This window comes from Ammodytes marinus (genome assembly GCF_949987685.1).
Source record: "Ammodytes marinus genome assembly, chromosome: 5".
NCBI lineage: Eukaryota > Metazoa > Chordata > Actinopteri > Uranoscopiformes > Ammodytidae > Ammodytes > Ammodytes marinus.
The window spans coordinates 25,946,757-26,090,935 of NC_137234.1; the positions used below are offsets into that span (position 1 = coordinate 25,946,757).

A 144,179-nucleotide genomic window follows, 5' to 3' on the forward strand; every position below is an offset into this window, starting at 1 on the left:
CTGAGTAAGTTGATACATCAGCTGACAAACCCACCTGTTATGGCCTACCCAGACTTGGAAAAACCCTTTATCTTGCATACAGATGCTTCAGAAGAGGGCCTGGGTGCTGTTGTATACCAGCGACAAGATGGAGCACTCAGAGTGATCGCATATGGATCCAGGACACTGACGGCCGCCGAAAAGAACTACAAGTTACACTCTGGCAAATTGGAATTCCTGGCGCTGAAATGGGCAGTAACGGAGCGCTTTCGTGACTATTTGTTTCATGCACCTCATTTTACTGTGTACAGTGACAATAATCCACTGACGTATGTCACCAAGTCAGCAAAACTCAATGCCACAGGACACCGCTGGGTGGCAGAGCTAGCGGATTACCGGTTCACCCTCAAGTACAGGCCTGGATCATCAAATGGAGATGCAGATTTCCTCTCCCGGCGACCAAAGCCCATGGAAGAAATTATACAGGAATGCACAGAGGAGTTTCAAGAGGAAGCTATGGAGGCCATCGGAAAAGCTCTGAAGGGGGAGAGAACAGGAGAAATGAATTGGATCTCTTCTGTCACCTGTAATATAGATGCATTACCAGAAGAGACCATTGTTCCAGAGTCCATTCAGCCTGTTGCAGTAGAAGACATCAGAGCTGCCCAAAACACAGACCCAACCATCAGCAGAATCCTTGCACTGAAAAAAACACATGCATTCCTAAAACATAAACACAAGCTAGCAGAGAATGAAAATGTCAGACAACTCATCAGAGAGTGGCCCCGTTTGAAGATCGACGACGAGGGGATCCTCAGGAGGGAGACGGCATCCAGGACACAGCTGGTGGTTCCTGAGTCCTTAAAGCCCCTCATCTACAAACACCTCCACGAGGAAATGGGACACTTAGGTGGAGATCGGATGGTTGCTCTCGCTAGGGAACGCTTTTTCTGGCCTAAGATGAGACAGGAAGCAGAGCACTATATTTCTCATGTGTGCCAATGTGTAAAAAGGAAAAAACCAAACAGGATAACTAGGACGCCACTCCAAAACATTGAGACCTCTGCACCTTTTGAAATGATTTCAATCGACTATGTACACTTGGAGAAGAGCAGTGGAGGTGAAGAATATATACTCGTTGTTGTGGACCATTTCACGAAATATGCACAGGCATATGCAACCAAGGACAAGTCTGGGAAGACAGCAGCCAGAAAACTCTATGATGATTATATCATGCGCTTCGGCTTCCCATCTCGGGTCCACCACGACCAAGGGAAAGAGTTTGAGAATAACCTCTTTCACAAACTCCAAGGTTACTGTGGCATTCGTCATTCCCGCACAAGCCCATACCATCCACAGGGCAACCCTGCAGAACGCTTTAACAGGACTCTGCTGGGAATGTTGCGCACATTAGAGGAGACCCAGAAATCCAAGTGGAAAGAGCATTTGAATAAAGTAGTCCACGCCTACAACTCGACAGTGCATGAAGCGACAGGGTTCTCTCCGTTTTTCCTCCTATTTGGGCGTGAGCCATGTCTGCCAATCGATATATTGTTCCCAAGGAAGACAGAAGAGGGAAACAGGTCACACGCTGACTACGCAGATAAATGGAGAGAAGCTATGCATGAAGCATATGTTATTGCAATGCAAAACATGAAAAAGTGTGCAAAAAGAGGACAGAGAAACTACAATCAGCGTGCATGGAGCTCCACTCTCAAGACAGGTGATCATGTTCTGGTGAGAAACTTAACGCCGAGAGGGGGGCCAGGAAAGCTGCGTAGTTACTGGGAGGATACAGTCCATGTGGTCAGTGGGAGGAAAGGCCCTGACAGCCCTGTATATTCAGTTGAGCCACTACAAGGAACAGGGAGAAAACGAGTGTTGCATCGTAACCTGCTCCTGCCGTGTCCCTACCTGGTTGAAGAGCGAAAGGTCAGTGACCCCAACCCAAGAGAGAAGGAGAACAAAGAAAAACACAGGGTAAAGAAAAATCAGAAAGTCAAATATGATCGTAACCTGACAGATACAGACAGCTCTGATGAAGAGGAATATCATGTTTGGACTGAAGCAAGACAAGAAGAATTTCCCTTTAATGCAGAGGCACAGGAATTCTGCCCTCAAAGAGAGACACAGCAAGAGAGAGCCGAGGAGCTGCTCATACCTGAGGTGAACCTTGAAGAGGAGCAAGTACAGGATGAAAACCCGATGGAAGAACAGGCAGAAGCATCTTCTACTGGATCTGAGGACGAACAGGTGGATGTGGAAACAGGGACTGAAAGACCGATGAGAGCCAGACAGCCCAGGCGTATCTACACGTACGACCAGCTAGGTCAACCGACCTTTCAACTGCTGAAAACCTGCACTGTTGGCGCCACAACATCTCCCAGAACCAACCATGCCATCTCTTCTAGATCATCCATGTGTCCTTGTAATGAGTAGATAAAAATGAGGCAGAGACACTAAGTTTATTTGGCAAGTTATAATTGTGGCCTACTATAACCATTGTTACAGTTCATGGTGAAGTAATGTGACTACCTGTATTACAAGTAATAGAGAAACAGGCAATCTGTACATTTTCTTTGAGTTAGAATAAGTACAGTGAAGGGTAACTATCTGAGTATATGGGTTTATATCGAGTTAAAGCAACATGTGGCTCACACGATAATAAGAAAAGGAATTGTGTGTACACTTGTTTGGATAGACTAGCTGAATGCGTGGCATTGAAATATGTTAAAACATAATATTGTGTGTATATGGTAATTTCCTTGTCCCTAAGTGAAGATTGGGCACCCACCAATACTTCTATGGACTATTCACACTTCAATACTGTTGGACTTTGGACACTGAGTCGAGTATTTTTGCCATGGCTGTTGAAGAGATGAGAACTGAGACACTAAAGAGAGATAGTACTACCTTAACCCTGTTATAATGTGTGTTACAATTTACCCGTCACCAAGAGTTTGATTGTTGATACATGTTTAGTATCATTGTTTGAAAAGGAAATGTAAGGCAACATTTTTTTCAGTGGGGGAGGGTGTTGCGACCTAGAATTGTGATATATCTAAATTGCACTGAGCTAAAAATGTACATGGGAATAAGATTTAACAAGTTAAACAGATGTTATTTTATAGCTTTATTTTCTTGTTAAAAAGCGGAAGTAGTAGTATGACCTTGTACGTCATCAGGATGCGTTCCTGATTGTGGTGTGTTGAAAAGTTGACCGTGAATAAGACATGCTGTGAAAAAGTCCGGCTGCTTCGTGAAAACCTTTCTAAAAAAATATATGCAGTCCGGGGAGAATAAAGTTGCCAAAACGAAAGAAGACGGAGTCGTTCTTTAAGGGTGCAACAATAGCAAAAAACGAAAAAAAGTGTGTTTCAGTGGGCCAATGTAAGGAATGTAGTGAATGCTGAATTTTAATAAATATTTCCATAGTGTCCACATACTTTAAAGACCTACTTCACTGGAGGTGTATTGAACTCTGAGATCCTATGTACTATAAATGTGCAACATTTTTGAAATCGGTTCATCCTAGCCTGAGAAAAGGCAGAAAGAGTGTTTTATGGTCTCACTTTAACCCTACATTTTACTAGAAAAAATGTAGGGTTAGGATTAACAGGACAGCTGGGCCAAGGGAAGAAAATCCTCATTCATTACATTATAATAGCGATTTTATAATGATAGAACGCCGGTTCCGTATGGGTGAAGTATTCCTTTAAGGGATCCAACGGGAGAGATCCAGTTCCAAAGTTTAGGAGCCCTCAGAGAGTGGCTGGTGACATAGGGCTGCAGACTGCTGTACATCTCTAATGTGTATCTTAAGGTCAATTGTGAATTTGATGGGAAGCCATTGAAGAGACATGAGACCTTTAGGAGGAGCTGGTGCAGCGTCATGCTTCCATCAAGCATCAGCCACTATGGGCCAGTGTTTCTCAGGAACAAATGAAACACTGGAAATGTTCCACAGGCTGCTCAACAGTGACACCTACATTTCTTACATAGGATTTAGTGTTTTTCTGGACTGCTATAGACACACCTAATGACATTGGGATCCACCTGCAAACACAGGAAAGTTCTTCATGTGATGATTGAGGCAGATGCTGAAACCATACTTCTAGTAAATGCACTTACTAAGTGTGCCAAACTCAAACTACTCTGCTTTACACAGTTTGCAATTTAATAACAAACATCTAAATAAACATTGGGCACATTGTTCTCTGCAGTGTTAACGTTTTTCTTCTTCTTTGGAAAGCAAAATGTTTGGTTGTTTTGAGAATAAAGTCTTGTTACACTACTTTTATAGATGTTATGCCCAAATTCACACCAATATTCAAACCTGTGTGTGTGTGTGTGTTTAAATGTGTTTACTACATGTATAACGTGGTAGGATGGCCTAGAAGGGGACCGACTAGTAACCATGAGGTCGCTGGTTCGATCGCCAGCACCGGACAGGAGGTTGTTAGCTGCTATTACATCTACGGTGCCCACCATCTCCACCATTGCGTCCTTGAGCAAGGCACTCAACCCCCAAAAAATTTTCCAGGGGCGCGGCCCCACTAAAGACCCTGCGCGATAACCCCTTTCTGTACAACTGTATGTGTGTCAGTGTGTGTGTATAGGAGGGGATTAGCTAGCGAAAACGACATTTGGATTACCATGTGTGATTTACCTTGCATGTGTGTTCATTGATTTATAAAGACATTTGACACATTATTTCAAACTGCCATGAATGCAAAAAACAGTTTGAAAGCAAATCAACTTTGTTTTCATAGACTGCAAGGAAGTGTAATGTGTCTGGTTTGGTGTGAGGGTTTGAGGTTGGTAAAAACAGTCAGAGATTCACAGATGAACGAACAAAAATCCAAAAAAGTGTAGCCTTTAGTCTTCAAGCAGTGAGTTATCTAGCATCATCTCAGATCCATAAGCATGATAAAACATGATAAAAACCATCAAAACAGACATTGGGAAGGATTTTTACCTGCTCCGCCATAGTAGGCGCATACACATTCACCCATCTGTCGCTCTGCACGTGCACCGGCAATGAGAAGGGTGCCGGTTTGTAGCGTTCTCTCTTCTGATTGGTTATCAGTAGTGGGATCCCCGAAAAGTTTATTTGTCGATTACATGCAGAGCAAGTGACTGAGAGATCGGCTTTATGAAATGTGCACACTATATAAGTGATCACTGTATGAATAAAGAGCGATTTAACACTTATATTAACATAAATAAATCGCTTACTTCACCTTTAACTTGTAGCAGAGCGTTTTTACAGTGAGGTTTAGTGAGTTCTAGCAAAGTATGTGAATACTGAACATTTGTTCCTCAAATGATGAATTCCATGTACACATACACTAAAGGCCTATTCAGTGTTAGGCCATATGTTTTGCCAAGATACTGGAATGGAAGAAAAAAAAAGGCAAAAATGCCCAGCTAAAGAGGTGATGAGACAGAGGAGAGATGAGAGGGTTAAACATTAAGTCTGTGTTGTGTCTGGCTAGTAGAAACTGTCTGGATTACCAGCATGGCCTGTCCATGACCCACTGAAAGACAAGTAGGAGGGCGACTGTGGCTCAGTAGTTACCAGTTTCCTGGTAATGGATTTGAGCAAGAACTATTTCATTTCAGTGTCAAATACAGTGGCTTGAAAAAGTATTCATACCGCTTGAACTTTTCCACATTTTGTCACGTCACAACCACACACGTGCATTTATTTTATTGGGATTTCATGTGATAGACCAACACAAAGTGGCGCATAATTGTGAAGTGGAATGAAAATGAAATATGATTTACAATTCTTTTTATAAATAAAAACCTGAAAAGTGTGGCGTGCAAAAGTATTCAGTCCCCCTGAGTTAATACGTTGTGGAACCACTTATCGCTGCAATTACAGCTCCAAGTCTCAATGTCTCTACCAGCTTTGTACATCTACAGACTGACATTTTTGCCCGTTCATCTTTGCAAAATAGCTCGAGCTTTAGATTCAGCGTCAGATCGGATGCAGAGTGTCTGTGAACAGCAATTTTCAAGTCTTTCCAGAGATTCTCAATTGGATTTAGGTCTGGACTTTGACTGGGCCATTCTAACACATGACTATGCTTTGATCTAAACCATTCCATTGTAGATATGGCTGTATGTTTAGGGTAGTTGTCCTCATTGAAGGTGAACCTCCACCCCAGTCTCAAGTATTTTGCAGACAGGTTTTTCTGCCCTGTATTTGGCTCCATCCATCTTCCCATTAACTCTGACCAGCTTCCCCGTCCCTACTGAAGAACAGGACCCCCACCGCATGATGCTGCCACCACCATGTTTCACGGTAGGGATGGTGTTTTCAGGGTGATGTGAAGTGTGAGTTTTCCGCCACACATTCCATTTTGCATTTAGGCCAAAAACTTCAAGTTTGATCTTATCTGCATATGCTGCGTCCACCCAATGGTTTGTGGCAAGGGTTGGATAGAAGGTGCTCAGGTCAGATGAGACCAAAATTGAAGTTTTTGGCCATAATGCAATGTGTGGTGGAAAACTCACACAGCACATCACCCTATACACACCATCCCCACTGTGAAACATGGTGGTGGCAGCATCATGCTGTGGGGGTCCTGTTCTTCAGCAGGGACAGGGAAGCTGGTTAGAGTTGATGGGAAGATGGATGGAGCCAAATACAAGGCAGAAAACATGTTAGAGTCTGCAACTGACTTGAGAGTGGGGTGAAAGTTCACCTTACAGCAGGACAACTACCTTAAACATACAGCCATATCTACAATGGAATGGTTTAGATAAAAGCAGAGTCATGTGTTGGAATGGCTCTGTCAAAGTCCAGACCTAAATACAATTGAGAATATCTGGAAAGACTTTAAAATTGCTGTTCACAGATGCTTTCCATCCAATCTGATGCTGAATCTGAAGCTCGAGCTATTTTGCAAAGAAGAATGGGCAAAAATGTTAGTCTGTAGATGTACAAAGCTGGTAGAGACAGACCCAAATAGAGGTGGTTCTACAACGTATTGACTCAGGGGGGCTGAATACTTTTGCACGCCACATTTTTCAGTTTTTTATTTATAAAAAAATTTGAAAACCATGATTCATTTTCATTCCACTTCACAATTATGCGCCCCTTTGTGTTATTCTATCACATGAAATCGCAATAAAATAAATGTACGTGTGTGGTTGTTACGTGACAAAATGTGGAAAAGTTCAAGGGGTATGAGTTGAAATGGGGCAGAGAGGGGAAGACATGCAGAGAACTGACCACGGGTCAGATTTAAACCATGGTCTGCAGCAATGAGGACTGATCCTCTAGGGACACAGTCTAACCACTGCACTACTGGCGTCCCCCTAATAAATGTGTTTTAATGCAAATTCTAACCCTGCGTTCCAAATCACATACTTTTTCTTTTTACTACACTACATACTAAAGCACAGAAGAGTTTTAGCGGTACAGGAGAGAAAAAAAAATCAGATAAGGAAGATTTTTTTTCATTATGTTGAGAAATGTCAAGAATAAAGAGGAATACTCCAAAATGCTATTAGAGTTAGTGGGGCATTTATGTATTTTCAGCATACTACAACTGACGTTCATGTAATGGGACATCCTAAATCTTTTTCTGGCATACTAAATAGTAGGGAAGAATGGGAATTGGAACGCAGGGTCAATTTTTAGTTGCAGCCCTGTATGACTTGTCAGTTACTCATTTCAATCATTTACTAAATCAAAGGAAAAATCTGCAGTCAAACCAGCACATAGACAGAGCCCATTGTTGTATCCAGCTAACATGTATTTATTGGTCAAAGGTTTGATAGATGTACACATTGTACACTATGACAGGTCAAAGAGAGGTGGAGTGGTGGAGGGAGAGAGAGGGCAGACATCTTCTTCTCCTCTTCCTCCTCCTCTATGCTTTCTTCTTGTAGTCCTCCAGGTGAGCCAGGATCCAGCCGGACGGGCCCAGGATGGCCACAAACATGGCTGCCATAGCTATTGTCAGCTCCTGAGGGACACAAACACAAACGCGCATACACACACACACACACACACACACACACACACACAAACACACACACAGAGGGGGTTTAATTCATATCACTACTTTGTGACAATACTTTTACTCCCTATAATGCTCCAAAATAATGAATTTTTCGATTCTATTTTTTACAAATACTATTTTTGGTGCGTTTTTTTTCTTTATTATACATTCCAGAAAGACAGGGATGAAAAGGGGTAGAGAGGAGGATGACATACAGAGAACGAACCGGGCTGGATTCTTAACACGCATTGACTAACCATTAATAACTAAGCATTAACAGTTAGTTAATACTTAATGAGCATTAACTAACCGTTAATAGCATTAAATTAGCATTAACTAACAATGAACTAATGTACCCTCATTGTAAAGTCTTATTGGGTGATTCTGTAGAGGAGAGTTGTTTAGTGTCTTGTGTCCTTTTTAGGCCACAGCCAGTAGAATCTTGCTGTTATTTATGGCAGTAAATATACAACCAAAAAAAGACTTCTCTTAAGAGTCCAACAACAACACTCAACTCCACAAATATCAATTCAGGTCCCACACAGTGATTTTCTATCCGCCAATGACTTGTGTTGTTTCAGTTGAAAATGTTTTCCCGAGGAATGCATTTACATTTTTTTAATCCCGATAAAGGGTTTTTACTGGGAGTTTTCTAAGGGTCTAAGGGCAGGGTGTCATACTGTATGGAATGTAAAGCCCACTGAGGCAAATGTCTATTTGTGATATTGGGCTATAAAAATAAATTAGATTAGATTTATGATTTGACTTCTTCATTTTCTTTCTGCATTACGTCTTGGTGGAGTGGCACTTCTGTTAACACATATGAATACTATATGTGTATCGTATGCTTAATAAATAGGTTGTCTCAGATAAGATGTTGTATTGTGATTTTTTTTTTTATATGAAATAAATAAATATTTTATGTATTTTAAATATTGACAGGAAAAGCCAGTGCTTTCTGAGTGCTACTAAATCAAAGTTTACTTTGCGTCGCCATGGTCATACACTGCCCAGTCAAAAAAAAATCACACACTCAAATATGTTGTTGGACCATCTTTAGCTTTGATTATGGCACATATCCGCCGTAACACATTTTGATAAGCTTTATTTTGCACATAAGGTTGCTTAGAATCTAGACCTGACCAACTGAAGCAACCCCAGATCCTACTGTACACTGCCACACAGGCTTGTACAGTAGGCACTAGGCATGATGGGAGCATCACTTCATACACCTCTCTTCTTACCCTGATGCACCCACAACTCTGGAACAGGGTCAATCTGGTCTCATCAGACCACACAACCTTTTTCCATTGCTCCAGAGTCCAATCTGTGTGTGATCCCTGGCCATTTGAAGCATTTATTCTTGATTATTAAAATCATTTTTAATAAATGATTTCCTTGAATTATAATTTGAACATGTTGTGGTCCGCAGTCAAATGGTTCAACAATAAATTGGCGTTAGACCAAAAGCTATTCCTGACCCCTGCTCTAGATCCAGCATGGCCCTCCCTGTCTCTTCTCAGTCCGATTGGAATGACCTCGCTACAGAGCATGTGGTCTTGGCTTGTCTGGGCTTATTTTTGCTGTCTTTTTCCTTGCTGCCTGCTACTGAAAAACACTATTAACTTTAATGTGCCTCTTCTGACACTGTTACATCATACTATTCTCTTACAACAGGGTTAGGAACAGTAAACATGTAGCCAGCCAGAGGTCAGTAAGATTAGATGTAAGCAGACATGGAACATATGCATGTTACTGTCTGGAAGTATAGGCTGGATTGGGTTTTCCATTAAAAAAAATAAAAAATAAAATAGAAGCACTAATATCCAATAGGAAAACAAGTGTCTTATTTGCCTACTGTTTATAATAATATGTGGTATTCATTTGGAGCCACTTTGGTCATTAGATAGAAGTTATTGATAACAACGGCAATGATTTTATTTTACAACATTCATGTCAAAATAAATAAATAAATGACACATTAGCAAAGTGCTACATGAAATCAACTTAGTCTACTCTACTTAATTTCATCATTCAAATATATGTGTAAGTCAACATGTAGGTATTGAAAAATAACATTTCATTTTGTGTCATTTTAAACAGTCGTGTGTTATTCGCCCACCTGTCACTGGAAGAGTTAAACGGTATGGGTCTAAAATGTAACTTCACTGGCACTTAATACAGTGTCACGGTGAGCGACAAAAAAATAAATACAATTCAAAAATCTATGACAATCTTTCATTTGAAATCGCTGGGGCCTACTCGTGACCGGGACCTACATCAAGGTCGCTGACTTGGCATCTGCCCAACATCAGCAGACGTGAATTTACACAGCGACTACAAAATATTAACAACTAACCACTGTCACAATAGTTTTAAACTTCTTCAGTGCTGTCTAAAACACTGTATATACAAAAAGACAAACCTCTGCTTATTTATGTTAGAAATGCAATCATTTCGGAGTTGATCAATGCTGGCTTTAGGTCAGAGCTGGCAGACATTGTGTACGTGTTGGAATTAGGCGGAATAATGGCGAGACAACTGACGCACTTATTGAAAGTGTTAAAGAAAAATTCGTCTGATAAGTTATCAAGCGCACGGAACAATGGGATATTCATACACATACCTATTAGTTAATAAAGTTAAGAATCGTTTTTTGAGTGTGAGAGAAGTAAACTAATATTACATTTTGACGCAGTTGAGGGAAAGTCCCCGTGCAGGCAGCATTATGCTTTGTCATATCAGGCCGACACACGGAACAACAACAGCTATGGTGACTTAATAACACCTTATAACGCTGGAAGGCACACAGCGCTCCACAGCCTGTTGCGGCGAACGGTCATATAAGGACAGTAGAGAGAGTGGGACCCGGACTCACCCCAGCAGACACTACATGTTTGGCGGGTTTGGATGACAAATTAGCCGCCGGGACCAGCTGCGTCCTCAGCGCGCTCCTGAAGAGCCGGGAGACAGCGGGCAGAGACATGGCGAAGGTTCAGTGAGGAAAAAGCTTGGAGGAAGGACACACACAAACAAGCAGGGCGGCCAATGTGTGATACTGCTCTCTTACTTTCAGTTTTGAGCAATGTGCGCGTGCCTTTATAGCCTATATATGAGAGAGAAAGAGAGAGAGAGAGAGAGAGAGAGAGAGAGAGAGAGAGAGAGAGAGTGAGAGAGAGAGAGAGAGAGAGAGAGAGAGAGAGAGAGAGAGAGAGAGAGAGAGAGAGAGAGAGAGAGAGAGAGAGAGAGAGAGAGATGTAATTGGGCGTATCCGAGTATCTGACACCGAGGGCGATGAGCGCGTGCCTGCCATGTCCTCGTGTCACCCCTCTCTGATCTGTGTGATAGCGGACCACATATTGAGCAGCGTTAGATTAGGAACATTATATAGCCTACATTAAGTAGGCCTACATCTTGTACATCGACCACACGTTTCAATATTGTTCTGCTTATTCATTCATCGAGCTGTGCAGCTGAATATGATAGGCTACAGGATAGCCACTGTTTGTTTGTGCTCGGTATCAGAAGTATTGGCGGGAACCCAACTCGTAAAGACTGAATGAGGAAACGACTGCAGTCAAAATCTATGGAAAGCCCAAAGTGACATATTTCGACTTTAATTCAACACGATTTTTCAAACACATTCAGAGAACCATTTGTCTTTTCATTTTTCATTCCTTCTGTACTGTGTTTCCAAAGTTACACATAGTTTCTTTCTACTCAGATGTTCAGTATCTGGGTCAGGTGCAGTGGCTTCATGGTGTCACTCTAGGGATTGGTAAAGGATTTCATTTACTGATACTGATACTGCTTAGAGTCATTCTAAAAAATAAAATGGCACCATCTCTTTCCTAAGTTTCCAGACTAAATTACTAAAGTGGTCACACTTGTTTCTTTGACTGTGAGGTTCAGTCAGTCAGCATGGGAGCCAATAGGCTGCACTGAGTGAGGACACAGATGCAGTAGGCTATAGCCTATTTGTTATAGCAGTCAAACACACTGCACATAGCCTACCCTGCATTCCATTTCCCATATTCCCTACTAACTAGTATGGCAGAAAAAGATTTAGGATGTCCCAATACATGCACATCAATTGTAGTATGCTGAAAATACATAAATGCCCCCCTAACTTCAATAGCATTTTGGAGTATTCGTCTTTATTCTTTACATTTCTATACATTTTTTTCTCTCTCACGTGGCCCTACTCTTCTGTAGCCTACTTTAGTATGTAGTGTAGTTAAAAGACAAAGTATGTCATTTGGAACGCAGGGTGATATACGTCATATGTCATGAGATTGCTGCTGTTAATTGCTATACACACTGTTGCATTCAGCTGCCCTTTTCCTTTACATTTTCTAAATTGAGGGCAAAGAGGTTTTTTTGCTCCATCAGACAAAAACCAGAGAGCGTAGAACAAAATTTCAAAGTTATGCTAACGTCAATCGCCTGACGACCGGCAGTTTCTTTTAAGTTCCCACTATGTTGGATGTGAATTAAAGTTGCAGAAATGCTTGATGGCAAAATCATTTGTCGGGAAAGCTTATCAAAATGTCTGGACAATTGAGTCAAGAACCGATTCTAATTTATCAGTGCTCATAGGCTTATAGCCTGGAAATCCAGACCCACATCTAGAATGATGTAGGGTCTGGCCTTGATCAATAGACCTTCCCAACACCAAGGGGCGTCACATACGTGTGCATTTGAAATACCACTGCACGCATTGGATAGCACTACAACAAATCAGAGCAATGAACAAGGTGACGTATTAAGCCTTGTTCGTTTAGCGAACAGCGGGGTTAACTGGTAAATTAAACTTTTGCCGTCATCGGTTGGCAAAACAGAACATTCCTCTTTCTTGCTAATTTGAGTGATATCTTCCAAATCGTAAAGGGTCGAGGCCTAAGCCGTCTCAAACTCAAACAACATATCCGCAGCCATCTCTGTTGTTTACTGCACGGCTTCGATGGCGCATGCACAGGACTGTCATCATCCTGTTACGTCCGCCGCAGAGCACCATACATAGGGCTGTGGCCCGCCCATATCAGATAGAACCAATTGAAACGTATAGCTCAGAATTTTCTGACATATTTAATGAGCTTCAATGGAAAGTGTCCAGACCAAGAGGCGCAGCAAATTTAACTTGCCAGCGACAGGTCTGGATTTCCAAGCTAGATATACTTGGTAACTCATGAGAATTTTTGTAAAACAGTGAATATCTCCTCTTGTAATTAAACCCCAAAACTATTTTTTCAGCTAACAACCAATCTAGGCTCGCCTATATGGTGTTGTTGATTGTCCCAGGTCAAATTCTCCACATTTTAGTACAAAGTATGTTTAGTCAACATTATAATTCTGCATAGAGACTGCCTGTTCTGGTGGAAACCTGGGTAGGCCTACTGCATTTGAATTTCTGTATTGGCTGATCAGTTGGTTGTGACGTGTGTAGTTTACTGAAACGTTACCTTGTTTACATACCAGTTTAAAGAGCCTAGGCTCTGTATTAACAGCAGACTCATAGTACAGACAGGTAGTGGATCACGAAGAGATATTTACTGATTTTGACGAAATGGGATTTCTTTATGGGATCACAATATGATATTTAGGTACAGGCCCGGTTCTATGGGGGTGCATATACAGTGGAGGAAATAAGTATTTGATCCCTCACTGATTTTGTAAGTTTGCCCACTTACAATGAAATGAGCGGTCAATAATTCTAATGCTAGGTTTATTTCAACAGTGATACACAGAATATCAAAAAGAAAATCCAGAAAATCACATAAAAAAAAATATATAAATTATTTTGCATTTCATTGAGTGAAATAAGTATTTGCTTAGTACTTGGTGGAGAAACCCTCATTGTCAAGTAGAGAGGTCAGACGTGTCTTGTAGTTGATGACCAGGTTTGCACACATCTCAGGAGGACATTTTGACCACTCCTCTTTGCAGATCCTCTCATAATCTTTAAGGTTTCGAGGCTGTCGCTTGAGCTTCAGCTCCCTCCACAGATCTATTGGATTAAGGTCCGGAGACTGGCCACTCCATGACCTTAATGCTTCTTTTTGAGCCACTCCTTTGTTGCCTTTGCTGTATTTTTAGGGTCATTGACGTGCTGGAAGACCCATCCACGACCCATTTTTACGGACCTGGCTGAGAGAAAAAAGTTGTCATCCAGTATTTCATGGTACATGGCCCCATCCATAGTTACCTTGATGCAGTGAAGTCCACCTGTCCCCTTAGAAGAGAAACACCATCAAAGCATAATGCTTCAACCTCCACACTTGACTGTGGGGATGGTGTTCTTGGGGTCATAATCAGAATTCCTCTTCCTCCAAGCATGGCGAGTCACTATGATACCAAATAACTTGATTTCGTTTTAATCTGACCACATCACCTTCTCCCAAGCAATATCTGCGTCATTCAGATGTTCATTGGCAAACTTCAGGTGGTTCTGTACGTGTCCCTTCTTGAGCAGGGGGACCTTACGGGCACTTCAGGATTTCAATCCATTACAGCATAGTGTGTTAATGGTTTTCTTGGTGACTGTGGTCCCAGCTGCCTTGGGATCTTAAACAAGCTCCTCCTGTGTAGGTCTGGGCTGATCCCTCACCTTTCTCATGATTCTTGATACCCCACAAGAACAGATCTTGCATGGAGCCCGAGACCGAGGGAGATTGATGGTCATTTTGTGTTTCTTTCATTTTCGAATAATCGCACCAACAGTTGTTTCCTTCTCACCCAGCTTCTCGCAAATGGTCTTGTAGTCTATTGTCCTTGTGCAGGTCTACAATCTTGTCCCTGATGCGCTTAGACAGCTCTTTGGTCTTGCCCATGATGGAGATGTTGGAGTTTAATTTATTGACTCTGTGGACAGGTGTCTTTTATACAGGTAACAAGTTGAGACAGGTGTGTTTTATACAGGAAACTAGTTGAGATTAGGAATACTTTTGGAAAGCACGAGGACTAATCTGTGGGAGCCAGAATTATTTATGGTTGGGGATCAAATACTTATTTCACTCAATGAAATGCAAAATATATATATATTTTTTTTTATGTGATTTTCTGGATTTTCTTTTTGATATTCTGTCGATCACTGTTCAAATAAACCTAGCTTTAAAATTATAGACCGCTCTTTGTAAGTGGGCAAATTTACAAAATCGGTGAGGGATCAAATACTTATTTCCTCCACTGTAAGCATGCATAGCACCCCCAATTGAAATGTTTGCACCCTCTATTGGAGAAAGAGGAGGGACTGAAACATATAAATATACTTTAAAAAGATTTATATGATTGCTGTATGAAAACCTACCTGTTCATGCTGTAGTTATTGCTAAGGTGACTCTCTTGCTTTCTCTTTTCTCTCGCTCACCGGCTCTGTGTCACCGAGCGGGTGAGCGAGTTAACGAGCAATCAACAGCAGAGTCTTACCCTTTGGCAAGACCGGTGAAAACTGGTCAAGGTGCAATCATATGGACTGTCTATTCCCCTGATGTAGGCCTACGTGTGAATGACAGACATGTAAGATTGACATTCATCACCAATCGCCAGCAACACTGCATCTACTGCCCACAACAGCAACAGGAAAATAAATAAATAATAATAATAATTTGTATGTAGTTTCAATTATCTACATTTTGTGTTACATATTAGTAGGCAAATGGCAGAATTTTATAAATTATTTATTTTTTTAAGTTATTTGGTCAGTAGCTCCAATAACATCAGCAAAAGCCATAGATAGTAAGCTAGTGATCATCTGTCCCTCAACCCAGTTAAAAGCATCTGGCTGCTAACAAGTTATGTTGTTTTGTTAATTTTACTATTACTATTCATCTTAACTATAATAAATGTTGACTTTTTCTTTTATTCTTTTCCCTAGAATGCACCAGAATGCTTCAATTACATGTTAAAAACACACAAAAAATCTTCTGGGGGGGATGCCCAGACCCCCCACAGGGGTTTAGTTTTCTGACATGTCACCTTTTTCAGGGCTTGTGAAAATCGCAAAATAAAAATCCAGTATTAGACAAAGTGTCTAATATAGTGTCTAATACTGGATCTCAGATGTACGGTGGCGCTGAGCATTCACCAAATAAAAAAAAGTTTCACTGCAGGATCTCGTAATTACGAGATAAGGATCTCGTAATTACGAGATAAAGATCTCGTAATTACGAGATAAGGATCTCGTAATTACGAGATAAGGATCTCGTAATTACGAGATAAGGATCGCCCTCTCATTCATCAATAACGATGTCTGTGTGTGTGTATTTGTGTGCAGACGAGGTGAACCTAGCCATAGGAAAACGTAGGCAATAGCCTTGGTTTCCGGACTACAATGGGCCCCATAATCAATAAACTTATTTTAAATATTTGTTTAGGCTACTGTTCATTCATTAATCAGCGATCGCATCGGGTAGGCTACTGAGGGACACACTTTCGGCTTTACGCCCGTGATCAGCTGCTGAGGTCCGACTGGGCTTTTCTCCTGAATAGTCCCAGTGACTGCATATCTGCACAAAGTTGACATGGCTATCATTGTCATGCCCTCCTTGTAGAAAGTTCTTATGTGTTTGTATGAGTCATGGATTACACCGAGTTTAACGACTGCATTTAATCAAAGCATTCAATAAAACTGCGTTCCGATACAGTAACAAACAGGAGGTAAAAGTGAACTAGCCCACCGGGCATTCTGATTGGATGAGGCAACACAGTACGGTGGCTCCGGTGGCTCATAATGAACAAACTGCATATACAAAGTGAAAGTGTGTCCCTCATTTCCCAATGCGATCGCTGATTAATGAATGAACAGTAAACAAATATTTAAAATAATTGTATTGATTATGGGGCCCATTGTAGTCCGGAAACCAAGGCTATTGCCTACGTTTTCCTATGGCTAGGTTCACCTCGTCTGCACACAAACACACACACACGCACACACACACACACACATCGTTATTGATGAATGAGAGGGTGATCCTGATCTCGTAATTACGAGATCCTTATCTCGTAATTACGAGATCTTTATCTCGTAATTACGAGATCTTTATCTCGTAATTACGAGATACTTATCTCGTAATTACGAGATAATTATCTCGTAATTACGAGATCCTTATCTCGTAATTACGAGATATTATCTCGTAATTACGAGATCCTGCTCTGAAACTTTTTTTTATTTGGTGAATGCTCAGCGCCACCGTAGCATTCAATAAAACTGCGTTCCGATACAGTAACAAACAGGAGGTAAAAGTGAACTAGCCCACCGGGCATTCTGATTGGATGAGGCAACACAGTACGGTGGCTCCGGTGGCTCATAATGAACAAACTGCATATACAAAGTGAAAGTGTGTCCCTCATTTCCCAATGCGATCGCTGATTAATGAATGAACAGTAAACAAATATTTAAAATAATTGTATTGATTATGGGGCCCATTGTAGTCCGGAAACCAAGGCTATTGCCTACGTTTTCCTATGGCTAGGTTCACCTCGTCTGCACACAAACACACACACACGCACACACACACACACACATCGTTATTGATGAATGAGAGGGTGATCCTGATCTCGTAATTACGAGATAAGTATCTCGTAATTACGAGATAAAGATCTCGTAATTACGAGATAAAGATCTCGTAATTACGAGATAAAGATCTCGTAATTACGAGATAAGGATCTCGTAATTACGAGATAATTATCTCGTAATTACGAGATCCTTATCTCGTAATTACGAGATATTATCTCGTAATTACGAGATCCTGCTCTGAAACTTTTTTTTATTTGGTGAATGCTCAGCGCCACCGTACAGCGCCACCGTACAGATGCACCCGTCCCCGAGTCATTATGTTCTGCAACCGGGCCTGCACACACACACACGCACACACACACACGCACGCACGCACGCACGCACGCACGCACGCACGCACGCACGCACGCACACACACACACACACACACACACACACACACACACACACACACACACACACACACACACACACACACACACACACACACACACACACACAGCAGAATGAATTCGGGTAAAGCTAGACGTGAACTTGTGGGTCAAGTCAGGTGTGAACTGCAGAGGGCAGCAATACGCCGCTGATGAGTAGATGCTGCCACTACTAAAGCTGACGAAGAAGAAGAATATCCTCTGCAAAAAACTGCCAGAAAAAGTAGCCTACTTAAATTAATTTTGCTTTTATTTAATAAGATATGGGAAGTAGGGATGATGCCAAAAAGTTGGAAAAGTGCATTAATACTGCCATTCAATAAACCTGGAAAGGATGCAAGCAGTGCTGGTAATTATAGACCTATTGCTCTAACACCTCTGTAAATGGTTGGAGAAGATTCTAGTTAGGAGACTCAATTATTTTATCGAACATAGAGGACTTTTTGCTCCGTATCTAAATGGATTTAGGAAGGGGCGATCAACTATGGATGCTGTAGTTAAAGTTAGTAATGAGATGGAGAAAACGTTTAAAATGAAGGAGTTAATGACCATAGTATTCTTTGATATTGAAAAAGCTTACGATTCTATGTGGAGGGAGGGACTATTAATAAAACTGAACAAAATGGGGATTAGAGGAAGATGTTATAACTGGGTCCTAGATTGTCTATCTGAGCGAAGATTTAAAGTTTTAGTGGGATCGGAAGTATCTGATGAATTGAAAATGGAATTCCACAAGGGAGCGCTATTAGTCCAGTTTTATTTAACATCATGATCAATGATATATTTATGAATTTGGGCAGAAGAATTGGGTTGGCTTTGTACGCAGATGATGGGGCAATTTGGACAAGGGGAAGAGACACTACAACAGTGATGAATACAATTAAGCAAGCAGTTAGAAATTTAGAAGATTGGTCATACAACTGGGGTTTTAAGCTTTCTTTAAGCAAATCATGTTTTATGATAATAACCAATACAAAAGGATAGACGCACATAGGCCTAATATAAAATTATATGGGGAAAGCATGGAAAAAGTCGAAAAATTCAAATATCTTGGGATTTGGCTAGACCAAAAGGGCACATTTTCCACGCAGGTGGAAAATATAGAACTAAAGTGAAAGAAAATTATTAATTTAATGAGGGCAATAGCTGGGAAAGAATGGGGAGCGGACAAACAGTCATTAATAGGGCTTTAATGAGATCAACAATAGATTATGGATGCATGGTGTATGGAGCAGCAGCAAAAATGCACTTCGATAAAATAGATAGAGTGATAAATAAAGCATTGAGGATTTGTGCTGGGGTAATGCGGTCATCACCCATTAAAGCTATACATGTAGAACTAGGAGAAATCCCGATAGAACTCAGAAGGGATAAAATGTTGCTTGAATACTGGAGCCGACTACAGGGTTGTGGAAGTGAAAACCCTGTCAAAACTGTAATCCAGGAATGTTGGGAATATGGAAAATGTCAAAGTAATGGGTTTGGATGGATAGCAAAAGATAAAGCAGAAGAATATAGAGTAAGTAATATAAGAGTGACTACTAATCCTATAAGTAATGTACCAATTTGTTTTTTTCCTGTAACAGAGATAGATTTAAATTTAGTAGAAATTAAACAAGAATGGGAAGAGGGTGAGAAAGCGTATAAGGAAAGTAATTATATAAGAAGCAACCACTACAGTTACTTAGATATTTATACAGATGGCTCCAAAGATGAATATGACAAAGTAGGTATAGCTGTATATATTCCATTAATGCACATCAATATTGGTAAAAGATTGCCAGATCAAATTTCAGTTTATTCAGCAGAAATGATGGCAATCATTATTGGCTTACAGTGGGTGGAGGAAGTTCGACCAGATAGAGTAGTACTATGCGTAGATTCATTGGCAGCCCTTCAAAGTATTCAGAGTTGGAACTCTAGCAAATAAATTCAACAAAGCTTATATAGATTACACAGAACAGGAATATATGTTAAATTTTGCTGGGTTCCTGCCCATATAGGAATCAAAGAGAATGAGGGAGCAGATAAAAATGCCAAAACAGCAACAAAACTGGATAACATAATAGATACCTTTTAGGAAAGCAGAAGTTAAAGCAATATTTAAAAAATAAGTAATTAAAAAGTGGCAAGACATGTGGGATAGTGAAATCACTGGAAGACGTTATTATAATATACAAAAAAATGTGAATGCAAATGGTGTTAAAAGGAAAAATAGAAGGGAGGAAACAATACTCACGAGAATGAGAATAGGGCATACAGGACTAAACAAAACTCTATCTTTAATTGGGAAAAGTGGTACGGATCGATGTGAATGTGGTGAAATAGAAAATGTGAAGCATGTGTTGATGGAGTGTGAGAGGTACTTGGGGGAGAGAATGAGGTTGGCTGGTAGGGTGCAGAAAGCAGGAAGAGTGTGGAGTCTGGGTGGCATACTGGGAACAGCAGGGGAGGGTGTAACACCTGCACAGAAAGCAGTGATCGAATATTTAAAGGACACAGGATTATTTAAAAGAATTTAGTATTTATATACCCCCCCCCCCTTTTATTTTATTTTTATTTTATTTTATTTTAATTTTTTCCTCCTATACACTTATCTATTTATCTGATTATTTATTTATTTATCTTTTTTCCCCTTGGTAAACCAGAAGACATAAATGCGGTTGTTACACTCCGGTACAGTTGGTGGCGGTGTGCACCCAAAAAGTTATGGTTGCAACCCGCCAATAACCGAAAAGAAGAAGAAGAAGAAGTATATCATCTGTTCACAGGAAGTACTGTATGTGGAGGTTCATGGTGGATACTTCACTTGCCGACTTGCTTGTGCGTGTGTTCAACACTGCAACCACAACATAACGCTGGTAAGTCTCCGAAATGACAAAATTACAGTTTGTTAAAGGTTACATTAGGTGATCTAGGTAAGCCACCCGTCAAGATAAGAAAGAGCTCGTTAGCCTTAGCTAGGCTAGAGTTGTATTGTTAACAATCTTATCTTGAAAGGTGGAGTTATCTTCTCATTATTTCATTTCAACTGGGTTTACATTCAGCCTGTGTACTGGCACTTTAAACTAGCTGAAGCATTTGTAACATTTCTCACCTACCTTTTAAACTTAGTAGTTTGAGTTTGAACTATTTAACGCTGCATATGATACCGTGTTAGCATTAGTCGAGCATGGGGCTAAACTTTGGTATATTACCCATTCAATCTTCGCCACGGCTTTCATTATTGGTTACAAGCTTTCACTCGGTCAACTGTCAGTATATCCGCTTTCTCTCATAATGTCATGTTGGTTTGTCTAATTGACACGCGGGTTCATAATGACAGCTGAGTTAGTGTAATGTCAACAAAGCACAGAGCAAACAACACAGCAGCAGCTAGGTAGAATCATTGGTAAAGTTAGTGCTTACTCTTGGCAGGCAGTACTGTGTGTGTTGTCTCTCTCCACGTATCGACATGTGACTCGACCTTTGAGTGCGCTGTGTTTACAGTCTGGGCTGGGCGTTAATTGTGCTGAATGAAACCAGCGCCATGTTTAGGACAGACATCAGTGACTTTAATGGCAAATAGCTCTTATTACTAACTTCACTGCTAAATGGTAACACGAGCAAAAAGCTGGCACAGCCCAAATCTAAACACATAGGGATAGGAGGCTACCTCTGCAGCTGAAAGGCATTAGAAGCTAGTGACTTGTGAAACAGTATTGTGACTGGCAGTTTACTTTAACATAGAGCAGACATGATGATGTTAAGGCTGATAAGTGTGTCTGTGTTCCTGGGGCCTGTTGCATAAAACTGGGATAAGGGATTAACCTAGGATATTTCGGTTATCCTGGCTTGCGTTAGCCATGATCTGGTTGCTTAAGTTACCATGGAGATTTATCTTTTACGTTTAGCCTGTCTCTTAAGCATTTTTCCTTCATTTTCAACCAGCAGCAGCTACTCTGACCTACAATTGTACTCATTTTAACAATCTACAATTAATCAGTTAATAGGACTGTCACATGCTAGGCCAGTATTAACTTTGGTGGGACATGATGTACTGTAGAATAGAAAAAAGAGTATGCGATTTGGAACGCAGGCTCTGTTCTGCTGGAAAATAACTACAAACATGTGTCACCCTGCTGATCACACTCTCATGGCTTATTAAAATAGATGCTGGATTGAAAAGCCTGGAACGTCTGGTTAAAATAAGTGTGGGCACTGTTCTGCAAAGAACAGAGCTCTTAACCCTTATGCCCCGTTGGTGGAAATTTGTGTATCTGGGGTCGCATTTTTTAGATAATTTTGGCTGTGATTGTCCCCTAGCCATAAAATTTGGTAAGGAGGTGTGTTTTTCAATGAAGTTTGGATATTCTGAGTTTCATTCATATCTACTTAATTTTGACTGTGTGAGATGTTTTTGTTAACACTGGGACCGTTAACTACACGATTTGTACCATTGACTTCCATTATAACAATTTTTTGACCCCCCCCCCCCCCCCCCCTTAAAATTATAGTGAAAAATTATTTTGACCGTAATTTCCCATTTCTCTGTAGTAAACTTGATAAACTTGGTTTTGATGTGTAGTTAGTGAACATATCTTTTGGTCAGAATGGTTGAAGTGAAAAAATATTTTCCAGGAGTCAGTCTGTGTGAACTCAAATCACAGACACTGAAATCCTTATGTAAAAAGATGACATTTCGTAAACTCATAAAAAGCCATAAAACCAGTAGTTTTGATTCCTTGGCAATGGCAAGATAAAATCTGAATTTATATAATTTTTTCCATTCATTTTGAAGGTAAGGCATCACATTTTAGGTTTTAAATCATTTCTAGTTGATTTATTCATTTCATATGATCTCAAACCGAGGAACAAACATGCCAAATGACACAAACGAGAATTTTTTTTAAATTTTCATATTTTCTGTCAAACTTCAGGATTACTGGCCAGTGGCCACTGTGACAAAAAAATCTAAAGAAAAATGTCAAAGGTGTTCTGATATGGATAGTATGGACTGCTGTCTGCATGTCCATGACAAAATAAGATTGTATGTGTGTGTGTGTGTGTGTGTGTGGGGGTGTGTGTGTTTGCATGTGTCATACGATATTAGGGCTGCAAATCTGTACCCCTTGTAATTTCTCTCCTCTCATACACACACACACAAGCACACTTTCACACACACACATGCACTTACACATGCTCACACACACACACACACACACACACACACACACACACAGACAGAGCCGGCCCAAGCCTTCAGGGGGCCCTAAGCGAAATATGATTGGGGGCCCCTCTCCAATGTTAGTGCTGTTGAAACTATAGATCTTTGTTAAATATCATTCACACACCCAGTGTTTTCCGCTAGTGCCTCCACTGTGCGGCTGTGCGAAAATATTTGACAGGCGAGATTCAGACCCTCCTAGGGGGGTCCGGGGGTATGCCCCCCCGGGAGATTTTTTTAACCTTTTTAAAGTGAAATGCATGAATCTGGTGCACTTTGAGAGGAAAATTAAGAGGCTAAATCTGAGAAATTGTGTGAACAAATAATTTGGAGACACTGGGTCAGATGAATTAGAAGCTATTGAAGAAGGACACATGGATTTTCCATAAAAATATTAATATAGTAAGGCGTCCCCCTCCCGGGCCGGGCCCAGCAGCAGACCCGGGTTCGATTCCCACCCGCGGTCGTTCTCTGCATGTCACTCCCCTCTCTGCCCCATTTCACCTCTGTCTCTCTGCACTATCAATAAAGCATAAAAATGCACAAAAAAAATCTTTAAAAAAAATATATATATATTAATATAAAATAAAATATTATGGAGGGTCCTCTGGGTTGGGCTTGGAGCTCTTTTTCTTTTACGGGACATATTTCTCTGTAATATAGTGTATGCATTTAAATGCAGTGTGAGGAACTAAGCAGAAGAACTCTGTTGTCCAGCTACTGTATCTTTTTTTCCACAGACAAGGCTGAAATAGGCTATAGACTACAGTATACACAGTGCATGGGCAACTGAGGGCAGCCCCATTTCCAGTTGTTTTAAATAAACTCAATACACACTGTGCATGGATGTGAACGTGACATGATCAGATAATTTCGGATTTCCTCCCAGATGAACTGATTACATTTTTAGGCTATTAATTATCTAGACCAAAACATTTTATTCCTTTTTTTGTATGATAACTCACATTTGCACAATATGATGTTAATATCAAACACACAAACTAAAAAAAACAAAAAAAAAAAACATTTTTTTTCTTTTTTTTGGAGGGGGCCCCCCAGGCAGTCGGGGGCCCTAAGCGGCCGCTTAGTTCGCTTATGCCTCGGGCCGGCTCTGCACACAGACACACTCACACACACACTCACACACAAAAAAGCTGTAATTTTGTAGTTTTAGTGAGTGGTTTTCATCATAAAAATTCATATTTTGATGATAAAAGAGGTGATAAAATGGGTAAATTTTACTATTCTCTTTCATTTTACCCAACTGCATTGTGTTTTCTGCAGTAAAATGGGAAATCAGAGGCAAAAAAATGTTTTCACTTTAATTTAAAGGTGGGTTGCCAAAAAGTGTTGTTATAATGTAAGTCAATGGTAGAAATCTAACTTTTTTTTATTCAATTTGACATTATTAAAAAAGTAATAATGCACCAAATTCAGTTTTCTCACCTATTGTTCAGATGGGTGAGCCGGTGATACTACTAATAATAAAAGTAAAAAAAAAGATTTGAATATTGAACTTTTGTGTATTTTTCAATAAAGTTGGTGGTATATGATCAAAACTGGCATATAAAGGGTTAATTTTTAATTGTGATTAATTAAATCATGACATAGATTGAACAACAACCCCTTCATGAAAAATATGAAAAAAAAAATTGTGAAAAAATATTGATCTTTCATAAATCTAATGCAATTTAAAGGTCAAAATACACAAAATGTACTTAACGGTTCCAGTGTAACTTTTTTATTCAATCTGACATTAAACAAAAAGTAATAATGCACCAAATATAATTTTCTCACCTATTATTCAGATGGGTGAGCCGGTGATACTAATAATAATCAAAGTTGAATAAAAAAGTTGAATATTGAATTTATGTGTATTTTTCAAAAAAGTGGTTAGTGGTATATGATCAACAATGGCATCTAAAGGGTTAATTTTTATTTGTGATTTATTAAATCACAACATAAATTGAATAACAACCCCTTCATGAAAAAAATGGAAAAAAAATTGTGGAAAAAAATTTATCTTTCGTAATTTTAATGCAGTTTAAAGGTCAAAATACACAAAATGTACTTAACGGTCCCAGTGTAACTTTTTTTTAATAGGGCATAAGGGTTAATGCAGAAGTCTTGGTTGCTAATGCTAACGCTAAATAAACACCTCCTATTGTTGCTCCTTCATGTTCACAGTAATGCATTGACAACAGCCGATTGGCATTTATTGGGAAGTAGAAACAGGAAATACAAATCAATAAGTCACCAGAATGAGCATCACTTTATACTGTTTGCAAATGACAGAAAGACACTGGGAGGCTGTTTTAATGGGTAAACTAGAGAACTAATTAGAACACCTACTGCTCTTTGTGCATGTGTACCAACCATGTAAAAAAGGCATTTAGTTTATGGATTTAGATTTATTTTTCTGAAGCAATAATTCTGCTCCAGTTACAGGTTTTGGCATTTAAAACCTGACATCCCAAAGATGAACTAAACAGTAAGTTTCAATCAGTAAAGCACAACTACATGAAGATACTGAGGATCAGACAAGCTTAACTGTCCCACCTTATACCCATTGTCCCACTTAATCAATATTCAATATAAGTTTTTTATTTATTTAATTGAGGCCAAGTGGAGCAAAGTCGGAGGTCCGGTCAGGTCCATTCAGGTCCAATCACCCTCCTGATACTATTGAGACATACTTTTACTTATTTATTTCATCATAACATTGCGCCTTCATCTTGCCTCATGCTTTTATATCCGTCGCATCCTCGTTTGTTTTCATATGGAAGCTCCGTTGATGTAACGTCACTTCAGGTTTGCACTGGATTGTGGGTCAGAATCGCCCAAATAGGATGCTGTTTTCAACACTAACAATCTTGGCATGATGTAATAGACATCCGGGTCTTTCTATCCATCCTAAATCTGGCCACAAGAACCGGGACATTCTAAATCTTTTTTCTACCGTACTGAATATTAGAAAGTATGCGATTCGGAACGCAGAGTGGGTATGTTGAGCCTTATTTTTCGCGGGCACTTCAACCCAATGTGATGTGTCACAATTTCTAACCGAATGTTGGGTCAAACCTACCCAACCTATGACCAAGCAGCTTCAACCCAGCAGTTGGTTTAGTAAAATAACCCAGCATTTTTTAAGTGTGTAGTTAATATGGTAAATAAAATTACTGTATCAAAAATGGTTATTTTATTTGAATGCTTTCTAAAGAATAATTACAGTACAATCTTTACTGAAATAGATTGAGACTTGCCCTGTTTGACACTAGATGGTAGTCATTCCTAACATTCTGCCAGGACTTGCTGCTTGCTGTCTCCTCTGCTATAAGGCTGAATGCAGTTTGCTATCATGTGGGGCCGTAGCTCTTGTTATGAGGTTTGAATGAATGTTTCCATCTTAACAATTTAAGATGTCAAATAGAACTTCAGAGTGTATTAATGGAAATGATTTCTGTGGCGGGTATTACAAGCAGTGTAGGTGTGAGTTTTGAGTTTGTACGTCTAGTGGTGCTCTGATTTTTTTCCAAACCTTGATTGATGAACCGATAATGTTTGAGTATGGTTATATAATCTTTTAACCTGCTCACTAACCAGGTATTCCTGCCCTTTTGATAAAACTGAGAGGTTTGAGAGTGTTCTGTAATTTTACATTTTTTGTATTGCCTCCTTTTTCAATTGGAGATTGAAAAGATGTGTCAATTGTTATGCTATTACTCAGTAATTCCTGAGTTTTTAGAAACGGGTAAGGATTTTATTGCTTTCTGGAATTTTTCCTCGGATCAAGGCTCAAGGTTCAAGGTATCTTTATTATCCCAGAGGGGCAATTTTGGTGCACAGCTAGCAGTGAAAGAGAAACAGCAAACACATCACAAATAATTAAACCAATAACAAAAAACAGATTACAATTACATGTGGTCATTGACAAGACTGATAGCAGCAGGCATACATTTTTTTATTTTTTTTTACGGTTTACAGGTTTTCCGTCTGGAAGAAATACAATCCATCCACTATCTCTGAATGCTCCTGTTGACACACATGCTTGTGTCTGTGTCTTGTGCAGGTCAAGAACGTGGATGCTGCCTTCCACTTCCTCTTTGTCTAAATCCTCCAATTTCACCTACACCTCAACCGTTGTGTGTGTGTGTGTGTGTGTGTGGATTGACTATAGGCCTATGTAAGTGTGTTCCTTTGTGGTGTATGTAAGTGTTGGTGTCTTCCCCCCCCTCCCTCCCTCCCCCTGCCCACCATGTCCCTATATCCCTCAACGGTTCGGCTGAGTCCATTGCTGGCTCTGTACCTGCTCTGTTTGCCGCTGCTCTTCACGGGCTGCTCCTCCGTGGGTTTAGACCACCCCCTCATCCAACCCTACACTACACAAGCTAACTGCACCGCTAACTGTGAGTATGAGCCAGGATTTATTCATGAAATGATATGTGGCTACATGATGACACAGCTTACAAAAGTCAGAATTGCATTTATAGATGTAATTAAAGTATTACGAGTTGCTATGAAATCTAGATTAGTTTTTGTTCAAGATGTAGCTATAGTCATCAATCTAGCCTCCAGTCAGACCGGACCGTCCCAACTTTCCGTCCGTTAGTGGAAGGCAGCCCCTGATTGGTCCTTGTAGTCGTAAACGTCAACATGGACTGATGATTAAGCTTGGAGATATGGCTGGTCTCACGAGGCTAGATTGACAACTATACGAACCAATTGGAAGCTGCCTTCCACTATAACGGATGAATGTTAGGTCAGAATACGGATCCTAATTGGCCTGGGAAATTCTGACCAGACTCCTCCCCATGGATATTGTAGAAAGTCCAGAATGATCTGTGGGAGAGAGACGAATGTGAAGCTCAGAGATCAGGCTGCTCTCACCAGGCTACTATTGCCTCGTTTCCATTGCCAAAAGTTGGGTAGGGTTCCAAAATAAGTGAGCCGAGCCACTCCTATTTTCAGTACTCCTCCGTTTGGGTACCAAGCCGTCTCAAAGGGTGCTGAAAAGGTGGAGCTACACACTGCCGTCCATTGGTCGAAATAATCAATTCCGCGTTAAACCACAGTGTGTAGTCACCTTAGCAGGGGTGAAGAGAGTCTTGCGTTTAGCGAAAAATGTCTGCAGCTCTGTTTATTGTGTGGTGTTTTTCTTCTTCATTGAATTAATCAGTATAGCTACACTGTGCCCGCCATGATGTCACCATAGTTACGTACAGTTACATAATTACAAATGCCTAATGTGAGTGCGCCCCTAAAACACTGTTAACTTCAATCACCAGAAATAGTCACTGAGCCTTCACCCCCTTCTAACTTCTATCCCCTTAGGCTCGTCCACAACCGCAGAACCTGTTAGGAATGTAAAGCCAACCCCTTCAGCAGGGATTGCTGTAACCACAACCCTATCTGCAACAACGCCAACCACACAACAATCCACAACAGCTCAAGCCACAAGCCCATCTGCAACAACACAACAACCCACAACAACCAGAACCACAACCACATTGTCTGCATCAACCGTGACCACAACAGTTCCTCCTCCAAACACTACAACCAGTGCAACATCAACCACTAGAACAAGATCTACAGCTACCACCACTACAGCTTCTCCTACAACAACCCAAACAACCACACTAGCAGCAGCAGCCGCCCCCGGCCCTGCAACAACCATCCAGGCATCCACCGCCACACCTACAAGAACGCCTTCCATCACTACACCCACATCCTCATCCGTCGCCACCCAGCAGCCAAAGGCTCCGACTGCTAGGACGCCGCCGCCCATTCAGACCAGCTCTTTAACCACAGGGCCTTCTACCATCACTCTGGGGGGTGACGTTACTCCCGGCCATCGCAATGAGCCGGTCACCTCTGGAACAAAGGTGGCCATGGTAGAAGTAGCGGGGGCTCCTCTGACCAGCCAGCTAGTGGATACGGCGTCTTTACTGGCCGTGCTGCTCTTCGGCCTGCTCTTCTTCTTGGTCACGGTGGCTGTCTTCGTCGGCCAGGCCTACGAGAGCTACCGGAGAAAGGATTACACCCAGGTCGACTACCTAATCAACGGCATGTACACAGACTCTGGGGTGTGACGGGGCTAAAAAGGCTAAGAACAAGTTGTGGACATTTTGCTTCGAGTCCCCAAGACTATCATTTCAAATTGGTTTTTGATGGTATCACTGTGGTGCAGTGAGGTCTTAAGGGTGATTCAGTTGCAGCTGGTGAATTGAGATCAATTCTTACTTCTCCCACCGAACTGTCATAGAGCCCACCGAACCGACTCTTTGCACTCATTGACCTTTCTATCAATACTCTGCAACTTACAACTTGTTTTTTGTCCTGCTTATTTTTTGGGGTGGTTTTGAGTGTGAGGAGTTTAGCTTAGCCAGTTCTATGGATACATTGCGTAACCCTCTAACAGGCTTGCTATTGGCTCAAGACAGAATCTTCTCGACATTGCTGGTGGGTCCAGCTGTAGATGGTTCCAGACTGGTTGGCCAAATGGGAATGCTGTCAATGGGATAGAGAGTTCAACGAGCAAGACATCCCAGATGAATGTATTCACACAGCAGTGGACCAAGACAAAGTCAAACACCTTATTCCTTTTCAGTTCATTTGTATGCAACCGGTATAGATGGTATGATGTCCCTTTTTGCCCAGTGTCCGAACACATTTAAAAATTAAAGGAGACAGACCTGTTTACAAGCAAAGCATTTCCGTGAACATTATGTCCGAGATGTGTCTTAAATTATTTGGTAAGGAACGTATTACTTAAAAAGACAAATGAATGATTCGCTAAAAGAAAATCATTAAGCAAAAATGAACTGAAATGAAGACTAGAACCTAATGGCCAATTAGTTTACTGTTAACTAACAAAGTGCAGGTCTTCTACTAGCATGTCTTAAACAAATTCACATTCTAAATGAACCATGCTGTGCACATGGAACTACCACTAGCGGGGAAATCTCAAATCAATAGGACTGGCCAATAAACCCGCATCATCAACCTTCAGTTTATCATCGTGTTGGGTTGTCAAGGTTTTTCCAAATTAATAGTTTTGAGAATTGAATTTAATAAAAGGACCAACAAAATGGGGTTACTTTGTTTGGCACATTTGGGTTATTTTGATTTTGATGTGATCTAACTCATAACAGTTCAATAGCAGTGGTGTGCCATACGAAATATTTTGACTTGAACCACTGTCTCTGACATACTGTTAATCAAATGTGGATAATTATTTGGGGGGGAAAAATGTCAAATGATGCCACTGAAGTAAGAGTTTTCTGAGAAACACATGCTTTTTTGCACAGTAACTTCTGCCAGCTAAATAGAGTGGAAGTGTATTTCATTGGTCCTACATGAAGTTTTCCCCTAGATGTGGTGTGGTGTGGTGTGTAAACACAATGTGGTGTCTGGTTTAGTAAGAGAGTCAGAGAGAGAGAGAGAGAGAGAGACCACCAAGGCCTTCATAGTCGAGTCATCAAGTTAATGATTTGTACATGGTCTGTCAGTGTGTCTCTGATGTCAACTTGTTATGGGCTTCGGCTGCTTTTCCATGGAGATGTTAGAAGAAAGTCATACAGATGCATTCAAACAAACTGCCTCATTTAATCCACACTCCCTGCGTTCCAAATCACATACTTTTTCTTTTTACTACACTACATACTAAAGTACAGAAGAGATTTAGGGCTAGCCTGGCTCCACCCGCCTACCTACTTCCGCTCAATTTTCATTTCACTTTAGCAGTCACTTCTGTACAAATGAAATGAAGTACGATGGTCTGGTTGGACTAGGCTAATTTAGGGCTACAGGAGAGAGGGGAAAAAAATCAGATAAGGCAGATTTATTTTCATTATGTCTAGAAAGGTCAAGAAAAAAGGCGAATACTCCAAAATGCAATTGGAGTTAGTGGGGCAAATAGTATGGAAGTATTGGAACGCAGGGACTGATTTATAAGACATCCCACTTCCATGACCCGCTCTCCTTTTTCAGGAGCCAATCGATGATTTCACATCAGGTAGAAGAGCAATAAGTTCACTCACCCTCATTCTGTGGTGGCTCACAAAAACATTGCATCTTGAGTTTGGGACTTGTGGGAATAATCACACATTATGTTTACAGTGAAGCATTCTTGAGAATATAATTGTTGTAATATATTCCAAATGCCACGTAAAGGACCCTTTTAAATTAACCTTTGAAATATGACTATGGATTCATGTGCATACTTTTCATGTGGGGGTTTACATTTCAATTTGTTTTTAAACACGTCCCTTCATTTCATTACTCTTAAAGACCCAGTCAGACATTTAGGTTAATAGCTTTGCTTGTTTACTGGACACAAGATAATACTATTAAACCCATCATTTACATGGTGGTTTAACTTGTCTTTGTACAACTCTTGGAAAAGCAATATCTTTTTCTTCATTATTAGCAAGCTTCTCAACAGATCATTTGTTGTAAAGTGTTGTACAATGTTAGTACAGTAGTTATTACGGTATGGAATAAATTCAAATAATTCCCTAAAAAATAAAACCAGGTTTCAACAAACCGGTTTTAGCTAACGGTTCACACTGGTTCACACACACACACAATAGGTGACCACGTAAGTTTGTTCCAGACCACAACATTTGAAAAACATCTCAATCGGCGGGATCACAGCAAAGCAAAATGATCAACAGCCTTTTTCTGTTTTACATTCCCACATGGGTTAAAAGACAACACATGACAGAGGGCTATAGCCTGGCTTTAGCATTAAGACTGGAAGCAGGGGATAGCCTTCAGATGTAATGGAACTGTTTCCCAAATGCCATAAAGTGTTGTGTGACATGTCACTACATAGCTTTTCATTGATGCCAATGTTTTTCGTTGTTAAACGTTTTTTTTTTTTGCATTCATGTCCTGCAATGAATCATGGGAACAGGGCCATACTAGATTGTATATTTCAATATATTTTATATTTTTTGCCCACAGTGAATGTATTTTTCTGAATGCTTAACTCCATTGACTATATTGTATTGATCTGTCTTATGTACTAATCCTCAGTCTATGTTCATGACCAGCTTGTGGGTATATTTAGTTCATATGAACTTAACGCATTATTTAGTCTGTGTAATCAACTTCATTTTACTGAACATGAATCTTAAGCCATTCATCAACCATTTTGTTTATTACATTTTGGAGAAACCTCATGATTACTCACTATAAGGAGTTTAAAGGAGATGTCCCTGTAGCAGAAGTCAGCCTTGTAATTCTCACAGAGTGGGCCAGAAGAGAAAATTTGGCTGTGTTCCAATACCCATACTTCCATACTATTTAGTATGCCAGAAAAAGATTTAGGATGTCCCAATACATGGAAGTCAATTGTAGTAGGCTGAAATAATAATGCCCCACTAACTCCAATAGCATCTTGGAGTATTCATCTTAATTCTTGACATTTCTTGACATAATGAAAAAAAAATCTTCCTTATCTTATTTTTTTTTCACTCCTGTGGCCCTTAAACTCTTTTGTACTTTAGTATGTAGTGTAGTAAAAAAGAAAAAGTATGTGATATGGAACACAGGTTTTTTTCTCTCTCCACATATGTAAATGCTAACCTAAAACTGAAATATCCGTTCAATTGTACACTAGCTTTCGATTGCAGACAGACAGTATTTTAGTTTACTCGTTTACTGATCGCCATCTCCATAAGGTAACACACTAAGTAACCCATACAACCTCCACTACACATTGCATTCATTTTGTGTTTTCTCAGAATGATGACTTCCATATAATTGTTTGTGACTTGTTTTCCTCCTTAATTGTATCATAATTATTGGTTTTCTCATAATGAGATAAGTGAGTGAGTGAATGACACACTGTAGCTCTTGAGAGGGATTTCAGTTTCAAGATTTTTTTTATTAAAGCTTTATTTTTTTCAATTATGAGTTAAAAGTCAGATCTACGGAAGGTAACATTTGATTGTATTATGAATACACAAATAACTTTGTCTACAAGTCTGAATTACATTTCAGCAAGTGATTTGCGCACACACACACAAACACACACAAACACACACACAAATAGCCTGTCTCCATGCTACTAATTGCAGTAGACTTGCCTTTTATTCTCTATGCGTTTTTGTCTCCTGTGGGGTTCATGGTTGATTCTCACTCAAGCACACTTTTTGTCTGATAAGCCAAGGGGAACATTAAGCCATTATGAATACGTCCGCGACTGGTTAAGAGGACAATTAATGTGAGGATCTGAAAGCTCACTCATTTTAAATTGAGAAATAATGTTTTTTTCTATTATGAATAATTATCTGCAGTATATAAAATGCTTTAGGTTTTTGACCAGTAGGTTTAACCCCTAAACTTTATATAAACTTGTATCATTTTTTCTACATCTTTAAAGTCGATGCCATAACTGATTTGTTAACCTCCAGAAACCCTTTTTGTTCTTGTTAAAGAAGATAATTGTAATGTGTTGATAGTGGAACAAGAGGCCGCAGGTACAGAGAATCATTTTAGTTTTATCCCATTGTGTCAGGGGGAAGGTCTTGATCCCAATATGTTGAGAAAAAGCTTTTTTTTTTTACACCAACCATTGGATCTTTATCCTATCACCTGTAGAACACCAGCCCTGCGTTCCAATACCCATACTTCCCTACTATTTAGTATGCCAGTAAAAGATTTAGGATGTCATGTTACTTTAAGTAAAGGGCATTGTCCTGAAATCAAAAAAAAATTCTGTTACCTTGAAAAAAAAAATCTTTGGAAAACTTTTCATTGACCAATTGTTTTTCTCGTCATCTCCAAGAAATTCATTTTATAATGTCAGCATTTTTCAAATAGTTCGATAAAAAAAAATCTAGGTAATTGCTGCCTTATGTCTGGTATTAAGAGATGATTGCCATAATGTTTGTGTCCCTAAGGATCACCAGAAAAAGCATTTGGGATTCTCTATACCTATTATATTGACATTTACATTAATGACAGAAGTTGCTCTTTTGAAAATAACCATCCCTGCGTTCCAATTCCCATACTTCCCTACTATTTAGTATGTCACAAAAAGATTTAGGAGGTCCCAATACATGCACGTCAATTGTAGTATGCTAAAAATACATAAATGCCCTACTAACTCCAATAGCATTTTGGAGTATTCATCTTTATTTAACAAAAAAAAAATCTTCCTTATCTGATTTTGTTTTTCTCTCCCGTGGCCCTTAAACTCTTCTGTACTCAGAAAAAGTGTGATTTGGAACGCAGGGCGTGTCTTATTTTGTCCTGGATAAGGTCCCTCTGTTCATTTTGCCTTTTTTTCAAAGTCTTATCATTTCTGTACTGAAGAGTTTCTGATGTCAATGGTTTTAAAGTGAGCTGCTCTAGGTCCAACAAATCACTGGTGAACTGTGTTCAGGATGGATCTGTGTTAGCAGTGACTGATGTGTAAGAGTGCCAAAACAAATAACACATTGATGACGTTGTATGAATGCACTTTGAAAATATATTTTTACTTGCAGAGAAGAAATAATTAAAGAACCAAATCGATTTTGTTGGTGTTAGAGTCAATTAATGATTATAAAAAATGTTATTGTATTAATGATGTCATATGCTGTAAGTGCACTTAGATGCACTATGATGGCTTCATATATGGCCATCTGGAGCTTAGACACTGTCAATAAATGCAGTGGAGTAAAAAGTACAATATCTGTATGGAGTAGTAGGACTGGCAGGAAATATAACTTTTCACCTGCTGCAAGAATCATGTTTCTGTTATTAAAGGTTCAGTAAGCGGAATGGTCAGTTTAGCTAACTTCCTGTCACTGACTGCAGTTAGCAGTCCCCTCCCTCGTCCCTACGTCACCACATTAATGCACTGCGGTCTTCAAACAAAGAGTTATCTAGCATCATCTCAGATCCGTGAGTGTGATAAAACATGATAAAAACCATCAAAACAGACAAGGGAAGGATTTTTACCAACTCCGCCATTGTAGGCGCATCCGCATTAACCCATCTGTCGCTCTGCACGTGCACCGGCAGTGAGACGGGTGCCGGTTTGTAGCGTTCTCTCTTCTGATTGGTTATCAGTAGTGGGATCCCCGAAAAGTTTATTTAAAGATATTTTTTTGCCATTTTTATGCTTTATTGATAGTGTAGAGACAGAGTTGAAATGGGGCAGAGAGGGGAGTGACATGCAGAGAACGACCGCGGGCTGGAATCGAACCCCTGTCCGCTGCTGACCGAGGCCCATGGGGGGACGCCCTACCAACTGAGCTAAGGCCCCCCCCCTCCCAGAAAAGTTTATTTGCCGATTACATGCAGAGCGGGTAACTGAGAGATCGGCTTTGCGAAACGCGCATACTATATCACTGTATGAATAAAGAGCGATTTAACACTTATATTAACATAAATACATCGCTTACTTCACCTTTAAAGTATAATCTCTGGATTCTATGCCATCCTGCAGCCTGTTCTATTATGAATCAAAGATTAGAGCAATGCACAGACAGACAAATGTCAGGTGGAGCAAGTTAATGAAACACAAAGCCCAATTCAGTGTGTAGAGAGCTTTTAACAGGGGATAACATGTCATGTGAAATGGTTTACTTTATACAACTACACTAATTAAATGTATCGACCATCACACAACAACAATCAAATAGAAGACTTGCTCATTTGAGGGGCTTAGACCCTGGTGTCTTCAGCAATATAATCCCATCCATAATGTCTTGGAGTCTACACATTAATTAAGAGAAGCCTGCTTTATTGACTTTGACAGTATAGGCTTTTTTTCAGAATGTATCCATGCCGTTTTGGAAGGTTCCACGTTAACCACACCAGGAATTCAAACACATCAGCTGAAATGTGTTCACATTATAACTGAACCGCACTGCAGAACCAAACCCTTTTAAACCACTACATTACAAAATGAGGACCTCAATAATTCACTCTCAATGTGTATGCTGCACGCTATACACTTGCCACACTTCACCTCTGCGCTGATGTGTTTTTTCCATAGTTCTTTTCATCTCTTTAGCCATCCTGCACAACTCACTGCCAACACAGTCAGAGAGGGCATGGGAGTCCAAACACAGCACGCCACACACAGACTAAACAACACACACACACACACAGTCAACATGTGCACAGCCTGTTTACTCTGCACCCATCACACAGTATACAGTATGTTAGTTTTAAATCTTCTTTATTTCAAACAATGGAAATGGGTTACATGTTGAGTATGTACATGTCATGGGTAACAGTTTCGTTTCTGTTTAACATTTGCCTTTAGTTTAAACAATGTAATTGGAAGTCCTTTAAAACCTGTTAAGTAGAGTACGCCATAGTTGTTTATTTAATTTTGTCTTTTCTTTTTGTGTTCCTCTTTTCAGCTTGAGTGTGTGTATCTTCTCAAAAAAATAATCCATAAATAAAGTATTTAATCAATATAATATATATAATAAATCTTCCAGAGAAGTCCCAGTAGAAAATTGGATAGGTAAAGGACAGTGTAACACTTACAGACATAGGCTATGAGACAGGATTAGCAGGACATTACAACAACGCAGAATTTTAGCAATAGAGTATTGTGTTTTTGTTTTCAGGATGAGAGAAACTGGACAGCATTTGATACAATGCTGTCCAATGTTGTTTGGTGACAAAGGGTTAGCGTCCCTTCTCTCAGGCATTTTACTATGGCCCCATATACGTACGGTGGTGAGGTGTTTTGAATTGGGCGTTGCCTGACACCATGTGGTTGTGTGAGAACAGAGCTCCAGAGGTTTCTGTAAAGCCCTTAGGTGTGACTGTGAGCAGGAGAACGTACAGACTTTGAAACATTTGGATTGGTCAGGTGAGGTCTCTGCTTTCAGCATCTGAGATGGTCTTCACCACTCCCTCCCTGTGTGTGTGTGTGTGTGTGTGTGTGTGTGTGTGTGTGTGTGTGTGTGTGTGTGTGTGTGTGTGTCATGATTAGCTCTGCATTAAAGATCAACTCCTGACACACTACCACGGCGCCAAATCAGCGGTGTCTTGTAACTGCAATTTTACTCAATTACTGTACTCACTCACGTACAAGTTTGTGGTACTTGTTTGTTTACTTGAGTATTTTTCTTTTCATGCTTTATCATTCACTACAATTCAACGGGAAATATTATTTTGAATCTACTATAGCCTACATCTATCTGGTCATTTCACTCACTACACTAGTCACTTTATTTTTTAAGATTTTTTCACATGACATATATGAAGAGTTTCTAAGTTTATAAGATAGGCTATATACCCAACACTGACCAAACTTAATTGGCTATTGACTATTTTGATGATAGTTATTTTTTAATGCAAATATGCCAAAAATGCCTTAGCTTTTAATACTTTTAAGTCCATTTTTCTGATTAAACTTACATACTTAGGTAATGTAAATGCAGGACCTTTTGTGTAAGAGTATTGTTATAATGAAAAGGATGTTAATACTTCCTCCACAATTGCTTGAGCTCCACCTAGTGCAACTTTGAGCATTATACATTCCACACAAACTAAAAAACTCTTAACTCTTAAATACTTTTAAAATCAGATACATTTGTACTTTTACTCAAAGTGGTATTGTAATAGGTGACTTGTAACTTCTAATGTAGTTCATTTTTCTTCTAAGGTTTCTCTACTCAAGAGTGGTTTCCATCTACTCTGTACGCCACTGCGCCAGATCAGTCATGTGCCAGTCGTAGATTATTGTCATTGTTCCGTCAGTATTTTGGCCTTGAATTATACCATAGATAGTATATAAAATGGATGTAGCATCCAGGCTGACCTCAGTTATTCAGACTGCATCCCATTCTCCTGGCTTATGCGCATCGCCATCTTGTGAGATTTTTACTCCGCCTCATTTCCTCTTGCCGAAAAAGGGCATCGATGTGACGTCGGGGGGAAGGGAGATACGCCCATCTAGCTGACGTATTCCTCCGAGGCGAAGTGAGGGACAACGGGCGGATAGCTGTCACTCAAGAGATCGCGCCCCTAATTATTCATACATTTTGAAAAAAGTGCTAGAAAAAAATTCATCCCCCACAGTGTTGTCATGGAGATATGACCTAAACATACAGACTAGAATGTTTTTTTTTTTGGACCAGGCCGTAAATAGGTTTAATAAGACTGTGAAAGCGGCCTGTTTAACAAGTGATTCAAAGGAAAAATTGCTCACTTTTGGTACCACCTTGTAGTGGCCACCGGAAGCTACTGCAATGTTTGTCACTTCCGCATTGGATGCTGGTAGAAATCGCTGTGGTTGGGGCTTGACTTATACCTGTTTCCCTGTGCTTGCATGTCTCCTTCAACCTGAACCCAGCATCTGTCGGTATCCCCAAAGTGACTTAATAATGTATGAATGGTGTCAGAACTCCAGAGATATACAGAAAAAACACCTAAAAAGAAGAAAAAAAAATACTTGCAACAATACAAATATCCAATTCCTTTAAAAAAAAAAGACAAATTTTCCAAATAGGGCATAGTGTCATTCATGTTTATCAGCTGTCATTGTGTGTACAGAATGCCTTAAACTATGATCATTACTTGTACACTCACAAAACAGACATTTTGGAATTTGGCAACATGTTCAGAAGGACATTCAAGCACTACATCTGTACAGAGAGCAGCAGATACACACACTGTCCCAGGGACCATCCTAAAAACTAGAACAACCACAGTCTGCATCCAAGTTCTCATTAGTAGGTTGACTGTGAAGAGGAGGATAGCCCAGATGGTTCAGGCTGATTATGCTTGTTTGTTTCCGTTCTCCCAATGTTCCTATCATAGACATGTAATGCAACCAAGCTGTTGACAACAACACAAGCTGAGAACAACAACCGGTTTGAAGAGCCACTTTGGTGTTACTGCTAGGCTAAGAGGCACAGATGGAAGTGTTGACAGAATGAACAACCATCTACAGGGGGCTGATATATTCTTAGAGCCTGCAAATATAAAATAATGGCACAGGAAAACAGACTAACTGAGCTAAACCCCTCTATGCTATACAAAGTAAAGAGTATTTAAAAACCTAAGCCAATAAAACCTTCACACATGTTTCATTTGTTAATTCAGTAAGCGGAATGGTTAGTTTAGCTAACTTCCTGTCAGTGACTGCAGTTAGCAGTCCCCTCCCTCGTCCCCACGGCACCACATTAATGCACTGCGGTCTTCAAGCAGCAAGTTATCGAGCATCATCTCAGATCCGTAAGTGTGGTAAAACATGATAAAAACCACCAAAACAGACATTGGGAAGGATTTTTACCTGCTCCGCCATTGTAGGCGCATACACGTTCACCCATCTGTCGCTCTGCACGTGCACCGGCAGTGAGACGGGTGCCGGTTTGTAGCGTTCTCTCTTCTGATTGGTTATCAGTAGTGGGATCCCCGAAAAGTTTATTTGCCGATAACATGCAGAGCGAGTGACTGAGAGATCGGCTTTTAACAGCGATTTAACACTTATATTAACATAAATACATCGCTTACTTCACCTTAAAGGATAATGGTGAATGTGATGTTTTCATCTTGTTCCACTGCAGTCAATTGGCCCAGAAACGAATGAATCCAGCGTCAAGGTCGCAATAACAAGCATTCATGAAAAGTAAGATTTTAAGGGGTTTTTGTCGAACTGTTTTGTCCACTTTGTCCTTTATTGTTTTAAATTATAAAAAAATCTGATTAAATTATAAAAAACTGGAAATTTTGCTTAATGTAAAAACCTTTAATCCAGCCATGTCACAGATGATACGGCTCAAATGTTTTTTTTACAGTATGGGAAACAGACATTCACACATACAAAAACACAGTAGGACCAGAACAATGATAAACAGCTAGAGTTCTGCCTACAGAGAGAGACATTTATACTACATAGGATCTCATGGTTCTATAGCCTACACCTTCATATTTCCACTGGTGAAGTAGGTCCTTAAGGAGGTGGGAATGGGATTGAATTCTACGTAGCGAAATACCATATTCAGTATCATATTCTGTCTTAATGCATTATGTTTGTGCAAGCAGTGTGATTGAGCCGAGTATATAAGTCAAATTAAAACCATACCACATGTTTTTGGTAAAGCGCTCTAAAGTGCTCACTTGGGTGCCTCACCTGTTCCTTGTTACCCGTGGAAAAAGAGAAAGGTATTTGTTACACTCAGCTATATTATTCCTAAGCCTCACTCTTTTATAGAGCAGCGCAGGACGCAGACCAATGCGGTGATGGTAAGAGAGAGAGCGGTGTGTGGATCAAAGAGAAGCCGGCGGCTGCGGGGTTTGCAGGTGACTGGGGGAAAAAATATGTTTCATTACTGCATTCCAAGGCCAGGCTAGGGAGCATAGAAACAAAATGAATAGATATACAGTACGCTATGGCCTGTTCAAGTTAACACAAGATTCAAATGAGATCACTCAAACATCAAGCAACTTTAATGATGAAGTCAAAACTCAGAATGGTTGTATCAACTGGTGGATACATGGATGGCTGTGTGCTGCGGGTGCCCATTGTCTTGTGTGTAACGTCAGTGTTTTCGTGCTGTAGTAAAGTCAAGTCAGGTCAACCGTATTGTCAATTTCTGCAATGAAGTGCCAGACAAACAGAGGAATCGAAAAAATGGCGTTTCTCTCCGACCCACGGTGCAACAAGTACAAAAGGATGAAATAAGTAATATATCAGTGATTCTTGAGAAGCGGGACAAAAGGCTGTCTTCCAATATTAACTGCTGATGTGTTTAAAAGTAAACATGTTTAAAATTGTAGATGTTATTAGGGATTAAGAATAGAATGTCTGGAGCACAATTATCCCCTTAAATGTAATTTTATTATTATTATGTCAAATATATGACACTTGTTATCTTCTCACGACGTCCAAAGCAGTGTGTCCACAGAGAAGGGATCAATCATTCATATGCAATAAAACCTATTAAAAATGTTTTTACAAGGCATGGCTGGTTTGTAATAATTATTGTTACAAATCTCCAATTACTACTTTTAATGTGGTGCTGCACAGATGCAGACACTGTTCTTTCCAAAAGAAAAAGAGAAAAGGACTGTTACCACCACACCCTTACATCCATAATACAAATCCCAAATATAATACATTATATATACTGAATAGATAAATAATAAAAAAGTAAATAGTGTCAAAAAAGAACACACTCCCAATGATATTGGGAGTGATGGCTGACTGGAGGGAAGGATTACAACAGACACAACCTGTTTCAGTACACATACAGTATGACAGACTTTTATACTTTTAAGAGCCATACATTCTACTGAGAATACTTCTGCTCCAGTAAATAAACTTTAGTAATACTACTTACTTTTAAATCATTCGTGCCACTAACAGCCCTATAGCAATACTGCTATCACTGCATATACAAATCAAATACCTGGTCTGTACTGCATAGTCTATGGTGTGTGGAATAGCTTGCCTGCCTCTCTCACATTGTACATTGAAGAGGCCGAGGAGGAGGAAAAACATGTGCTTTGAGTTTGCGGAGCCTTTAGAGTGGAGGCCAGTTGGAGCAGAACAACAAGGAGAGGAGAGTAATGCCAGGGCTGGCTTAGCTTTAGGTGTGTGTGAAGACTGAGATCTGGACCTTTCATCTCTCTTTCCATCGGTGTGTGTGCAGGCAGTGGTGTGTGTGTGTGTGTGTGTGTTTGTGTGTGTGTGTGTGCGTGTGTGTGTGTGTTCATTTTGTGTTGTTTTGAGGACATAACGTCCAACCCAAACGTATTGTGTCAAAGGATTGACCAATAAGTCTCATGGTTTTAAGGTGTTTTGCCGTTTTGTACTGTATGTATTCTTGGAAGATGTTACTGAAGATCTATTGTTATAATACTGCTAGTGAAGAAGATTGCAGTCCAGATGTGCAGTCAAGCTATCTACATGTTCTTTGAGCCAATGTGAAAAGATGACACATGGCCTATGCTAAAAAGACTACATTTAAAACTGCTTTCTTCACAAACAGGGACATAAAACACACAGTTTGTGTATATACATGACATAGCCAAAAGTACATGGATATTATTACTACTACCATTCAGACACATGAGTGTTGGGTGTAAGGCCAGTGTCAGAGCTGTTGGATGGGGTTTAAGTCAGTACTCTGTAAGGGGCCGGTCAACTTCTTCAACCCACAACTATGAAAAGCATTCCTTTGGCTGGCTCTGTACGCGGGGACAATGAACAGTATTTGACAGTTACAAAGTCCATTTACTTGATCACAGAAGTTGATCAAGTGAATACCGACATACTGTATGTCACCCAGCGCATGCTTTCATTCAGACTGAATTGTGGCAATGGCAATGATGATGATCTGACCATAAAAATAACCTTGTTAGAATGCAGTAGGCGTTCATTTTGGGACATACTTTTACTTATTTATTTCATCATAACATTACACCTTGATCTTGCCTCTTGCTTTTATATCCATTGCATATGGAGGCTCCGTCGATGTGACGTAACTTCCGGTGCGCACTGTGGGTCAGAATCGCCCAAATAGAATGTTGTTTTCAACACTAAAAAATCTCGCCAGGATGTAGTAGACACCCAGGTATTTCTAAGCATGCTAAATCTGGCCACAAGAATCGGGACATTCTTACCTTTTTTTCTACCATACTAAATAGTAGATAGTAAACTTTTCAAATGTTGTCTTGTTAGTTGGTTTATATGATGCACGATGATCAAGATGTCATTTTATAACATTATAATTTGAGAAAAAATATGTGTCATTTCACTTCTCCATTTCATCCTCCAATCCGTTGCCTTTATCTAGCAAAAAAAATGCACTTGTACTTTTGAACACTAAAGTATTTTTGAAGGCAAATCCTCTGATATTTTAAATTGAGTAAAACATTTGGACTGGGCGACATTTTATATTGTAGTTGAGTAATATTTGATCAAGAGCATTTGTAGACTTTGACTTAAGTTCTGGGGTTGAGGACTTTGTCAACCACTGACAATGATGATGCAAACAGAAAGGAACAAACTATTGACACATAGTCGAAAGAACACTATGTGTAAAATAAATAAGAATTCACGGAAATATTTCTTAGCTTTTTTTTAATGGGCTTATTCGCTTGCAGTAGTCATATGAGAACGTTAATGTCAATCTCATTTCTGTGTGAAATACTGTTCTTGATACATAAAACAATATTTGGCTTTTGGCATTTTGGGCCTTTATTTATTTATTTGGACACCAAAGATGATATTCAACTAGGGGAGAGAGGAAATGGCGTTCTTCTTCAAAGGTTTTGTTCATCTCTCAGGGGACTTTAAAACATGAAACTGATAAGGATCTATTCATCAAACTCTCATGGAAAAAGTGATAGAATCATTTCGCAAATCGTTAGCCTCATAGCATAATTGCCTAATTCATATTTACTCTACTCTACTTTTACTCTACATCTACTCTATTCTACATCTACTCTACTCTACATCTACTTTTCGATGGCCTAATAGCATAATTGCCAAAGCCATATTTTAAGGGTTATAGAGTAGGATAAAGTAGATGTAGAGTAGAGTAGATGTAGAATAGAGAAGATGTAGGGTAAAAGTAGAGTAGAGTAAATATGATTTAGGCAATTATGCTATGAGGCTAACGAAATGCTGCAAAATGAAACTATTAAAAAAAGCCCTATACAACCATATCTTAAAGAAAAAGGCATTCATATAGGCCTACCACTGATTTCCACAATAAAGGAACGAACACAAGTGTTTTTTTTAAATCAACATAATGAGGTAAAGAAACACATATTTTTTTGCAACAACAACTTAGTAGCAATGGTCATTTTATTTTTTATTTTTTAACAATGTGTTTATTGAGTTTTCAATTTTTTGGACAAATGAAGAAAAAAACTAAAATAAAAGACAAAGCCCAGACATCCACATATAAACAAAGATAGTAGTGCAGAGGTAATATAAGATAGTTAATGGGGAGGAAAACCAGGGTGTACAGATGGGTTTTGAGCCTTGATTTAAAGGCAGACATGGAGGGGGAATCACATATGCCAGGTGGCAGTTGATTCTACAAGGGCGGAGCAGCTAGTGCAAAGTACATTTCTGAGAGTTGTGCCATTGGAATGGCTGTATACGCTGGTCACCAAAAGAAAGTGATTGTCTACAGTCTCTCTTCTGAGCAAGAGAGTGACATCTCCATTCCACTTAACGACACCACTGATAAGAGTTCAGATGGCCAGAAAGATGATGATGGTGACTTTGTCATTGTGAGCTTTGCAGGTAAAACCATTAGATCTGCTAGACCTTGTTTAAGAAAATTGTCCTCCAATCTTTGTGAAATATTTACTTTAAATAAACCATAAATAAGTGATTGTCTAATGGATTTGTCTTGCATTACAGTTTATGAGATATGTATCAATGGCACAATTCACCCCATGGTATTCTCTCTTGTGGCACAACTTACACCACATCTGGGGCAAGTTGTGCCACAAGACAATTTTTTTCCGAAAGCTATATCTCTTAAACAGTATATTTCAGATCCAAAGTTATTGTTGCCGGGGATGCACAACACCCTGAAATATATATACATATCTGAGTTGGAGACTTTACTGTCAAGGCCTCACTTTAAAGTCACTTTCAATAAAAAGTGGCACATCTCACCCCACTCTCCCCTATATATATACACACACACAAGAAACGCACATAATCATATGCACTCATACATCTACACAAAGTAGTGATAATTATATCTGCAAAATTAAGTAAAATTAAAGCAAAACATATTTTAAAAATTACAAAATAATATTTATATAAAAATACATACACCCATATATATAAATAAATGCTTAGATAAATAATAAGTAAAAAATAAATAAATAAAAACAGGACATTCAATTTTAAATTAAAACAAAGAAAAATTTACATTCCAATTCATTTCTTATTTCTGATCCTCAGCATGTGCTACATGACCTCTAAAGCAGAGGTTGCAATGGTCATTTCTAGAAGACAGTGTTTCAACATGACGACAGCGCTCCAGATATGCAAGGCACACCACAAACAAGGCCTTAGAGTTTTTATCTTAAAATATTAACAAATAACAAGGCTGGTTCAGGATTTTCAACAACCTTACATTAAAAAGAAAGGTGCCCACATAACCGTCGCTGTGGGATGCCAGTTAATACCAAACATGTACAAAACAAGACAACCTTCCGATAATTTACAGGTGGTTCAAATAAAGACAAGCTGGATAAATTCTTGATCTGTTTTTTTTGGCACTATATAGCAGATTGACATTACACTGTTTGGCAGTGTGTGTTAGCTAACATCTGAACTCTCTAAAATAAATGTCGAAAAATGTGCGTGGTATGAAGGGGAGGGTGGCTTTTTTCCATTGGGTTTTGGCAGCAGCTATGCCAGCTGAAGCTGCAATACGATGGTAGGCAAAATCAAAGAAAAGGATCTTTGTCATTTAAAAAAGGCTTTCTCTCCCTCTATTATGGATAAATAGTGTGATGCATTCTAGTTTCAGTGAAGATTGTTTATTCAGAATTTCATTGGATACGTTGAGAACAAAGTCAAAATAATATTTCTGAGATCAGTAACTGAACCTTTCCCTGCGTTCCGAATCGCATATTTTCTACTATTTAGTATGGTAGAAAAAAGATTTAGTATGTCCCGATTCTTGTGGCCAGATTTAGGATGGTTAGAAAGACCCGGATGTCAACTACATCTGGCCAAGATTTTTTAGTGTTCAAAACAGCATGCTATTTTGGCGATTCTGATCCATAATCCAGTGCTAACCTGAAGTGACGTCACATCAACGGAGCCTCCATATGAAAACAAACAGGGATGCGACGGATATAATATGTAGGAAGGATGAATGCACATTTGAGAGTTCAGCCAGGCAGCCATAAGGACTGGGCTATGGAGATGTGACAAAAGTGATATGGTCAGATAAGTTATCATTCACCATATTCTCCACAGGGGCACAACAAGTGTTGTACGTAGATGGCCTGGATGCTTGAATCATACCAGTAAGGTGGCTCTGTTATGCTGTGGGTGCCTTTCTGTTAGTATAGTTTGGGTCCACTGAGAAAAGGGTGACAATGCCTCCATCCATAGGGCATTAGCGCTTACTGACTGGTTTGCATCATCTTTCAAATTCACCATGTCCATCCATCTTCACTGATCTATGCGACTGCCATCGGTGTATGAGTGTGTGTATGAATGGGTGAATGTGGTAAGAAATGTGAAGCGCTTTGGGGTTGAGAAAATCGTCTAAAATGCGCTATTTAAGTCAAGTCCATTTAGCATTTGGGTCAATATCCCTGTAGGGTGCCTTTTGGTGTCCCATGCACAAACTAGTGAATTACTGTCTTAATTTAACTTAAAAATAATATGAAAGAGGTTTTTTGTACTGGACAATGGTTTTCTATCCTTGACAAAACATTATTTGGCTCTTCAGATACATATTTTAGATTTTATTCAGTTTTGTAAAAGAGGATATGTGCTATTTTCCCTTGTCCCTCGCAGTGAACATTAATTTACAATTCAAGTAAAATGTGGTCTAATCATACAATTATATAGTAATAATATTCAACTAAAGTGTATTTATAATTTGAACACACATTTCTCATTTTAATTTATTTAAAAAAAAGAAGATTTGTTTGTGTCCCTTAAAAATTGTCCACCCTGTCATGTTGGAGAATCCGTCCAATTAAGAAAAGGTCATCCACTCAAGGAACACCACAACACCAGTGATTAATGCATTTCATTGATGGGGAATGTAAAAGGCTGAGTTTAGTGTTTAGGTTACTTTCCTACATACACATTTTCTTTGTAAAAGTTTGCTTACAGGTTTGTCCGAAGTTTAACATGTCCACCCTGTCGGCATGAAATACACCATAACTGTTGATAATTCAATAGTTTAAAAATGTGTATGTTTAACTATAGACATTTCTCTTCAACAACCATACCAGCCAGTTATACAATCTTAGTTAGTTGTTAGCTTACATGCAAATTTAAGATCAAAATGTCCACCCTGTCATCATCCTCAATTGTCCACTCTGTCATGTCTTGCATAGGGTAAAGTGGCGACAGGGTGGACATTCCCATGACAGGGTGGACATTTCAGTAATTTTAAATGGGAATTGTAAATGATGATACATGCAAGACAATTGTGTGGACACAAACACAGATACAAGCTAGGTCATTATTCTATATTATTGCTTATTCCTGGTTGGATCTCACTGTATCATTGCCTTTATCATTTGGTCACATTGAATTATTGCAATTTGCACAAATTGCTCGCAGTCATGTGATTGTCCACCCTGTCATCTTGACATTTTTAGATTAAAAATCCGTCATACTGTAAAATATAATAATATTTAATCTAGTGTATAACAGCTAAGTGAGGGATGGGATAATGTGCACAAAAAAAACTTAACAAAATATCACATTTACTTTCCAAATCAAAGAAATCCATGTGCGACATGTGTGTGTTTCTTTGAAAACGAAGGGATCACATACATTAAAAAAATAATAATATAATATGAAATCAAACAAAGTCCTTGTTTAGGAAAGGGACATCATACCTTTTATAAAATGTAGTTTTCATCTTAAAATTCAAATAAAAAACATGTTTAGCAGTAATGTACATTTCCACGACATGCAGGGTGGACATATCTTACACTCATTCCTCTGAAAACAGGTCATAATTAACTAGAAATAGGTGTGGGAGCTCCGTAAATATATATTTACACAAATTCAGAGTCCACTATTTATGATAAAGCATAAAGGATATGGAAATTTAGGACTAAAATGTTCAAGTATTGTGAGGGTGGAAAGGCACCCTACAGCGATATTGACCCATTTAGCTTGTCTACATCCTAGTTCCACAACAAAACTTTGTTAAGGTTTCTCCCTTCTTATTCATTCATGTATACCCGCACACTTCTATTGATATACTGTACTTGTTTATTGTTGTGTATGTTCTCATTGCCAATTTTAGTTTAGTATTTCATTGTATCTTACGTCATTGAAATCGTTTTTTTTTTTTTACGTATTTTGTGTTTTAAGTGGCTTTTGTAGCTTGTCGCTTTATCAGGCCACCATTGTAAATAAGAACTTGTTCTGAGTGACTTGCCTGTAAGTATCATGAAATAAAAAATAAAATATATATAAAGCACTGCTTTATAATTCCAATGTACCAATGCATTCACTGTGCAAATGGCAAATTTTGAAATCTTGAAAAATACTTAAATTCCTATGATAGTTCATACATGGCTGAGTGTCTCTTTGCTAGCCTATATCTTTGAAATAAATATATTTGATTATATAACATAAATATCTTGTTTTTGATCAGCACAAATAATTATTTTCAATATTTATTTTAGTTTTTGAACAAAAATAATTGTGTTTTGTATTGCTACATCAATTTTAGGCTATAAGGCCTGTACAAGCGGGTCAAACATCCATCAATTATATAGGCCATATATAATTCCACATCACCACACACACACAATACCACACACACACAATAGTTATTTTGTGCATTAATATATAAAGTCAACATTCATTCCACACAAAAAGTCTAATTATTTTATTTTATTTAGCCTACATTATTGTTGTAGATCCAATTGTAAATTTCATCATAATGGAATGTTAACTACACACTAAATTAAAATGTTCAATAATCTTTATTTGTCAATTGTTTATTTTCCAGAAGGCCTATTTATTCATGTGGTTGAGGAACCCCTGACCATGTGTCCTCTCATTTCTGAAACCACACCTTTGCGCTGAACAATCAATAACGACGGTACGTTAATTGGTGATTGCTTTAGTTTCGCGCTTAATTGTGTAGTTCATTTAATTGGAAGGTAGGCTATAGGCCTATGGTCTATCTTAAAATCTTTTAGAATTAGCCCACATTTGCAAGGACCTTAACGTTAGTTTCTAAATAAACACTGCGACGTTGGCTGTAATATGTAGGCTACATTGTTGACGATAAATGGATAAAACATTAACAACAACGTAAAACCGGTGAAATAAAGAGATATTGCTGCCTCGTGTCGGATGACGTCACAATCCGTCTGACTGCCCTTTCTCTCTGTGCGCGAGCTCGACAGTCCAAAGTATAAGAAGCGCGAGCGCCTTAACTGGGGAAAAGAAGTGCACAGAGAAGGACCAACGGAGAAGCGTGTTGGCACATCTAGCACTACAACGGAATACTGGCTCCACTGTGTAGCCTACGTCTCACACGGAAAAGTGGACATCTTTATAACCCAACCGAGGAGTACATTTCCGAAAATGGAGTGGAAGTTATGGATTTAAAGCATAGAGGACTTGAAATGGGCGGTCTACAAGTGGTGTTTCTTCTGTGGAGTTGCCTGCTGTCGGCGGTTGACGGTACGTCTACTTTTTTGTTCACAACATGGATTCTTAAAGGAGCAAGGATTGTGGAGCCTACCGGGACGAAACATGATAAGAACGCAGTAGTCAACATTCTGTGCTCCAGTTGTGTGTGTGTGTGTGTGTGTGTGTGTGTGTGTGTGTGTGTGTGTGTGTGTGTGTGTGTGTGTGTGTTCACTCTCCTATAATGCCCCCCCCCCCCACATTGAGAAGAAGTGGGACGCTATAGCTGTGATTCCTGGTCTGAAAGTTGAGGTTTTTATGTCCCAAGGGTACGACAACACAATAGTTGCAATCGTAAGTGTGGAAACCTTTCATTGGTGTGTGCGAGACACTGGCCAATAAACCGAGTGAAACTAATCTCTCCTACATGCTTTGCGCAACCGGTGTAGTTTATGAGTTGAATGTGTATTGAGCAGAAATGAAGTTTGAAGGCAGCCTGAGCTATTCTGTCGGGCCTCGGCAGCTCCAGCCATTCCTGCTCGGTGTCGGGTGTCAGGCAGACTTTCTGCTTTGATTGTGAAAAAGAATCCGGTATGTCTGATCGGGGGAATGAAACGGCTAGGCTAATACTGAACACGTTCACCATGTTCTATCCTCTGCATCTACGTGTTAATAGCTATCTTTTACTTTCTCCACTGCTTGCTCTGCGGTTTTACTATTTAATTGTGAAACTGCCTAGCCAGAGGCGCAGCTTAGCGCTGCAATGCATATTAAAGCTAATCGTGTTTGTCTGCCAGCATCTAAAACACCAAAGCTTTTGTATTTTATTTTCCGATATTCCATAACCCCACTGTCTGCATCTGCCATGGTAGCTCCTTAAAGCCTGTAAGGGGCCATTACAAAAGATGGCATTAATGAGGGTCTTTACAATTTTACCAAGAAACTTTAGCTTCAAGTCCTTTAACAGTTATTTATTATGTAACTGTCAGAATCAGCAGGAAACTGTAGTTATAATGGTGCAGTTAAGTATCATAGGGAAAAGCATTGGTTACACTGAGTTTACTGAACAATCCTGGCCTGCCATGCCCACTCATATATTTTTAGGGGTCTTTTGCCGATTATGTCTTCGCTAACCAGTTTCTAATGGCTGTCAAGAGTCCCATGTTGGTGGAAACTCAAAGGATAGAACTTTTTTTTCCAGAATGATTAAATGCCAATGGTGGAATTAATACAAACATATTTATATATTTGTATTTAAATGATGATGAGGGTAACAGAACAGAGGAAATGTATGGATTGGATGTGTAAAGGCCCCTACCTTTGTATTGGTCCTGTTTCATACTCACACATGCAGATGGAATCTATACACACATTATTTCATTTCATGTGTGCTCACATCTGTATTCCACAATGACTGGTATTATACTGCTTTATAACACTAAAGGTTGCTCCGGTTCCTTTGCACTTTCCTCCACTTAAAGCTTAGGGACTGGTTTGAGTAGCAAGGGATTGATGTACATAGCACTTTCCAGCATTCCTCGATCAAATATCTTACAATATAATGAATATTATACAGTTTTTTATTTGGATCATTGTTTTTTTTTATAGTGCTGTTGTGAAAAAAGTGCCACACAGTACTTTTATCTGCTTCTTATAGTACTGTAAGCTTTACATATGGATGTATTGTACATTGCCATTATGTGAATGGTCAAGGGTAACTTATGATGGATTTGATATAAGTTGAGTGTATAGGCTTGCCTGGAAAACGTCCAGAAAATCCATTCATTTTATTCTGAAGACATAGGCTAGAAAAGATGTCCTTAGTTTGGCACTGAAGTGACCACATATATGCACACTTCACATCCACTGGTCAAAAACTCCAAAGTAGTGTCAGTACATTGCTAGGCAAACATCACAGCTGTGTGTGTGTGTGTGTGTGTGTGTGTGTGTGTGTGTGTGTGTGTGCGTTTGTGTGTGCGTTTGTGCGTGTGTGTGTGTGTGATCGGACTGTCACTGTAGCATTTTTTCCTTAATGTTACTCAGACTAAATGCGTTAATGTTTAACATGCTGTGGTTGTGTGCAATGATACACAAAATGAGCGTGGCCAGCTTGTTATAGTAGAGGCCTCTGTTCACAGTTAAACACTTCAACAAAAGAAAAAAAGCCCACAATCTTCTTTTACATCTCAGTTAGCTAAAGATAAAACCGTATCACAGACAACTTCTAGAAAGGAACAAAACATACAAGTATACTTTATGTCATTGTCTGATCATATACACAGATTAAAGGTCCAGTCAGCAATACCGGAGAATGCTTGTTGTCAAAATGACTTCAAAATCAGTGAATATCTCGATTCTCTACCTGCACTGGGTGTGTGTGCACTAAAAAGATATTCTGTTTCAATACACCGCCTGTGGACTCTGTAAACGGGCTGTTGCTAGGGTTAGGATGGTGGTCCCCCTTTGTTTACATACCTGTAGTATTTGGGACCCACCTCTTTTGTCGAGTCATGATGTTAAGCTCACTAGGTCTACAGCTTTTGTGAAATGGGCCCTGCGTTCCAATCCCCATACTATTTAGTATGCCAAAAACAGATTTAGGATGTCCCAATACATGCACGTCAATTGTAGTATGCTTAAAATACCTAGATGCCCCACTAACTCCAATAGCATTTTGGAGTATTCGTCTTTTTTCTTGACATTTCTCAACATAATGAAAATAAATCTTCCTTATCTGATTTTTTTTTTCTCTCCCGTGGCCCTAAAACTCTTTTGTTCTTTAGTAGGTAGTGTAGTAAAAAGAAAAGGTATGTTCTTTGGAACGCAGCCGGGGGGTTTGTTAAAGGCCATTCAAAATGGAAATCTTGTATTTAAATAACATTGGATGGATGAACATGGATGGATGATTTAAAAAAAAGAAACGTCTGTCCTTATCTAGATAATAGAAAAAATGGCCACGCAACAAAAGGTAAAGAAGAGCACTGTTCCATGGAGGAATTAGTTACTAGCGTTGTTACAAATGTCACCTCCATTTTATATGATGTCTTCTCTTACTTCTGGTTCAGAACATGGAAGGTTACCACAGCTCTTTGTTTTGTTGTGTGGTGTTTTCTCCTTCATTTGAATGAAACCAGGCATATGGTAAAAGAGGACGGCCTCAACTGCATTTAGGAACACCATTTTTATATGAGAATTGATTTACCAGGGGTTTTTCATTAGTCAAAGATGTGAATACAACCTAACTTTGCTGAGATAGACACCATCCCAGGTTATATATTGACGCTAGTTTACTTGTGGTTTGTTGAACTGTAAGGCAAAGGCCTTTGACGTGAAGTTAAGTTACTTTATTAGTCAATGGTTGGTCACATTGAAATTTGTCTTTTCGCATATCCCCTCTCAAGTCAGCCGTAATACAGCGCCCCTGGAGCAGTTTTAGGGTTAAGTGTCTTACTCAAGGACACAATGGTAGAGATGGTGGGCACCATAGACGTAATACCAGCCACTGCAAGTTCTACAACTAACACCCTCCTGTCCGGTGCCGGGGATCGAACCAGAGATCTCATGGTTACTGGTCGGCCACCTTTCCTATAGGCCATCCTACCATGCTCTGATTTGTTCTTAGACTAGTCATATTCAAACTGGCATTAAAGTGTACGGGTTTTCTAAGTAGAGATAGATATCCATCATTTATTTACAGATAGTAAATCATATTTGAAAAAACCAAAACTATCTTTGGCATTTGGGATTAGTCAGAATGACAGATGTTGTTACAATGTAATTAGGGCTGCAACTAACGATTATTTTGATAATCGATTAATCTGTCGATTATTTTCTCGATTAATCGATTATTAATCGATTAGTGTTTTGGTCCGTGAAATGACAGAAAATGGTGAAAAATTTTGATAAATCTTCCAAAGCCCATGTTGACGTCCTCAAATGTATTGTTATGTCCAAAACACACAGATATTTCAGTTTACTGTCATAATAGAATTAAAGAAACCAGAAAATATTCAAATTTGAGAAGCTGAAATCAGAGAATTTAGACATTTTTTATAAAAAAATTACTCAAAACGATTATCAAAATAGTTGGCGATTATTTTAATAATCGATTAATAATCGATTAATCGTTGCAGCTCTAAATGTAATTACAACTCGTTAAATGTAAAGTTAATATGGACAAGCTTAGCTACTGAATGTTATAACAGCTTACCAAAGCAACTTATTTAGCTTATACAGGTCGATAGGTGTAAGTACCATCCTGACTTGAGTGTACAGAGAAATATGCAATCGTCTGTTTGAGCTAAGCGTTAATATTTTAGGGAAAAAAAGATGGACAAAAATTGTATTTTACTTATTTTTTTGGCTGCCAGGCCAGTGAGAATGAAAAGTGAGCAAGTAGAGAAAATATGTCAGGTGGAACCCTTATGTTGATGTGAGGCAAAGTTTTTAAAGACCTAATTCACTGGTGGAAATATGAATGTGTATTGAACTCTGAGATCCTATGTAGTATAAATATGCATTTTTTTTTAATTGGTTCATCCTAGCCTGAGAAAAGGCAGAAAGAGTATGGTTGTATGTTGTATGGTTTCACTGTCTAACCCTACATTTTACTAGTGTGACATCACACTAGTAAAAATGCAGGGTTAGGATTAACAGGCCAGCTGGGCCAAGGAAAGACTGAGGGAAGAAAAACCTCGATAATCGCCGTCGTAGAGTTTTGAGGGGACGGAGACACGAATCTGTTTGGTGTGTGCCGTGAAATCGGTCGTAGTTGATGTCGTCGGGCTTCTTTTGGGCGGCGGACAGTCTTTCAGTTTGAGCAATTTGATTTGTGGAGGGCTAGTGAATCAGTGAAGCCCGGAAGTGAGGCGGGTAGCACAAACAGCTAACAACAGTTAGCCATCGTTTTAATGTGTTTGTTTGTTTCGTTCAGCGAGTACTCACATGCATCAACCCTTGTTGACTGCTCGACACCATGCTCGACACTCTTTGCTAAAAATGGTGCTCTTTATGGTCCATAAATATAAATACGTATTTCTATCTATGTTTATGGTCTAGAGAGCCGTCCCATCATTTCCGGCTTCCGTATTTTTTCGGGCCACAATACAGATTAGCGCCGCCTGCTGTTATGGAGACATTACGTCCCGCGCAAGCGCAGAGCGTACGGAAAGGCAACAGTCGGTTTGGTGTGTTCTTTGCACTTTTTCGGCCGCGACAGGAAGACTGGAGCTCCCTGAATCGGCAGTCGGACTGGTGTGTCCTGGCCTTTAGACACAGTCATCAGGGGCTGCTTAGAATGTGTCTCTGTTCAGGGTTTAGTGCTGCTTTCACATACTCTTCATGAAATATTCATTTATCCCTCGACATGTGTTCATTCTCTTCCAGATTTGAATGAGGATTACTTTGAATGCTACTCTGGAAAATATATAAAACAATTTCCGTGGAGTGTTTTTGCCAATTGTTTAAGGTGCACTATTCTTTCTGTACGTGTAATAGTTTGAATAATTCTATCATCAAAAATTAAATACAAATCATTTTCGAGGCACCTGGAACCAATAAAAGGACAAGAATATGTTTCTAAACAAAAGTTAAGGCCCTGCTGCTGTAAACAAGAACAACAGTGAAACAGTACAGTGTTTCCCACAGAATTTTTCTTCCGGGGGTATGCTCCCCCGGAAGAAAATGTTGTACCTTTTAAATGTTAAATGCATCAATCTGGTGTACTTTGAGGAACACTATTCCTATATAAATGGTGATTAAGATGGAGTTTAACACACTTATCAATGGTTAATGAATAAATAATTTTCTATGATACACATTTGAGCCATCAAAAAAATGAAGCAAAGGTGGTGGTTACCTGTGGTTCAAAAGAGTGAACACAAGCGCCCTTTTGTTTTATTAGATTGTTGAATTACTAGTACTCAAATAACTGTGACTACAATCACGAAGGATAGCTCACAATATTCTTTCCAGCAGAGGGTGCTCAGAGAGCGCAGAATGAATTGTGATGGAAAAATTGCAGAAAATAGCTACTTATGAATACAGTCACAGCGCGTGTTGACACCGCAGGGGGAGGGGCTGATTGACTCGGGGAGATTGAAGCCTCGATCCCTCAAGCGGCGCTTTGATAATACGTCCATGATTGAAGGAAATATTGTTTCTTGAGATCACAGCGCGAATCACACGTTAAAGATTTTTATGCGGAAATGCTATTGTTTCCAAGTGAAACTTGCGCATTGCAAATGAAATGTATACATGTATATTTTTAAATAGTAAAATATACATATATCAAAAAAAATATAAAAAAAATAAAAAAATGAAAGTGAAAGTGAAAGTGTGGCGGGGCAAAATGAAAGTGTGGCGGCCCGCCACGGAATGATACATTAGTGGGAAACACTGCAGTAACATTTCCGGTTAGGTTTCTAACTTTCAAACCGTGTACCATTTTGCTTGTGAGGAAAGTTTGTTCATTCAGTTATGAGAATACTATCGGAAATGTTCAGTTCTCTCACATGCCCAAGGTAGGGCCCTATGATTTTCGCGATAAGGAAAACGCGGACGGAATCACGGAATCGGGCAATAAAAACGGAATCTGCTGTTAACACTGAATGTCACGGAATTTGCAATTATTTTGGTGAAATTCAATTTCCAAGGCAAAGGGAAACAACACGGTTGAAATTAAAGCAGAGCTAGGGAGGAATTTTGGTTTGGCGACATCTAAAGATCAAAATACTGCCGTGAAAAGTAGAGCCTGGCTGCAGTACCGGTAATGTAACACAAGGCGCCAAACCCCTTTCACAAATCTGTCTATTCAATGTTTACTTCTTAATTTATCCATATACGTAACTCTGGCATGTACATAACTTAATTTATTGTTAATAATATGGTCTGTTTATAAATTCGGCATATGATTAAAGCATCTAAAAGCACGTAATCATGTTAAATGTTTACTGTTTTGAAGTTATTAATGCCACTTGCTCCCGCAGATACACAGCACAGGGAGGTCTTATATTCAGCCATTGCTAAAAGGAGTGTTGTATTATGGAACGGCCGCTTTCTAAGTTTCTAAGTTTTGCTCAGCACTTTTTCCGGTTCAACTCCCTGTTACTGAGTCCTAAATATCTCCAGTGTATGCCATGGACCTATAAAGGAAGGTTATTTGTCGTCAGTTTCCCTGTTTGACATGTGCGCTCCGAATGCACACGCGCATCGCGCCGCGGCGTGCAGAAAAAATAAATAAAAATAATTAATTAATATAGGGGAGAGTGGCCTAAGTTGTGCATTTTGGAAGTTGTGCCACCCCTTGTTTCTAGAAAACCGTGGAAGAAATTGGAAATGTGACCACATAAGAAGAGCCATCCATTTGACTCATCCTGTAAAGAAGGGAGACACAAGGAATAAGATATAAGCACATTTAAGCTCAAAAAACTGTGTTTTGCCTTTCAAAGTAAAATTTCCATGATCAAGGTTTTTTGATTATTGTGTCTGAACAATTATAGACACGTTTGAAAACATTTGACATGACACATGTTTTAGTGCTTTGGTATGCTACACTTTGTGTCTATATAGTTAGCACGATGTCAGCCCTAAACTGCTGCATCATGCCTATTATCCAAAATTCTGGAATTGGGGTGATTTGTGCCAAAGGGCCTAGGTGAGTTATAAGTAATTAAGTAAGTAAAATGTATTTATAAAAGCACATTTATGACAGTTTGCACTGTCCAAAGTGCTGTACATAGTGCATTCAGTAGGTAAACAATGAAGGTAAAATAACAATAACCAAAATAAAAGACGTAAAGCCCATACATCCACATAAACACAGATAGTAGTGCAGAGGTCAGATAGTTAATGGGGAGGAAACACCAGGGTGTACATATGGGTTTTGAGCCTTGATTTAAAGGCAGAAATGTAGGGGAATCACATTTGTCAGGTGGCAGTTGGTTCCACAAGCACGGAGCAACTAGTGCAAAGTACATTTCTGAGAGTTGTGCCAGTGGCATGGCTGTATACGCTGGTCACCAAAAGAAAGTGATTGTCTACAGTAGCTCAGAAGAGAGTGACATCTCAATTCCACTTAACGACACCGCTGATGAGAGTTCAGATGGCCAGAAAGATGATGATGGTGACTTTGTCATTGTGAGCTTTGCAGGTAAAACCATTAGATCTGCTAGGCCTTGTTTAAGAAAATTGTCCTTCAATCTTTGTCAACTATTTACTTTATTTACTTTAAATACACCTTAAATAAGTGATTGTCTAATGGATTTGTCTTGCATTACAGTTTATGAGATATATATCAATGGCACAATTCACCCCATGGTATTCTCTCCAACCGCACAACTTACACCACACCGGGGGCAAGTTGTGCATCAAGACAACTTTTTTTCCGAAAACTATATTTCTTCAACAGTTTATTCCAGATCCAAAGTTTTTATTGCTAGGGAATGGATGCACAACACCCTGAAATATATGTACATATTTGAGTTGGAGACTTTACTGTCAAGGCCTTACTTTAAAGTCACTTTGAGTGAAAAGTTGCACAACTTAGGCCACTCTCCCCTATATATTTTTTTTACTTATTTTTTTCACTTTTTTTTCGGGCAGTTGTTGGCGGGCCCGCCAGGCCTGTATAATGGTAGGGGAAACACTGGGTGAAGCGCTGTCCCACAGGTAAAAGCCATGGACCTATAAAGCCTGTCCAATATTCACTCTAGTACAGCTTCTTGAAAAGTTTATAAAGACTTTATTATTTATGTAAAAAAAATGATTTAATGTTTCACTTGAAGCACAAAATGGTTTATTTTCTGTTATAGCTTACCCAACAAATCAGTTTGTTTCGTTTTTTTTAAGCACTAAAAACAGTGCAATGTTGTGATGTATTTAAAATTTTGTCTTATATCTGATTAAATTATTAGAATATTATTTGTTCGCATTAATTAGACACTCGTTCTGATGACGAAATGAGTGTTAATTGTAAAAAAACGGAAGTCATGAGATTAAAACGGCAAAAACGGAATTTGTGAAAAAATTAAACGGAATTTGGAAAAAAATTAAACGGATTTCATAGGGCCCTACCAAGGTTAGACAGTGCAGAGAAGAGGTGCAGAGAAAGGGTGTCAGGGTGATAAAAGGGGCTGAGATTCACAGTCAACTACACTCGGTGTGTATATCTACATCAAACACTTATTGTTTAAAGGTGAAGTAAGCGATTTATTTATGTTAATATAAGTGTTAAATCGCTCTTTATTCATACAGTGATCACTTATATAGTGTGCACGTTTCATAAAGCCGATCTTTCAGTCACTCTCTCTGCATGTGATCGGCAAATAAACTTTACGGGGATCCCACTACTAATAACCAATCAGAAGAGAGAACGCTACAAACCGGGACCCGTCTCACTGCCCGTGCACGTGCAGAGCGACAGATGGGTGAATGTGTATGCGCCTACAATGGCAGAGCAGGTAAAAGTCCTTCCCAATGTCTGTTTTGATTGTTTTTATCATGTTTTATCACACTTATGGATCTGAGATGATGCTAGATAAATCGCTGCTTGAAGACCGCAGTGCATTAATGTGAGGACGTAGGGACGAGGGAGGGGACTGCTAACTGTCTTTGGCCGCTATAGTATGTTTTCATTCATGTTACTCTGTGTATGAGTTGACGTGGTGAATCATTCAAGCCACACTATATGACAATTGAGAGTTGTGTTTGTTTTTATCATCTCTCTTCCATGACATAAGCTACACTGACGATCAGATCTTGAAGCGCTCACTAAAGTGAAAATGACAGTAATGTGGACTCACACTGTGTGCACCACGCTATACTGTCCGTCAGATACAGTCCAGAAGCAACCAGCTGCCTATACATCACAAGGGGGCCGAGGGTTTTGAATTGCTGCAGTATAGACCACTTGATAAGATTTTTATTTCATTTATTAGGAAACAGGGCTCCAGACTAACCTTTTTTACTGGGAGCACTGGCGCTCCTTACTCAGAATTTTTAGGGGCGCAAGCAGAACATTTAGGGGCACACCTTAATTAGACCTGCAACGCATTTATTAAAATGTTTCCCAATTTTAACTATATTAGGCCTACTGATATTGCATTGCCAGCATGTTTTGGAGCACACTGAAAACAGATGATACAAATCATTGTGTTTTTGATTTTGCAACACCATGTGAAATCCTTCAGACATTCCTTTAGGAAAAGGGATTTTGACCCATTTTCACCACAACCCCTTCTACACCTGAGCCCTCAGATTTTTCCTCCTATCTCTGCTGATTCCTCTATAAGGAAAATAGTTAGGCCTATTGGCCCAAAATTAACTAGTAGTAGCTAGATGACATAATCAACTAATTTGCATAATATACAATTCTGAAAGAGGCAAAATTAATAGAAAATACTGACCAGGTGGTATACAAATTACCTAGGCCTCTTAACATATTTACAAACTAACTTTACAAACTTTGTTAGTTGCCATAACTACAAGGTAAGGTTATTATTATAATTTTTTTATAGATATGCAGTCGCCTATTGAATGTGGACATGTAAAACTATTTACGTGTTTACAAACATCACCTGGCAGCTCTTGCTCAGAGAGACACAGTGTTGTCTGTCTGATGGCTGCAGCAGGTAGCAGGGGGCTGCTACCAGACACACAACACAAACCGTGTGAGTGAGGGCTGTCAGCGGTTAGGAGTAGTAGACAGCAGCCGTCGCTACTCGGCTCTGGTGAGCGCGGTATTAAAAAAAAGTTGCAATATGTGTCTCTGGTCTTAAACTAGCCTTAGCGCTATGGCGGAAAGTCGGCAAATATAGCGGAAAAAGTCGCCAGTTGGCAACATGTTAACGAGGTGACGGCAGCCGGACACTGAGATGAGAGTAGGTCACGTGATCCGTGCAGTAGATTGTGTCACTGATCACTCGCGGACTGCTCTCTCTCGCTCTCTAGCTCTCTCTCTCTCTCAAACACATGATACACTGATAATGGCTGTAATAATAATAATGAAAAAATATGTCGGCGAATTTCCCGATCGCGCGCGTGCCCCTAGTTGAAAAAAGTACTCGCACTGTCTCTAAAAATGGTCGCAAAATGCGAGCATTTGGTCGCAGTCTGGAGCCCTGGGAAATGTTATCTATGAAATGAAACGACCACGACAGTGTTAAAAAATCGATACATCTAATTTTTTTTCTTAATTCTGCCCACAAATGTAAAGCTTTTCAACCACTTAATGTAAGTGAGTTAGACCAGAGAGTGAATAAGGCGGCAGTGGCGAAGTGGGTAAGGAGATCACCTCTGGAGTGCAGGGTCGGAGGTTCGAAACCCTGCCTATCCGCCACCTGTCGTAGTGTCTCTGGGCAAGACACTGAACAGCTACTGCCATCGGTGTATGAATGGATGAATTTGGTAAGAATTGTAAAGCGCTTTGGGGCTGAGAAAATCGGCTAAAAAGTGCTATATAAGTCAGGTCAATCCATTTCACAAGAACGTGAGCTCCTGGCAGCAGGGGAAGGAAAAGAGATGGAGAGAGGGGCTGAAGGTCAGGAGAAGAGATTTGGTGACAGGGCTATGGAGGAATGTTTGTGTTGTCCTGGTGTGAAACTCAAGGCTCTTCTCTGCTGTTTGGAATTCATCTTAACCTGATGGAGGGAGGAAAAAGAGAGAGAGAGATAGATAGAAGAACATTGCTGTGAGGAAACGGAGAAACTATAGGAGAGAAGAGGGGAGTAGACAGGAGAGACAAAGGGAGGAGAAAATCAGAGAGAGAGAAATAGGACAGAAGGAGCAGAGGTGGGGAGAGAGAGGAAGTCTGTTGTGGCAGTCTACCTTGTTTTGGCACACACACACATACAGACACACACAGGCTGTGTTACTACGCTCCCCTTGCTAGTCGCACACATTTTTCTTGTCCCAACTGGGGAGGTGTGAATTAAATCTCTTCCTTCCTTCCAGACCGGCACACACACACACACACACACACACACACACACACACACACACACACACACACACACACACACACACACACACACACACACACACACACACACACACACACACACACACACACACACACACACACACACACACACACACACACACACAGGGTTTGTAAAGATTGGCTCTGATAAGATGTAAAGTGAGGGAGCCTGTTAGCTTTCTCCAAGCAGAACAAAACAGGAGAACTGAGAAGTGGTTTGTGTGTGTGTGTGTGTGCACAGAAAGGGGTGCAGCAGTGCATTGCCTACCCTTTAGAAACTTCTTTTGGGACCCTTCTTTCTTTTCAAGCTGCCACCTCAGTATGACCTCCTCCTTCTCAACACACACACACACACACACACACACACACACACACACACACACACACACACACACACACACACACACACACACACACACACACACACACACACACAGTTTTTTGGGTCTGTTCTTTTGTGTTTGGTTTCCCCCAATGTATGCACTAGGGGTGTGCGATGTTGACAAAAAATAGCACGGGAATGTAAACAGCCGAGCAACGGCATACGTCACAGACCTTTAGGCGCGTTTACACACGGTATAAAAGTAGAAACGGGACGCGCTAAAATGACACTTTCTATAATGTAAAAAAATGTGAACGGCAATATCCAGGGCAGAACAACTATTGCATTCATTTATATTTAGCGCCCGATAAGTCCATATAGTGATTATCGAGACAGGCAGCTCGCTGTTTTATCGAAAGTTTAAAGTATTTCTCTTAAAACTTCCTTTCTCCACTGTATGATAAGATAGCATCTCTTCATGAATTAAGAGAGAGGAAACTACCAACTTTTTCTATATCCCCTTTTGTAAAGTCAGTAGTGGCCCAGAGAAGGCAATGTTTTTTTCACTCTCTTTGAGATTGTAAAAAAGGAGTTTTAAAATGTTCTTTTAAAACTGCACCTGAAGTTGTGTCGTTGCTTCCAGTGTGTGCTACCACATGTACCTGGCCTTTCCAAGCAGCCCATGTGTTGAGGTCCAATACAGGAACAAATATCTGTGGAGTGCACCTAGTTATTTTCACCTATGCGTGTAGGGACATTTGCATTTGACCAACCTATATTAGGAGTTTATGTACACACTCGCTTCATGTGAGCACATGCACAATGTGTGGGCCGGCAGAGAAGCTCACCATCTCTTTTTTTCTTGTTAGAGCAGTGAGGGAAGCTGCCGTTCGCTCAATTCAAATCAATGATCATCGTCATGAATAAGAAACCGATTCAATTTGAAGCCGAGTCCGACATACGCTAACGACAGTACCCGACATATGTTAACGACAGTACCCGAGTGCACTGTTTATCAGAGTGATCGCAAATTAAAAAACTTATTTCCATATCGCAGATTCCAAGTAGGCTACATTCCATATGACTGATGGAGAAATGACATGTCCGCACAATAGTGTCAGATCATCTACTGCTGCCTCTTGCCTTCCCAACATTTTAATTGTCCACACGGAGGTGTAGCATGCCACTGAACGACGTAGGCTATGTGAACAGAGTTCCTCAACATGCAAAAAATAAGACGATAATATGATGTTATGAATGTTGGTCATCTGAGGGATATGGGCTGATGCTCAATATGAACCAAGGAACAGCACCCCTTTTTGAAGTTACATTTGCAATGTTTTATTTTATGAGGTTTTCAAACACTTAAAACCAGCACAGTAGTTTTATCACAATGTTTTGTTGAGTCCCCTGTGATTTAAAAAAATTACCTACTGTATATCTATGTGAATATCTATGTGAACTGACAAAATGGGTAACACTTAGATATAATATTGGGTGCACCCAAAATATAAGCTGGTGCACCTACTGTAGATGAAAAAAGTTAGGCAAATCTGTGCAACCAATGAAAAAGTTAGTCTGGAGCCCTGCCTGTCCTGGCTTAGTATCGAGAGATGTAAGGGGCCTGGAGGAATTCCCTCTTTCTACCCGCTGGCCTCTGTCAGCCACCCGTCTCCACTGCTTCTCCCTGGGGCATGGTGTGGAGCATAAGTCCTCTGGGTGGTGGTCAGTGGTGGAAAGTGCTCCAATGCCTGCAGAGCCGATACAAACCATAGAGTCAAAAGTTTCCTGGATTTTCGATGTCTCTTTGTGCGCAGTTTAATTCCATCGCTTGACTTCATTTCAAGTGCAGTTCATTGATTTTGTGACATTTGGTGCAGATAAAATTGTCCGTTGTCCAGATCTACAATTTTTAAAAACATGTCACATTTTTGGGCTTTCTTCCACCCAAGAGTTGGCAGAAACCTCTGTGGCGTGACGTTACCCATTTGTTTGTTTGTTTCGGAGTCTGTGCGGGATTATTGTGTTATCCGATTGCCAGAATCTCTTAACCGATACAAAGATTGATAAAACAACCAATATCTAAAAATATTAAAAAGTAACACAAGTTAAAAACAGTCAAAAGTCGGTTTTAAAATCAGTTGCAGCGTTGGTAGTGCCACGTCAGCCAGGTGTACTGACGCGTGAAGTGTGAGACCTTTCAGTAAACAAACCTTGGATTTCCCTACTTCTTTTTACCATCCAAACTCTAGTTGGAAACCCTGGCCCATCCCTGTTAGGTAAATGGCCAAAAAGTTCCTCCAGAGAAACACAATGCATGACATGACTGTTTTCATAGGTTGAGTCAAGTAGTTATCCAATGAACTGATGAAGAATGCCCCTCTACACTGGTTACTTCCATATTAATTATTGCTGATAAGTGCTTAACCATGACCATACAAAATTCCATGTACATTCTTCATTACAGTGAGTGGATATTGTATTGCTGCTGGAGCCATATTTTATGTTAGTTTAAAATCTATTTTATTTCAATGACACTGTTAATACATTCTTATTTTATTTAAGTGATTTAAATGTTTTATTCTAGGGATGCACTGAAATGCACCGAAGCCGAATACTGGATGTGGCTTTTATAATTTTTACATAAAGATTGATATCGAAATTGATATTTTACCAGGGATGTGAACACACTATACTGTAATACGTCGTGTTGTGTATATCTGCACAGTCCTCCTCTCTCTGGCTGTATTTTACATAGTAACATTTGTTGCTATGTAAAACTGCTAGAGACTGGAGCGCTGCTGGGCTGTGAAGGGCTGTGTCAGTACCTCCACAGTCCCTTTCTGCTTCAAAATAAAAGCCAACTCACGTTTGTCCAGTGAAATGCTTTTAATGTAGAAAGCCCAGGTGGGGGGCGCCTTTAGCTCAGTTGGTAAGGCGTCCCCCTCCCGGGCCGGGCCCAGCAGCAGACCCGGGTTCGATTCCCACCCGCGGTCGTTCTCTGCATGTCACTCCCCTCTCTGCCCCATTTCACCTCTGTCTCTCTGCACTATCAATAAAGCATAAAAATGCCCAAAAAATATCTTAAAAAAAGAAAAAAAAAAGAAAAGAAAGCCCAGGTGACTTACTAGGGTTGTGCGATCGATTCTATTTTCAGATCGTCTTATCATGTTCAATAGAGATCTCCGATAGATAAATCCCATCACTTGGAGGGGGTGGTTATGTCACTGCACTGCACTGCACGCAGTCTTGAGGAGCTTTTAAATAGCGGTACCTTTAAACTTCCTCCTACAGTTAGGCCTAGTTACGTGAAAAAAAAAACATTTATAAAAGTTTGTGAACATCAGAAATTTGTTTGTTAAGGTGGTGGTCGGTTGGGGGGGGGGGGGAGGGTTGTGCCATTATTGTGGACAATACTGCAATGCTTGTTATAAGTCTGCTTGATTATTTTTAAATACAGAGGTTATTGATAGTTTCAGAATATGTATTTCTCAATACAAAACATAAAAATAAAGCAGCATCGAAAATTCAAAAAAATAAATCTTGTAGGCCTACACTATCTTTTCAAATTAACTTCACAGTTTAAATAATAAATAGAACGTTTTTTTTTCCCATGGTGGCGGTGTTAATGCGGCCGCCTAAGCCATGAAGCGCGGCGGGAAAAACACTGAACATATTAATATATACTGTATAGCAGTTTTCCCCCTCTACTGTCTTTTAAAAATGTTTTGAATCTAATATCACAAATATTTGGTGTTCTCTTCCAGGCTCACCTCTCCTGCTCTTTGCCAACCGGCGTGATGTGCGACTGGTGGATGCAGAGGGCGTGCGGGGTGAGTCGGCCATCGTCGTGAGCGAGCTGGAGGATGCAGCAGCAGTGGACTTCCTGTATTCTGAGGGACTCATATTCTGGACGGACGTCAGTGAAGAGGCCATCAAACAGACACACTGGAATCAGTCATCTAACTGTAAGACCGCACACTGTTCACTGTGTAGTGAAGGTTTTTAATAAAGCTTAACAGTAACTTCATAAGCTGCTAATGTTAAGCGGTATGTTAATGAATGTATTTTTCTTCTTTTTCTTTGTATGTTTGTGTGACTGCAGCCCTTAAAGAGGCGTTGGGAAGCGGCCAGACGGTGGTGGTATCTGGGCTGGACAGTCCTGACGGGCTGGCCTGTGACTGGTTAGGTAGAAAGCTCTACTGGACAGACTCTGACACCAGTAGGATTGAGGTGGCCAACCTGGACGGCAGCTTCAGGAAAGTCCTGTTCTGGATGGACCTGGGCCAACCAAGGGCGATCGCTCTCAACCCTTCCCAACGGTAACCAACGCACACTTTATAGCACTGTTAGACCAGACCTTGACATGACAGTGAAATGAATAGAAGAGAAGGTCTGCCTGGGAGAGACCTTTCTCTTTGGTTTAACCTCACACTGACCTTCCTCTCTCTCCAAACACAACTTGTTGGATCAGTAAAGCTCCTCAATGATTGATTGATTTAGGCAATTATGCTATGAGGCTAACAAAATGCAACTTTACACAATTCTTTTCTGTACTGCACAAGCAATCGGTCTAGTGTGCCGGAAACATTTGTTGAACAGCCTGAATACCATGTTAGCTACAATAAAAGTCAGATTGCATAATATGTACACAGCTAACATTAATATAGATAATGATAATCACATGGTGGGTCTGTGTTTTGACTGGTAGGTATATCTGTTGGTCATGCTGTAACTGAAACTTGTTTGGTGAAGGACAGGCAGGGGGGGTGACAGCCACATAGCTGGTGTGGGGGGGACAGATTGAATATGTTTTAATGCACTCAATACAACCATACTACTAATACTGGGAAACAGCAGTCTTAGGCAGGAAATAGGACAATGGGTTTACAATGTATGCTGGTATGTGTTAGGTTTCTTCTTGACCTACTTCCACATATTTGAGTTAAACAGGAAATACTTTTAGTTTACTTGTTACTGTTCATAGACACAGTACAGCTAGAGAAGATGTGTTTCCCTTTACTGTGCAAATTTGTCGAAATGAAATATATACATTTATTTTATTGATATTTTTCTTCTCTGTTTTTATCCAGCTACATGTACTGGACAGACTGGGGAGAGGAGCCCAGGATAGAGCGTGCTGGTATGGACGGAAGCAACAGGTACTGTATCTATATAACTCTTACGCGATCCTAAATGATGCATTTGCAGTAATATTTTAATATTGACATTATCCCCAACGCATTTACATAAACAGCAAAATTTGATGTGCCTCTGTCTCTTAACAGAAAAGTCATAGTAGACGTGGACATATACTGGCCCAACGGCCTGACCATAGACCTGGTGGAACAGAAGTTGTACTGGGCCGACGCCAAACTCAGCTTCATTCACAAAGCTAACCTGGATGGCTCAGCACGGTATGGACTAAAACACCTCAGGATTGTAATTAAATAAAATCATAAAAGGCATTTGTTCTCACAGCTTATCCTCCGAATGTCTCCATTCTTTGGTGATGTTGAGGTTCGGTACGGTTATTTTGGCGTTCCATTTGCCAAAGGTTGGGTAGGGTACGGATATAAGCGAGCCTAAATAAATACATAAACCGCTATATAAATAATATGTATTCTTACAACACTTGTGTGATTGGTTAGTTGCAATATACATTATTCACTTTGTTGACTCACTGGGGAGCACATTAAAAAACAGACCAAATACAGACGGTAAAGGATAGAGCAAAGGGGAATAAATAATAGTGGAACCCACCATGAATCTAAATTGAATTAAATCAGTGTACAACTAAAAAGTCAACAGTATGTCGAATGTCAATAGAAATGCTGTATGGAAAATGTATTTAAACAAAGGGAATGTAGTCAAAGTGTGTTGTTAACATTCCCTGTGTTTTTGTACCAGTTTACAGAGCATAGGCTGTTTCTAAACATTTGATTTATTTCAGTGCACACACAGTGAAATGTAAAGATCAGCATAACATTCTTTGAGTTTTTTCCCCCCTGTTCAATTTCTTTCCTACAGGGAGCGGGAGGAGGGGAAGAGAAAACTTTCTTAACAGACAGAATGAAAGAAAAATAGAAAAATGAGCTTGAGTATGAGAGAGTTGTCCTAAACAAACAGCTGTGGTATGGAGGCCCCAGTCAAAACACATAGCCTTACACACACACTCCCAGTCATTCTCACAGCTCAATCTTTCCTACTCTCCTTTACTCTTTCTTATCATTCTCTCTCTCTCTTCATCCACCCTACCTTTTCTCTTAGTGCTTCACTTACACTGAATGTTTCAAGACAGAAAGCTACTTTAGATAAATATTGAGAAGATTGTATAACCTCAGGGAAAGCACATTTGAATGTTGCAACCCATCTGCAAAAACTCTAAATTATTCAATTTTAAAGTGTATTATTTAAATTGAAAATTATCCAAACTGTAATAGGATCCTCTAAGAACGCTGGGAAACAAGAATTTGGAAGGAGAGAAAATATACATATTTTTTACCCTGAGACGATAATTGTGCAAATAATCCATTACAAATATTCACCCACATTTTCAGACAGTCTCCCTTTAAAGTCATAAATGGGTTTTGCACTTATTAATAAGTGGCAGAAGCAGAGAGCCTACGAGATAGCTCAAACCCATTCCAACTTTTACATCCCTTTACACCTTACCAACGACTGCGTGAAGTAAGTGAGGGATGCAGCTTCCCCCCACTTCCAGCATATATAAAAGGTGTGGGGGGATGGGGGTTTCAGACTCAGCTTTATAATGTGACAGGCAATACTAATGCATAAGTGGTAGGAATGAATGCTTGTTGGTACTGTGTCACAGACAAAACAAAGAAAATACAGGGACCCAGAAAGGTACCTTGGGGAACACCACAAGCAGAGATGGGCCATAAGAAAAACTACAATGAGGAAGTTCTGTTACATGTAACACTGCAGGCTTCATCTCTATGTAAAGCAGGTATATTTAACCATCCACTCCGTTGGCATGAATTAATATAAATTAAATTATTATTGTAATTATATATATATCAGGGCAAAATATTGAGAAAATTATTTCCCAACACACACTTGTGCCACATCAGCCTGTATGATACTCTAGTGTTATTCAGTTCAGACTTTAAAAAAAAGTTATACAGAAATATAGCAGAAGTAAGATTTTAAGACAAAAACACACACGCACACAGTATGAACTATACATAATATATGGTCTCAATAGCGACTTATGCATGCACATGCGTGTGTACAACTCAGTTAGAAGTGGAGGCTTTAATCTGAATGTACATGTCAGTTTGAGTAATGAAGTAATTAGCCTGTTTGCGTATTAATTTGCGCATGCATGGACCCACACAAAAGCTGAAGAGAGCTTTGAAAATCTGGAGTTGGTTAAATTTGATCTTTCTTTTTTCCCCTTAACCACTGCTGGCAGGGACTTTTGCTTTTACTGCACACTCACTCACACGCACGCACACACACACACACACACACACACACACACACACACACACACACACGCACACACACACAGGCGCACACTCACACACCGATTTAAAAAGCTGCTTGATGAAAGCCAGTTTCTAGCGTGTTGATTTTCTAAACGATCTTGTGCCAAAGTGCATTTGTTGGGGTGCATTTTTCTGTAAATTAAGTAAAGTATGTTTTAAAACAGAACCACAGGTTACATGCTTGTTGTAAAGGGTTTGCTCCTATTAACAGAGAAAAGGCCTACCTTCACCAAGGCTGCACAAGCTTTTGAACGTGTTGTTTTTATAAGGAAGGGTTGAATTTTTTTTAATCTGTGTTGTAGAGGTGAAACCACATCTTCACATTGCCTCGGAATGTGGTTTAGGTATTCATGGTCCCTGGAGTAGTCCCTAATGCTTTTCTGACCTTTCCTCTAGTGCCCTCACCAGGCCTACTACATTTCACGCAAGAAATTTAGTACTCCAATAGGCCGATTGTGATGAACCTTTAAAGACAGGACAACCGTCTTTCGTGTGGCTTAAGGTCAAGTCAGCAATTCTAGAGAATGCTTGTTGTCAAAATTACTTTTTGTCAAAATCAGTGAATATCTCCTCATGATCAAATACCTGTCCGTACTATGGGATTTTGACAATTTTGACAATGAATTGGCATTATATTGCTGCACTCTCTTAAAAAAAACTCAGGTGCACAAGGCCTTGAGCTAGCTCCTGCCTTTGGTCTTCAAATTAACACAAACATGTTGCTCATATCCATTTCATTGTGTTTGTTTGAAGAATATGGGGCAGTAGTCTGGTGTAATCACAATTTTTGTTCAGTTTTAAAACGTGAATTTCACATGGTGTTGGTTTTTCAAGTATACATGTTTAATAATGTTTTGACACATGAAATTGCACAATTCACTGGTGTGTGCATGACAGGTTTGCATGTTAAACTGCTTATATAGGTACATTTTATGTCGACAAAATATATTTATTTTACTTCACATCCATGGCAGAAAAAAATAGCTTCTTTATTTTTTTAATGGATTCTCAACACAAAAACACAATTTTTTCCTTCCTTTGTCTTTCAGTGAGACTGTGGTGGAGGGCACCCTGACCCATCCTTTTGCACTTACCCTGTCTGAAGAGACCTTATACTGGACTGACTGGCAGACCCGCTCCATCCACGCCTGTAACAAGCACAGTGGAGACAAAACCAGGGAGATCCTCAGTGGCATTTACTCTCCTATGGACATCCAGGTGCTGGAGGCCCATCGGCAGCCTTACAGTAAGTCACACGTCTTTATAACCAGCAAAACCATATTGAGCTGCGAGAAGTTCTTTCTGGTCAGGACATTTCATACTTCACGAGAACTCAAGTGCTGCCGAACTCCTCACGGCGGCACACGTCACGCGCTGTTACCATAGTAGCGCCAGCTGATTTTCCTCATTGACTTCAGACTGACCAATCACACAATAGTTCTCGGACAAGCTGCGAGAAGAAAGTTCGGCCCGGACGATGTGTCGAGAACAAGCTGCAAGAACAGCTGAACAAGAGCTGCGAGAAGAAAGATGACATAATTTTCCTCTCGGAGCTCTGTCATCGAGAACTTTGTTTTTTCTTCTCGCGGAGTATGTAACAGCCTTTACTCTTCGTTGATCACACGCAGAACGCCAGCACACCAGAAGGTGCAATTTTTAGAATGCTCACGCAGTTTAGCACTCCTTATTTGGGATCTTAGTAGATCAACACCATAGTCTTAAAATGTTTTACCTTTTGAGTTGTGAGAAGCTAACTTTGACTACTTCTTGACTTGTCTCTGGTTCTCTCTCTCTTTGTCCCTGTAGTCCAGACTCCCTGCAGTCATACTAATGGAGGCTGTAGTCACCTGTGCCTGCTCTCTCCGGTCCAGCCTTTCTACAGCTGTGCCTGCCCTACTGGAGTCCAGTTAAATCCAGATGGAAAGACGTGCAAACCAGGTATTGAAGTCAGCAGAGGCACAGCGAAGCTACGGTGTGCAAGTCATGGTCCATAGCAAATGTACACATACAGCTCAGCTAACATTAGCATTTTGCTAAGCATTGCTTTTCCTGCCAAGATCTTGGTATGTTCTAATGTTGTGTTATAGAGTTCCTCCATCTCTCCCTTCCATTCTGCTTGGTGTGGCTTTCTGGTCTCCTTGGTAGCGTCACATAGCCTGCAGCTGTGCTTTGAATGGTCGGCTGCGGACTAGGTCAAAGTTCAAATCATTAGAACTTTAAGTGCAGCGGTCCAAGCGGTAAAGGGAAGCAGTGGTCGCTTACTCAGGCGCTGTCGCCCTCTCCATAGGAAAACAATGGGACAGCCAGCGCAAAGCACTTTTTACTGCTGATTATGTGTAGGAGCCTGTGCCCAAGTTTAACCCTTTCATGTGCTGTGCAATTAATCACAAATGGACTATTAATTCTGGACCTGACTAGTTTTATGGGTTCAAGTTAAAATGGAATGTTAAATGTATGATGGATAGATGGCGGTGGCCGATTCATTTATAATTCTGTAAGTTACACATTTTTCAGGTTGAATCACATTGAAGCTAAACCTGCTGATTGCGTCGTTTGATTATCAGTCACGTCAAGTTGGAATCTCATAGTTAAACATTCATGATATCATATAAAATGTAACCCTTGGCAATTAAATAGGCCTAATGCGGTGCCCTTATATGTTGCATTAAGTATCTCATGGAAAATAATGTGTTGAAAAGCCAGGAAACCTAAGCATTTTTGAAACTCTTCATTGTATCAGATACTTTTAACCAGTATTTTTTTAAGTGTCTTTTTATTACACTGTTGGCTGTAAAATGGAACTAGGCTGCCACTGTTAACATTTAAGTGTATTCTTGATCTTGGAAGCTGTGATAAGAACATGAAGTATGTTAGTGAGAAAACCCAACCCTAGCAGTGGATACTGGTACTTTTAGTATATTTTCTGTTGCTGACGGTCATTGCCATTGTCTTTGTTGTGTAATGTAGTGATGGAAGATAGAGCGTATCAGATAGGACAGTTGGAATAAATGAAAAATGACCTCTGCTAGCTTGATTCCCACGATGCTAAAACAATAGAGCCTTATTCCCCCCCAAAACTCACCGCTGTGTTAGAGTGTGTCTGTGTCGGTTAGGCTGGGTTATGTGAATGTATTACATTTAAATGAAGCATGCCAACCAATCACTTAGCCACTGTTGATAATAAAATCCACAATGCTCTATTGTGTCAGCCTGGCCCTGCATTTTGTGAGTGTGTGTGTGTGTGTGTCTTTGTGTCCGTGCTACTAATTTGTTTTGCTTGGCTGGTTAAATTGAAGGCGTTTGTTATTGCGCTGGCAGCAGAGTGCGTGTGTTTATGTGTGTGTGTGCGTGTGTGTTTGTGTGTGGGAGAGTGTGTCAGTGAGAGACAGTTTGTCAGGGGCCTTTAAGTGGTGTCTCAGAATGAAGTCAAGCATAAAGAGTTGCAAGCACAGAAGCTTTCTTTTCATCCTTTCCCCTTCATTTATCCCCCTGGCCTTAGTCATTAGGTAACGATGGAACAACTTGAAATCAAATTTGATTGGTGAGAGAGGCCAGATATTGATTGGTTGTGAAACTGCAGCTAGTACCAGCAAAGGGGAAAAAAGATTTACAGGATTTGCAGAGCAATGTTTTGTTATGTTTTGATATATCTGAGCAATTGGACATTGTTATTTGAGACCGGATTACACAATTTATTAGTCTTAAAATTTAAGAGAATTGATTTGAAATGTGATAAAAATGAGAACAAAATATTAGAGATTGGATTGGGGGAGACACTCTACTTTAAATGTGAGCTCACTGTCAATAGAAGAAGAGTAAATTATCTCCCATGAGGTGATTTTGGCCCAACAGTGTAGAATGCCTCCTTTACAGCACAACCCTTTGGTTTACACACTGGATGGAGCAAGAATAGTGGTGATAGTAATGCTTGGCTCAGGCTTGGAATCTTTTCTGCACAGATGGATGGATTGACCTTTACTTTTTAAAAACTTTATTCCTTTGTAGGACATTATTTAGCTATTTTTACACAAGTAGGTTACAGTTCATAGTTAATTTCTTTTGAGATAAAGGTTTAAAACATGAGATGGACTGGTCTTTCCCATGAGTCATCTAACAACCCCTTGGATTTATCTGGTGACCCTTTAAAGGGAACCCGACCCCCTAAGCTCGAAAACCACTCCACAAAACTATGAACCGTACTGTGTTCTATAAGTAAATAGTCAATCAGTCAAATAATAAGGGGTGTACTACTCGACTAAGAATTTTCCCTTGTCGATTCTGATTGGTCAAGTCTTGCCTAATAGTCGAACGATCATCGAATCACGTTTTTGTTCTGCTCATTGATCCATATCCTCATTGGCTAGAGACTACCACGGTGATTTACTCACACACACACACACACACACACACACACACACACACTAAAGGCCTCTACAAATGATCAGTGTATGAGAGCCCCAAAGACTACAGCTATTTTCAAACCAAACCTTAAAACGCATCTCTTTAATCTTAATTTTAATTGTTTTTAATGTTTTTATTCTTGTTGTTTTTTTTACTGCTCTGTAGCACATTGAGATTCTAGTAATATAAAGTGCATTACAAATAAAATGTATTATTATTATTATTATTATTATTATTATTATTATTATTATTATTATTATTATTATTATTATTATTATTATTATTATTATTATTATTATTATTATTATTATATTATATTGGATATTCTGGGGATATAAATGACATTACAGTGAATCAAACTTGTGTTGCTTTCTTCAGGAGCAGAGCAGGTTTTGCTGTTGGCTCGACGGACTGACCTGAGGAGGATCTCCCTGGACCTGCCAGACTTCACGGACATAGTACTACAGGTAAACACGCACGCACACACACACACACACTCACTCACTCACACACACACACACACACACACACACACACACACACACACACACACACACACACACACACACACACACACACACACACACACACACACACACACACACACACACACACACACACACACAAACATATCCGTCCTTGAGTCTTGGTGCACTCTCATGCTTATCCTCAGGTGGAAGACATTCGCCATGCCATAGCCATAGACTATGACCCGGTGGAGGGTTACGTGTACTGGACAGATGACGAGGTGCGGGCCATACGACGGTCCCACATCGACGGCAGCAATGCAGTGGTGCTGGTGACCACGGAGATCAATCACCCAGATGGCATCGCTGTGGACTGGGTGGCCAGGAACCTGTACTGGACTGACACTGGCACTGACCGCATAGAGGTAAGAGCCCACAGACCTTTGTATTCATTCAATTCAGTTTATTTAAGAAGGGGACAGTGCAAATGAATAAAACACATGATCATACATGGGTTAAAAATGCCAGAATTAGCCAAAAGGCAATTTTTTTCATCTGTAATCCCCCTGACATCGATGTTAAAAGAAAATACAATTAAACAAGATAAAAAAACTACATAAACATGACGGAACCCCAGAGCACAAAACAGGACATCACAGAACAAACTGAACTGACTAACTAAGGTAAAACAACAGAACACAAAACACAAAGCACCAGTGAAAAAAAATAATAATAAAAAAAATACATAGTGTGTTGACCACATTCACAACAAATGATCTTAGTGCTGACATGTATATGTATTGATCAAACATTGTTTTAACGGCTTAGTAAACGATTGCTATGTGTTTAGTTCCCTGACATTCCCTTGCACTTTTGACGGACCAGGCTGACTGACTAAAATAGCTTTTGCTTTTTTTTTTTGAGGGTTCTGTTTGTCAGTTTTTAAGTGTTCCTTACTTTGTTACATCACCTCATATACAGTATGGAACTTAAAAACACTGCTTGAGCAAAAATGCAGGTGTACAATACTCACTCGTGTCTTAATTAATTGAAGCACCCTTGTACATGATGCAATTCTATATTGTTTGATAAATGTGAACAAAGACCTATTCAAGCCTCACTGGTTTATCCTTCTGCAGCTTTAAAGGTGGAGCCCGCCTTTTTTGAAGATAGCTGGATTTTATTTTGGCACACACACACACACACACACACACACACACACACACACACACACACACACACACACACACACACACACACACACACACACACAGTATGTAAAGGTAGTGGACTGTGAGGAGGTATTCATTGATTTTGACAGAATCGCCAACTCCACCTTTAGACAGAAAACAACCGACATGGGCTGTTGATTCTTAAAAAAAGAGAAAAAGACAAGCAGGTTGGATGGATATATTAACATTGTTTATTTACATACAAGTGTTGTATTTTTAATATTGAATTGTGTCATGTGTTATTCCTAGGTTACTAGGCTGAATGGAACCTCTCGGAAAATCCTGATTTCTGAGAACCTAGATGAACCCAGAGCCATCGTCCTGGACCCTGTCAATGGGTAGGTTATGGAGTGAGCCCTCACCTCATGTTCTCTGTCAGCCTGGAAATCCAGACCTGCCGCTAGGCGCTGGCAAATAAAATTTGCTGCGTCTGTTGGTCTGGAAACTCTCCATTGAAGCTCATTTAATATGTCAAGAAATTATCAGCTACAGGTTTGTGGAAATACACATTTCTGAGAATCTTAAAAAAAAAAAAAAAAAAAAAAAGATTGAAACCACCTCAGCTACAATTGAGCAGGAGCTGTTTGTAAAAATGTGTGTTGTGGTTAATCTGTGTGTCTCTCTACAGCTACATGTACTGGACTGACTGGGGCGAGCATCCCAAGATCGAGCGGGCCAACCTGGACGGTATGGAGCGAGTTGTCCTGCTTAACAGCTCTCTGGGCTGGCCCAACGGACTGGCTATAGACCACGCAGCGGGCAAGCTATACTGGGGAGACGCTAAAACCGACAAGATAGAGGTACGTCTATGAGCTTGTGTCTGTGTGTGTGTGTGTGTGTGTGTGTGCTGTTACTAGCTACAGCCTGGTCCCATATTAATCATCCAAAGGGATTGTGTTGAGTTATGCAATAGACTGGCGCACCATTGTGTTAGATAGTTGTCCTGTGTGCTCTGGCCTCTACTAACTGATGGGGCCCCTCTCCTCTGCTTTGGTACGGGTTGTACTGCTCTGGTCGACAGTTTTGTCTTTTTTTTAACCACTGTATGTACTAGGGGTGTGCACGACGTGTACACGTGTACCTGGTTCGTGAATGAAAACGTTTAAATGATTGTGTTAAAGGCCTACTTCACCGGTTTGAATATGAAGGTGTATTGAATTCTGAGATCCTATGTAGTATAAATGTGCAAAAAAAATTTAAATCGGTACATCCTAACCTGAGAAAAGGCAGAAAGAGTGTTTTTTTTAACCCTATATTTCTCTTTCTCGTGACATCACAGAAAGAGAAATATAGGGTTAAAAAAAAACGTACTTTGTAAATATTACTGTGATGTCACAGTAAAAGACATCACAGTAATATTTACAAAGTAAGTTTTTTTTAACCCTATATTTCTCTTTCTGTGATGTCACGAGAAAGAGAAATATAGGGTTAAAAAAACCACTCTTTCTGCCTTTTCTCAGGCTAGGATGAACCGATTTCAATTTTTTTCGCACATTTATACTACATAGGATCTCAGAATTCAATACACCTTCATATTCAAACCGGTGAAGTAGGCCTTTAACCATGTACACGAAAAAAATAATAATCAGGCTGTAACCGTTTGGAACATTTTTGTAAACGTTCACAACCCTTGTATGTAGCTACACACTGCCAAGTGTCAAGTCACTAAATATTGAACTTTTGTTGTTTCAAGTTTGAAGCCATCCCAAGTCTGGGGAATGTGCTGGCCTCAGAAACCAGGTTAGGACCAACATTCTAAGAATGCTTTATTTAATCACTATCTCCCCCGCCAGACTATGGGTCAAAGTATCGGGCCGTGGAACGACTGCGGTCAAGTCAGCCGTCTCTCGTTTTTTGCTTAGTCAAACCAGCCCGCTCCTAGTTTTTTTCGTGAGCGTATCTACGCCGGTAAATGCACAGAGACGGCTTGGTGCAAGCCAACAGTGAGCTAACAGCGCTGGCCACGGCAAATATGTTTCTATGGTGACATCGTAGCAGCGGGACACAGTGTAGCCCAAGGATTACTTTAATGAAGAGGAAAAATACCAGACATTTTTCGCTAAACACAAGAGTCTCTTCACTCCTGCCGAGATGACTACACACAGCATATTAACGCGGAAATGATTCTTTCGACCAATCAACGGACGGCAGTGTGTAGCTGCACCCTTTATGACTGCTAGTACCCCAACCGAGGAGTACTGAAAATAGGAGCGGCTCACTTATTTTGGGGCCCTAGCCAACTTTTGGCTAATGAACACACCAATGTAAGCGTACCGAGCCTCACCGAACCGAGCCGTTCTGCTCGGTGGAAACAAGGCATTGTGTTACCCATCTGTGACAGTAGATCCACTTTTCTGCATGAAAAGAAGTCAGATTTGTATGGAGTCTTTAAATGAGCATTTCCACTATTGTCAAGCCCCTTTCACAACACTTTGTCAGACTGACAACCAGCTCTGGGAAAACACACACTTAACCCCATAGAATAGCTGCCTGTTTCAGACCTTCTGTAGATATTTTTTCCCAGATTGTGTTCATGGTATACGAAAGTTGGCAAAGCAGTAAACGTCACATTAACTTGTGTGATTTGGAGCCCAGGAGGTCTCCAAGCCCCAGTCTTGAGAAGCAGGGCACAAAGCAGTGAGGCAGGGCTTGGACGGGGGCGCTTGTTTCTCTCATTGCCCTTCCCCCACTCCCCCAAGCCTTCTATAGCTGCTTTAATAAGGCAGGTGTTTATCCTTTTCTCTGTCAATGTCCCTCACTAGCTCTCTGTTTCACTTTCAGCCAGTTAACCACTCTTCGATCGCTTATTATTTATTGTATGTTTTCTCTATCATTTTTTTGCTCATCAGCATTTGCCTGTGATTTTGCCCGGTCATCGTGGCCAGCACTGTGCTTTGGTGGTTGTTGTGGCATCTGCAGGATTGAATAAGTCTAATATTGTAAGAATTTTTTTTTTAAATGGCAGAGGGAGGAAGAGAGAAAAAGTAAACAAAAAAGTATAAGCTTTCTGGCTGAATGCTTACTAATTGAGAAAAGGTGCCCCCCCCCCCCCCACACACCACACACACACGCCCCCCACCCCCTCAGTCAGGTTGAAAGGACCCACCTCAAAGGGCTTTACTTCACGTTTTGACCTTGTTTTTTTCCTGTTGAAAATAAGGGTCTGCTGGGTGTGAAGACATTTCCATTGTATGGCTGCCTGTGTCTCTCTTGAGTGTGTGTGTGTGTGTGTGTAGTAGGATGTTGTTCATTGTTTATTATATTCACTCTCTCTGACAGAACATTAGATGATCACTACAAGTTAAAATTAGGGCTGTCAAACGATTAAAATTTTTAATCAGATTAATCACAGTATTCCGTGGATTAATCACGATTAATCACGATTAATTCTACCATTCGAAATAGGCCTTAAAAATTACCATTTTTTCTGTATATTGTTGAAAGATAAAGGACAGAAGGTGAATATATACATTTAAATGTAGTTTTTATTCATTGAAAATCCAAATGATGGTGTAATTACTGCAAATAAATTATAATCAACTAAAACAACCACACCATACTTAAATTTGGCATTCAGCAAATATAGCATAGGCTATAATGGCATGTATTGAGTGAATCCATGGTTTTGCATTCCTGAATACAACCTGATTGCAGTTCGTTTGTGTGTCTGTGTGTAGAAAAGGCCGCAAAGTTCAGAAGTTAGTGTTTGATATGTTTTACAGTGTGTTAAGATGTGTTTTATTCAGTGTGGATAACTGTCAGTTAGCTGCCGTGACGTCAGTCGGCCGGAGAGTCTGTTTAGTAAGTTTCCTTTCTCTTCTCCCTCGGCCGGATGTGTGAGCTTTGCCGCAGTAATCGATCATTCCACATGTGAAACGTGTTTATTTGAGTTTATGGGAATCACCCGTGAGTAAGTAAGTAGCCTACATGCAGTCCCGATCGCTGTTATAAGTTAGGCTATAGTTTATGCATGTTATTAACGGCCACGATTCGCGGGTCGCAACAGCTGTTGTAACGTCTCCTCACGAGTCACGAGCGGAGTTTAAGCCTGTGTTTCTTTTCCTGCGATCTATGCTGCTGTGTCTGTGAAAGAAGGAAAATAAAGAGCGGATAAACCATAGGCCTACTCCTCCTCTCCTCGTCTCATGCTTATAGTCTGACATTTTTGGCCACAAGTGCTGTTCTGGCCGACACCTCTGAAGTGAAACCTGTGATACAAGCAGATCAGCGCGGTACCGATACATCCACCAGTTTCCTCCGCTACAGTGTGTGTGTGTGTGTGTGTGTGTGTGTGTGTGTGTGTGTGTGTGTGTTTGTGTGTGTTGCAGACGTTTGTTTCCTCCCGTGAACGGAGCAGAATGTTTCTCCTGTTGCTTCCGAGAGCAACTGCCAGCCGTGACACAGACGTGGCCGTTAGCAGCAGTTATAGGTCCGTGGTTAGTAGTTTAAAACATAGACTAGCGTGCTGCTATGTTTGGCTGTGTGCAGCTACTGATCCTGGGTCAGCCACAGCGTAAGAGTGACTGTAGTGTAGAGCGGGTGGGATGCACGGGGCGGATCATTCTGCACATGCATTAAATGCGTTAAAAAAAATTAACGCATTAATTCCAGAAATTAATCACCCTGCGTTAACGCGTTAATTTTGACAGCCCTAGTTAAAATACAATCATAACTTGTGAAGTATCTTGGTTAGCCAAGTGGCTCATGCCAATTCGATGGTGACATCCAGACAGGGATCTGTGTTGTGTGTCTTTCCGCCCGTTTTCCTGTCTGTCTTCATCCCTCCAAAAAATTTCTCAAAAATATATATAAAAAAATAAATACAATTAATCTTGCTTGGTTTGGGCATCATATGGTCCAAGTAGCATGAAGAACACAGAAGGCCCATGTAGTGAGGTTACGTGAATGGAGAGAGAATGCATGTAAAATACCTGCTCCAATTAGTGTATTTTAATTTGTTTTACTTAGTTTCATATTTGGATTGTCCCTCTACTTTTTTTTTTGCGAGCCTGACAAACAAGTGAAAACTGAACAGCACCCAGCGCTTTACCTTTTGAAAGGGGAAAAGAGAGAGAATGAGAAATGACTAAAGCAGACTGAAGACTTTGACCAAGAGCACTGAAGTAAAGCTCTCTCTCTCTCCCTCTTTCTCTCTCTGTTTTCAAGGATTTTTTCAAGAAATTTGACTCCCCCTTTGCAACCTCCCACCCCACCCCCTCATCTGTGGAAAAAAAATCCTCTGACGTAACAGCACGGACACACTGCTTTTGAAAAGGAGTGTGTGTGTGTGTGTGTGTGTGTGTGCGTCTTTCACTGATGTGTTGCTTTTTCGGCACACACAAAAAACGGCTGCTTTGTTGTGATTATGCAGATAGACTTTACAAAGCGCCATTCAATCACACTGCAGAGAGCCATATGGTGACTGCCTGCGAGTGTGTGTGCGCGCGCGTGTGTGCATGAGGTGGAACTCACAGGGCAGGGAGGTGTGTATATGGTGGAATTTCCCCAGCTTAAGGCCCTGCACCTTCTTTCAATGGCTCCTCTCCTATTGCCTGTGTCTTGTTTCTGTAATGCTTAACCTGAACAGACTTGAGTGTGTGTACAAACAACCCCCCACACAACATGTATTTACTCCAGTACTGTGCAGTTCGGACACTTGTACTGTACTTGAGAATTTTCCATTTTGTGACACTGTCTCCCTTTACTGCATTTCAAATGGGAATGTTGTTATTTTCCTCTATCTATCAAATAGTAAGTTATACCAATGGTGAGTGAGCATACGGCCCACTTATGAAAACGCCTGTATTTGTTGCTTTGCCCTGTTATACTATCAGAGCAGAGAGGCTATGTATTGCGTTCTTTTACTCAGGACATGGACGCTTTTAAGAAGTACTCAGTTCAGACCTGTTTGCATTCCAGTACATCTGTACGTTTGTTTAAGGTATTCAAAGGAATACCCTTTGCTATTTTTTAATATCCCCGGTATACGGTAATAACCTTAATACCTTCCAACCATAGACTACTCAGTGCTAATACCAATTTCACTTGAGTTAGCCTAGCGGTAAGTCATCAAAGTACTTCCTCGACAACTGTTACCATGGAGATGATTAATGATTTGTTAGCTTGATGCTACTAGCTGTGAGCAGCAGTTACTCAGCGGGTTGCTGTGAAAAGCCTCTGATATTGCTCTGTTGGCGCTCATTGACACATAACAAAGACAGGGGACAGGATGACAAACCTGTCTTCAGTCTCATGCCCTGTGTTCCAAATCACATACTCTTTCTTTTTACTATACTACATACTAAAGTACAGAAGAGTTTTAGAGCCACCGGAGAGAGAAAAAATCAGATAAGAAAGTTTTTTTTTCATTATGTCGAGAAATGTCAAGAATAAAGACGAATACTCCAAAATGCTATTGGAGTTAGTGGGACATTTATGTATTTTCAGCATACTACAATTGACGTGCATGTATTGGGACATCCTTAATCTTTTTCTACCATACTAAATAGTAGGGAAGTATGGGGATTGGAACGCAGGGATAGTTCCATCTAACGACTTCACTCCTTTCTCTTTGCCATGTTTGTTTATAGCGCTCTGTGTTCCTATCTGTCATCGTGATAGGAAGGCAACAAACCCAGACTAAATCGGTGCTTCTTGTTTTTTCTCTGTGGATGTGGCGAGGCATCCCAGACGTAGGGGTTGGTTGTCCTCCACTCACACTACACAGACGTAGGGCCCCGGAGCAGTTGCCTTGTACTAGGGTCGTGCTGATTGGCCATGGAATGGTCCGTCGGCCATCGATTGGTGATCACCTGACTTGAGACTGAGATTAAAACCAAAGTGAAGCAGTTCAATATAAATTAATAAATATTGTAACCAAACACAATTGATATGTTGTTTTTGATCTGCGTTATTCTGTGTGTGTGTTGCAGTAGCTCACGACAATGTGGCTATGGGCAACATGGCCCAACCCTACACTGTACTGTACCCAAAAATGTCCATCAACAGGAACAGTCTGATATAAACTGAAGTCAGGATGTCCTTTAAGGAAAGACTAATAAAATGAGCACCAATGAAGAAAAACTTTGGTTAACCAAGAAAGTGGATTAACCCGCATTGTGATAGTCGTTATCTGTGATTAGAGTTTTAGCTCTAGCCAGCTAGCAGAGAAGAACCCACCTAATCTGCATATTTCAAACTTGCTTCTAGGCTAGGGGTTAACATAACACTATAGCTAGACTATTTTGAAGCTGGAATGTGTTAACTATAAATATAGTGTATAGTATGACAGGACATAGGGCTAACTGCAATAAGACTACATGTGGTGTGCAGAATAACATTAGAACCATTACACAGTAACATAAGAAAAATAGAAAAGTATAAAATCTTAAAAAATGCAAGAGGAAGAGGAGTAAAGATCAGTGGTTGGCCTTAGGTCCGCTCAGCCTTTGATAGCTGCCTGGCAAATGAACTGAATGGATCAATTTAGATAAAAGATTGAAATGCAGTTTTTGTGTGTGGACATCGGTCTCTGAGGGGCTCCGTGCTTTATCCTGGGTGAGGACTGTGAAAGACGATTTGAGACGGCTTTGTGAGATAGTGAAGCCTTTTCTTTAAAACACTTGGAGGCGTTAATAATGGAGCAGGCAGCTAAGGACAGGCAAACACACACACACACACACACACACACACACACACACACACACACACACACACACACACACAGGATCCAAGTCCCTGACAGGCAGCAAGCAACTAGGCTTTCTGCTCACTTCTTTAACCAGTACACTGGAGATGAAGCTGGTATCAGTCCTACATTACAAGTGTCATTATAGATTTTGGACAATTTTTATGCTCCCAACTTCGTGGGAACAGTTCCTACATGACAATGCACCAGAGCACAAAGAAAGGTCCATATAGACATGGATGAGAGAGTTTGGTGTGTGGATGAACCCGATAGATAGATAGATAGATAGATAGATAGATAGATAGATAGATAGATAGATAGATAGATAGATAGATAGATAGATAGATAGATAGATAGATAGATAGATAGATAGATCAGGGTTTTTCCTGCATTCAAAAAATTTTGGCGCCCGCCAAAGGAATTTTAGCGCCCGCCAAAGGAAAATCCTCAGCGCCAAAGTGTTTTTTTTTTTATATATATAGATACATAAATAAAAATCTACTTAAAACGGCTCCAAATGTGTTTCCATTTCCGCGCCATTCCAGTCATATTACTTGCAATCTCAGTTGTAAAAAAATAAATCAGGTCGGGGATAATCGTTATTAAACTATCATTGTTCCGCTCGCCGGGGCATGCAGGCTTATAAATGCAGCGCACCCTTTCAGTCGTGAGCTCCACTCGGCCCCTCCCTCACCTGAGTTTAGCTATCGGCTCGTCCAGAGTAGGAGGGAGATGTTGCGCATTGCCGGGTGTTTTGAAAAACTTCTAGATGACGAGAATAAAGGTAAAACTAATTGTGTTGTCTGAAAACACTTCAGACTCACAACAGACTAAAATAATGTGCAAGATTTGTCACACGCGAGTAACGTGACATACGCGACCGAGAGAGAGAGACAGAGAGAGAGAGAGAAAGAAAAGTGATATAGCCTACGACCTGATCTGCACCTCTAAACATCCCGACCAATTTGTTTATTCACTTTAAGTCGAGTCATAGTGGTCTATGACCAAGCAATCAATGAATAAAAACACAGGAAGTTTAAAGCTCCTTGACTCCTGCCACCACAACTGTCAACACTACAATGCAACTGCCTATCCAACCAGCTCCATGACATAAATAAATCATGCCCTTACATTCAATGCTAGCAAAAGACGTGCCCTATCAACACCATTTACAACTGGTTATTTTTATTTTGACATATTTTTTTTTAAATTATTAAAAATATGTTTCACTTATTTAGCCTATTTCTATTCTCTGTTTTCAGTTCAATTAGGCCTTTGTTTAAAGTCGAAAGTCATGGTGTTATTAGAAAAAAACCTTGTTAAAAGTAAAATAAATGCATAATGTTCTTAAATCAATGATTAACTGTCTTTAATAATCGTGATAACACAATGTGATTACTCAAAATAATCATGATTATGATTTTTTCATAATCGAGCAGCCCTACCTTCTTCCATGGTTTAGATCAATTAGAAACAATTAAAGTATTAGGCCTAAATAGGTAGGCCTAGTCATTATTAGTATTTTGACTTCATATATAGGTTGTTTATTGTGATTTCATAAGTGTCAGTGAGCTCCATGGTAACACAGTGATTGACAGGCTGACTGAAATGCTCTTGAGCTGGACAGAAACTCCCCTCTCCCAACCCAACACCCCTCTTAAAATACACAAACCGTTTGCCTTTACTGTCGCGACCCCAAAAAAAGTCGGTCGCGTACTGACCCCCCAAAGGCCCATTCTGAGCCAGGAAAAACCCTGTAGATAGATAGATAGATAGATAGATAGATAGTAATGTAGGCATTATTGTATTGTGAACATGATGCATTCAGCACACAGGCCTATACACAAGCAGCATGTTTATGTCATTGTCCTTCACTCCAACCCTCTTAAAAAAACAGGCAGGTGAGTGTGTGTAGCCTGCCTACCTACCACTTCGGGAAGCAGCAAATGAGGGGGGGCAACTGTCTTAAGCGGCAGGAACCGTTAGCCGAAAACAATAATAACAAACAGCTGCTTCTGAAACATTTAACTTGTATCAGTATGATCTAATGGCTGTAGCATAAATCACCCATTTAGCTACAGAGATATACAATAAAACTATGGAAAAAGCCTGGAACCTTAATGAGTTAAGATCATATACCATCAAAGAAAATGAAAATCCGTGCTTAGCAAAGTGTTTCCATGGCTAGACATTTCTTGTTTCCATGGTAGAAAAATATAGAAATTCAATGAGAAAAAGAACAATACTCCGAGTATGATTCATTTAATTTTAATGTCAGACTGTGGTCAGTGGAAATTGTAATGGACCACTTTAAAAAAATATATATATATTTCCAATCTTCTTATATTTTAAAGACAATAATACATACACAAATGTACAAAGTAGTTCAGTGGATAATGAAAATAACCTTTAGTTTGAACAGTTCTCTGTAAGCTTGCAATGATTTAGTGTATTACTATAAATGACCGCTAAATGATCCCTGCTGCAGTCAGGTGTTCATGTGCTCTAGAACGGACTTAAAGACCTACTTCACCGGTGGAACTATGAAGGTGAATTGAACTCTGAGATCCTATGTGGTATCAATGTTCAGCATTTTACGGTTCATCCTAGCCTGATAAAAGGCAGAAAGAGTTTTTTATGCGGCAATGGAAAACTGATGAAAGACTGAGGGAAGTAAAACCTCATTCATTATATTATAATAGTGATTTTATAATGATAGAACGCCGGTTCAGTATAGGTGAAGTATTCCTTTAATAGTCAAATCAAATAGAATTGTTGCGTATGGACACAGCCGTAAGCATTGGGAAGATTGAAGTGCATCCCTGCTTGGTGCAAAGTTTTATGGCTCTGGGTCTAGGGGAAACACTGCGTGACCCTTCTGTTTTCTATGTGGTTCCCCTTCATCCTGCGTCTCTCATTGTGTTTATCAGAGAATATCCTTGTGTGTGTGTGTGTGTGTGTGTGTGCGTGCGTGTGCATGCGAAAGAGCATATGTGAACCGCCCTGTCTCGGGCTGACTTCTGCCTCATGTCCCAATCCCAATCGGACCTTTTGTTACTTTTCTGTTTGCTCTCTTTTCTGTCTTTTTGTCTCATTTCCCCACCGTGTCCGTCAAGAAATGAGACGTTTCTCACACCCAAAAGGAAAACCTGAAAACAGCATGAGAGGAGGAGGAGAGGGGCCAAGAGAGAGAGAGAGAGAGAGTCTTTTCTGCCATCTTTTCACTGGGATGGCCCATGTCTAATTGTGTCACAGTGATAAAATGAATAGGTTTTTTGTGGCGGGGGTCAGGAAACTCCCTTGGATCAGAGGCCCATCAAAGTGAATGGTTTATTTTTTTTGTGTTTGCTCACTCCCACCCTCTGAATGGTTATTTAAATTAGTGCTCATTGAACAGATAGAGCCGGCTAACACTTCCGCGGCTCAACACAGCAACAACAACACCTTCTTCTTAATATTATTCTGGCCTTTTTCCTCTCTTAGATATATTTTTCCCCTGGCTCATAGCAGACGAATTTGGGCTGCTGCAGAGTTTAATACATAATGACAAAGTCAAATATAAAATAGTCAGTACGTTTGAGCAAATGTTTTGTAAAGGGTGAAATCTGTTGTTAGTGGTTAACAGTTCCACCTCTCTTCCGCCAAACTCATATTTTTTCACAATCGGTTCCTTTTATCATCCATGGAATAAGAGTATGGACAACTTAAATGGACAAGAGTAGTCAAGATTCCTGAGTTTCTACCCCTAATGGTGTGTGTGTGTGTGTGTGTGTGTGTGTGTGTGTGTGTGTGTGTGTGTGTGTGTGTGTGTGTGTGTGTGTGTGTGTGTGTGTGTGTGTGTGTGTGTGTGTGTGTGTGTGTGTGCTAACTGCAGTAACTGACAGGAAGTTATCTAAACTGACCATTCCGCTTACTGAACCTTTAAACATTCCTGGAACCAAATTAAACTCTAACTAATCAGACTCAACTTAAAGGTTCAGTAAGCGGAATGGTTCTTTTAGCTAACTTCCTGTCAGTGACTGCAGTTAGCAGTCCCCTCCCTCGTCCCCACGTCACCACATTAATGCACTGCAGTCTTCAAGCAGCAAGTTATCTAGCATCATCTCAGATCCGTAAGTGTGATAAAACATGATAAAAACTATCAAAACAGACATTGGGAAGGATTTTTACCTACTCCGCCATTGTAGGCGCATAAACATTCACCCCTCTGTCGCTCTCTGCGCGTGCACCGGAAGTGAGACGTGTCAGTTTGTAGCGTTCTCTCTTCTGATTGGATATCAGGTTGTGGGATACCAGAAAAGTTTATTGGCCGACTACATGCATAGCGGGTGACTGAGAGACTTGTGTTATGAAGCGCGCACACCATATCCAGTGGTGCTGCTTGAAAGTATGTGAACCCCTTGAGCCTTTTGGAATTTTATTTAGTTTAACCATTATTAAATAATTTTTATCAATACCAATCATTTTTATATTAAGAGTTGACACTTAACTGTATTGATAATCTGAAGGTAAAGCGCAGAAAGACTAAACGTATTGTTTAAACGTAGAACTAGCACATGTCAATCAATCAATGTGTTCATTCTTTAAATCTTAGATTCATTCAAGTCCTTTCCCCATTGAAATGCCATCCAGTCCTGTATTACTATGACAAAAGTAAGAAAGAAAAATGCAACACAAATACCACTGTAGTGTGTCTAAAATAAACACACTTGTCTATTTCAGTCCATGCCAGGCCAGTAATAGCTTGGGCGCTGAGGAGGAGTTCTAATTGCAGCTCTCAGTTTCCACTCCTAGAAACACACACAGACACACACGTTCACGCACGCAAACACACGCACACACACACACACACACACACACACACACACACACACACACACACACACATACATGCATATCAGGGGATTTGTTGGCAGGGGTGCCTCCATCAGTTCTTAACAGCCTTGTAATAAGTGCCTTGTGACTGATGTGCACACACACACACACACACACACACACACACACACACACACTCACACTCACACTCACACTCACACCCACACTCACAAAAATCAGGTGCCTATCATGAGCCAGTAATGTATTTATGCACAAGTAACCTTTAAATGATTTTTTCATTTATAGATATTAATATTGTGGTGGTTTTCGGCTCAGAGAGGGACCTGTCACTAATACGTCTTGCGCTCTAGACAAACATAGAGTTTTTACACATTTTCATTGTAAGACCCCGTCTCAGGGGACCTACGAACCTCTCAGCCCAGGACCTAATGGCAGGTTAAGACGGGCCTACAGACACACACCAAAAAAAAAAAATCTTCTTCTCCAATACCTTCCATGTTATGTAACCCAGTGACACAGAACTAGCTACATAAATGCAGATTTTAGTGCATATATACTATTTTATACTCATATGTCTATGAAAAATCCATTTGTTTTTTCTTCAATAGCTTTATTAGGTGACATTCAATGTAAAGCTTTGGGGTTTTGAATAGGTACATTTTTTATATGGAAAATGCTGGAAAAGTGCTTGAATTTCCACACTTAAACAGCCCGATTGTGATGTCAGTTGAACTTTTAGCTGGGGCTCACACAGTAACAAGGGGATTATAACTGTTAATGTTAAAATGGGTGGAATTCCCCCTCTTAAATGACTTGTCAGTGGATATTTCCATGACTTTGTCCTTTTTCTGTGGATGGCATGTGTTGTTGGACACTTAGCTTCCCGTGGACATCCCCGTTGTATGTCATATATCTCTCCCTCTATCCTGTTTCCTCTAGCTCCCCTCTTCCCTTCCTAGCACTATCTATCCCATCCTCTCTGTCTGCTGTGTGTCCCCCCAGACCCACTGGCTTTATATTCATACTTAAACAAATACATATCATGTGTTTGTACTGTTTTATATTGTATACGCGTCGAAAAGGATTAGGAACAATGATTGCATTCTGTTTTATTCACATTTTACATAACGTCCAAACTTTCTTTCGGAATTGGGGTTGTAATTGCAAAAACTGAAATGTGACTGTTTTCATTTCAATGGTTCATTCAGCCCCTAGGTCAAAATTTAGCTTTTAGGTATTCTTTTTTTTTTAAATAGTTTTTTTTTGGCATTTTCAAGCTTTATTAGATAGTTCACAGTTTAAATGGGGAGACAGAGAGAGAGAGGGGGGATAACCTGCAGTAAAGGTCCACGGGTCGGATTTGAACCTGCGACCACTGCAAAGAAGGCCGGAGCCGATATGGTACGTGCTCTATCCACAACGCCACCGGAGTGCCCCCTCTTTTAGGTATTCTTATCTTCTACAGCTGGCAGTGGATGCATGTAGAATGTGAGGCCATAAGAATGAGTATTAACACACACTCCTTTCCCCCTGTGTCTCTCTCTCCTGTCTCTGTATCAGTGTATCAAGGTGGACGGCACTAACAGACAGACCCTACTGGAGGACAAGCTGCCTCACATCTTTGGTTTCACCCTGCTGGGAGACTACATCTACTGGACGGACTGGCAGAGGCGCAGCATAGAGAGGGTCCACAAGACCACCGCCGTGCGAGAGTTCATCATCGACCAGCTGCCCGACCTCATGGGGCTGAAGGCCACTAAAGTCACTGAGGTTTACGGTAAGCGTCCTTTTGGCTTTTTTTTTTTGGCGCTGTATAAAACCAAGCTATTATGAATGCCATCTGTGAGAGTGTGTGTGTGTGTGTGTGTGTGTGTGTGTGAATGGGTGAATGTGGTACGTAACTGCTTGTGGATATTTTTGAAGGAAGTCCACTTCTAGGCAGATATTCAGTCACTCTTTATAATCTCCATTTGTAGATGATTTGCCTCATGGTGGACCGATGGAGCTCAAACTTTTTTTTAAATGATTTTAGGCTATAGCTGTTTATGCTATAATGACTGCCATCTGTGTGAGTGTGTGTGTGTGTGTGTGAATGGGTGAATGTGATAAGAAACGAAAAGCACGTGTGGCTGAGAAAATCAGCTAAAAAGCGCCATTTAAGTCGAGTCCATTTACCATTTATTATTATAATTATTATTAAAAGTATTATTATTATTATTATTATTATTATTATTATTATTATTATTATTATTATTATTATTAAGGAGGGTGCCTTTTCAGCGGCTTCCTTAACAACACTGAAAATAGGACAAAATTTGAACGCATTTATGAAAAAGCTTCCCTCCTTCCGTCTGTGTGCAGGTACCAATGGCTGTGCGCTGGACAACGGCGGGTGCAGCCATCTTTGTTTCTGGTGCAAGCAGGCGGTCAGCTGTGCCTGTCCCATGGGTATGGAGCTGCTCTCTGACCTGCAGACCTGTGTGGTGCCTGAAGCCTTCCTGCTCTTCACCAACAGGTACACACACAGTATGACAACTGCAATACAGCTATTACTGGCACATATTCCATTCATGTTGAATGGATACCGTTCCCTGCATTGTAGCTGAGGCTTTTAAAGATGGAGTCAGCGATTCAGGAGAACTATTGTTGTCCAAATCAGTGAAAATCTCCTTTGCGATATGCTACCTGTATGCACTGAATGGGCCACAACCACTGAAGGATTGCACCGCTTTTGAGTCCGCTAAACCGGTGCAAATGACAGAAAAAAAATCTATCCACAGACAACGTGCCTGGGAAAACATTATCTTCATAGTGTAATTAATACCACAGCACATCAAGTTAATGACGTGGATCAGTGACCCCTTCTCCTGCAGATGGTATAAAATACTCTAAATGTTGCATCACATGCTCCAGCAGAATGTCCTTTAGGCCCTACATGTGTTTCTCCCTTGACGGCGAGCCTGCCCGCTCACTCACGTAAACGCAAGACGCAACTTTGTGTGTGTGTGTGTTAGCGGCGGTACATACTTAGTGCAAATTCCTTTGAAGATACGGTGCTAAAACGGGGCAGATTGCGGGCGCTAATTCGCAGCAATTCACGGAGCTATTCGCGGACACAACTCATTCTTAGTGGAGGTGTCCCTATGCCTGCTGTAAAATACACAGCCTATGTAAACGAGCATGTCACTAGCTACGGTGGGCCCTTTGTTAACATACCAGTTTACAGAGCCTAGGCTGTGTATTAACACTGGATTTCTTTTCAACGCACACACACAGGTATCGGATTTTGAGGATATATTCACTGATTTTTACGAAAAAGGGACTTTGACAACAAACGTTCTCCAGAATCGCTGACTCCACCTGTGTTGTTTTAGTTAGTTCAAATTCTTTAATCTACCCTCACTGTACCGCTCTGTCAGTATGTCTTTCCCATGAGGCAACTACGCATTTATTATATTTTGTTTCTAATATAATTAGATTTTAAGTGAAGTAATCACAACTAAAGCAACAATTTGGTGTTTTTCTAGGTTCCCATCACATTTCAAACTTTTCAAAAAAAAAGTCAAAATGTGCAGTGGTTGAGGTTTTACCATACTTGCTCACTATAAACAACAGTAGATAAAAGCATGAAATATATCTCAACACCGCCCCAGCTTTGAAATGTGTGGGCCTTTTCTGACCACAAATAGGAGTTAATGAGTGAATGATTCCCAAGTCTTTTATTGTCAGTTCTGATATATGCAAGACACACATCAGTGTTAAATAAGATAAACATAAACAATATTTACATAAGATACATTCTAAATACTAAGTAATGCAGAGGAATTTTCTGTGCAATATAAAACAGTATATGTATAAAATAGAATAGAAAGTAAAAAGTAGATAAGTTCAATTGAAATGTGCAATGTGATGAAAAATATTTACAATGTGCAATATGCAGCTGTTCAAATCACCTTGGATCATGTCATTGTGTTTTCCTCAGGGACAATATCAGGAGCATCTCTCTGGGGACCAACAGCAACGACGTGGCCATTCCTCTGACTGGAGTCAAAGAGGCCTCGGCTCTGGACTTCGATGTGTCTGAAAGAAGAATATACTGGACAGACATACAGGCCAAGGTTTGACCTATCCTTAAATTGAAAAAATCTACTTATTATTTATCTAAGAATTTTGGTCACTCCATATTGGTGAGGATCGGCTCACAAATGCCAGATAGAAATTGTTGTATTTTTTTGTTAGTAAAGTTATGTTGAGGAAATCATATTCTCCCTCCCTCCCTCCCTCCCTCCCTCAATCACTCACTCACTCACTCACTCACTCACTCACTCACTCACTCACTCACTCACTCACTCACTCACTCACTCACTCACTCACTCACTCACTCACTCACTCACTCACTCACTCACTCACTCACTCACTCACTCACACACTCACTCACTCACTTCTCCTTCTCTCTCAGACCATCAGCAGAGCATATATGAACGGCAGCTCTGTGGAACACGTGATAGAGTTTGGCCTGGATTACCCAGAAGGCATGGCGGTAGACTGGATGGGTCGCAACATCTACTGGGCTGACACGGGCACCAACCGCATCGAGGTGGCTCGGCTGGACGGACAGTACAGACAGGTCCTGGTCTGTAAGGACCTAGAGAACCCACGCTCACTGGATAACCCACGCTCACTTGCGCTGGACCCAGCCAATGGGTAAGAAGGATTGACTGATTGATTGATTGTCTTTATTTCGAACATGTAAGAAATGGTAATTGGACTTGACTTATATAGTGCTTTTTTAGACGATTTTCTCAGCCCCAAAGCGCTTTGCATTTCTTACCACATTCACCCATTCATACACACACTCATACACCGATGGCAGTAGTTGCCATGCAAGGCGCCCTCTGAACCATCGGCAGCAATTTGGGGTTCAGTGTCTTGCCCAGGGACACTTCGACATGTGGCGGGTAGGCGGGGATCGAACCTCCGACCCTGCACTCCAGAAGCAAGTTAAAATAGTAGTAGATGAATTAATAAAACAAAAGCAAAAACAGACACACTTTCCACATGCTCGAAAGGGGGTAGGAGGAAGTAAAAAACTTATCTAGTCCTACCCCTTAACAGGTTAATTATGCCTGGATAGTTAGAATTATATTATTAGTGTCAGTATATATAATATAAAAGCTATAATAACTATAATAATACAGTTCTATAAAAAATGAAGGACAACTTCACCATTTAAAAAAGAACATTATTAAAGACATATTGGCCACCGTTTCTGAACTTTGTCATGTTACCTACCTCATCCACTACATCTTATCATAAAAATAATCTAGATAGCATGCAGTAGTAGTCGGGACATACTAAATCTCTTTCTTACATAGCAGAAAGTATATGGGTACTGGAACGCAGGGTTAATGTCCCAACAAGGACATGTGTGTGAAATACAGTATATGCATAGCAAAGATGTGACTGCACAGCTAAACAGTTGATAGGAAACAGTTTGAGGATCTACTTTCAGACACCTGTATTATGATGAAGGTCCACGTTTTTTCTTAGGGGTTTGAGTGGTTGCCAATGACGTCATGTAGCGTGTGTGTGTTCTCTGTGTTCTAGGTAGTGGGGCGTGTAGCTCTGTCAGTGTGTTGGTATGTAGGTCCAACAGCCAGCATCACGCCTCTTTTCCCCCCTGTCACCTCCAGCTGTGAGAGGGATGATGCTATCAAAGCTGCTGTTAACAAAGCTGGCTTTATTATCACTGTTTCATCCACAGCTCAACCACTCTGATCTGCCTCTGTAGCCCCTTTTACATAGCCAGCAAGGCAAACCTACCCTGCTGTGTAAATGGTTCAATTGCGCAGCGGGGGTTAGACAGGCGCAACAGATGATGATGCCAGGAACTTCACTACCTCAGAGGTAGTAAAATTGCCGGCACGATCTGTTGCGCCTCTCTGTCTGAATGTGTCTGCTTGTTGTTGTTGTGGAACAGGGGCTTGTGGCTAGTGTGGCGTTACATACGTTTCTAAAAAGTGCGACCATGGTAGCAGTTGAAAGACGATAGATAGGCCTACTTGTTTGAGTCTGAAGGACATTCTGACATCCAGTAGAAGACATACTACAATGCCCGGCACTAAATTAATATTTCACACCTGACGCTGCTTACGTTTGCGTCACAGGCACCCCTCTCTCATTCTGGGATGTGGAACCCTGTTTAAATTGGCACAATGATGCACTGGCTCTGCTTGGTCCTGTGTAAAAAACAAAACAAAGCCGGCATTATTGGCATTACGTCATTCTGTCAATATGCCGCAATGTCTGTGTAAAAGGGGCTTGTGTGAGTCTCATTGTGTGTGTGTGTGTGTGTGTGTGTGTGTGTTTATAGGAGCATTAAGTACCTGTGCCAGCATGTCGAAATGTCCTAACACATCTCACTCATTGCTGATGTCATGAGCCAGAGCTGTCAACACACTCGCCTGAAGACATCTGATGTCATTTTATGGATCACATAATAAATAAAGACAATATAAAATATAGTTGTCTTCTCTCTGGGAAGTTACAAAGTGGAAACAGGTTCATGGTTGCTAACCCTATTATATAGTGTGAAGGATTAGTTTAGCAAGTGAGTATGCGCGTCTGAATCATCATTGGTTTGTCTCCACACAGCTACATGTACTGGACGGAGTGGGGGGGTCGACCGCGCATAGCCAGAGCCTACATGGACGGCAGCACCATCAGCACCCTGGTGGATAAAGTGGGCCGGGCCAATGGACTGACTATCGACTATGTGGACCATCGACTATACTGGACCGACCTGGACACCTGCATGATAGAAAGCACTAATATGCAAGGTTTGGAGACACACACAGCAAAGTTACTAAGCATGAGCAAAAAAACACAACCACACACTTCTTCTTTTTCTTCTGTGGATATACAATGTACATGAATTCTGCTCCTCTTCTCTTCTGAGAAAGTTTATTTTTTCCCCCTAACTTCAACACAAGGAAAACAAGAACACAGCTGAAGCCTTTTTCCATCTAGATTGTCAAGTTTACAAAGAGTGACCAGAGAACACTCTACAATTCATTAGAAACAATAAGCTTCAACTAATACATGGCACCTTCTTTATCAAAGTGTCAACATGTGAATTGTCAAATTGGAAAACAGCACATACCATAGGGCATCTATGCTTCAATGATAGCTTCTGTGCTTTGATAGTTGATACGGATGGCACATGTCTGTCCTTCAATTAGTATATGAAGTTCTTAAAAAAAATTATGTGCACGAAATAACAACAGAAGTCATCTATTTACGGTCTCATTTCATATATATCAGGTGCTATTTTATTAAATAAAGTAATCACATATGTTATTTGTGTTATCTAATTTTGTCTACTACTGAGTTGCCTTGCTCTAACCTCTGCTTCGTTTTGTGAAGGGTGGGTCTACACCGCCAACACACACACACACACACACACACACACACACACACACACACACACACACACACACACACACACACACACACACACAGCCCCAGTGAGCAGGTGACTAGCCATTGATGAGCTGTGTTGATATGTTGTCATGTATGTTGCAGGCCTTCTGAGGGAGATCATAGTGGACGACCTGCCTCACCCCTTTGGTCTGACTCAGTACAGGGACTTCATCTACTGGACAGACTTTAACCTGCGCAGTATTGAGCGGGCAGACAAGCGCAGCGGCCTCAACCGCACTGTGGTGCTACAGGTAAGGAACCAGCTTATTCATTCACTCTGTTCATTCATTCAGATACTCATTGTTGTATTTACAGACTTAAAGGTGCACTATGCAGATTCAGGGGGAGAGGGATTTGTTTACATTTGCAGAGCCTGAATTTAGTTAATTTATTTTCTAAATTTAATTATTAGTATTAAATAATTATATAATCTTCTATCAAAACAAAATGATTGTAAGACTGCTGTAAAAAAAAACAGCGAAACAGTCACTATTTAGTCACTTATTCATTGAAATCGTGAAGCACTAGCAAATGTTCACTTCTCTGACACACCCAAAGTTACATAGTGCACCTTTAAGTACTTCAGTTCATTTAATTTTGGGGGGAATATTGTTGGCATTAAAATGGAGACTAAAGGTTGTCTTAAAACAACATATGAACTCCATAGATGAGGAGCTTGAAGCTGTTAAATGACTGTGTCCTCAGGGGCAGCTGGAGCTGATGCTAGACATACAGGTGTTCCACTCCTCTCGTCAGGAGGGGACCAACCAGTGTTCACAAGCCAACGGTAACTGTGCCCACCTCTGCCTGGCCACGCCCGCCGGGGCCCAGTGCCGCTGTGCCTCTCACTACACACTCAACCCTGATGGACGCAACTGTAGCTGTAAGTACACACACGAAGAGAAGGCTACTGCTTTGAAAAAAATTAATAGGTTTAAGTTTCTTTATTTGTCAATTTTACACAAGGTATATCAATTCTTTGCATATCCCCTCTCAAGTTACCACATTTCGGAGGGGTTCAGAGTGCAGGGTCAGCCATAGTACTGCGCCTCTGGAGCAGTTTTGGGTTAAGTGTCTTGCTCAAGGACACAATGGTAGAGATGGTGGGCACCGTAGATGTAATAGCAGCCGCCACCAGTTTTACAAATAACTCCCTCCTGTCCGGTGCCGGGGATCAAACCATGCAGCGACCTTGTGGTTACTAGTCGGTCCCTCATTCCTCTAGGCCATCCTACCACCCCAGTCGAGGTGTTCTTGATCAAGGAAGAAAAAATACACCACTGCTGTTCTAGAAATGGATAACTGTTATTCAAATAATGGCAAAGATTCTACCACTGTTTCATATTCGTGAGTTTTTTTTCCAGTTGCCTCAGCTTTGTGGTTTTTGTGTGTCTACTGTGCATGAATGCAACTCAACACTTTGGGCACATTATATATCACATTCAAATCCCATCTAAAGGGTTTGGTTCTGCCCTCTCAGCCAATGGAGGGCCTTTAATGTCAAACACCTGTACACAAAGTGTTGCATTGCTGGAAGCTTATTGGATGGTGGTGATTGGACCTAATGAATGAATGGAAACAATGTTAGTGATATTCATCACTCTGCTCCACTGTGGTGACAACCAGTTACAACGTCTTAATAAATATGAGAGGAAAGAAGGACTAAAGACCATCCTGTGTGTGTGTGTGTGTGTGTGTGTGTGTGTGTGTGTGTGTGTGTGTGTATGTGTGTGTGTGTGTGTGTGTGTGTGTGTGTGTGTGTGTGTGTGTGTGATGTGCGTGTATCTGTGTGTCTCTGTGTGTGTGTGTATGTGTGCTGTGCGTGCGTGTGTGTGTGTGTGTGTGTCTGCAGCCCCCTCCAGCTTCCTGCTCTTCAGTCAGAAGGCCAGTATCAGCCGTCTGGTGCTGGGGGAGCAGAGCCCTGACATCATCCTGCCCATCCACGTGCAGAGGAACGTGCGCGCGGTCAGCTACGACCCCCTGGACTGGCTGGTCTACTGGCTGGACGGACGGCAGAACATCCGCAGGGCCCGCGACGACGGAGCCATGGTACTATTACCGCACACGCTCACAGCACAGGCATTAAGTTAGCTCACCTGCACATCGCCTCATACCATAATTGCCTAAATCATATTTACTCTACTCTACTTTTACTCTACATCTACTCTATTCTACATCTACTTTTCGTTAGCCTAATAGCATAATTGCCTAAGTCATATTTTAAGGGTTATAGAGTAGGGTAAAGTAGATGTAGAGTAGAGTAGATGTAGAGTAAAAGTAGAGTAGAGTAAATATGATTTAGGCAATTATGCTATGAGGCTAACGACATGTACACCAATACTGCTACTGCAGAGAAGTGGCAAAAAATACATACTTCACAGCTCCCATGCGTTACTCACTACTACACGCATTAGACAATCAGCAAAAAATGTTTTACTTCCATGTTTCTATTTTCTATGATGTTAGTAAATGATTGATTCCATATAGAAAACATCTCGGACGACAGTCAGGTTTATGTCTGACCTACTTTGAATACACTGACTCTACAGCAGCCTTTTCTATATATCTATAATCAATACATTTCAAAAGGCATGCTTTTAAATTTAAAAAAAATAATCCCAAATTTGAATATTTATTAAAAGATTTCTGAAGAAAAGGACAAATACATGAATACAGAAAAATTGGTTCATGATGATATCTATGAGTTAAACATTTGAACCCTATTCACCTTCAGTGTCTCAGCCTTAAACTCAATGGTCTTGCTCTGTTGTTTTGCCTTGCAGTCTTCCATGATAGTGAGCAGCGGTGTTCAGTCAGTGGAGACCCAGCTCCATGACCTGAGCCTGGACCCGTACAGCCGACACATCTACTGGACCTGTGAGACCAGCAACTCTATCAACGTGCAGAGGATGGACGGACACACAGTGGGCCTGGTGCTCAAGGACGACACAGACAAGCCCCGCGCCATCGTAGTCAATGCTGAGAAAGGGTCAGAGCATGCTGCTTTTTGGGGGATTTTTCTTGTTGGGATTTTTGTCTTTTAAAGATGTTTTTTGTTTTGTTTTGTCTTTATTAGACAGTCAAGAGAGACAGGGAAGATATGGGAATGCCAGGCAGAGAACAGCCCGGGGCCATGTTTTTAATATTGGCTACTGTTGGCTCCACAAAATAAGTGCTTGCTTACATTAATATGTTCTATACTCCATGAATAGGAGGAAAAGAGTGATTCGGATTGTATGACTTACAACTTTATCCCACCAGCATTATCCCAGCTGAGCAGAAAGCAATGGTGACATCTCCTATAAGTGTGTGTGTGTGTGTGTGTGTGTGTGTGTGTGTGTGTGTGTGTGTGTGTCTCCCCCTGCAGGTACATGTATTTCACCACAGTACAGGAGCGCTCGGCTAAGATAGAAGGAGCCAGCCTGGACGGGACAGAGAGAGAGTCTCTGTTCACCACGGGGCTGATCAGGCCTGTGGCTCTGGCTCTGGACAACAGACTGGGCAAGCTGTTCTGGGTGGACGCGGACCTCAAACGCATCGAGAGCAGTGACCTCACAGGTGACCTACCATCTACACACATACAAGCTTAGTTGGCCCTCTCATGCACAGAGGAAATACAAGGATTGAAAAATAGGGAAACCCTGTGGAAAAAGTCCATTTGAATTGTAAAACAAGGAATTCTTCTCAGCTCAAATGAGTTTTAAAATCCTCCGAATAGATTCATGTGCAATAAAACAACAACCATACACCATTCTCCTGAACACAACATGGTTACATATTCCACATGGAGTGAGCATATTGACAGTTCCATGTTTCAACAGCATCATTTACTAACAGTTAGAATACAGCACAAACAAGAGTTCCATTCATTGGCTAATCCTTTATTAGAATGACACCAATCAAAGCTTTGCTTTCATGTTCCCCAGGAGCCAATCGCATCGTGCTCCAGGATTCTAACATCCTGCAGCCAATGGGGCTGACCGTGCTGGGGGAACACCTGTACTGGATAGACAGACAGCAGCAGATGATAGAGAGAGTGGACAAGCTGACGGGAGACGGACGCACACGCATACAGGGACGCCTGTCTTACCTCACCTCCATCCATGCTGTAGAGGAGATGGACCCACAGGAGTTTGGTATGGACACTTTACATTTATTTATTTTTTCATTGTTTTATTGGGCTCAAAAAAAAGAGACCTGTTGAACACACACACAAGGAACAGCTGTCTCTGAGTTCAATTTCTTAGTTTACTGCATATTGTAAATAATGTTCCTCATATTGCACATTTCAATTGATTTACTTTTTTATACCGTTCGGTTTTGCCTTACTATGTGCACTATTTAGAATCTATTTATTGTATATATACTGTATATATAACTTTTTTCATCTTATCTTATTTTTATAATGTTGTACTTATTGCACCGTGGGTCGGAGAGAAATGTTTTTGGATTCCTCTGTATGTCTGGCACATGTTGCAGAAATTGACCATAAAGTTGACTTGCCTTGACTTGACAGCATTGGTTATTGATTATACATAATATGTTGATTAGTTCATTGCAAAGGGCTAATAAGGATATGAATCAAGCTTTGTTGAGGAAGTGTGTTGGTCTTTTTTAAGTGACGAATGCTTTTTCCCCTTCAGTGTCCCACCCTTGTTCCCGCGACAACGGGGGCTGTTCTCACATCTGCATCGCTAAGGGAGACGGCACACCTCGCTGCTCCTGCCCCATGCACCTGGTGCTACTGCAGGACCTGCTGCACTGTGGAGGTAAACACACACACACACACACACACACACACGATAAATTGTCCCAGAAATTATTCGGATAAGCGATAATATTGCTGTTTTGAGACCATCTTCAACTAATATAATTATAATGGCATAATGATGCAAGTACACCGTTCAAATATCAATACCAGGGCACCAGACTAACCTTTTTTACTAGTTGCACTGGCACCCCTAAAAATGTTTAGGGAGGCAAGCAGAACATTTTGGGGCACACCTCAATTAGACTGCAACATTTTTCCCAATTTTAACTATATTAGGCCTACTGATATTGTAATGCCGGCATGTTTTGGAGCACACTGAAAACAGATGATATAGTTCATTGTGTTTTTGATTTTGCATCACCATGTGAAATCCTTCAGACATTCCTTTAGGAAAATAATTTTTTTTTGCCCATTTTCACCACAGCCCCTTCTACATCTGAGCCCTCTGATTGTTCCTCTTCTATCTCTGCTGATTCCTCTAAAAGGAAAATAGTTATTGGCCCAAAAGTAACTAGTAGTAGCTAGATGACACAATCAGCTAATTTGCATAATATGCAATTCTGAAAGAGGCAAAATGAATAGAAAATGCTAACCAGGTAGTAGGCTATACAATGAACTAGGCCTATTTACATGAACTTTACAAACGCTTTTTTTGTTGCTGTATAACTATGGTTAGCTTTTTTATGCACTGGAATGTAAAGTCTACTGAGGCTAAATGTCTATTGGTGATATTGGGCTAAGTGATTTGATTTTGTTTTGGCCCCCAGAGCCGCCCACGTGCTCCACAGAGCAGTTCAGCTGCTCCACAGGGGAGATCGACTGTATCCCCATGGCCTGGCGCTGTGACGGCTTCGCCGAGTGTGACGACAGCAGTGACGAGGAGAACTGTCCCGTGTGCTCGGCCTTCCAGTTCCAGTGTGACAAAGGAGGCTGCATCGACGCCCAGAGACGCTGCAACGGAGAGCCGGACTGTGCCGACCACTCTGATGAGCACGACTGTGAAAGTAGGTTCAAACTGGATAAGTCAAAGTCAAAGTATTTTATTGTCAGTTCTGATATATGAAAGACAAACATCAGAGTCGAAATGGCGTTTATCTCTGGCCCACGGTGCAGTTGGAACGATCAAATAAAAAAAATATAGAGTTAAATAAGAGAAACAATAAACAATATTTACATAAGATACATTCTAAATATGTTATAAGTAGTGCAAAGGAATTTTCTGTGCAATATAAAATAGAATAGAAAGTAAAAAAGTAGATAAATTAAATTGAAATGTGCAATGTGATGAAAAATATTTACAATGTGCAATATGCAATATGCAATTACTTAGTGAATAAACCTACCTTCACAAGCAGGCGCTGCTGGATGTCCCTAAGTGCAGGCTAAGGACAAAAATGTGACAGAGCTTTTTGCTGTGGCTGCTCCCAATCTCTGGAAGAGTCTTCCTACTGAGTCTGAGAACTGCCTATTGACCAGTTAAAACGTTGCTGAATATTTTAAATTGCATTGTTGAGAGGATCCTGGGACTTAAGAATTTCCCTCGCCAATGACTTATGCTGTGATTATTGTGCATATGACAAATAAAGCATGTTGAATCTTGTCCCCTGTCCAGCCATCTGTCCTCCTGACCAGTTCCGCTGTGGGGACAACCAGTGCATCACTAAGAAACAGCAGTGTGACAACTACTCCGACTGTCCAGACGGAGCAGACGAGCTGGCCTGTGGTAGGAACATTGAAACACTCAAGTCAAACATGTATTATATCGGTTGAAGGGGCGACTGTGGCTCAGGTGGTAGAGCGGGTCGGCCAATGATCGAAGGGTTGGAGGTTCGATCCCTGCCCTGCCACTTGTGTCATGGTTGTTGGGCAAGAAACTTTACCCACCTTGCCTTGTGTGAATGTCGATAGTTTGCCTGCTATCAGTGTATGAATGTGTGTGTGAATGGGAACAGGTCTCCCTTGCAAAAAGAGTCTCTGGTCTCAATGGGATTTACCTGTAGAAATAAAGGTTGAAAAATAAAAAAGTAATTCTCCTAATGTGGTCCCCTTGTCTTTTGCAATGGTTTCTGCATTGTCCTTGTGTAGAGTACGTGTCTCCTCCGTCCAGTGGCATCCCTAACACAGGGCCCAACACCATCGGTCCGGTCATAGCCATCATCTTGCTGGTCTTTGTGATCGGTGGAACCTACTTTGTGTGCCAGCGGATGGTGTGTCGGCGCTACAAGGGCCCCAGTGGAACCTTCCACCATGAGTACATCAGTGGTACGCCCCACGTGCCCCTCGACTTCATCGCCCCCAGCAGCTCGCAGCATGGGACCTTCCAAGGTGAGAGCGCACTGGGGGTTGTGCTGCCATAGATGGCACCATCGCTCATATGCCTCGTTTCCACTGAGTAGGGCGAGTCGGGTCGGTCCAGTTATTTAGGCTTTTCATTTGCCAAAAGTTGGGTAGGGTACGGATATAAGCGAGCCTAACCGCTCTAAACCGCTCCTATTTTCGGTACTTCTCCATTGAGGTACCAGCCGCCTGCAAGGGTGCTGAGAAAGTTGGAGCTACACACAGCCGTCCGTTGATTGGTCAAAAGAATCATTGACTGAGTGTGCAGTGGAAAGAGAAACGGAGGGGAAAAACTGTCTTTTTGACTTCTAAGAGATAATGTAATTCCGATATCTGGGTTGTGGCTATCGAACCGATACCGATACTGGCTGATCAATTATTTTCTAACATGTGCTTCATCACAAAGCTTTGGTCTTCAACTGTCATTGGCCGCGTTTCCCAGAATCGTTAAGAGCCTCTTTGGGCAAAGTACTACTTTGGAGCGCTCTTAAGAACGCTGTGAAAGAAGAATGCGTTTCCCAGATTCGTTCTTAGCGAAAGTAGTACTTTCACTAAGATGGAACTGTACGACGGCGCTGACCCACTCTTTCAACCTTCTTAGCGACCAAATCGTCAGTGATCATGCTGCGTCAGGGAAATTTATTTCCTCCACTTTTCGAAATAATAAAACAATGTTCAATGCGGACCTGGCGCAATAAACATAAACTAATAGTAGAGAAAAAAAATGTTTTAATGAATTACACGTTTACGTTTTCCACACACATGTGAGTTTATAGTACTACACATAAAAAAACATCCACAACCCTGTGGCATTTGACAGATATCAAGGAAACAGATTTAATTGAACTCAGCTGAACCTCATCCAGAGCGGCTCCACCTGCTATAAAGGCGTTGCCAAAGTCCGCGCGTGTGAGAAACCATGGCTGCATTACAACAGCCTCGCCGTGCGCGAAGCCAGACGGTTTACATAAATGCATACGTGCGTCGGCACTTCTCCCCACTGGACGTGCTATCAGACCGGGCCGTCCAGGCAAAGTACCGACTGCCCCGGCCGTGCGGAGATCCAACGGCTGATCACTCTGGTGTCTCCACACACATGCAATTTTTCCTTCAGCCCCCCGGAGATGCAGCTTCTGACTGCGCTGCGTTTTTAAGAACATATCAACCTCTTCTGAGGTCCAACAACCCCCAGCCCCTACCCCTTTACCACCAGTCACCAAGCACTGATCACTAAACCATAAACCCACAACCACCACATCACCCATATACTCTCAGGCCTGAAGGCTGAAATAAATAAACAGAACCAGCAGATGTAGGCTACATGTAACGTCCTGCACACTATGAGTATTGCTGCAGTGTCCGAGTGCTTTACCTGAAAGTCTGGCACTGGAATGCTGTTGAAAGGGCACACTATACGCACACGTCATTAACCTACGCTTAGATAAATTACAAATTGCCTGGGACTTTTTGTTGCTATAGGTTTGACACTCTCATTTCAATGCAAAATGATACACACAATACATGGTTGAAAAGGAAACCAGAGTAGTTTATTGAAACCATATGGGGGAGGGGTTACTCTGCGCTGTCTTTACTGGGCGTCTGCATCACCTGCAACGAAGGGAGATTGATTAGTGAAACCTTCGCACTCTTCCTTTTTGTTTGGTTCTGGAACTCCTGCCACTTCTTCCTCACAGCACGCCAGTCACGCAGGCCACATGGGATGGAGGGGGACATATTTTCGGCTATGGCCTGCCTAACACGGTTCTTCACCGTGATGTTCTTTTTGCCCCTTGTTCCCCCGAATAAAACTGCCCGGTGCTGCCAGACCTCGTCCACTAACGCCCATCTCCTCCGCGGTAAACGACGGTGCCCGCTTGTTTCTTTTTCTGCCGCTTTCTTCCACTCTCACATGTGTGCCTATCCACGGGGTATATATGCGCTAATGGGCTTGATTACTACTTGGATACACTTGTTGCCACACCCCCCCCCCCCCCACCCGCACCCACACACCCCCACACACACACGATACATGCGTAGCCTAATTCCACCTGTGTGGGGGAGACCACGGGGCGCTGTGTGTGACTTATGCGCTGATAAAGAGGTGGGTGATCGATTCGCCTGGCATCGATTTATTCAGTTTCAGCACGACCGCGGTGGACAGCTCCCACCAAAGAGCCTCTTTCGCTTCAACTTACGCGTTCTCCAAAGAAGGCACCAAAGAAGCCATCTGGGAAACACCCGTATCTTAACGCTCGTTCTTTGGCGAACCCTTCTTTCGACCCTTCTTTGGCCCCAAAGAACGATCGATTCTGGGAAACGCGGCCATTGTCTTTTCGTAGTTGAAATAATGTATCCCTATTCCCTACACCGGCACTGGTGCTAAGCAGCAGCTTTCAGTTTTTATGCCCCACATATCTGGAACAAACTCCCAGAAAACTTGAGGTCTGCTGCAACTCTCAGCTCTTTTAAATCAAGTCTGAAGACTTTTCTGTTTCCATTTTAACCTGCAATTTTGCTTTTCTAATGTGTATTATGTATTTTAATCTTGCCCCTGTAAAGCACTTTGAATGGCCTTGTGTCTGAATCGTGCTATATAAATAAACGTGCCTTGCCTTGCCTTGCCTTGCCTAAGACTGTATATAAAAGAGTGCTTTACTTACCAACACTACTGACCACTGTGTGCCCTGCTGTGTGTGCAGGTATCCCCTGTGGCAAGTCCATCATGAGTTCAGTCAGTCTGATGGGCAGCAGCAGCAGTGGAGCTCCTCTCTATGACAGGAACCATGTGACCGGAGCCTCATCCAGCAGCTCCTCTTCTACCAAGGGAGCCTTCTACCCACAGGTCCACACTCACACACACGCACACACGCATGCACGCACGCACACACACACACACACACACACACACACACACACACACACCAGAGGTGGGCAGAGTAGCCAAAAAATGTACTCAAGTAAAAGTAAGTTACTTTAAGATTATAATTACTCAAGTAGAAGTAAAAGTACTCATACAAATTATTACTCGAGTAAGAGTAAAAAAGTATGCAGTGAAAAGACTACTCAAGTACTCAAGAGTACAAGTAGGCCTACTGCATTACTCCGGATTTATTTTTGAAATATACAGAGCAACACAAACGGTACAGAATAGACACGAACATAATATAAAACAGCAATGTTCAAATAAAGATATGTTAAATAACATAATTTTAAATAAAACAATAAGGTATTTAAAAATCAAATGAATAACCCTTGAACTCAAACAATAATAAATTAATTATCTGCCAAATTAAATAGGCCTACATCAGCCTTCAAATAAAATGATAATAAATTAGGCTTGTCCAAAATTATATTAATTAAAACCCTTATAACACTGTTGCAATTGTTTTGCACATACACATTTTAAAACAAATTCCTACAATATGTCACTGGCCCTGAGAAAATTATCTAGGTTGTGTTTAGCCCCAAAAATATAAAACACAAAATTAAACTTCGTTACACATCAAAACCTGCTGGCACACTCACTTAACGTATGAAACTACAGAGTGGCTGAACAAAGAGACCACTCTCAGACTCTCACACAGCCAGACTGGGGCATGCAAAGTGAGTAGGCTACAGGGAGAACAGGACATGTGTCAAAGAAGAACAGTTTCTCTGTAATTGCGAGTGTGTGGGAGTCTGTGTCACTGTGATTGTGTGAGTGTGTATTTGAGGCCAGGGGTGTGGCTATTGCTCCTCGGAATCAGCGGTTTCTTCCATTTTCTCGACTCACCCAGATAGTCGGTAAAATATGCGTTTAACCTACATGGCACGGCCACAACATCGGTGCGGAACCGCAGCCTTTAAAAAAGTCCGCGGACATTGTTGAGCCCATGGTTGAGCCCTATGACAACATGACAACACTTGTCATGTGACTGAAGTGGCTGCATTTGATTGGCAAGCTTTTGTAATGTGGTTTTTATTGGTTGAAATAGTCACGTGATAGAGATGTTGGCTGAAGACGTCCCCGGGGAGAGAAATCATGAGAGAAATAGCTCTCGCATGTAATAAATAAAATATATAAAAAAATAAGGTAACGACCGTCACGTAGCCAAATGGAACGGCGTAAAAGTACCGTTCTTTCTTCAAATATTTACTCAAGTAAAAGTAAAAGTATGTTGCAATAAAACTACTCCTAAAATTACAATTTATTCAAAAAGTTACTCAAGTATTTGTAACGGAGTAAATGTAGCGCGTTACGACCCACCTCTGACACACACACACACACACACACACACACACACACAACCAAATACACAACAACACACATACACTGGCTGTTTGCTGTCCACAGTCAGATAACACATGTATATTTCCCTGTCTGTAGATCCTGAATCCTCCTCCGTCCCCTGCTACCGACCGCTCCCTGTACAACACAGAGATCTTCTACTCCTCCAACAGTCCATCCACCACCAGATCATACAGGTAACACACACACACACACACACACTCTCACAAAGCCCACAGCCATCTCTAGCTTCCCAACATCTGCATCAAGGCAGGACTCTCCCTGCGTTCCAATACCCATACTTTCTGCTAGTTAGTATGGTAGAAAAAGAGATTTAGGATATCCTAATTCTTGTGGTCAGATTTAGTATGCCTAAAATGACCCGGATGTGTGTACTAGATCCGGCCGAAATTTGTAACGTTGAAAACAGCATGCTATTTGGGCGATTCTGACCCACAATCCAGTGCGTACCAAAATTGACGGCACATCGACAGAGCCCTCCATATGAAAACAACCGAGTATGCGATCCTGTCTCAGTTATTAACCTGCTCCCTTAAATCTCAGTCTCATTGCATAGCATCTCGGTAAGCAATGGTTTAAATGTCGTAGTAGGAGTTAACCTGAGCTGTGTGTGTCTCCTGTCCCCTTCAGACCCTACCACCCTGTGCGAGGCGCCGCCCCCCCCACCACCCCCTGCAGCACTGACGTGTGTGACAGCGACTACACCAGCCCCCACCCGGCCGCCGGGCTGGCCTCCTCCGCCGGCCGCTGGAAGGCCCAGGCCCACGCCAAGCACAACAAGTACTACATGGACCTGAACTCTGACTCTGACCCCTACCCTCCGCCCCCCACCCCCCGCTCACAGTACCTGTCTGCTGAGGAGAGCTGCCCCCCCTCTCCTTCCACAGAGCGCTCATACTTCCACCTGTGCCCTCCCCCTCCCTCGCCTTGCACTGACTCCTCCTGACCTGAACACCCTATGCTGTGGTCTGGGTAAAGAACTCCTGTGCCAACCCTCCAGCCCACACACACACACACACACACACAGTCCTGCTTTATGTGCTGCTGGTTTAAGGCTCCGGTGCCTTGCTCAAAGGTCCCTGTGGATCACACATTGGTCATTTCATCATTCCAGTCATCCTGTCAGGGTGACCCTCATCTGAGCAGTACACCCTGTGTCCTCTCTAATGCTGCCTTCCATCTCCATGTGAAACTCTATGGTCTGAACCGGGAGCGACGTCACATCCGAGTTGACCGCGTTTCAAGTAGCACAAGTGGGAAATTACAAAGAAAGCGCGAATGTTGGGCCGTTGGCATCACTACAGGTGAGCCGTTGTTAGCAATACCAGTTGATAACAACGCTCTAGGATGTATTTAGTGCTTACAAATATGGTAGCAACAAATCGACGATAAGAAAATGAGCAGTGTCATGTGTACGGGTGATTTAAGGTGACACTAAAAATCCAGAAGAGCTCAAATGTTCTATTATCCCATGTGTTCACAGTTGTTCATTCGCTGAGCAGCCATTTTGATTGTTGAACTCGTGGGTTAGAGTGTTTTTTTTCTCCCAGTTTCCAAGAAGAAATTCTGATCTCAGGGGGCGTTGAAAAACCTCCCACTGGGTAAACACCGGAAACTTCCACTTCCCAGTTCTACTGGAACGCAGCATATCATTGGTAAAGCTGGACGTAGTGTGCATTGAGTGGAAGGTTTGATTCCCTCCCCCTCCTGCCTTGCCTCAAAGGAGGACTACCAGTGACTACAGCCAGCAGCTCCCTCTTTCATTTCCATTCCATCAAAAGAAGAAAAGTTCTTTAGATCACTAGATGTCAACGTCTTCCACCTGTCCAAACATGAGCCTGAAGCCCTGCCCCCTGCCCTGAACTCTTCAACATGTGCATTGAGCTCACTGACTGAGAGAGTCACTCGTAGTAGGCACTGGCTGTGTATGGAAACCCACAATGCACCAAACCCCATTCATCAAGACTGATGGCCAGGCCCGGAGCGCCCTCCCTCCCCCTCCTAGTTCATAACCATGTGTCTCCAGTGACAGGACTGTATATAGTGTTATAATAATATGAACAAAAAAATAAATCAAGAGGAATTATTTTTTACTATTTTATCCACGCTGGCTGATCCAACTCTCTACAGAGAAAGCAAAAGGACGGATAGATGAGTGCATGAGCTTTGTGTCTATGAGTGTCTGTCTACAGTATGGGAGTGTTTGGCTTGATGTAGGACATGAGATGAACACACAGAGGATGACTGAATGAATGTCTGGATGTATGAATGAATGGTGGATGGAATAGGGACAATATCAACGTGGGAATTTCTTGTGTACATTGTCTTTGTAATTGTGTCCTTCCACATTTCACGTTTGGAACTTGTAGCTGAAGATGGGGCCTTTTGGAAGTGCTCAATCAACCAAGAAAACCAAGACACATCTGCCAACAGCCAACCCTCCTTTATACCACGAAATCACTACGCCACGTTAACATACCAAATGAATATGGACTTTTATGTAAAGCTATTGTACATATGTGTTATGAAGTCAGTGATTGAGTTGTGACATGCTTTTTTCATTGTGAACCTCTTCCATTCACTTTTACCTTCATCATCCCATTTTACCAAAAGTATGTTTGCTGCTATATCAGTTCCTATGACGTATAATGACACAAAGGGCATCCCCCCAAATGACCACTCTCATGCTGACAAGTAGATCATGAAGCTATTTTTACAGTTAAAAAAAATAACAAATTATTCTTATAGCAACTTCTGTTATTCGTATTTGTGTTTGTGTGTGTAGATCATTATGTATGTTTATTTCTATGTTTCGGTCGCCATGTTTTGGTTTTGAAGGAGTCTTTTTGGGAACAGAAAAAAGTTTAAAAAGTTGAAATAGTTCCCACCAAGACATTTTTTTTATTCAGTGCTGTTCCAGAAATCGACTGTAGGTGTCAGTATGCTTCAGATGAAATTTCCCTGTGTGTCTCTCTCTCCCTCTCTCTCCGTTGGTCTTCACTGTCCCTGCGTTCCAAATCACATACTCTTTCTTTTTACTACACTACATACTAAAGTACAGAAGCGTTTTAGGGCCACAGACGAGAAAAAAAAATCAGATAAGGAAGATTTTTTATTTCATTATATCGAGAAATGTCAAGAATAAAGACGAACACTCCAAAATTCTATTGGAGTTAGTGGGGCATTTATGTATTGGGACATCCTAAATCTTTTTCTGGCATACTAAATAGTAGGGAAGTATGGGGATTGGAACGCAGGGCAAGTTTTTGTGTCCTCAGCAAGATCCACACACAGGTCCAATCACAGTGTAGAGTGGCATTGACTGACACTTCTTGTTCTGAAGCGTGCTGAGGCAGACAGTGAGTTGTGCTTGTTGCTCACCCTCTAGTTCAGTGAACCATGTTGTGATGGCCATAGGATTGAAACGGGACAAATGTCGGTGGATAACCGATGATTTGTGTGAAGCCCTCACCTTTGATTTTCAGATACACCTGTCTCTAGATCTAGTATGAAAAACAGGCATAGGCCATGCTCCTGACCGGGACACAGGGGGATGAACACATTGGATTGTAGAAAGCATCTTAGTTTTAGTTTGAACATGTCATCCTTCTTACAAAACATGTTGTAGAGTGCCCCCCCCCCCCCCAACCCCAACCCAAAATCATCAATATGTTTTGTGTTGTGCGCTTGTATGGTGGGGTGTAATGAACATTGTAACCTCTAGGGGGTGATAACAGGGGTTTTGGTCTCTTTATAATATGTGTAGCCTACTGGTGCAGCATTTTCTCCTGTTTGTTCCCAGGCCTGTCTGGATTTTAAAAAAAATGTAATTCTGATAAGGTACTACTGTCATGGTGTAGCTATATTATAATGAGCCTGATATGTGGGGACAAACTGTGTTTTGGGGTTTATTCAGCACTTATTACTGTTATATTCTAATATTGTCATCACAAGGCCTAGCAGCAGCAACAACAACAACAAATAGGAAGACGTGTTATGCACTTACAAAAAGAAAAAGGGAACTTATTATTTCCCAGGAAATAAATGAATGTGTTTGAAAAAAATAAAGAGAAATGTCTTGGCTTTTCAACTGAGCCGTGGAGTTCTAGCAGTTCAAATGGACCTGTGGGCTCACGCTAACAGAATTAGGAAAATGTCTTTAAGGGCAGACAAAGCATAAAGACTGCCATATCATTACCACAGCAGACTTGTTTCTCTGCATTGCAGGGACATGTGTGTGTGCCCACATTAACAGCTTGTTTTCATTCACTACTCTAGTTTACCAATAGAGAAGTTGACCAGCACTTTGGAGATGGGGGAACTGTTGGAACTAGCAGTAAGCTTGGTGCTGTGGTCGCATGAATCCATCTTCTGCCATGTGACATCACAGCTTAAAGTTTGTCTGGTGACTGGCTTGAGCTGGATTTTCAGATAACATAGTTGAAGTAGTGTTTCTGTGTAAGTGGGAACTCAACTCATTTACATTGAGGGCTTTAGGCCCTGCCTTAAAACCACTTTGTCAGTAAATCTCCTTAAAACCTGTATTTGTTGTCTCAGCTAAAAAATGCTTTGTGTAATTTACACTTGTGACATTTTTTGTATTAAAAGCATTTTTATATAATAAAGGTTCTATTTTAAGGAATGTTGTGTGTCTTGTACTAGTTTTGAGTGAAGCGTCAATAAGGTTTTTAGTGTACAGTATCTCACAAAAGTGAGTACACCCCTCACATTTCTTCAGATATTTCATATCTTTTCATGGGACAACACTGAAGAAATTACACTTTGATACAATGTAAAGTAGTCAGTGTACAGCTTATATAACAGTTAAAATGTACTGTCCCCTCAAAATAACTCAACACAAAGCCATTAATGTCTAAAGTGCTGGCAACAAAAGTGTGTACACCCCTGAGTGAAAATGTCCAAATTGGGCCCAAAGTGTCAATATTTTGTGTGGCCACCATTATTTTCCAGCACTGCCTAAACCCTCTTGGGCATAGAGATCACCAGAGCTTCACAGCTTGCCACTGGAATCCTCTTCCACTCGTTCATGACAACATCACAGAGCTGGTGGATATTAAAGACATTGCGCTCCTCCACCTTCCGTTTGAGGATGCCCCACATGTAAGCCTCACCCGGAGCACACAGCAGGTATGAGGTTTTTTTCTTTATATTGTTGCACATTCCTGCAAAACATTTGTAAATCCCTCTAAAATCAGATATGATGTGGGCCTACAATTGATCTCTTGAGTAGGCCTATAAATAAACGTTAAACAAATATGAAAAAATATTTGGCAGGCCTTGAATTAGTTTTCATTGCTTTTTGCTATGTTAATCATACACACACTAAGCTCCAAATGCACTGCAAGAAATGATTGATGATAGTATTGATTGTAATACTTTGTAACATATCTGTGCTTTTTGGCAAAGATCCAGTCATACTACTAGCGGAATTCCAATCAAGATGTGAAATGTGTGGCTAAAACAGAGAGAACTTCAATAAAGAATGGGCTCGTCCGGGATTTGAACCCGGGACCTCTCGCACCCAAAGCGAGAATCATACCCCTAGACCAACGAGCCAGCTGGTCATATTGGCCGATTGGCCCTTATTTCTACAAACACCGGTGTAGACTACTCAATGTGCTGTATTTGTATCATTCGGATCATTCCTGCTCTGTTTGGTACAGATATTTGGCGTGTCATGATCATGGACATGATAGCTAGGCCTATACAGCTATCTGCTGTGCAATTGTCGGTTGTTTGAGTCGATTTCAGTTAGCAGAGCCGTGTTGGGGCTGAGTTAAGGCACACTCCAGCCACACAGCCAGAGAAGGAGACACACCAAGTGTTCGGCGCCCGCGGATAGTTTAGCTAGATTTCCCTAGATCGTTTCCCATTCATTCCCTATGGTAGTGAATTATCACTACGGATGTAATATATTTTCGGCCACTGCTAGGATAAGGGGGGCGCTGTTTTCAATGGCAGCTTTATTAAATGTCTTTAAAGTCACCAGCAGAGGTCCCCATCGCCCACTGTGAAGCTAGCTGGAAGGCTTTTTAAATTAAATCTACATTAATGGTGACCATCCATCTATTTGGATAATGACATTCCATCACAGACAATCTTCTTGTCATCCCATATAATCACAATTGTGTCTGTAAACAGTTCTTAGTATTTCTTAAGTTCGTTAAAAATCACACAGTAGGCCTACTGCTCTTTAAATAAAGTAAGAACGTAAACAGTTATCCACCAGAAACGGTTAAAAACACATTTTTCCCTTTCAAAAAAATTATGAATACAAAGATGACATTTTAGATCCTTTGATTTCATTTTCTTTTATTAGGCATCTTTATCGACCTGAATGCTTAGAAGTCCATTCCCTAAAATAAAATAACTGTATTAATGTTGGTGTTGTATTTGTTGAACTATAAGGTTAAGGAAAGATTCTGACGGCATTATCATCCTTATATTCCTTAAACAGCCGGTGGTTTGTTACTTAGGATATAATAGTTAGCAACTGTTGTCAATTTAAGATTTGAGTCCGTCTGAAAATATACCCTAAGCTTGAACCCTAGAAGTTTAGATACTGTCACAAAAGCCCATTTCGTAGTCCTAGGCCTATATACAGACATGATTCCCTCTGCTCATCAACGTTTGCTATTCGTAAGGTATGTGTATAAATATGTGTATTCTGCACCAGGAAGACAGACATAGTTGAATGCCATTCTTTTACATTGCGCCATCACGCCTGTAATCTGTGCTTCACAGTAAAAAACCTGGATGTTCATTTCATTTCATTAAACCTTTATTTATACCCGAGAGATCAATTGAGAGGTGACCCTAATTTGCAATGATGTCGAGTGAAACAAAAACAACGATGCATACACAATATACATTGCAAACACATTAAATACACAACAAGCTGATAAAGAGACAAAATCAATTGAAACATTTAGACAGTGATGTAGAATGGCTGCAATTAAAATGGGGAAATATATAACAATAAAGCCTTATTAAAACAGGTAGAGTTCGGCAGATTTAAGATAATATGTCTAAGTTTGTCAAAGGATATAAAAGGTATTTATTTGAATTTGTTGCAGTAAGTTGTTCCAATTAACCCTATGGCTGACTTTGACTTAAGGCCCAAGCTGTTCCATTAACACAATTTTTTTTCTCATTGTTAACTCCAAAACCAAGATTGATTCAAAAGTTGCTGAGTGACTACATTTTAAAGTTATACTTATTATTTTATTTTAAAAAAATGTAATAAACGAAAAACATTGAGATCAGCGGATACAGCAAGACTATGCCCATATTATCAGTTAGCCAGATCATTTAACATCTTTTTTTAAAACATACTTTTTCATCTCAACAGAAGCCATCTCAATACCCAACAGAATATGGCAACAACAGTAAAAATAAAAACATTTTACAGAGTAGCCTAGTAAAAAGTCTAGTGAAATGTGAAATACGTTTGTTAAAATAGTTGTTGATGTGTACTTATGTACCATTTTAGCTATACCACATAGTAAGTGTAGTAAGTAAGTCATTTCTACTAATTTTCTTTAACATATATGTCTCTCACTTGTAAGAACTAACGGGAGGACTTTATCTGAGGGAGTGGAAACACTATACACCTGTTGGATCCCCTGACTCAAGATGCTGAAGACATATCTGATTATTGTGTGTGAGTACTAGTAGTCCTTATTTAAGGTTACACCATGCATCTGATGTCATTCTTTCTTATTTTGCTTCAACAACTGCAGTGTTAATTTATCTTCTGACCGATGGTGCCAGCACGTCTACACCTGATTACCTACGGGCGGAATATTTCTGCAGCCACAGAAATGCCCGAGGTAAGAACAAATGTGGTGGTAGGATGTCCTAGAGGAAAGAGGGCCTCCCAGTAACCATGAGGTCTCTGGTTCCTCCTCCCAGTAACCTGTTATTCAGTATGCCAGAAAAAGATTTAGGATGTCCCAATACATGCACATCAATTGCAGTATGCCAACATTACCTAAATGCCCCACTACATCTAATTGCATTTTGCAGTATTCGTCTTTATTCTTTTTTTTTTTTTTCTAAGATATTTTTTGGGCATTTTTATGCTTTATTGATAGTGCAGAGAGACAGAGGTGAAATGGGGCAGAGAGGGGAGTGACATGCAGAGAACGACCGCGGGCGGGAATCGAACCCGGGTCTGCTGCTGGGCCCGGCCCGGGAGGGGGACGCCTTACCGACTGAGCTAAAGGCGCCCCCACATTCGTCTTTATTCTTGACATTTCTCGGCATAATGACATTTTTTTTCCTTATCTGATTTGTTTTCTCTCCCATTGCCCTAAAACTCTTCTGTACTTTTTAGTATGTAGTGTAGTCAATAAGAGTATGTGATTTGGAACGCAGGGATACTCTCTCCATCTTGTCATGGGTCTTCAAGCCCTTGAACTCCTTCACTCGGGGTCAGGACTCATTCCCTACCTGGACAAGACAGTCCATCAGTTTCCTGCTGAGAACTGATTGAACTGCTTCACACTGGTCTATGAACCTATCCAGTGAGAGCTGAAGAGTCACAGACCCATGTTGTCACGGCCTCAACCTAGGTTTTTTTAATATGGACGTGACAAAAGTGACACTTGAAAGAATTGTCAGTCTGGAATCAATAAGGGAAATGGTATGCATAATTACTAATCCTAGAGTAGAGTGTACCCCCAAATGAACAATGAACTTTTTTCAGTGTTAGTGAACAGTGTCCACGGTCCAAATATAATGATGCAAACAGACCGGTCCAAGGGGATGTGGGAAACTTTTCCAGTGACACCTGTCCAGCTGGATGCCAGGTGCTGAGGGCTGAACAGAGGCAGGGCAAGAGGTGGGAACCAACTCTACAACTTCTACAACTTTTTTTTGTCTTTTCTTCCCCTTTCTTCTCTTTTGGTACTTGCCGCTCTGTAATTACACCAGCTGCCTGGAACCTGTGGCCCTGTGGCTCTTTTTCTCTCTCTCTCTGTTTAATCTTCCTCTCTTCTCCTGACATTCTTCTAATGTTCCCTCTCCCTCACCACGGTTCTTTCCCCCTCAGAGTGTTGCACCTTCCAAGTGCCCACACACCAATATACAGTATACCTGCACAGAATCAGATTTGCAGATTGATTTGACACTGATTTCTTTAATGTGTGCAACTCCCATGTTTATCAGTATCAACATTGGTTGATATCTGCCATGACTTATCAGCTTTTAAAACGATGAGCTTTGGAATAGTAAACCTATCTTGAGTTTGAGACAGAGACAGTGGGCTGTATGGTTGGCCTGACTCTAGTTGAGTCAGCCTGGAAGAGGGAGGACACATGGAGAGAGATCATGTTCCTACAGAACAGAGACATATGGGCAGAAGGACGTGAAACTCCTCATTAGGCCTTTAGAAGGTGGATGGGACAGAGGGCTGCTGGAGTTTACATCACTCTCATGTTTCCTGACTGAGGGACAGACCTGCTCATTTAGCGCAACATGCTCCTGTGTCAAAATGAAAATGTTTAAATGGGGCAGGACAGCCGGGCCAAATGCTTAAACCACACTTACAAGGAATACATCAGGATTTTTTCACAGAAGTGTACGAGTAACTGTAAGGATAGGGTGTATTCAGAACCTGCTCCCTAATGAAATGTGCACATTAACCTATGTAGGAAGAGTATGTAGGGTTAGTTCTCCACTCAAATCAAAATCAAATTAGTTTTATTTGTATAGCCCAATATCACAAATAGGCATTTGCCTCAGTGGGCTTTACATTCCATACAGTATGACACCCTGCCCTTAGACCCTTAGCTCGGCTGGGTAAAAACTCCCAGTAAAAAACCCTTTTATCGGGATTAAAAAATAAATAAATAAATTGAGAAACCTCAGGGAGTGCTGACAGAGTAAGGGATCCCTCTCCCAGGAAATGGGACTGCAATGTCGTAGGTAGAGAAAGTCATAAAGGAGTCATTTACAACCACTTATTCACATGCGACTGACGTTATATACTGTACTTAGAAAAACATAATGAAAACTGAGAAAAGTCCATCTGCTGGGCGCTCCGGTGGCGTAGTGGATAGAGTGTGTACCATATTGGCTCCGGTCTTCGTTGCACTGGTCGCGGGTTCGAATCCGACCCGTGGACCTTTACTGCAGGTCATCCCCCTCTCTCTCTCTCTCTCTCTGTCTCCCCATTTCAACTCTGTACTATCAAATACAAAAAAACTTGAAAATGCAAAAAAAATAATCTTAAAAAAAAAGAAATCCATCTGCTGATGACAGAGAGATGCACTTGATAGCTCCAGTAAAGGCTAAGTGGAGCTGCAGTTGGAGATTATTTTGTGGAATATAGTTTTGTCTGCAGCTGGAGCCACATCTGTAATGTGATATTTAGATATATTCACATTAAATGTATTGTACAGCATCTCATCCAAGAGGCCACTTTGAGTGAAATTCACTGTCAGCTGGAACAATTTGCCGACGCGATCATGAATTTACAACTCAACTACCACGATGCACCGGCAATAGTGCTTTGGGATTATGTTCCATCATATTTGTGTTACTGGGTTCCCCGAATGATGTCATTTTACTTTACATAAATAAATAAATGTACACAAGGAATTGATGCAGAAAAGTTACAAATTGCTGCAGAAAATTGCAAGGAGGACGCCCACACCCCCAACTCAAAATGTTGAAACAAAACCTATGCCCATGGACATAACTATTTGAGCCATCCTCACTTCAGACCCATAACATTTACTCCAAATATCTGATAGTCCCAGTCCTGATTTTATAGTGAGGTTTAGAGTTGATTCTTCTGACCAGTATCTGTCATCCACAGACAGCTGTGGTGGAGATAATCTGAGGATGCATTAGTGTAGCAGGTCATCAGAGCCTTTCAAATACATTTAAAATGCTCTCTTCAATCTGCAGCACTAAATGATATTATAGTATACAGTATATAGCTAAATGAAGTTTGTGACAATAATAATTTTTAGAGAGTGTGGACTTCTTTCTGTGTTTGAATGAGAGGATGTTCTAAACACTGCCATGTGCTGTACTAAGTTTAAACAGAAGGCCATCCTCTTCATGTCAGGAATGAAGGACACTTAAAGCTTCTGTGTGTGACAGTGCTCCACCTACACACTGCCTGTGGAGCCAAAGCTCTCACAGCAGATCTGATTAGACCAGTGGAGTGTTTAGGACTGGACTGAAGGAAGAGGAGGGGGGGGGGGAGGTCAATGAGCCATCCTCACTTTGGGTTGGAAAGGTCTGTTTTCGGCAGACAAATAGAAATATGAAAGACTGAAAAAATAAACTTACAGCAATGAGCAATTTCATATGCGAAACATATCTCGGGCCTGTAGACATTTAATTGTGATGTTCTTCTTGCCCAGATGGAGATTTTTTCAGTTCAACTCTGATGTGATCCTATACAGCCACTTCAGACTGCCGCTACTGCAACACAACAAAAAGTAGCCTATTATTTTGGGAGTCGGCCGGCTACTTGGCTTCATAGGCTTTGTAAAAAAGAAATCGTATTTTAACCTTTTGTGGCTGAAGTCCGATACATGTCTTTAACTAATGTCAAAACAGAGGGATTTTGTGTTTTTTCACTAATTTGTTTATCTCACATTCAAATCTTTGTAGATTGGCAAAGCTTTGGATACTGGCTGTCTCTGCACATCAGGATGTTCAATTGTGTCCTATCCTACACACTCCTTTGTTTAAACAGTAATCAGGGAATATTATACAAATATATGTTTGGTAAAATAGGCCTACACTATAGACATCCACAGCAATGACTCATTGTTTTTTTAATATGGCAACAGAATGACAGTTGCAGTTGAACTATCTATTTCACCATCCTAGAGATAAGCAAACAAAAAGCTACATTATTTTGGGTTCATGGCATACAATACCCAACAAAATGGAAATAATTTATGAATCACTGTAACAACCAACTAAAGTGTCAGGTTTAAACCCTGGTTTTTACCATTCTTGGTGAGTACAATAGCTGCCTATTCGTGAAGCTTCATCCAATCTATCAATATGCTTGAATTGTAAATGCACCAAAAGGTTAAGAAAATCTCCAATATTATCTTTTTTTCACATTTTCACATTCAAGGATTCTAACTTTGATGTTCCACTGAATAGCAGCCATGAGTGCAAAATGCAAATAACTATAATCTGTTGAACCAAGTGTCATTTGGCCTACTTCATTGCAGAGTCTTTTTGTGTGTGTGTGTGTGTGTGTGTGTGTGTATTTGTGTGCTGTGTGTGCGTGTGTGTGTGTGTGTGTGTGTGTGTGTGTGTGTGTGTGTGTGTGTGTGTGTGTGTGTGTGTGTACATCATACACCATTGTTCAGTGAAATCTGTCTGGCCTGTATTGTCCCTGTGTGATGGTATTGTTGTTGGTATTGTTTAAAGCAGTTAGTTTGTACCGAGTTCCTATGTATCTTGATGGCCATTATGCTGCTGGCGGCCTGGGGCATGTCAGATCGATCCAAGCGTAGGGGAAACAAAGACCCTGCACAGCTTGGCTTGAAGCATGGAGTAATGGGCTGAGACAGAAGAAAGAGCCATGGCCATGAGAAAAGCACAACGCTTGAGCTGAGTGGGGTAGAGGCAGAGAGAGCGTGTGCTGTGGCATGCTGTGAAATACAAAGACAAGCATATCTGCATAATAAAGACCAAATGGAAGGAATTTAATATGCTATGCATTTTTATCATAACCAAAAGAATTGTGAATAATAATCGATTTCTCAAATGTAACAGCAGTAATGAGTTGAGGGAAAATGGGCTGAAGGCGTGACCTTTTAATTGGGGGAATGAGCAACAAGTCCTCATGCCTAAAGGTCATGTCTCAGTGCATTCTAAAACCATCCATATACTAAGCTGATCCCACTATCATCGCGATAGAAAAAAAATTCTAACACTGTCAATAAAAGGTTAATATTATTAATGTTGAATAAATAAAAAACAGTAACACTTTACAATAAGGGTACATTAATGAACTTTTAGTTAATGCTTAATATAAGTATTAATTAACCATTGATAACTGCTTAGTTAAGGCTTAATAAGCCTTAACTAAGCATGAAGTGTTATGCTTAGTTGATGCCTAACTTAACATTAGTTAACTAAGCAACGTTATTGCTTTACCAAGCATTAACTTATTGTTAATAACTAAGCATTAATAGTTATGTAATGCTTAATAAGCATTAACTAAGCATTTAATAACTTTTTATAACATTAATTAAGCATTAACTAACAGTTAATCAATTGTTTAAACAAACAATTTAAACAATTGTGTCTATAAGTAGGAGAAGGCCAGCATTGATCTAATATTCAAATCACCAACCTTGAACTCCTCTGTAATAGTTTCACAACAGTTATTAGGTAAGTCCATAATTGACTAGTTGCTGCTTTGTGCGCCCAATAAGACTATGAGGGTTCATTTAGGTTGAGATATGGCCGGATCGCAATTGCTTCCAAACACACTTAATTTTATGCCCAGGCTCCATTACCGCACATGATCATGGGGTGGGATCAGAAATAATTCATTAATATACATCATAGCTGGGTATGTTAAAGGCTGTGTGACGATCACATGTACTACTATCATCCTATGTAAACACTGGTCTTTCCCCTCAGACACACTGACAGATTGGGAACCTTATAGAGTATTCTTCATAGAAAGCATATTGTTGTCAAGTCCCCTCCCCATGCTAATGCAACAGATTTTCTATGGCCCGGACAGATTATAAGCATGTGCAGTAAATTCTTTGTGGAGAAAAAAAGCGAGACCCTTTCGACCCTGCATTGACTCAGTCACGGTAATGACTTAACCATTTTTCGCCATGATGAACAGCCACCCTCCTCCAATCATCTCTTAAGCTTTTCAACTGTTGCCATTGTGTTTCCCAAACTTAGCCTCAGAAATGCTTATCACCTGGTGAAATCAGGGGACAGGTGGAGAGATGCTTTCTTACTAACACTCCAGCGGTCCTCCAGTTTTGGTCGTCCCCTGGGACCTTGTCAATACCTGTATTTTTTCTATTTTGATGATATCCACGTCTTCTCAATTACAATCAGTTTTATATAGTCCAATATCACAAATAGACATTTGCCTCAGTGGGCTTCACATTCCGTACAGTATGACACCCTCTGGCCGTAGACCCTAAGCTTCTCCAATGACCATCATGTGCAGTGTGTTCTAAGCCCTTTGTTACGACCCAGCAGGTTGTCCTAGACCTTGAAGGAGTATACAGTAGGTACCGGCTGGTAGGAGCGGTGCAGACATTTGTGATATGGACTGACCACAAGAAACTTGAGTACATCTGTTCCACTAGGAAGACACTTCTGCCAGGTCAGGTGGGCACAATTCTTCAATCGATTCAAATTCACCTTTTCCTTTTGTCCAGGGTTCAAGGAAACCTTACCTGAGGCTCTCTATTGACGCTTTAAGTCAGACACCAAGCTAGAGGAACCTTGCCTTTGGAGGAAAAGGGAAGCAGGCAAATTCCTTTCCCAGTGCTTGCCCCGCTTACCACTTATTTTTTCCTAGCTAACCTTTGCTCCAAGGTTCATGCACCCTGGAACCTACAACGCAACAGTTCTTGTAAGCCTCTATGGACCTTGACACCAGGGAGCTTTTTGCCACCTCTCAGGTTGGCTTCCAGAATAGGAGGTATGGCCAAGCTTCTGTATTCTGCTACAACCCCTGCCAGTGCCTCAACACCCCTGGTCCCATGTCACCACACCTCCCCCGTCAGACGGTAACACTGCTCACTGTACACATGCAGGTAGCATAAGCCACGTTTCCACCGCAGGAACTAGTTCCCGGAACTACAAACCTTTGCAGGAACTATGCGTGTTTCTACAGCAGGAACTAGGGTCTAAACTGTAGTTTTCCGAACATTTCTTACCCCAGAAAAAGATCCTGCTCTGGGGGTAGGACTTTACAAAGTTCTAAACTGTTCTCCACTAAAATATACAGAGAAACAATCTGTCCACTGCCCGTGTTAACAGACCAGAGCAGCCACACAGCGCACCTTTCCAGCGCCACTAATCATAACACCAGTCTCCCCTTTTTCCTTTATTTCACCAGACGATCACGTGTTTCTCCTAAAATAGATAGAATCAACCGATTATAACTCTGATTGACTGATTCTGTCGAAACTCAACATGTATTAAATGTAGCCTGTTATAAAATAACGTGCAGTGCAGTTACTTGTACTTCTTCTCCATATGGCCTGATATGCATAACCCCCGGGCCTCCATTCCCCGATTGAGACACACACAGCCATTGCGGACCAGGAACTAAAAGTTTGTGGTCGAGGACTTCCTGGAACTCTTAGTTCCTGGTAGTTTTGGTGGAAAGACAGATGTAGTTAATCTTTTTTGAAATGGACATCTCCCTTTTAGAAAGGGCAAATTACCCTTTTTGAAGGGAAATTACCCTTTCATTTCAACTCTTGCTTTTGACTTCATTCAGCCCCCAGAGAGCCTTTCCTCTGAGTTCCACACTCAGTCCAAAGGCGTTTTTCCAATGGCACTTTTGGCCTCGCCGGGCCAAGCTGCACTGATCAAAAGAACAAGTGTGTATGAGAAGGAGAAGGGAGCGTTTGGCGTCAGAGGTTTCTGCTGCTTTGCTGCTTGTTTAGGCTCAGCGGGTGGCATGGCCTGCTTCTTCATTATCAGCTGAATAATGTCATATGAAATTAATGTGTCTTATCAAGCATGTCTTACAGCATTGTGATGGACTAAAGATTTTTTCCCATGCCCTTTCTTCCACCCACCGACCCACACACCCACACATTCAGATGCTAACACACAGCTAAGAAAAACTATCTAGGACACACATAAAGCCTTCTTGGTATGTGAACTTTTCACCTGAGTTAAAGCATTCAAGAATGGCATACAACATATCGCCGCTTGATATATTGGGTCATATATGCCTGACGCCGACGCCGTTCCTGAGATCAGACCCGTCACAACAGTGCATTGTGTACTTGACGGTGCAACAACAACAACATGGTCCAGCTGTGCCAAAATACAGATGTAAGTAGGCTACACTGTGTAACCAGCGGCATTCGCGGGACAAATTGCATTAAAACAGCGTGAATATGCACCCCGCTCGCAAATACACACACATTAACAGCAATTAACAACAACATGGGTGTGCACAGCAGCAAAAAATAAAGGCAGACATCACATCAGCCTACCTGAAAGTGAAAGTGCGCCACATCTGGCGGAGGACAACACCGGTGCTTTGCTGTACTATATTGGAATTCCACACGGACACTGCCGTCAAGTTTGGGTTCATATTACCCTCCGTAACAGCACACAGCTGGGTGAGTTTCACTATGCTAACCGGCGCTACCTTGGCTAAAGTACAACCAACAGCTAAACAGATGCAAAAGACACATATTCACAGAATGTATCAAGAAGCCCAATGTCCTCACTCTCCCCACGCCTACCTCGTCTTGCAGACCACCGAGCAATCTCAACGCTGACTGGCTATCGCGGCGCGTTTAACGCTGAAAAGTTCAATATTTTCAACTTCTGCGTTCGCCGCGCCGCAAATGAACACTCAACGCCGATTCGTGCGTCGACGCGCTTGTAAATTGACTCTGACGCACGGCTGCAGTGTGTTCGCACCTTTAAGGGCGTTTCAGACGGAACGCGTTTGTCGCCCCTGGCAATGCATTGTCAATGGAGAGGCAAGCGGGCAGAGAGAAGGCGCGGCGTTCTGTCAGGCGGCACGACAAGCGGGCGCACTCCCGCGGAACTGTCGCTTCCGTGCTCGTCGAACGCTTGTGCACGCTCGTAAGAGCCGTTGGAAAAGTTGAGAACTGTTTATCTTTTTGTCGCGGCAGTTGAAAAATCACAATCGCGCTCCTCCGCCCGTCACTTCACACGGGGAGCGCAAAGTGAAGCCGCGGTGCCAGGCGACAACACGAGCGGAATGTCGCCTACCGTCTGAAACGGCCTTTAGACTGTTTCCCTGGTGCAATGGTCCCAGTCATCCCGGAATGCTAGGGATCTAGCATACACATCTAACAGATTGGCAACAGTTTGAGCTGACCAACATCGATTTAAAAACCTTGTTAGTCTTTTACAACAATGTGGCGAATCAGTTTTAGTCCCACTCCCACACTAGCCCATGGTGCCATCTTTTCAGAGTCCTTAGGTTGAATTATAGCAACACATATTCAAACTATATCATGGAAGCTTAGAACATTGGTCATCAAGGGGTCAAGGGGCAGGTGTTAAACGCAGGACAATTGACCACCAATTGGCCTGTAATATCTGTGTTGTTTATGTGCATGAGTGAGTGAGAGGATCTGACCCTATAGCATATGGCTCGACTCAACTACACAGCGACAGGCCGAACATAATTGAACAGACTGTTTCACACAGTAATATTTATAGATGGGGCCACTGGTTGGTATGGGATCTTTGGTTGAGAGACAAAGGCAGCACCTGCCGCGGGGCCGCGCTGAGTGGACACCCAGTCGGTATGCGTCACTGTAGAAAACAGCTCTTTGTTTATCAGCCCAGTGAGAAGTTTGCCCTCTGTGTTCACAAAAGTTTCTACTTGTGTCTGAACATTGTAATAACCAGTACTTTTGTTCCATCACTGATATTTTCCTTATTTGGAATATTGATGCATTGATGGACACTCATGTTCTTTCTTTCTGGAAGTAGGATAAGAAGGTCATATCAATCTCATGTCTGTGTGCTAAGTACAAGCTTTAAACTGGAGGGGAAACCCTTAGTCTGGCTCTGTCCAAGGTTCAAATATTGTGTCTTGCTCATTTGGTGGAATGTAAAGCCCACTGAGGCAAATGTCTATTTGTGATATTGGGCTATACAAATAAAACTGATTTTATTTGGTTTGTACACAAACAAAAAGGTTGTTTAGTGTTTTATAAGGAGTTTCTTGCTGCCACGTTTTTTAAGGGCAATCATTTCTGGCTGCAGTCATTATGTACAGCTCCCTGCATCAAGTCTTTATTCTAAGCTACCATGCACTGACTCAAGCTCTGTAACAAATATGAACGCCCTTCTTGCTGTGCACATTAGCTTGTTGAATGAGCCGCCGAAAAAACATTCACTGGGGAAAATTATGCTGCTAAGGTCAGTTCGAAGGCTAAATGTATAAACAAGCAATTTAAACAGCAACACCAGCAAAATTCATGTTAGATGCTAGTATTCACATATTTGATATTTATTGGTTAGAAAACAATACTTCAGCCCTGTTTATGTTCCACTTTCAAAGCCTCTTCATTTCTGTTTCATATGATTCTGGTTTAAAATAATCAGTCACACAGGTTGATCAGAACACCAACAGAGCAAACCCTCACCCTGCTAACTATAAAACCTTCTCCTTTCTAAATGAAATGCCACCACAAGCCAGGCTGGTTGCCAGGCAGGCAGCTGGCATCAGCTGGCATCATTGTCTTTGACTGTGGTCAGAGGGAGAAGGCTTGATGGGCTCATTCTTCTCAGTCCTCCTCTCAGTGTTCAGCTGCTCCACAAGCCACACGTCTGTGTTAAGACGAACAAAGAGAGAGTGGGGCACACGCAGGGGGACAGTAAGGCTGCAAAAAGAACGTCATTCATGAGCTACTGAGCTGTACCCCACTAGATAAAGGCTATCAGTGATGACAGACGGTTACAAGACACAGAAAAAATAACTTCTCTAAAAAGAGGGCAATCCATTTTAAACATGAAGTTCTTTGTCAGTGTTCTATCATCAGACATGAAACATAAGACCTTCTGAGATGTGTTTGTCACGGTGGCCCTGGAAGTGCAACACACAACAGCAATTCACACAACACAAGAGCAATTTGCCACAACACGACAGCATTGCGTTAGCCTCATAGCATAAATTGCCTAAATCATATTTATTCTACATCTACTCTACTATACATCTACTTTGATGTTTGTTTCCTGGCTGCATTGACTTCTGCTTGGTATAACGACACAAAGCGGTGGACACACACACACACACACACACTTTTAATTAGTTTCACGACACCGTGATATTATATTGAAATAATTATTTGCGGTGTCAAACAGTGCATATCAAAATCTATTACATACAATTAAATTGACCAAAAGCAGGACAACTATGCACACAAGAAACAGATGTAAACAGCAGATTGCAAGAGCCAAAAAAAAAGCTGCGCATTTGAAAATATTGAAACATAATTATATTTCATATTTGGGAACACAACAGCATTGATAAGAAGAAGAACGACAAATGAAGAAACACAAGCAGTCAGACAACTCTCTATTAGCCTAGCCTTAATGTAATACTCTAATAATATACTAGTAATAGTAATACTATAAAACTGAGCTTTTATTAGGATCAGGGTGACCACACACAACTTACACATTTAAACATGTGTCCATTTAGTCACCTTGCATGCGTGTGTACAGCAAAGCTTGTATGCAGCCATTACATTGTGTTGGTAAGCTTGACAATTTGGCCAGAAAGTGGTAGTGGAGGAAAGGTCAAGGGCCACTAAAATATGAGTAGCATCTCCAGACAGTTATGAGTGACGTCAGCCTCTGCCTGTGCTGTGTTCACACCCCATCTGCCCCCACCCCCCCCCATCTCCTTCCTCCCCTAACCCACCGGCCCTCGCCTTCTCTATGTCCTCTCCTCTCTTCCCACAGTCTTGTATATGTGACCTTTAGTCTGTCTATTGTTCTGTAATTGGGCCAAGAGGAACCAGTTATCTGCTTATTGAACCAGTGCTTTAGGAAAATGGGGCAATGCATTAATCCCAGTTATGAAGTGTGTGTGTGTGTGTGTGTGTGTGTGTGTGTGTGTGTGTGTGTGTGTTTGCGTGCGCGCGTGTGTGTTGGGGGGGAGGATATGAACCATGTGTGTGTGTGTGTGTGTGTGTTTGCGTGCGCGTGCGTGTGTGTGTGTTGGGGGGGAGGATATGAACCATGTGTGTGTGTGTGTGTTTGCGTGCGCGTGCGTGTGTGTGTGTTGGGGGGGAGGATATGAACCATATGTTGTTCACTGTTAAACCCATAAGGATATCCTGTTGATAATTTGGGGATTATGGATAAAGAGGACTATTGCATAATCACGTTTGTAGCCACATCTACTCTCGTCTCTTGTCTGATAGAATGGTGATGTTAACCCACAAGAAACCTGTTGTGATGTCATCATGGAGAGGAACAGAAACATGACTGACAACGATGATATCTGGGTGAAAAATATACTATTCTGAAAAGAGACCGTGTGCTGAAGTATGACCCCCTGCATCACCATCTGAGTGTTAGGGGCAGGTTAACAGATGAACTAAAAAATAATTAAAAAAAAAAAAACAGTATACAGGCTCTACATTCTTTCTCTAACTGGAAAGAATATTTAAACTTCTTAAATGTTTAGCTGTTTGCCTCTGTCTCTCCGGCTCAAGGAAAGGAGACAGAAGCAGTTCTTATAACTGTGCGTGAGTTTTTGATATATAGATGGGCAAAGGCCGCTCATCCAGGTTAGCTTAGCTCAAATGCTAGTAGTCAAGGGGAGCGGGTCAAAAGATAAACTTTACAACATCATAAAACACTCCTGTGTGATTGTTGGGACTTTTATTTTATTTACCACGTTAAGTTGCGCTCTGTATTTTTTACACTTTATGTCATTTTAGAATCAAATACGTACGGAAAAGAAACCAGGAAGTATGAGGAACTTTTTAAATATTGTTTGTGATTGTGATGATCATAAATGACATGTAACAGCAAAGGAGACCATCAGTGCAAAGAACGCTATTTTCATATAGATTTTCTTTATGGCTTTGTCCGGGTTCAACACTTAGGCTATACCATTCAAAAAGGATATGTCTGTCAAACAGGACTATGATTGATTAGGCCTAAATACATTGATATTGCACTGGGCAGCTTTATTCTACCACCACTTAAATACTCAAATAATGAATAGCATTTTGATGAGCTCTACAGTCTCTAAGGGCCGGTTTATACGTTTTACAATTTCTACACAAACGCAAAGGTATATTTACATGTGCGGCCTATCATACACTTGATAACAGCGTTTGCACTCTTGAAAGCGTAAACTTTTGAAACCAGGTTCCAGAGTTGAATCTTTTCAAAACTCAACTCCAGCGTCACCATGTGAAAACCAATGCTGTTCCTTGTGTTAATGATGACATCACGTAGGCCTGTTACATTTGCTGTCAAAACAGCCACACGCCAGTTAGATGTTAGAAGACAACATGCACGGTGTCTCCGCTGCACCATCACTGTGATCAGTGGAGAGTCTCGTGCAGGGCTCAAATATATATCACTCGCCAAATGTGGGTAAATTTAGTCTAAGCGAGTAGTAAGTTATTGACACCACCCACCACTTTGGCTGGTGAAAGTTGTGTGCTCCCGGCATTTCTTCTGTTTTCACGACTTCTACGCGGTGGAAATAAGAAAGACAGAAAACTTGTCATTTGCAATACTTGTCACCCAGCGCTCACACCAAAAGCTTCATGAACGTTAGTTTCATTAATTTTCGGTTATGGATTGTTTTTGCGCACCAAATTGCACCGAAAGAGCTATCTACTAGGCTACAAGTGTTATCACCAACTACTGGCTTTGGCATGAGTACTACAGCGATTTTGGACGGTTTTGCAGAAGCCGTGTGCATGATCAAAGTTTTCAAAATGATTGTGTCTGAACGCGGAAACTTTTGAAAACGCAAAGGAAAAACGTTTCAGTTTTTAGTGAGACCAGTGTCGTGTAAAGGTGGCTTAAATCTACATAGTTCACATTGGATAGTTGGATAAATATTATAACCTAAACTATCAACTGACTTTTTAAATGATATAGTGTGAGGGAATTTTTTTTTCACTTGAGAACACAATACTTGTATAAAAAATGTATTGCTGTTTATTTTATTGATTTCTTACGTCACATCCTAAATGCAATGCATTGTGGTCAATGAAATCGATGAAGTCCGATGGAGTCTGCCCCCCTCAGCGGACTCAGTGGAAGGGTCCATGTGGACTGGATGAATTGTTGCTTTGGACAAACCTGAGGCCTCAAGGAACTGGGCCCACGAGTCCACTGAAGTGTGCAGGTTTGGATCCAGCCTCTCTCTCTCTCTCTCTCTGTCTCTCTCTCTGTGTGTCTCTCTCTCTCTCTCTCTCTCTCTCTCTCTCTCTCTCTCAGCTCCTAGAGCGCTGAGGCTGTCAAGGTTTAGACACAGAGGAACACAGTTCAGAGGTCACCCTCCCCCTCCTGACATGACCTTCCACCGCTTTGTTCAACTGCAGCGCGGAAGGAGAAATGCTCCTTCACACGCTTTATCAAAAACATCAAACCCCATGCCGACTCAGCCACACATAACAGACACTGACAAAAGAACAACTCCAGGTCTAACATTTCGTTAGCCTCATAGCATAATCGCCTAAATCATATTTACTCTACTCTACTTTTACTCTACATCTACTCTATTCTACATCCACTCTTCTCTACATCTACTTTACCCTACTTTATAACCCTTAAAATATGACTTAGGCAATTATGCTATTAGGCTAACGAAAAGTAGATGTAAAGTAGAGTAGATGTAGAATAGAGTAGATGTAGAGTAAAAGTAGAGTAGAGTCAATATGATTTAGGCGATTATGCGATGAGCCGAACAATTTTCTAAAAGTGTTCAGACTGCCTGAAGTATCTCTAGTCAGTGTGGTTCTATTGTACATTTTTCATGGATATGGAAGCATTTTATATCAACTATACAATTGCTATGATAGTACACACGGTAACCTGAATTCATTTAAAGGCCAGGACACACCGGTCCGACTACCCGAAAATGGTGACTGCCGATTCAGGGAGCTCCAGTCTTCCCGTCGCGGCCGAAAAAGTGCAAAGAACACACCAAACCGACTGTTGCCTTTCCATACGCTCTGCACTTGCGCGGGACGTAATGGCTCCATAACAGCAGGCGGCGCTAATCTGTATTGTGGCCCGAAAAAATACGGAAGCCGGAAATGATGGGACGGCTCTCTAGACCTTAAACATAGATAGAAATACGTATTTATATTTATGGACCATAAAGAGCACCATTTTTAGCAGAGAGTGTCGAGCATGGTGTCGAGCAGTCAACAAGGGTTGAAGCATGTGAGTACTCGCTGAACGAAACAAACATATTAAAACGATGGCTAACTGTTGTTAGCTGTTTGTGCTACCCGCCTCACTTCGGGCTTCACTGATTCGCTAGCCCTCCACAAATCAAATTGCTCCAACTGAAAGACTGTCCGCTCAAAAGAAGCCCGACGACATCAACTACGACCGATTTCACGGCACACACCAAACAGATTCGTGTCTCCGAGCCCTCCCGACTCTACGACGGCGATTATCGGGCCGGTGTGTCCTGGCCTTAAGGCACAAAACGGCAGACAAAAAACTCAATTTTGAGATTTAGGTCTATTTTGCTTCAACAACATTTCTTCTTTCATTCTAGTATACATATTTTGTAGGTTTACTTCACCTTGTTTACCTTGTCTGTGTGTCAGTGTCTCCTATACTGTACAACCATCTTCCACGGCCATTATCTTTTATTTTACTTCTCTGTAGCACTTTGAGATTGTAGCATTAGAAAGTGCATTGCAAATAAAATGTATTATTATTATTATTACAAATATTGGCATCAGAAAGTGTTATGTATAAATAAAGTATCATATCAATCATACTTAAACAGCTCTGTAATAATAATAAGTGATGTGTACAGTTAAATTATTGCACCGAAGAAATATTGCACGTGAAGGTAGATCATCATGATAATTAAAAATTGAAGTGTGAAGGGTGAAAGTAACTAGTCCAAGGTCCAGTTCATTGACTCAGAGTGTGGAACTCAGAGGGAGGAGTTGTACAGTTTCTCAATTTTTTAAATCCCGATAAAGGGTTTTTTACTGGGAGTTTTTTCTCAGCCGAGCTAAGGGTGTAAGGGCAGGGTGTCGTACTGTATGGAATGTAAAGCCCACTGAGGCAAATGTCTGTTTGTGATATTGGGCTATACAAATAAAACTGATTTTGATTTGTAGAGGGCATCAGTGTTCAAAGCCCAGTCCAGTTTATTGTCAATGTACGTACACTCCCAGGTATTTGTAATCCTCCACAATGTCCACACTGACCCCCCCTGGATGGAAACAGGGCTCACAGGCATATTAAAATGAATGTGTACATAAGGAAAACGAAAAAAAAAGCAATTCTTAACCAATTATAATATAAAACAGTGGAGGGGGATACAAAACAGAGAATGAAGTGAATTGTAATAAAGAAAATACTGTAAATATGTGTGGCCATTGGGAACAGGTATACAAAGACTGTGGTTTGGGGCTCCACAGTATATCAATCATTAGCGTGCATTCCATTAAGGCCAAGTCCTTGTCTCAGAGGATGGGGGTTTGATTCCAAGCTAAAGATCTTTGCTGCATGTCCTTCCCCTCTCCTACCTGTTATCTAATAAAGGCTATAAAGTGCTCCAAAAGAAAATCTTAAAAATTCTGTATATTTAAATCATATTAACACCTTGAGCCTGCAGAAAGACATTACAGTCCCTGACTACTTCATAAAAGACATGAAATCCACTTCAAGATTCCTGCAACGTAATCTACCTATAATCTTAAAGGCTAGGACACACCGGCCCGATAATCGGCCATCGTACATGGTCGGAGAGTCTGGAGGGGGCGGGGACACAAATCTGTTTGGTGTGTTCCGTGACGTCGGCCGTCGTAGATGTCGTCGGGATTTTTTTCAGCCGATCGAACATGTTCAATCAGCGTCGGGCAGTCTCTCAGTTGGAGCAATTTGATTGGTGGAGGGCTAGCAAATTAGTGAAGCCCGGAAGCGAGGCGGGTAGCACAAACGGCTGACAACAGTATCGCATCGCTAGCCCTTGTTTTAATGTGTTTGTTTGTTTCGTTCAGCGAGTACGCATCAACCCTTCTTGACTGCCTGACACCATGCTCGACACTCTCTGCTAAAAATGGTGCTCTTTATGGTCCATAGATATAAATACGTATTTTATGGACTAGACAGCTGTCCCATCATTTCCGGCTTCCGTATTTTTTTGGGCCACAATACAGATTAGCACCGCCTGCTGTTATGGAGATATTACGTCCCGCGCAAGCGCAGAGCGTACGGAAAGTCAGTAGTCGGCTCGGTGTGTTCTTGGCACTTTTTTGGCCGTGACGGGCAGACTGGAGCTGCCTGAAACGGCAGACTCCATTTTCGGGCGACGGTCGGTAGTTGGACCGGTGTGTCCTGGCCTTAACAGGCCAGTTTCCGAGAGGTGTTAGTCTTACTATATGCGTATTACCGCATTAGTGGTTGTGTTGTACCGGGCTTGACTGTATTCTATTGAAAGGCTTCTTCCATATTAAAATATTCATCCCCAGCTTCTGTTTGTAAATGGAGTTGGCGCCATGTTCGAAACAGGTAAAGTGTCGTCTAATCCAATCTCCAATGCATAAACAAACTTGCATCTTCAATAGCAAACATGAAGTTAATGATCAAAAGTGAACATTATTTCCTTTGTTATGACATAATTTATGGCTGTGCTCTTGCTCTCTGGTATCCAAACTACTTCTGCATGTCTTTTGGGGGGTAGAGACAGAGTGTGGGGCGCCCATTGAAGAGTGCATTGTCTTGGGGTTTTCCTCTTGTTAGCACCCTTGGCCTCTCAGTGTGTGTGTGCGTGCGGACACACACACTCACTCACACACACACACACACACACACACACACACACACCATCCACTCCACCCCCTCCATACCCTGTCTTTTCGGATCACTTAACAGGACAATTACTCTATCCATCTTTTCATTATGGCCCATTGTGTTTGTACCCCCGGTTTAGAAAGCTTTTATGGGGAAACCATCTCTTTCTTTTCTTTCAATGATTTCTTCTCGGCTACATTCACATTGTACTAGCAGTGTTGCTACTGATTTAGCTTTAGGGTCAGAGGCATACGTGTCAAGATTTAGTGGTGTTTTAAAGACGTACTTCAATGATTAGAAATGTTACATACTTTTCCAACCAGCCCTTCTCACCTCATATGAATATAATACATATATAGCATACCTCATCAGCCATAATGGTGTTAGCATTTCTTGGTAGCGGTTGCTGAAGATTATAACATTCAAAAAGTCTCCCTTTGGTTTTCATTTATAGGTACTGTATATGGTAGCAATGAAAATGAAATGAACGATGACGCATAAAAAAACGAGAAATGGAATGAAACTGAAACATACATACATAGTTAAAGAACAACCGCTGAGTTGGCTACAAAATATCTCCCACCAATTCAAAGCTTTTTAGTTTTACACTTTAGACAGTAGCTTGTTTTGTAGAAATGAAGAATTGATGTAATGAATGTAGGCACAGTTGGGACTATAGTTAGCACTGTCTGGTGTGGTGACTGCAATCAACATCTCATTATCAAGCTTGCTAACGAAACACATGGGTTGATGTATCAAAGTCTACACTTGAACCTAAAATATTATCCAATATTATCTTTTGCAGCCCCTAAACCAGTGCAAATGACAGAAATAAATGGTGCGGGTGCTCTGGTGGCGTAGTGGAAAGAGTGCATACCATATTGGCTCCGGCCTTCGTTGCAGTGGTCGCAGGTTCGAATCCGACCCATGGACCTTTACTGCAGGTCATCCCCCTTCTCTCTCTATCTCCCCATTTCAACTCTGTACTATACAATAAAGCTTGAGAATGCCCAAAAAAATATCTTAAGAAATAAATGGCACTCTATCCAAAGAGAACGTGCAAAGGCGGAAATGCGGGCAAACTGCACTAAAACTTCCCTGTGGAGCAGACAGCGCTGACGGTGCGCCTGGCCCATTTGAATGTATTTAAATGAGGGAATATTCAAAATACATTCCTATGCAAATAAGCCTGGTTGCAAATAACACGTTATCCTCAAAGGCCAGCGCTAATTGCAACAGGCTGTTTTGAGGGAGAAGTTTCCGCATATGAAAGGCGTGTACTAAATCTTGCGCAATCTTTCTATACTGACCTTCTGACCGGTCTCCCTCTCTCTCTCTTCAACACTCGGGAGTTTATAATTATATCCAATTGATATTGAGTCATATGGGAGTCATAGGGGAATTCTACAGGAGGTGGGTTGTGTAGGCCTACTTGAATAGGAAAAAACTAATAAATAAAATAATAAGAAATAGTTTCAGCGTATAAACCTGTGATGTGTGTAACAGCCGACCTGTGTGGAGGTGAAGCAGATTATAGAACATTCATCACCATCAAATCCTAGCCTATCGTCTTTGCCTGCCTCTGATTTCAGGTAAATCCACAAAACACTGGTAAAAGCAACGCCAACTTGTTCTCCAACATGTTGAAGTAAATTGTCCAGATCTCAACCCCCAGTGTGAACCCAGCACAGCACCATCCCCCAAGGAAGGAGAGGGGATGGGGGCTGGTGGTATGTGGCAGACTCTATGGGTCCCTCCTCTGTCCTGGTGTCCAGACTTGATAGCCGTGAGGCCACGCCATTCAAGGACTTAAAAGACGCTGACACACTTGTGAGCTGCTGGGAGCGTCCTTCCTTCCTTCAACACACACACACACACACACGCACACACGCACGCTCACACACACACACACACACACACACACACACACACGCACACACACACACACACACACACACACACACACACACACACACACACATTGAAGGTAGGGGTGTGAGAAGCTTTCTGTTGTGCAGCACTTCTAATTCATCAGCAGCTAATTCTACGAAGATATGCTTTTGGTGCTACTAAGTGCTCTGGTCATATCAGATTTTAGGTGCTTGGACATTTGTATAGAACAGTTGCGTTGTTTTATTTGGTAAGGGTTAGAGGAGGATGGTTTGGTTTATGGGTGAGTTATGTTGTCACAGTTAACAGTAACCTGTGTTGATGGATTTGAAGCAAACATTTGTTTTGTCGACCCGTTCATACAGCACGACCTATTCCTTCTACAGACTTTGTGACTCCATACTCATGTCACTTGAGATCCCTCCTTTGCTTCCAATGGACAAAAGTCCTCAATATTACGAACACAAGTGTCTTTGCTGTCTTGGTTTCCATATGCTTATGCAAACAATTATCGTGAAGGTAACATAACTCTTTCATCTACCCAGCAATAAAGTATGTTGTTCAACATGTGACATCTGCTACCCAGTGATGTCAGCCATGGACTCCACCAAATAACCATGATGTAATCCTACCACTGGTATTGGCTTATTCAGCTGAAGCTCAAAACAATATTTTTTGTTTGCAGACACTACATTGTTGTGGGTTGGCACCTTTTCAGAGTTTAGACTTCTGGTGTCCCATTGAATAAATAAGCTTTTACAAGTTGTAGGGGAAACAATTATCAATTTGTCTTTTTTTGGGGCATGTAAGTCATAGAAATTTGGTGGCAATTTTATATCTGCAAAAAGATATGTTAGTTGAGAGCTTCCAAAAGTACCCCAGTACCAGTGGCAACGTAGCTGCCTGTTATTTTTCCAACCATTACTCTCCCTTTCTCTCTGTCTCTTATGTCGGGTCCATTTCTTTCCATTGATCTCTCCAGTGAAAGACTGTCAGACCAGATTCCTCAGCATGGAGACCTCTGTGTGTGCTCTCCAAGGCTGGGAACACATTTATCTTGTAGCATTACTATGGGTTCACACACTCTTTAGCTCTGTCTCTTTCATTTTACCAGCTGTGCTGATTTGAGTTAGCATGTTTGCAAAAAGATTATGTATAGCCTAAGTTCATTTGGACAACAGGAGGAATGTGATGGCACATTCAGATTTATTAGGATCGGAGCCACAATTGAAATGTGTGCATGTTACATTCATTTTGATACAACCATTAGGAGCAATTAAAGGAATACTTCACCCATACCGAACCGGCGTTCTATCATTATAAAATCGCTTTTATAATATATTGAATGAGGTTTTTCTTCCCTCAGTCTTTCCTCAGTCTTCCCTTGACCAAGCTGTCCTGTTAATCCTAACCCTACATTTTTACTAGTGTGATGTCACACCAGTAGGATGAACTAGAAACTAGGATGAACCGATTTATTTTAAACATGTTTGCGCATTTATATACTACATAGGATCTCAGAGTTCAATACACCTTCGTATTCCCACCAGTGAAGTAGGTCTTTAAGTTTAACAACCGTTAGCGAGTGTGTAGTAATGATATTCAATTTGTAGATGCTAAGCTATTTCTATTCATCCTGGATGCTATTTTTTTTACAGTCCTGGTCTGCATCACTTCAAGCCAAAAAGTCCGTCCAGAGAAAACATGAATCAAGGACATGGCAGAAGGATAGCGAAGCTGATCACCGCAGATCAGTCTCTATTGTGTGAGGGATCAATCACAACGTATCAATAGAATCTATAGACTGCTATTGTAGGCGGTGTCCACAGTATGACCCTGGAGCCGGCCACCCTGAAGAAGGGAGGTTAGAGGTCGCACACACAGACAGAGAGAGAGATATTACTGCATAGACTGCTGTCTCCGGCCTCTCTCCCCACACCATCCATACACACCTTCAATTGAATTCAGTTGTAGCCCGACTCACTGAGCATCAAAAAAGAAGCGCAACCGACAAAGCATAAGTTCATCTTTTAAACTGACTAACCCTTCTCTGCTTTAAGGCACACAACTGCAAATCTAGCTGCCTGTTACATTTTGACAAGAACCACCCAACCTCTGAGATCTACCCTGCGTTCCAATCCCCATACTTCCATACTATTTAGTATGCCAGAAAAAGATTTAGGATGTCCCAATACATGCACGTCAATTAGTAGTATGCTGAAAATACATAAAAGCCCCACTAACTCCAATAGCGTTTTGGAGTATTCGTCTTTATTCTTGACATTTCTTGACATAATGAGAAAAAAATTCTTCCTTATCTGATTTTTTTCTCTCCTGTGGCCCCTTAAACTCTTCTGTACTTTAGTATGTAGTGTAATAAAAAGAAAAAGTATGTGAAGCAAAATGTCCTTCAATTTAAAAAATGCATATATACAAGCATTTGAAATTGGATTGAGAGAGAGGGAGAGAGGGAGAGAGAGAGAGAGAGAATAAAGTTATCCAAGCCTAGCACCAATACCGGAAGTAAATACATTTTTATGTTAAGAGCCGAAAATAGCACCAGTTAATTATCAATTAAAAGGCTAAACCATAACAATACGATACATTCTGACACAAAACTGTTCAATTCTTGACTACTTCCTGTCCATGCGATAGACGTTTAGGTCTACAGTCACCTGGGCCTAGGCTTAGGCCTACTATGATAGGCTATTGCTCAATGATGTCAGGGGAAAACGAAACGAAAGAAAAGTAGGCCTACGTTGTAATTTACGAAAGTCCGGTTTTGGCATTTCTCTATAGTTTGTGTGCAAAACAAATAGGCCTACATTTAGTTTACATCCGGTAGACTATTTAGGGTGACGTCAGAAATCCTAAAAGTTGATAGCCTATTTTCAAAATATATATGGCCAGAGATCTGGAAAAGTGGGAAATAATGTATTTCTATAAACTAACGTGGGTGAACCGACCCTGAAATTATAGCCTATTGTAATTGTAATTTTGTAATATAGGCTAGGTCCACGTTTGTAGTCTTCTTCGCTGATTGAGAGGGAAATTTTTATTGTGAAATGTTTTACAGGAAACGTAGGCATGGTTCCGTTTGTTCTGTCTGCTTGACGCGGTCCAGTCATAAAGGGACGCAGCAGCAGCAGCAGTGGTTGTAGTAGTGGAGTGCCGTTGTTAAACTTGCCTCACTCTACCGGGGGAAACCTCTCCACGGTTCGTGTGTGAGCAACAAAAGAAAGTAACTTATTTGGCTACTTGAAGATAAGGGGAAAACTATCTCTAATGATAGGACGGAGACAATCAACGAATCAATTAATCTATTCCGTTTTCCAAAGCCATTCCAATCGATAGGCCTACCTTAAGCTGGTAATATAGTATCCCACAATTAGCCTAAAACGAAGGTTGGACGACGCTTGTGTCTACAAAATGTGCAGCGGCTAATCATTTATTGTGAGCCACAGTTAAAGCTTCTTTTAAGGTTTGGCCACCTTAGTGACACAAATAATTGGATAAACCGACTCAACGTGTTACTGGTAGGCTACAGTAAGGTAAATGGAAGCTCAGTTGTTGTGCACTGAGGGGGGCAGGCCTGCCATCCGGAGGGCCTACCGGGACTCCAACCTGTTGAATGACCGGGTCCTGAACGCTCTGCTGCGGGCGGAAGACAGGTACCTCCCCGCTCCCAACTACTTCAAATGCGCCCAGAGGGAAATAGCTCCATACATGCGGAGGATAGTGGCCACCTGGATGCTGGAGGTGAGTTGCAGCCAATAGGCAACACGACATAAGGCTTGGTACGAAGTGAATCATGTTCACAAAAAAATTAGTATTTAAAAGCTGTTCTGCTTATCTACACTTAGACCTATGTTCCTCTTGGTAACTTACAAAAGAAGGTCTGGTCTTTTTGTGAGAAATTGTGAGCCGGTAAATTCGGCATACAAGTTAGGATGTTTGTAACTTGGCTCTCAATTAACGACGCTGAAGTTGGCAGCTGATTCTGTGGGGTTTGTGTAAGGTAGGTTAATTAAAGGTGTGTTTTTGTTGAGGTGACTGTAATAGATGCGGAATTACACTTCTAGTCTTAGAAGTACAGCCTTAGCCTACAGATGAACGAGCAGGCATTTGATGGTTTTCTGTAGGCTAGTGTTTCCAATGGAGCTAAGAATTCTGTTGTCAATAGAATATTGTACCACAGGCCTGATGTTATTGTCAGTGACGGAGCCTATATTTTCTAACTTCGTGTGGCCCGTGAAGAGTGCAACAATGTCGCTGCCATGTGTTACATGGTAATTTAAAGCACTTTACTGAGTTAAAAAGTAGCCACTCAGCATGGCTTCGACAAACTATCAACGCCTTTTAAAATCTATTTCCACGTGCTTTAATTCCCATTTAACTCTTCCGTCTAATAGCCTATACCTTTTAAACCTAGGCTACAGATAATGTACAACAATATCGATATAAACAACTGGAGAATAGTTTACAGAAATTTTTCGAGCTGCCTGTCTCCAGACCACGCGCTGCCTTTGTGTTGGGAGCTCGTGAGGAGTTTTAAAAGTAGCACTGCTAAAGCTCCGAGTCCTTTTCACAAACATAGCCCACCATTGACATTTATATCACAGCTACGGTAGCCTATACGCGCTAGGCTACTTTGATATTTGTTCTATGGTTCTGTCCCCATTTTGCACAATTCTGTAGGTAACACGGTTTCTTGTAGGCTACTTTTTTGTCTGTCTGTGTTAATGTTGCTCCCATCACAGAAGAAGAGAAACCTGTTACGTCACTATCATGTCCGGCCAGATCAAAACTAAATCTGAATAAATAAAATGGGGTAACTCCCTCCTGCTGGAATTAAATTGAATGGTCTGGGGCAGGCCTACCTTTTTTAGCTTAATGGTTTTCAGTGGAATATTTATATCATTCTTCTCACATGAATGAAAAGGTTTTATTTTAGCCTACTTGAGCAATTCTGGAGAATGCGTGTTGTCAAAATCCCTTTTTGCTCAAAATCTGCGAATATTTCCTCACAATCCTCTACCTGCTGTGTGTGTTTGTGTGTGTGTGTGAGCGCGTGTGTTTGCGTGTGTGTTGAAGAAAATAGGTTCTGTAAACTGGCATGTAGCTCGCTACAGGTTTCCTTCCAGAATGTATTTAGTTTTTAAATGACGGCGCAACATAACGTGGTAAATAAACAAGCACACATTGGTGTTTAATGATGTTGTTAAGGTGTTCTTTTGTCCAGCTCCCCTTGACTACCAGTGTTTGAGCTAAGCTAACCTGGATGAGCAACCTTACCCATATATATGTAAAAAAAAATGCACACACAGCTACAGGAACTGTTTCTGTCGCCTTTTCTTGAGACCAAAAAACTAAACATGTTGAACTATTCCCCTTTTAACCCTTATGCCCTATTAAAAAAAAGTTACACTGGGACCGTTAAGTACATTTTGTGTATTTTGACCTTTAAACTGCATTAAAATTATGAAAGATCAATATTTTTTCACAATTTTTTTTCCATATTTTTCATGAAGGGGTTGTTGTTCAATCTATGTCATTATTTCATTAATCACAATTAAAAATTAACCCTTTAGATGCCAGTTTTGATCATATACCACCAACCGCTTTAATGAAAAATACACAAAAATTCAATATTCAAATCTTTTTTTTAACTTTGATTATTATTAGTATCACCGGCTCACCCATCTGAACAATAGATGAGAAAATTGAATTTGGTGCATTATTACTTTTTGTTTAATGTCAGATTGAATAAAAAAGTTACACTGGGACCGTTAAGTACATTTTGTGTATTTTGACCTTTAAATTGCATTAAAATTATGAAAGATCAATATTTTTTCACAATTTCTTTTTCCATATTTTTCATGAAGGGGTTGTTGTTCAATCTATGTCATGATTTAATTAATCGCAATTAAAAATTAACCCTTTAGATGCCAATTTCGATCATATACCACCAACCGCTTTTTTGAAAAATACACTAAAATTCAATATTCAAATATTTTTTTTTAACTTTGATTATCATTAGTATCACCGGCTCACCCATCTGAACAATAGGTGAGAAAATTGAATTTGGGGCATTATTACTTTTTGTATAATGTCAAATTGAATAAAAAAAGTTAGATTTCTACCATTGACTTACATTATAACAACTTTTTGGCAACCCGCCTTTAAATTAAAGTGAAACATTTTTTTTGCCTCTGATTTCCCATATTACTGCAGAAAACACAATGCAATTGGGTAAAATGAAAGAGAATAGTAAAATTTACCCATTTTATCACCTCTTTTATCATCAAAATATGAATTTTTATGATGAAAACCATTCACTAAAACTACAAAATAACAGCTTTTTTTTAATTTTTTTTTTTGTGTGTGAGTGTGTGTGTATGTGTCTGTGTGTGTGTGTGCATGTGTAAGTGCATGTGTGTGTGTGAAAGTGTGCTTGTGTGTGTGTATGAGAGGAGAGAAATTACAAGGGGTACAGATTTGCAGCCCTAATATCGTATGACACATGCAAACACACACACCCCCCCACACACACACACATACACACACAATCTTATTTTGTCATGGACATGCAGACATTAGTCCATACTATCCATATCAGAACACCTTTGACATTTTTCTTTAGATTTTTTGTCACAGTGGCTAGTAATCCTGAAGTTTGACAGAAAATATGAAAATTTAAATTTTTTTCTCGTTTGTGTCATTTGGCATGTTTGTTCCTCGGTTTGAGACCATATGAAATGAATAAATCAACTAGAAATTAGTTAAAACCTGAAATGTGATGCCTTACCTTCAAAATTAATGGAAACAATTATATAAATTCTGATTTTATCTTGCCATTGCCAAGGAATCAAAAATACTGGTTTTATGGCTTTTTATGAGTTTACGAAATGGCATCTTTTTACACAAGGATTTCATAATGTGATTTGAGTTCACACAGACTGACTCCTGGAAAATATTTTTTCACTTCAACCATTCTGACTAAAAGAGGTGTTCACTAACTACACATCAAAACCATTTTATTGTATTTTTTTATTTTTTTTATTGGTTTGCAGCCATGAATTATTCAAGGATGCCAATTTGTTGTAAAGGGTCACCATAGAGGTTAGTGGGGGGGGGGGGGGGGGGGGGTGCTAAAATGGGGCATTTTTTTTATTGACCTTGTTTTTACGTATCAAGTTTACTACAGAGAAATGGGAAATTACAGTCAAAATTATTTTTCACTTTAATTTTAAGGGGGGGGGGGTCAAAAAATGTCGTTATAATGGAAGTCAATGGCACAAATCGTGTAGTTAACGGTCCCAGTGTAACAAAAACATCTCACACAGTCAAAATGAAGTAGATATGGATGAAACTCAGAATATCCCAACTTCATTGTAAAACACACCTCCTTACCAAATTTTATGGCTAGGGGACAATCACAGCCAAAATTATCTCAAAAATGCAACCCCAGATACACAAATCTCCACCAACGGGGCATAAGGGTTAAATAGGTAAATTGCCATATTCTGCCTAGGTTACATCACTGTATTTACCGCTGACACCATGTCTTTAGTGCTTGATTTGTGTTCCTTTTATTCAGATCATACCTAAAGCATTCTCAAACTTCATCGGCTTCTGGGACTTGAAACCAATTTGATTGATACATTTGTGAATTGGATGGCATTGATGGAGAAGCAGTGTTTTAATAGTGAGAGTAAAATGGTGTCATGTCTGTGTGCAGGTGTGTGAGGAGCAGAGGTGTGAGGAGGACGTCTTTCCTCTGGCTATGAACTACATGGACCGCTTCCTGTCAGTGGAACCCACCAAGAAGAGTCATCTGCAGCTACTGGGAGCCGCCTGTATGTACCTGGCCTCCAAACTCAAGGAGACCATCCCGCTCACCGCCGAGAAGCTTTGCATCTACACAGACAACTCTGTCACAGCCACACAGCTGCTGGTAGGTTATTATACACTGGCCATGGCATTACAACAGTGTGTGTGTGTGTGTGGGGGGGGGGGGGAGCCTAATATAAGCTCATAAGTAGTATACATTATGGCTCCCCCAGTCTGCTTGCTTGTGCGTCCATCTGACTACCTTTTTGTCGGATCAGGGATTTCTTAGCAGCGACTAGCCAGATTGCTTTGGATTTTCTGCTCCCTAGAGGAAGACTTCTATTGTTTTTTTCCTGTTCAGCGACCACATGGTTAAACTATCTACTTTGACAACTTAGTACAGTTATTAGTAGGCTATGTTGAAAAAAATGGATTTGTTGTCGTGGGCATTCATGGACCCCCAGAGGCTTATTTCCTAATTGGTCTTGATGACACCTTGACCTTTCTGTTAGTGCCATCTTCAAGCCAAAAATCCCCCATAAGTGGATGAAAAAGACATTTCTCACCATCAATGTTAATCCCTACATCTGTGCTTGTGTATGTGTGCTTGTGTGTGTGTGTGTGTGTGTGTGTGTGTGTGGATCCCTCTTGACCGTGTCCTTCTGTTGCTCTGTCACAGCAGATGGAGCTGGTGGTGTTGAACAAGCTGAAGTGGGACCTGGCTTCGGTCACGCCGCTCGACTTCATCGATCATTTCTTGTCCCAGCTGTCAGTCAGGAGAGAGAACAGGCCCATACTCAGGAAGCACGCGCAGACCTTTGTGGCGCTGTGTGCCACAGGTATGCATGGCTCTACTTCACCTATAGGATTGTGTTTTTTATCCGAGGGGCTAAATAGGTTCGCCACTTTTGACAAAGGAAATAAATGCATGCTATACCGAACTGAACTGTACTGCTCGAGGCTCCCGTCTGGATTGCTACTGATTACCCCGTCACCTCTGTTATCACTCATTTAAACACTTAGCATCTACTGCTGCTGGGTAATATTTCATTAGTACCAGAGAGAGGGGGGACCAGTCAAGCCAAATGTCGGCTATTATTCGTTTACTAGTTAGTCTACAATGTATTTGTGCAATAAACACTGAGAATGCAATATGTACCCTGTCAAAGTTTTCAATATTTCTTAGGGCATGCTCACACTTTTAGCCCTACAATGCACAGTTTATTGGCGCCTGATCTGAAGCCTTATCTGTTATTAAAACTGGAATTCCTGGATTGTATTCCATGTCTCAATGGTACCCTGAACCCCCTCCCTTCTCCCACCAATATGTTATAATGCAGGGCTGTTTTCAGCCTGAATCTTTGATTAACTACGGAAGATTACATTTAGAATATTCTGGTTCTTTTTTGGTTCTCTTTCTATTATTAAGCCGTTTAAAAAGGTGCCATATTAACATTGAGTTCCTTTTTCTGATGCTCCACAGATGTTAAATTCATAGCCAGCCCTCCGTCCATGGTGGCAGCAGGCAGCCTGGTGGCAGCAGTGGAAGGCTTACAGATGAAGATGGCTGGTAACGCCACCATGTCCCAGGAACTGATAGAGCAGCTGGCGCAGACCATCAGGAGTGACCCGGTGGGTTCATGGTTACAACACATTACATTCTCTCTCCTATCTCCAGGATTACAACTTATAACAGTGTTTCCCACACAAAGGCTCTACTCCTGCCTAGATAAAATCCGTATTCCATTATTTAAAAAAAGAGATGTGTTGTTAGTTGGTGTTAAATTTCCTCATGCGCTCAGATTTAAGTAAAGCCATGAAAGCCTTCCCAATGTCTCGCTACTTCATTCCTCTGCAAAGTTGATCGGGCAGCTAAAGCTAAAGTTAGTCCTGCAGCTATGAGCCAAAACAAGAGCACTTGCTAG

At 40.8% G+C, this 144,179-nt stretch overlaps 3 protein-coding genes across 3 annotated transcripts in view; all 3 read left to right on the forward strand.

Moving 5' to 3' along the window:
• Positions 1-20,730: 20,730 nt before the first annotated feature.
• Positions 20,731-34,678, forward strand: cUnh11orf24 (chromosome Un C11orf24 homolog). Its single transcript, XM_080028344.1, has 3 exons — positions 20,731-20,806; positions 27,221-27,557; positions 28,483-34,678. The coding sequence occupies exons 2-3, from the start codon at positions 27,407-27,409 to the stop codon at positions 29,238-29,240; spliced, it is 909 nt and encodes a 302-aa protein (XP_079884470.1). The 5' UTR covers positions 20,731-20,806; positions 27,221-27,406; the 3' UTR covers positions 29,241-34,678.
• Positions 34,679-49,286: 14,608 nt separating this feature from the next.
• Positions 49,287-111,408, forward strand: lrp5 (low density lipoprotein receptor-related protein 5). The gene is made up of 29 exons (XM_080028605.1): positions 49,287-49,510; positions 65,523-65,723; positions 65,861-66,077; positions 66,849-66,917; positions 67,044-67,172; positions 70,319-70,515; positions 71,076-71,207; positions 74,049-74,137; positions 74,344-74,562; positions 75,619-75,707; positions 75,998-76,169; positions 89,453-89,669; positions 90,254-90,407; positions 91,875-92,010; positions 92,352-92,596; positions 94,547-94,731; positions 95,477-95,625; positions 96,080-96,257; positions 97,227-97,423; positions 98,158-98,363; positions 98,742-98,932; positions 99,301-99,510; positions 100,018-100,143; positions 100,913-101,149; positions 101,758-101,868; positions 102,231-102,470; positions 105,182-105,324; positions 106,849-106,946; positions 107,401-111,408. Exons 1-29 carry the CDS (start codon positions 49,426-49,428, stop codon positions 107,714-107,716), a joined length of 4,938 nt encoding a protein of 1,645 aa, XP_079884731.1. The 5' UTR covers positions 49,287-49,425; the 3' UTR covers positions 107,717-111,408.
• Positions 111,409-137,976: 26,568 nt separating this feature from the next.
• LOC307251315 (G1/S-specific cyclin-D1-like) overlaps positions 137,977-144,179 on the forward strand; it is a gene marked incomplete at both ends in the record, with an annotated part of 7,163 nt that continues 960 nt past the window's right edge. Inside the window, 4 exons of the mRNA XM_080028653.1 lie at positions 137,977-138,180; positions 142,163-142,378; positions 142,934-143,093; positions 143,738-143,886. Coding sequence (XP_079884779.1) covers positions 137,977-138,180; positions 142,163-142,378; positions 142,934-143,093; positions 143,738-143,886 — 729 coding nt within the window. The remainder of the gene's footprint in view (positions 138,181-142,162; positions 142,379-142,933; positions 143,094-143,737; positions 143,887-144,179) is intronic.

What these genes read in the sequence shown, in the direction of transcription:
- cUnh11orf24 (XM_080028344.1), top strand. Translation starts at nt 27,407, where the DNA reads ATGTCCCTATATCCCTCAACGGTTCGGCTGAGTCCATTGCTGGCTCTG. An exon ending in AGCTAACTGCACCGCTAACT is followed by an intron (nt 27,558 to 28,482) that starts GTGAGTATGAGC and finishes CTATCCCCTTAG; the next exon opens with GCTCGTCCACAACCGCAGAA.
- lrp5 (XM_080028605.1), top strand. Translation starts at nt 49,426, where the DNA reads ATGGATTTAAAGCATAGAGGACTTGAAATGGGCGGTCTACAAGTGGTG. An exon ending in TGGAAAGACGTGCAAACCAG is followed by an intron (nt 71,208 to 74,048) that starts GTATTGAAGTCA and finishes TGCTTTCTTCAG; the next exon opens with GAGCAGAGCAGGTTTTGCTG. An exon ending in ACCGCACTGTGGTGCTACAG is followed by an intron (nt 95,626 to 96,079) that starts GTAAGGAACCAG and finishes CTGTGTCCTCAG; the next exon opens with GGGCAGCTGGAGCTGATGCT.